This window comes from Sander vitreus, chromosome 3 (genome assembly GCF_031162955.1).
Source record: "Sander vitreus isolate 19-12246 chromosome 3, sanVit1, whole genome shotgun sequence".
In the NCBI taxonomy this organism is placed as follows: Eukaryota; Metazoa; Chordata; class Actinopteri; order Perciformes; family Percidae; genus Sander; species Sander vitreus.
Window position 1 is genome coordinate 10,713,093 of NC_135857.1, and position 144,179 is coordinate 10,857,271.

General features: G+C 39.7%; 2 protein-coding genes and 1 non-coding gene across 3 annotated transcripts; 1 reads left to right on the top strand and 2 right to left on the bottom strand.

The window, feature by feature from the left end:
• The first annotated feature begins 8,666 nt into the window (after positions 1 to 8,666).
• trnas-gcu (transfer RNA serine (anticodon GCU)) lies at positions 8,667 to 8,748 on the top strand. Its single transcript has one exon. It is a non-coding gene; the product is annotated as a tRNA-Ser (tRNA).
• A 3,486-nt stretch (positions 8,749 to 12,234) lies between these two features.
• On the bottom strand, positions 12,235 to 31,834 carry zbtb16b (zinc finger and BTB domain containing 16b). Its single transcript, XM_078245941.1, has 6 exons — positions 30,580 to 31,834; positions 27,826 to 27,923; positions 24,930 to 25,016; positions 17,293 to 17,463; positions 16,024 to 16,191; positions 12,235 to 14,863 (listed from the first exon to the last, which is right to left on the bottom strand). The coding sequence occupies exons 1-6, from the start codon at positions 31,755 to 31,757 to the stop codon at positions 14,634 to 14,636; spliced, it is 1,932 nt and encodes a 643-aa protein (XP_078102067.1). The 5' UTR covers positions 31,758 to 31,834; the 3' UTR covers positions 12,235 to 14,633.
• Positions 31,835 to 43,359: 11,525 nt separating this feature from the next.
• Positions 43,360 to 110,598, bottom strand: ncam1b (neural cell adhesion molecule 1b). The gene is made up of 22 exons (XM_078245022.1): positions 109,713 to 110,598; positions 89,821 to 89,895; positions 88,851 to 89,060; positions 87,632 to 87,775; positions 84,116 to 84,253; positions 83,537 to 83,654; positions 81,339 to 81,499; positions 77,689 to 77,831; positions 76,336 to 76,359; positions 65,841 to 65,870; positions 60,225 to 60,375; positions 59,803 to 59,990; positions 59,323 to 59,419; positions 57,737 to 57,907; positions 56,921 to 57,049; positions 54,563 to 54,565; positions 52,495 to 52,619; positions 51,723 to 51,903; positions 49,171 to 49,369; positions 48,198 to 48,314; positions 46,331 to 47,443; positions 43,360 to 43,837 (listed from the first exon to the last, which is right to left on the bottom strand). Exons 1-22 carry the CDS (start codon positions 110,596 to 110,598, stop codon positions 43,717 to 43,719), a joined length of 4,524 nt encoding a protein of 1,507 aa, XP_078101148.1. The 3' UTR covers positions 43,360 to 43,716.
• Positions 110,599 to 144,179: the final 33,581 nt, after the last annotated feature.

A 144,179-nucleotide genomic window follows, 5' to 3' on the forward strand; every position in this document is an offset into this window, starting at 1 on the left:
AAAAAGTCATAGTATAGTATGTCGAAAAAAAGTCATAGTATAGTATGTCGAAAAAAGTGATAAAAAAAGTCATAGTATAGTATGTCGAAAAAAAAGTGATAAAAAAAAAGTCATAGTATAGTATGTCGAAAAAAAGTAATAAAAAAAGTCATAGTATAGTATGTCGAAAAAAAAGTCATAGTATAGTATGTCGAAAAAAAAGTGATAAAAAAGTCATAGTATAGTATGTCGAAAAAAGTGATAAAAAAAAAGTCATAGTATAGTATGTCGAAAAAAGTCATAAAAAGTCATAGTATAGTATGTCGAAAAAAAGTGATAAAAAAGTCATAGTATAGTATGTCGAAAAAAGTGAAAAAAGTCATAGTATAGTATGTCGAAAAAAAAGTGATATAAAAAGTCATAGTATAGTATGTCGAAAAAAAGTGATAAAAAAGTCATAGTATAGTATGTCGAAAAAAGATGATAGTCATAGTATAATGTCGAAAATAGTCGATAAAAAATTGATAGTATAGTAGTCGAAAAGTCATAGTATAGTCATGTCGAATGAGTATGTGAAATATAAAAAAAGTCATAGTATATATGTCGAAAAAAAGTGATACGAAAAGTCATAGTATAGTATGTCGATAGAGGTAAAGAAGATAGTATGGTATGTATGCAAATAGATCATAGTATATGTCTGATATGGAACATGTATAGATAGTATCTAAAAGTCATAGTATAGTATGTCGAAAAAAAGTGATAAAAAAAGTCATAGTATAGTATGTCGAAAAAAAGTGATAAAAAAGTCATAGTATAGTATGTTGAAAATATTGATAAAAAAAGTCATAGTATAGTATGTCGAAAAAAGTCATAGTATAGTATGTCGAAAAAAAGTCATAAAAAAGTCATAGTATAGTATGTCGAAAAAAGTGATAAAAAAGTCATAGTATAGTATGTCGAAAAAAAGTGGTAAAAAAAAGTCATAGTATAGTATGTCGAAAAAAAAGAGTCATAGTATAGCATGTCGAAAAAAAAGTCAGTCATAGTATAGTATGTCGAAAAAAGTGATAAAAAAGTCATAGTATAGTATGTCGAAAAAAAGTGATAAAAAAGTCATAGTATAGTATGTCGAAAATAGTCATAGTATAGTATGTCGAAAAAAAGTCATAGTATAGTATGTCGAAAAAAAGTCATAAAAAAAGTCATAGTATAGTATGTCGAAAAAAAAGTGATAAAAAAGTCATAGTATAGTATGTCGAAAAAAGTGATAAAAAAGTCATAGTATAGTATGTCGAAAAAAAAGTGATAAAAAAGTCATAGTATAGTATGTCGAAAAAAGTGATAAAAAAAGTCATAGTATAGTATGTCGAAAAAAGTGATAAAAAAGTCATAGTATAGTATGTCGAAAAAAGTCATAGTATAGTATAGTATGATTAAAAGTGATAAAAAAAGTCATAGTATAGTATGTCGAAAAAAAGTGATAAAAAAAAGTCATAGTATAGTATGTCGAAAAATAGTCATAGTATAGCATGTTGAAAAAAGTATAGTATGTATGTAAAAGTCATAGTATAGTATGTCGAAAATAGTGATAAAAACAGTCATAGTATAGTATGTCGAAAAAAAGTCATAGTATAGCATGTCGAAATAAAGTAATAAAAAAAAGTCATAGTATAGTATGTCGAAAAAAGTGATAAAAAAGTCATAGTATAGTATGTCGAAAAAAAGTGAAAAAAAAGTCATAGTATAGCATGTCGAATAAAGTGATAAAAAAAGTCATAGTATAGTATGTCGAAAAAACGCGGTAAAAAAGTCATAGTATAGTATGTCGAAAATAGTGATAAAAAAGTCATAGTATAGTATGTCGAAAATAGTCATAGTATAGTATGTTGAAAAAAGGTCATAGTATAGTATGTCGAAAAAAGTTATAAAAAAGTCATAGTATAGTATGTCGAAAAAAGTGTCAAAAAAAGTCATAGTATAGTATGTCGAAAAAAAGTCATAGTATAGTATGTCGAAAAAAAGTGATAAAAAAATGTAAAAGTCATAGTAAATGTCAAAAAAAGTCATAGTATAGTATGTCGAAAAAAAAGTGATAAAAAAAGTCATAGTATAGTATGTCGAAAAAAAGTCATAGTATAGTATGTCGAAAAAAAGTGATAAAAAAAGTCATAGTATAGTATGTCGAAAAAAAAGTTATAAGAAAGTCATAGTATAGTATGTCGAAATAAAAGTGATAAAAAAGTCATAGTATAGTATGTCGAAAAAAAGTCATAGTATAGCATGTCGTAAAAAAGTGATAAAAAAGTCATAGTATAGTATGTCGATAAAAAAGTGATAAAAAAGTGATAGTATAGTATGTCAAATAAAAGTCATAGTATAGTATGTCGAAAAAAGTGATTAAAAAAGTCATAGTATAGTATGTCGAAAAAAGTGATAAAAAAGTCATAGTATAGTATGTCGAAAAAAATAGTGATAAAAAAGTCATAGTATAGTATGTCGAAAAAAGTGATAAAAAAGTCATAGTATAGTATGTTGAAAAAAGTCATAGTATAGTATGTCGAAAAAAGTGATAAAAAGTCATAGTATAGTATGTCGAAAAAGTCAGTGTATTAAAAAAGTCATAGTATAGTATGTCGAAAAAAAGTGATAAAAAAGTCATAGTATAGTATGTCTGAAAAAAAGTCATAGTATAGTATGTCGAAAAAAGTCATAGTATAGTATGTCGAAAAAAAGTGATAAAAAAGTCATAGTATAGTATGTCGAAAAAAGTGATAAAAAAGTCATAGTATAGTATGTTGAAAAAAAAGTCATAGTATAGTATGTCGAAAAAAAGTGATAAAAAAAGTCATAGTATAGTATGTCGAAAAAAGTGATAAAAAAGTCATAGTATAGTATGTCGAAAAAAAGTGATAAAAAAGTCATAGTATAGTATGTCGAAAAAAAGTGATAAAAAAGTCATAGTATAGTATGTCGAAAAAAGTCATAGTATAGTATGTCGAAAAAAAGTCATAGTATAGTATGTCGAAAAAAAGTGATAAAAAAGTCATAGTATGTCGAAAAAAAAGTGATAAAAAAAGTCATAGTATAGTATGTCGAAAAAAGTGATAAAAAAGTCATAGTATAGTATGTCGAAAAAAAGTGATAAAAAAGTCATAGTATAGTATGTCGACAAAAGTGATAAAAAAGTCATATTATAGTATGTCGAAAAAAGTGATTAAAAAGTCATAGTATAGTATGTCGAAAAAAGTCATAGTATAGTATGTCGAAAAAAAGTCATAGTATAGCATGTCTAAAAAAGTAATAAAAAAGTCATAGTATAGTATGTCGAAAAAACGTGATAAAAAAGTCATAGTATAGTATGTCGAAAAATAGTGATAAAAACAGTCATAGTATAGTATGTCGAAAAATAGTCATAGTATAGTATGTCTGAAAAAAAAAGTCATAGTATAGTATGTCGAAAAAAAGTCATAGTATAGTATGTCGAAAAAAGTGATAAAAAAGTCATAGTATAGTATGTCGAAAAATAGTGATAAAAACAGTCATAGTATAGTATGTTGAAAAAAAAGTCATAGTATAGTATGTCGAAAAAAAAAGTGATAAAAAAGTCATAGTATAGTATGTCGAAAATAGTCATAGTATAGCATGTCGAAAAAAGTGATAAAAAAGTCATAGTATAGTATGTCGAAAATAGTCATAGTATAGCATGTCAAAAAAAGTGATTAAAAAAGTTATAGTATAGTATGTCGAAAAAAGTCATAAAAAAAGTCATAATATAGTATGTCGAAAAAAGTGATAAAAAAGTCATAGTTTAGTATGTTGAAAAAAGTGATAAAAAAAGTCATAGTATAGTATGTCGAAAAAAGTCATAGTATAGTATGTCGAAAAAAGTGATAAAAAAAGTCATAGTATAGTATGTCGAAAAAAGTGATAAAAAAAGTCATAGTATAGTATGTCGACAAAAGTCATAGTATAGTATGTCGAAAAAAGTGATAAAAAAGTCATAGTATAGTATATCGAAAAAAGTGATTAAAAAAGTCATAGTATAGTATGTCGAAAAAAGTGATAAAAAAAGTCATAATATAGTATGTCGAAAAAAGTGATAAAAAAGTCATAGTATAGTATGTTGAAAAAAGCGATTAAAAAAGTCATAGTATAGTATGTCGAATAAAGTCATAGTATAGTATGTCGATAAAAAAGTCATAGTATAGTATGTCGAAAATAGTCATAGTATAGTATGTCGAAAAAAGTGATAAAAAAGTCATAGTATAGTATGTCGAAAAATAGTCATAGTATAGTATGTCAAATAAAGTGATAAAAAAAAGTCATAGTATAGTATGTCGAAAAAAAAGTGATAAAAAAAGTCATAGTATAGTATGTCGAAAAAAAAGTGATAAAAAAGTCATAGTATAGTATGTCGAAAAAATAGTCATAGTATAGTATGTTGAAAAAAGTCATAGTATAGTATGTCGAAAAAAGTCATAGTATAGTATGTCGAAAAAAAAGTGATAAAAAAGTCATAGTATAGTATGTCGAAAAAAAGTGATAAAAAAAAGTCATAGTATAGTATGTCGAAAAAAAGTGATAAAAAAGTCATAGTATAGTATGTCGAAAAAAAAGTGATAAAAAAGTCATAGTATAGTATGTCGAAAAAAAGTGATAAAAAAGTCATAGTATAGTATGTCGAAAAAATAAAGTCATAGTATAGTATGTCGAAAAAAAGTGATAAAAAAGTCATAGTATAGTATGTCGAAAAAAAAGTGATAAAAAAAGTCATAGTATAGTATGTCGAAAAAAGTGATAAAAAAGTCATAGTATAGTATGTCGAAAAAAAGTGATAAAAAAAGTCATAGTATAGTATGTCGAAAAATAGTCATAGTATAGTATGTCGAAAAAAAGTCATAGTATAGTATGTCGAAAAAAAGTCATAGTATAGTATGTCGAAAAAAGTGATAAAAAAGTCATAGTATAGTATGTCGAATAAAAGTGATATAAAAAGTCATAGTATAGTATGTCGAAAAAAGTGATAAAAAAAGTCATAGTATGAGTATGTCGAAAAAAGTCATAGTATAGTATGTCGAATAAAAGTGATCTAAAAGTCATAGTATAGTATGTCGAAAAAAAGTGATAAAAAAGTCATAGTATAGTATGTCGAAAAAAAGTGATAAAAAAGTCATAGTATAGTATGTCGAAAAATAGTCATAGTATAGTATGTCGAAAAAAAGTCATAGTATAGTATGTCGAAAAAAAGTGATAAAAAAGTCATAGTATAGTATGTTGAAAAATAGTGATAAAAACAGTCATAGTATAGTATGTTGAAAAAAAAGTCATAGTATAGTATGTTGAAATAAAAGTGATAAAAAAAGTCATAGTATAGTATGTCGAAAAAAGTGATTAAAAAAAAGTCATAGTATAGTATGTCGAAAAAAGTCATAAAAAAAGTCATAGTATAGTATGTCGAAAAAAAAGTCATAGTATAGCATGTCGAAAAAAAGTGATAAAAAAGTCATAGTATAGTATGTCGAAAAAAGTGATAAAAAAGTCATAGTATAGTATGTCGAAAAAAGTGATAAAAAAGTCATAGTATAGTATGTTGAAAAAAGTGATAAAAAAGTCATAGTATAGTATGTCGAAAAATAGTCATAGTATAGTATGTTGAAAAAAGTCATAGTATAGTATGTCGAAAAAAAGTCATAGTATAGTATGTCGAAAAAAAGTGATAAAAAAGTCATAGTATAGTATGTCGAAAAAAGTGATAGTATAAAATAGTCATAGTATAGTATGTCGAAAAAAAAGTGATAAAAAAGTCATAGTATAGTATGTCGAAAAAAAGTCATAGTATAGTATGTCGAAATAAAGTGATAAAAAAGTCATAGTATAGTATGTCGAAAAAAGTGATAAAAAAGTCATAGTATAGTATGTCTGAAAAAAAAGTCATAGTATAGTATGTCGAAAAAAAAGTGATAAAAAAAGTCATAGTATAGTATGTCGAAAAAAAAGTGATAAAAAAGTCATAGTATAGCATGTCGAAAAAAAGTGATAAAAAAGTCATAGTATAGTATGTCGAAAAAAAGTGATAAAAAAAGTCATAGTATAGTATGTCGAAAAAAGTGATAAAAAAGTCATAGTATAGTATGTCGAAAAAAAGTCATAGTATAGTATGTCGAAAAAAAAGTGATAAAAAAAGTCATAGTATAGTATGTCGAAAAAAAGTGATAAAAAAGTCATAGTATAGTATGTCGAAAAAAGTATAAAAAAGTCATAGTATAGTATGTCGAAAAAAGTGATAAAAAAGTCATAGTATAGTATGTCGAAAAAAAAGTCATAGTATAGTATGTCGAAAAAAAGTGATAAAAAAGTCATAGTATAGTATGTCGAAAAAAGTCATAAAAAAGTCATAGTATAGTATGTCGAAAAAAAAGTCATAGTATAGTATGTCGAAAAAAAGTGATAAAAAAGTCATAGTATAGTATGTCGAAAAAAAGTCATAAAAAGTATAGTATAGTATGTCAAAAAAAGTCATAGTATAGTATGTCGAAAAAAAGTCATAGTATAGTATGTCGAAAAAAAGTGATAAAAAAGTCATAGTATAGTATGTCGAAAAAAAGTGATAAAAAAGTCATAGTATAGTATGTCGAAAAAAGTGATAAAAAAGTCATAGTATAGTATGTCGAAAAAAAGTGATAAAAAAGTCATAGTATAGTATGTCGAAAAAAAGTCATAGAGTGAAAAAAAGTCATAGTATAGTATGTCTGAAAAAAAAGTCATAGTATAGTATGTCGAAAAAAAGTGATAAAAAAGTCATAGTATAGTATGTCGAAAAAAAGTGATAAAAAAGTCATAGTATAGTATGTCGAAAAAAAGTCATAGTATAGTATGTCGAAAAAAGTCATAGTATAGTATGTCGAAATAAAAGTGATAAAAAAGTCATAGTATAGTATGTCGAAAAAAAGTGATAAAAAAGTCATAGTATAGTATGTCGAAAAATAGTGATAAAAAAGTCATAGTATAGTATGTCGAAAAAAAAGTCATAGTATAGTATGTCGAAAAAAGTGATAAAAAAGTCATAGTATAGTATGTCGAAAAAAGTGATAAAGAAAGTCATAGTATAGTATGTCGAAAAATAGTGATAAAAACAGTCATAGTATAGTATGTCGAAAAAAGTCATAATATAGCATGTTGATATAAAGTGATAAAAAAAGTCATAGTATAGTATGTCGAAAAAAGTGATAAAAAAGTCATAGTATAGTATGTCGAAAAAAGTGATAAAAAAGTCATAGTATAGTATGTCGAAAAATAGTGATAAAAACAGTCATAGTATAGTATGTCGAAAAAAAAGTGATAAAAAAGTCATAGTATAGTATGTCGAAAAAAGTGATAAAAAAGTCATAGTATAGTATGTCGAAAATAGTCATAGTATAGTATGTCGAAAAAAAAGTCATAGTATAGTATGTCGAAAAAAAGTGATAAAAAAGTCATAGTATAGTATGTCGAAAAAAGTGATAAAAAAGTCATAGTATAGTATGTCGAAAAAAGTGATAAAAAAGTCATAGTATAGTATGTCGAAAAAAGTGATAAAAAAGTCATAGTATAGTATGTCGAAAAATAAGTGATAAAAAAGTCATAGTATAGTATGTCGAAAAAAGTCATAGTATAGCATGTCAAATAAAGTGATATAAAAGTCATAGTATGGTATGTCGAAAAAAGTGACAAAAAACTCATAGTATAGTATGTCGAAAAAATTGACAAAAAGTCATAGTATAGTATGTTGAAAAAAGTGATAAAAAATCATAGTATAGTATGTCGAAAATAGTCATAGTTTAGTATGTTGAAAAAGTCATAGTATAGTATGTCGAAAAAAAGTTAGAAGAAAGTCATAGTATAGTATGTCGAAAATAGTGATAAAACAGTCATAGTATAGCATGTTGAAAAAAGTCATAGTATAGCCTGTCGAATAAAGTGATGTAAAAGGCATAGTATAGTATGTCAAAAAAGTGATAAAAAGTCATAGTATAGCATGTCAAAGAAAGTGATAAAATAAGTTATATTATAATATGTCGAAAAAAGTGATAAGAAAGTCATAGTATAGTATGTTGAATAAAGTGATATAAAAGGCATAGTAAAGTATGTCGATAAAAGTGATAAAAAAGTAATAGCTGAGTATGTCGAAAATAGTCATAGTAAAGCATATCAAAGAAAGTGATAAAATAAGTTATATTATAATATGTCGAAAAAAAGTGATAAGAAAGTCATAGTAAAGCATGTCGAATAAAGTGATCTAAATGCCATAGTATAGTATGTCGAAAAAAGTGATTAAAAAGTCATGGTGTAGTATATTGAAAAAAGTATAGTATTCAATAAATAGTCATAGTATAGTCGGTCGAAAAAAGTGATGAAAAATTTGTATAGTATAGTATATCGCATAAAAAGTTATTAAAAAAGCCATAATATTGTATGTCGAAAAAGTGATAAAAAGTCATAGTCTAGTATTTTCAACAAAGTCATGGTATAACATGTTATAAAAAGTGACAAAAAAGGCATAGTATAGTATGTCGCATAAAAAGTGATAAAAAAGTGATAATTTAGCATGTCGATAAAAGTCATAGTATAGTATGTTGCAATAAGTGATTAAAAAGTCATGTTGAAAAAAGTAAAAAAAAAAAAAATGGTCAGACCTTTGTTTGACTGCAGACGAGGTGGCCGAGTGGTTAAGGCGATGGACTGCTAGTCCATTGTGCTCTGCACGCGTGGGTTCAAATCCCATCCTCGTCGTACCAGAATTTGTTACTCTGCAGAATTTACTTATTGACTATTATAGCATGTTGAAAAAAGTGATAAAATGTCATAGTATAGTATGTTGAAAAAGGTCATAGTATATTATGTCGAAAAAGTCATAGTATAGTATGTCGAAAAAAGTTAAAAGAAAGTCATAGTATAGTATGTCGAAAATAGTGACAAAAAGGCATAGTATAGTATGTCGAAAAAAGTCATAATATAGCATGTCTAATAAAGTAACAAAAAAGTCAGTATAGTATGTCAAAAAACACGGTAAAAAGTCATAGTATAGTATGTCGAAAATAGTGATAAAACAGTCATAGTATAGTATGTCGAAAAAAGTCATAATATAGCATGTCGAAAAAAAATGACAAAAAGTCATAGTATAGTATGTCGAAAAACGCGGTAAAAAGTCATAGTATAGTATGTCGAAAATACGCGATAAAACAGTCATAGTATATTATGTCGAAAATAGTCATAGTATAGTATTTCGAAAAAGGTCATAGTATAGTATGTCGAAAATAGTGATAAAACAGTCATAGTATAGCATGTTGAAAAAAGTGATGTAAAAGGCATAGTATAGTATGTCAAAAAAGTGATAAAAAGTCATAGCATAGTATGTCGAAAAAAGTTAAAAGAAAGTCATAGTATAGTATGTCATAAAAGTGATAAAAAGTCATAGTATAGTATGTTGAACATAGTCGTATAGCATGTCAAATTAAGTGATATAAAAGTCATGGTATAGTATTTCGAAGATAGTCATAGTATAGCATGTCAAATAAAGTGATATAAAAGTCATAGTATGGTATGTCGAAAAAAGTGACAAAAAACTCATAGTATAGTATGTCGAAAAAATTGACAAAAAAGTCATAGTATAGCATGTTGAAAAAAGTGATAAAAAATCATAGTATAGTATGTCGAAAATAGTCATAGTATAGTATGTTGAAAAAGTCATAGTATAGTATGTCGAAAAAAAGTTATAAGAAAGTCGTAGTATAGTATGTCGAAAATAGTGATAAAACAGTCATACTATAGCATGTTGAAAAAAGTCATAGTATAGTATGTCGAACATAGTCATAGTATAGTATGTCAATGAAAGTGATAAAATAAGTTATATTATAATATGTCGAAAAAAGTGATAAGAAAGTCATAGTATAGTATGTTGAATAAAGTGATATAAAAGGCATAGTAAAGTATGTCGATAAAAGTGATAAAAAAGTAATAGCTGAGTATGTCGAAAATAGTCATAGTAAAGCATGTCGAATAAAGTGATCTAAATGCCATAGTATAGTATGTTGAAAAAAGTGATAAAAAGTCATAGTATAGTATGTCGAAAAAAGTGATAAGAAAGTCATAGTATAGTATGTTGAAAAAAGTCATAATATAGTATGTTGATTAAAGTGATAAAAAAGTCATAATATAGTATGTCGAAAAAAGTGATAAAAAAATGTCATAGTATAGTATGTCGAAAGTAGTCATAGTATAGCATGTTGATTAAAGTGATAAAAAAGTCATAATATAGTATGTCGAAAAAAGTGATAAAAAAATGTCATAGTATAGTATGTCGAAAGTAGTCATAGTATAGCATGTTGATAAAGTTATAGTATAGTATCTCGACAACTTCATAGTATAGTATGTCGAAAATAGTGATAAAACAGTCATAGGATAGTATGTTGAATCCTATCGATAAAAGTGATAAAAAAGTAATAGCTGAGTATGTCGAAAATAGTCATAGTAAAGCATGTCGAATAAAGTGATCTAAATGCCATAGTATAGTATGTCGAAAAAAGTGATAAAACGTCACAGTATAGTATGTCGAGAAAAGTGATAAGAAAGTCATAGTATAGTATGTCGAAAAAAGTCATATTATAGCCTGTCGAATAAAGTGATAAAAAAGGCATAGTATAGTATGTCAAATAAAGTGATATAAAAGGCATAGTATAGTATGTTGATAATAGTCATAGTATAGCATGTCAAAAAAAGTCATGAAAACTTAATAGTATAGTATGTCGAAAAAGTAATAAAAAAGTATTAGTATAGCATGTCGAAAAAGGTCATAATATAACATATTGAATAAAGTGATAAAAAGTCATAGTATAGTATGTCGATAAAATTGAAAAAAGTCATAGTATAGTATGTCGAAAAAAGTGACAAAAAAGCCATAGTATAGTATGTTGAAAAAGACGATAAAAAAGTCACAGCATAGCATGTCGAAAAAGGTGACAAAAAGTCATAGTATAGTATGTCAAAAAAGTCATAGTATAGCATGTCGAAAAAAAGTCATAATATAGCATGTCAAATAAAGTTATATCAAAGTCATAGTATAGTATGTCGAAAAACGTGGTAAAAAAGTCATAGTATAAGATGTTGAAAATAGTCATAGTATAGTATGTCGAAAAAAGTAATAAAATGTCATAGTATAGTATGTTGAAAAAAGTGATAAAAAGACTTATTATAGTATGTCGAAAAAGTGACAAAAAAGTCATATTATAGTATGTCGAAAAAAGTGATAAAAAATCATAGTATAGTATGTTGAAAATAGTCATAGTATAGTATGTCGAAAATTGTAATAAAAGTCATAGTATAGCAAGTCAAAAAAAAAGACATACTGTAGTAAAGTATGTCATAAAAATGTCATGTAAAAAGACAAAGACATAGTATAATAATTCAAATAATTATCTACTCTCATTTCAGGTCATAGTATAATAAGTCATTAAAAGACATAAAAAGTTATAGTATAGTATGTCATAAAAAGTCATAAAAGAATTATAAAAGGTCACAGGATAGTATGCCAAAAAAGTCATATTTGTAGTATGTCATAAAAATGTCATATTAATAGTCATAGTATAGTGTGTTATAAATATCTCATGTAAAAATATATAGTACAGTTGATTGAAATGTTATTGAAATGTAAAACATTCATAGTATGTCCTAGTATGTTGTAGTGGTTTGTCATGAAAGAAATCATAAAAAAGTGTCATATGTCTCAAAAATCACTAATGTAACACACGGTTGAAACTCATATTGGCGATGAGGTCTTAAAAAACACGAAAATTGTCCTAAAATTAATTAAGTTTAACTTTAGTATTCCTGCACATATGCTGTAAAGGGTTGAAATGCATAGTTTTTACTCAAAGTAATGGATAAACAGCTTGCTTCTACTGGCAAAATCCAAGTCTAAGTGGTGGATACAAATGCAAAGTTAACCAGACCAATCTAAACATTCACAGTTCAATTGTATGAAAACATTACCGTATCAGTTTTAACTTTTACTGTATATAACAATTGTGCTAAATAACGTTCAGTATAAAATCAATTCATATAGAGCACATTTGGAAGACTGCGGCTGCAGATGATGTCAATGAATGGGTGAGTAGTTCATCTGTGAAAAAGGTTGGGAACCACTGACATACAGATTCTCATTATTAACAGCAGAAAATAAGACAAGATGCATAAAATAGTAAATTGTTTTATTCTTTTTTTAACCATGCCACTGAACACTGACGCATACAGAGTTGTGCCTGAATCCACACTGAGAAAACACTTTCACACACTGTGTTACAAAGCTGTAATGAAGAGGGATTTTACTGCACACATGGCAAGAAGAACAACCCTGATTGGATACCAGGTCGAGCTTTGATCTGGCCCTGAGGTAGACAGACATTGACATAATCTAAACAATGCTAATCACATCCTTCTAGGACACATCAAATAAAAGGACATCTGCATTATTACAACATAGAAAGATCAAAGAAAAAACCCTTTTCAAACAAAAGTGCTCCGTTTCTTTTGGTCCACTAAGGAAATCCATTTATAGTGCATGTTCATGTAGAATAGATACAGTGAATGTGTGTTTTCATGGCACTGAGTGTTGTTGGCTACTTAAGAAGGCATTGGTAATGCCCACAGATGCCAAGATTTGCTATACACACTGTTTTCATCCAAAGATCTCAGTCCATTGTCACTTTGAAGGGAACAATTTGATGCAAGTTCCAAGCAATTGTGATGAAAAAAGTACACGCTTGTCTCAGAGTATCAGCCACTATCACAGTATGTTGCTTCCAGTTGCAATGTTCAGACAAAGTGGATCTACATGGCAGTCTATCTTTAATTAAGTAACAATAAACAAACACCCAGAAACAACTACCAATAGCACAGACCCATGTACTCAAGCACATCAATGCTCTACTTATAAAAGAGGCACAAGGAAGGGATCTTAATCAAATCAGAGACTTATAAAACACACATTAAGATGTTTCTCAAATCATACCAAATGTAAACAGATAGCAAATTACTGTAATACAAAAATACAACATGTTTAAATCTATAAGGCCTGTGTTAGGCTCACATAAGGGAATAACATACCATGACAGTTTGTACATTACAGCTACACTACAACTGACAATAACCTGCTCATAGTGATTCAATGTCAGAATTTTCTTTTCAGGTTTTGTAAAAAACAACTACTTCTTTTCATGTTTTCTTCAATTTTCTCCTAGAAAATTCTGATTCTGTGATTTTTAGAAGACATGTATATATAGTTAATGATAAAAAACTACACATAAAAGCCATGTTGAGGCTGTTTTTTTACACACTGCTTGTTCATTTAAATTCTGATGTATTTGTTAGAAAATTAAAACTACTGATGACTGAACGATTTGCAGTAGGTTTAGAAGTGAGGAGAGGTAGAGCTCGCTCTACTAGAAATCATCCCAAGAGACACCGAGTGTGTGATGAAAACCAGCACATATTTGGTAACAAATAAACAACATATAAATAGCAAAACCTACTACATTGCAAGAGGAACTCAAATTGTAAGCCAGCTACCTTGAAACAATAACACCCACTGCAAGAAAGACAAGGCAATTAATAAAGACATGAAGCTTATGAGGTCAAAACGTGGCAGCCATTCAAGTAAAACATGCAAAAAAATCCAACTCCAAAATTAAAAAAAATCCAACAGCAGAAAATAAAAGTGAGATGTCACAGGAATTTAGGAGGGATAATGTTGCAATGTTCAGCCAATCAAGCCTTCGTGGAATTATTTTCAACATCTACTGCACAATCATAGAAGATGACTCATCAATCAAAAAGCTCCTGCTACACATACAGGTCAGCAGTCACAGCCATTGTGGCTTAGATTTTAACCACAGTGGATCCATTAGACATACAGTTATTATCAAAAGTGTGTGTGTTGTGTGTGTGTGTGTGTGTGTGTGTGTGTGTGTGTGTGTGTGTGTGTGTGTGTGTGTGTGTGTGTGTGTGTGTGTGTGTGTGTGTGTGTGTGTGTGAGGGAGGGTCTGTGTATACTTGTGTGCACTAGGGCCGAAACAATAAGTCGACAGAAACTCATTGTCATTTTTTGGGGAAAGAAAAATATTCAGTTTCCTGCTTCTCAAAATGTGAGAATTTGCTGCTTTTCTTCGCTTTATATCATTGTAAACTGAATCTCTTCAGACTGGACTGTTGGGCGGACAGAACTAGTTATTTGAGATGTCACCTTGTCACCAAAATGTGACTACTTTTCTGACATTTTTCAGACTTAACGATTTATCACTTAGTAGTAAAAATAATAATCATCAAACACATTTATATCAATAATAATCTAATTGATAATGAAACTAATCATTAGTTGCAGCCCTAGTGTGTACACACATTTGTATTCGTGCTTGCATGTCTTTGTTGTCAGGTAAAAACCTTGCATCTCCCAGAATGACAACTTCCCACAATGCATTTTTCAGTTTATCCAAAAAGAGTCTGATTTTTTTTTTTTTTTAAACACATAGAGAGACATGTAATCTTTCAGCATGAAAAAAACAGCAACACTGGAGTTACGAGGTTTTCACCCAACAGTGACAGCGTGTGTGCGGTCCAAGTCCTGCTCAGACGTAACAGACGTACAGGTAAGTCTTTTCTATCCTCCAGTCGGCCGGCACGTCCTCCGGTTTGTGGCCCTTCATGTGCTTCTGCATGGCGGCCAGGCTCGGGCAGAAGTCCTGGCAGATGGTGCACTGGTACGGAGACGCTCCGTTGTGAGTGCGCAGGTGCTTGATCATAGCCGAGTAGTCTCTGGACCGTTGGTGACACAGCTTACACTCGAATGGCTTCTCACCTGAAAAATTCAACAATACAGCATTAACCTTGTAGACCTGGAGCCAGAGGGCCTGCCAGGTGAAACGGGACTCACCTCTATTTCAGGCCACTGTACTTGATGTGGTATTGTGTGGTGTTTGTGATCTAGGATTAGACCTATATCGGTTTGCCGATTAGATATTGGCCAGTCCGTGTCATCCACCGCACATACGACCTCAGCAAGGAATCAGGTAGCATTTCAAAGATAAAAATAAAAGATAAAATGTAGACCTGTTGCACATCTTAATGATGTCATTTAATGGTTTGATAGTGTTTTAACATAAAGTAATTACATTTAAAGGCACTGTGTAAGTTTCCTCTTCCATAAAAAAGCTTTAAAAGCTGCAAACCATCATAATTTAGTGATAAGAATGTATTATCATGTTTATTATTTAGTTCCAATTTTAGTCCCAATTTCAATAGAATTTTAATTTTTACTCATAAAATTATATATTTTTGTAGGACACACATAGTTTTAAAATCTGGCATTATTCTATATTTTATCTGATTTTACAACAACCCACGAAAAGACCAAAACCTTAAATGCATTAGTCTGATTCTTAATATTTTTTGGACTTCTCTACCCTGTCTGTGGCACATTAAAGCCAATTTGTTCAGAGAAGACATAAATCTTTAAAAACAGGTCACAAAAATATAGTTGCAATTTAACAAAAAAAAAGGTTAGGTAATTTCTACAACAGCTGTAGCACTGTAGTTTTTAGCAAACACAAGTAAAAGTAAATTAGTGGGAGACCATTTTCCGCTGCGTATTAATACACATTTAGTGAGTGTTTTTACGCAGCAGGTATGTGTATATGGCATCGAGTCAAAACAAACTACAGTGGCTGTGTTCATAATAATGAAGACACCATGTCACCTAGTGCAACAGTGTGGCTTATTTATGTGTTTTGGAGGAATAAGCTTCATAAACAATACTTCATACTCAATACATTGTTGGTTTTTGCCTATTTATGGGAATTGTTGACAATAAAACAAACAATATCAGTAGCCCTACCTTAAATCTTAAATTTGAAAGATATTGAATAACAGTATAAAATCAGCCCAACTAGCAGCACTGAAATACCCTGAAGACCCTGCTCTCCTGTATGTGTGAGTGTGTTTTCAGCTCTGAACTCTCACCTGTATGTACACGGTAGTGTGTTTCTAGCTGGTGTTTGAGGCTGAACCTCTTCCCACAGCCGTTGCACTCATAAGGCTTCTCTCCTGTGTGGATGCGTTTATGGCCCCTCAGCGTGCCGTCGTCTCTGAAACAGCTCCCACAGAATTCACACTCAAACGGGTGATCGCCTGAAAACACAGTGGTGTCACAACAGCAGCCACAACACCAACACAGCCCATTATCGTGAGAAGCATTGAAGGCTAACTTTATCCTTGGCACAACATGGAATGGGTGCATATGCAGCTGCGTAGGTCAAATAGTCACAGAGCCTTTTCTGCACATGCATATCAAGCAGGGAAATAATGCGCTTTCAGACGTTGCTAATGTTATGACATGAGGACACTCCTCTTGGCTGTCTGCTAATAGCTAATAAAAGTCCTCCAGGCATGTGCTGCTCGGTTCTATATACTGTAGTTAATCTATTTCTCTCCTAGGCTGAGGGTTTGACTCATCTCCAATGACCTATGTGCCTCATTATCTCAGTGTCCACAGCAACAGCCAAGTCAGAGGATACATTGCTCTCCTCATTACAGGCCGATTCTCCCCAATCCCCCACCCCACTGTGGAGCAGATGACATTTACAAAATGTTACTTCCAAGCAGAATGGCATACAAACAAGATACGCTGCCATGGCCAAAACTCCCTTCACTTCTGTCTCTTCACATCAATTATGTATTTCTCCTGTCTAGACATCAAGCCATCTTGACAGCTGGGAGTGTTATTTAAGGTAAAAGAAGAAAGGGGGACATCTTTTCAGTAAATATCTCTCCGTCTCCTGCGGCACTAACACTCACCCTCAGTAGAACACACAGACAAGTCATTTCCATTTGCTTTTCCTTCAATATTTATTTGGGTTCCCTCTATCATTTTGTGTGAACCACACTAGAACTGACAGCCGTGAATTGCAGAAGCCCAAAGGCTGTCTAAGAACCCAAAATATAAACAGGATGAAATTGCCCAAAATATGCACCGGCCATAACAGTACAGTGCTGTCATCAGAGAGGTGAGTCATCTTATAGAGAAATGAAAAGGAGGGTGGGAGAGGATGCATGCAAATTGACTAAACCCTTAAAGCCAGTAACCTAAAGGAAATTAACCTATATACAAAAATAAACCCAGCCGTCTTTGTCTCTTTTTTTCAACATGTGCATGCATTTGACACCACATGCATATGTTCTATGAAAGGACACTATAGACAGCGATGATGGTGCCAATGATCCGTCTCTTACCCGTGTGCGAGCGCAAGTGTCTTTTGAGGGTAGTGTGGCTGGGGAAGGGGCGCTCACAGTGGCTGCAGATGTAGCTGTGCATGCCTGCATGGACCTCCATGTGCTGCTGCAGGGCCTTCTGGGTCTGGAAGCGCTTTGCACACAGCAGACAGAACACCGCCATGTCAGTCCCTGGAGAACGCACAAGACACAGACACGCAGTTATTTCAGTACCATACACAGACAGGGCCTTAAGTGGGGAAACTGGGTCACTTCAACTTTGTGTGAGTCCTCAGAGGGAAAAGCTTCTTTCAAAGAGCAAGTGCCTCTACCTAAACTAACTCCCCTAAAAGCCCAGAGGCACTTTCAACTGCGAGTCTTTATGCGTTCTATTTTAAACCATGAAAGTCATTGTTTTCTTTAAGAATTTCCCACACAATGCACAGCATGCCAATCACACAATCAATGGCTTCCTCCTGGTGTGTTAGATGTGTAATTATTCTCTTCATTCCCCATCAGGAGTCAGCTCCAGCCTGTGAAGTCCTCTGTCTCTGTGCTCAAAGAGCGGCTGATAGTAGCTCCACCCTAAATGATGCCTACACTATGCGCTCTGTGCAGAATGTTAAGTAGTGATATCAAGCCATTAAAGGCAGGACTGCAGGAAAAAACACAATCCAGTTTAATCCTGTGTGTGACCTGGCATCTCTTTGGGGCTGCTTTCCTGTTGCATGGAGTGTGGAGAGGAATACAGATAGGGAGTCGCTGGCAGGCTAGCTCAAGTGAAAATGGCTATGTGAAGAAGATCCATTGGCTGTCATACAGTCAACACTTGATCGACACTTGATCGACAGTCTGTGTACGCCAGCACTCAAATCCATTCTGGCATTCACACCCATGCAAATGTATATATGCGCTAAGACAGAGGGACTGGTTAATCAGCCGCATTGGACATAATGTGCATGTCCTGGAGAGTGAGGCTTTAATGTGAGATTATGAGGTCCTTATTTCTCTGTCTGCTCAGGTTGCAGATCATTTACAATGATAGCAGGTCCCATTGCTCCTGACTCAGATTCAATCAGACATCTCCAGCGGAGGATCATTAGTAAACAGAGGACTGTGCCAGCACTTCATTGGAATTCAAGTGGGGTTGCTGTGTCGCATTTAAAATGCAGTCTGATGAGGTCCACTAAATCAAATCATTTGTTACTGTTATTGAAGTGCCTTGAGGCAACTGGCAATTAAATTGGAATTAACGCAGGGAAAGGGATACAGCACACTCATACTAAGAGGGAAGAGTGTCAGACACTTTTGGTTCAAACAAGTTAACAGGCAAGCCTGTTCAAAGTGGAAAGAAAAAGAAACAAATCAAGCAAATTCACATTTTCAGGGATAAATCAGAAACATTCACTGTGCATTGTTTACTAATCTAAGTATCACAATTTGCTCAAACAAAGCAGGACGCTCTTTTAGACTTCACATTTCACGGGTAAATATAATTTGGCATAGAACCACAAAGCTTAGTCTTTGAAATAATGTTGCTTCTTTTTTAACCTAGTTTTGAAATCCTCCCCCTCCAAAAAAAAAAAAATACACAGCACTAATAGAACTGATCATTCTTAATCATTAACAGCAAGAAGACCGGATGAAAGACATTCCCTGATCTTAACAATCCTGCAGGGAGGCGATCCGGTGGAATGAACTGCACCTGTTCAGAGGCTTTAGCCCGTGGACTTTTGCACAAAGGGCACACAATAAGGTTCAGGCCCTCATTGACCAAGCCCATTAGTCATAGGCTCCTTACGCAACTCCTACAATCCCTGTCTTTATGCTGTCGCCTAATGACCAAGGCCCTTTCTCACCCACGGATCACAATATTTTAGCTGAAGACAAAAGACCCTCCATTCTCAACGCCTCTGCGCCCTCCCCACTCCCCCTTAGCCGCTGACCATACAGGAAATCCTTTCGCCTAACCAGCTTCACTTTCTGCTTGAGTCATGCCTAACTAATGCCAGTTCACTATGCACTGTGCAACAGTAGAGCCTGGATAATGATCTACCTAAAAATAGCTAAAGGCATTTTAAAATGCAGTCTCTGCATGACCTGTGATGAGGAAGCCTTGATCCACTTTAACCAGTTTCTCTTGTAATATTGGCTGCAGCCAGCAGGGGGAGTGCTTTCTGTTCCAATGTGTCCAGTATACTTTAGCTACAGGCAGAGCTGAGCCCTCAACAAGCTGAATGGCATATTAACCACCTTGTAGATACTTCAAAGCTACTTTAATCATCCTCTCTCCACTCTTTCTTTATTAACTATCATGTACTGTAAATGCGTGTTTCAATACAGCTTGCGTACTTTGTTCTGTCTGCTCTGAAAATTCAACATCCCAGTTTTCTTTGTGGAGGTTAAACCCGTTACTCCCTGACACACTCGCAGACTCTCACAGATGTATATCCTGATCCTTCTGTCACCAACAATACGGAAACTTGAGTAAAGAAATATGACAAATATTCTGTCACAAGAATCTCACTCTTGATCTCAGGTTGTCACACGGTGACAACAGCTCAGCAGTCGTTTTCGGGTTATTCTGCGCAACTGACGCTGAAAATAAAAATAACAAATAATATCTTGAAGTGTAAACAAAAACCCTACCGCGGCAAGGAAGTGTTTGTATGCGTTAGTGGTGGCATTTCTCCTCCCTGCGCTCTGTTAACTTTTCAAGGAAAAAGGATTTGCAGTTGTAGAGTTTTCCAGTAAGCTTTGGTAATAAGTGCAGAGGAGCTTCTTTATGAGAGAATAAGCCCTAAAGTTGGCTGTCATTGCCCCCTGCTTTCTCACCCTTAACTAGACAATGGGCTTGGGATTTGGGTTTTAAGGCACAGGATGACCCCTGACCCTTGCCCCTCAATGGGGTAAATACCATGTAATCAATGGTATTCCTCAAAGGCTGGAGAGTTGACTGTGCATTGTGTTTAGTGGGAGGGAGCCTTAACAGTGGGAATAATGATTTACTTTCAAGCAAATCTGCTATGAGGCAGAACATATAATCATTTACTGTGTGCATTTTATTAATGAGTGGCTCGTCTAATGCACAATTAGCTTGGTAATGCAGGATGGTTTGAGGTTGCTATGCTAGTTCAGCATATCTCCACTAAGACCATGAGTATGCCCATGTGATTTAACATGGTCTGCCTTCATACATCTGCCACTTATTCAATCCAACCGAGGTGGGAGCCAGCCACGCTCTCACGCTGCCTAAGAAACAAAACCATGTGTCTAGGCAACCAGATAGGATCATGGTCCTTGTTGGGGTGAAGTGTTCAAGCTAATCCCTTCATTCACAAATAAGCGCAGCCTGTTTCTTTTCAAGCGGCAAACAAAAGTTTTCCCACCCTGAGAATCTGGGAGTAAACCCGCTGCAAATTGAACAAGAGACTGTATTCAGTGACGACCGCAAATCTGTATAATTTCTTCTGTGTTAATCTTAACTTCAATGTCCGGAGCACACCAATTAAACCGATTGATTTGTGAATAAATTGTCTTTTATATCTGCTAAAATATATATATAAAAGCAGCACGTGTAATTTGACCGGCATTATTTGAATAAAGGCTTGCAGAATTTTAGTAAATTGTAAATGAAGTCAAAGCTAAACAAATCTTCTGCTGCCATCACAAAGGACAAATCATTTCACACAGATTTCACAATCTACAATATTAGATCATGGCTGATCATGTCCACTAGCTAGAGTATGCAATGTGAAGACACTGTAAACTATGTCCTAAGGGCCCTGCTCAGTGTATGTGCTCGCTGTCTGCTGGCTCACTGATATCACCCAGTTAAACATACACACATTATGCAGGGCTACATTATGTGCTCGACCTCACATGACACACTACTGTATGTGTTCATGCAGACAGCTCCCTGTAGTTGTGGCAGCTCGAGAAGCACATACACAAACGCTACAGTACCTTAAACAACCCTGGGCGCTCATCAGCAGACTGCTAATCTACCCGAGTGAGGAACAACCAACTTAATAATTAATGCAACAAGAGATACGTTGCTCGTGTTTAACCACCATTCCATAGATCGGTTCATTGAGGTCACACACGGTTTTATTTTCCTCCATTTGTAGAACGTTTACAATATTTTCTCAATCTGCTATATATAAAATGACAGGGCATCCCGGGGCTTTGTGTATCATGACAGTGAATGCAAATAAATACTGGGGGCAGACTGGCCAAACAGAGCACAGTTCAATTCAGTTTAAGGCTTGTATGAATTGGGTATAAACAGGAGGGCGCAGTATGATAACGGACACACAATTAGGCGAGCTAAAATTTCTGCACTGTCTGAATGGACTACACGACTGTTTAATTAGGGCTCGGACAGAAGGTAATATTATTCACTTGATGAAGCAGCCTGTAATGTGCGGAAACAGTGCAGCTGCTGTGAGTACACAAAGGAGCACTCTTATGGCCTTTGCCTTAAAGGCAAGGTGGCAAAATGGTCTGTCAGCATGGCTCGAAGCACATACAGTCAATTTCTGTGCGTGCTGTAGAGATAAGATACAGTCTTGGGTTTTCCAAAATTGAGAGCTTGGTGCCCCAGAGCCTTTGACTTGCTCTGATGAAACAAACCCCTTTGTTGTGAGAGCAATTCAGAGACAGATCCATTCTTTTATTTTGGGCACTGACAAGTAGGTCAGAGGAGGCTATGACAGTGCTGTGGTGAGGAGTAAACAGCAGCACATGATGTTGTTTTCCCTCTCAGTCCTGGCATTCAACACCAGCAGCAATCCTCTTGCCCTCAGGAAGTCCTCACATACCCCTTTCCTTCCCACAGTCCACTCCGCCCCCAACTCCCCCCCTCCCTCCCCCCACTCTTTGATCTCTAACTTCAACAACCCACGGCCATTCACCTCTGACATATAAAAATAGCTAAAGAGACTTTCACTGTAGCCAGTGTTGCCAAATTGCTTCAGAGTAAGGTCTCCCAAAAGTAGTATTATTTCTGTTCCAGAGGAGGTGGACAGCAATGTTGCAGCTGCTGAGGCCTGACACGTGTTAATCTGCTCAGAGGACACTCATTTGGCCCACTGGTTATGCCACATGGTAAATTAAAGGCAAGGCGGCCCAATCAACACGGACATATCCTGTGTTTTTAGGACAAATAAAAACCAGGTTATGTTTATTGAATGTAAATGTTCATGCAGTTGGAGCATATCATCGACACAGATGATTAAATTACCTGTAGCTGATGCTGGTTGTAGGCTGTGAGAGCTACAATAAGAGTCAGTAAAAAGGGTCATGCGTCACAGCAGAGCGAGCTAAGATCATGACAAAATGAGAGAGCAATGCCCTCCTGTACCCTGCTCTGGATACACTGCCAAGCTGAAACCGAGCTCTGGATGTTTACAACTTGGGCAGATAAGGGTAGAAACTTCTGGGCATCGTTAACACCCCTCCATGTCCACATCCATTAAGTATTCATACTGTGTGTGCCACCTGGAGTTACAGTTACATGCCAATGCTCCTGAGAGGGTTATCACCTTTCTCTGACAGTAGCAGAAAAGGTGTGGATTCAGACACGGTCAGGTACACTGTGTGTGTTGTCTGACAACCACACAGCCTGTATTTCACAGTTGGAGAGTTTTGAGTCAAACTAGTGTTGTTAAGTCTTTCTCACTTCAAGCTAATGGGATAATATTCAAGAGTAACGTGCCACTTCACTACACGGCGTACTTGTTAAGGCTTTATAGGTTGCCAATAATGATTTTATCAACGGCAATACAACAGTTATCAATGCTTTAGAACTCGCCAGGTTGTGGCTTCGTATTTGACTGATCATGTTAGTTAGTGTTTATTAGTATTATTAAATAAAAACTGGGTCATAGGTTAATGTTGTCCAAAAAAAAAGGGCTGCAACTATCCATTATTTTCATTTTTATTTATTGTACTGGTTATTTTCTTGATTAATTGTTTAATCTTTTTGTACATGAAATGTGGGAAAATAGTAGAAAATGTCCATCAACATTTCCCAGAGCCCAAGTAGATGTCTTCAAAATGCTTGTTTTGCCCAACCAACAGTCCAAGAACCCCAAATTTGCAAATATTGACATAGAGAGGCTGGTTGCAGTACATGTTTAGCTTTTATGCTTAAAAAAAATACTTATACGATTAATAAATTATCAAAATAGGTCATTTTGACTGATCGATTAATAGACTTAACATTTCAGCTCTACTTCAAAATAAACCAACAAGCTTAAAGTTATAAATGATATTGTAAGTCATTAAAGGTTTTATTTGTTCAGATTTTTGAGATTTTCAGAGAAGTGTCAGGGATTAAACAATTCCCAGGAGGTTTTCTTTCTGATTAATCACAGAGCTAAAAATACAAAGCAGAGAATATACACCAACCAAAACAATTATAAAATGTAGGCACACAACCTGGCAACTGCAGAATGTCCTTATATATAAATATATATATATATATATATATATATATATATATATATATATATATATATATTTATTTATTTATTTATTTATATATTTTTTTTTGATATACATTGTTTTATGTTAGATTGTGTGGTGAGATTTTGCAATTGTATCATTATGTTTTATCATCTTAGGTTTTATCAAAGTTTTATGTTTCACCTGGCCCTCATGGATAATGAAGGTAAAGTTGATAGAGAAAGTATTAATGAATTACCTATTAACCATCAATAAGGTCGTTACTGACAACTCATAAACCCTTAATAACTCTACTATCATAATAAAGTGGCACCAGAAGTAATAATAACACTCTTGATGATAGTAATACAAATACTAATTGAAAATGCTACTCTTGAAACCCTTCTATTTAATAGATTATACACTTAATTTCCCTTGTTTTATATATTGTCTTATCTTCTTGTTTCCTTTTTCCTCTTCTTATACTGTTAATCACTTTGTTACTGCTTGCTACTAATAATACAGAAGTCTGTTGATGTGGGTTTAATGAATTGATTAAAAAGATGAAAGCGACTTCAGCTCCTCAGGCCGGTTGTTCCAAACACCAAAGAGCTCAGACAGCATATCACAAGACACCATCCAGGTTTGTGCAGCCACTCGGCCAAAAAACTTTTAAGAAAAAAAACTAAATTGGATTTATTCTGATGCCAACTGTTAATGCCAGACAAGAAAAAGGTTGTACAAACATTTTCTACATTAGAGATGATTGAGAAACAGAAGATGGTCATCTTGTTGTGTGAAGTAAATAATTCCACAGGCACTCTCAGGCAGGAGGTGAGGATAGTATGTCTGTGAAACTGTAATGCTGGCACTGTTAAGCTACAGCTGTGGCAAAGTGGCATGCAGTAGGTTTGGATGCCAAGAGATATTAGTAGGTGATATGTGAGAGGGCCTCCCACCTTCATGATGATACATTATGGAGCATCATGACAGGAACAGTTTAACCCAGCCAGCATGACAGGCCAGTTTAGACCCACAATCACGAGTCCCGTAGTCACGGCTTACTCCATAGCTCAATGCATGCTGTCCAGGTTAAACAGAATGTATGTGTGTGTGTGTGTGTGTGTGTGTGTGTGTGTGTGTGTGTGTGTGTGTGTGTGTGTGTGTGTGTGTGTGTGTGTGTGTGTGTGTGTGTGTGTGAGACGTACCTGTGTGTGTTTGCCTGTGTGCTTCCAGAGCATCCTCTGAGGAAAATGTTGCTCCACACTGATCACACACCAGCGCCTCTGCAGGAGCTGTAGATAAAATCAAATTTATAATAAGGTATCATGATAAGACAGTAAACATAAACAGGTGTGTTTGTAATTGTTATAGTAAGTCAGTTAATTTGGCATTTAAAAAGAGAACTATGGAAAAAGCAACAAGATGGGAACAAAGGTGCCCTATTTTAAAAGTCACCAAAAGAGCCTCGCTTGTCACACACTTGTGCTTAATCAGGTGTTAACACAAGAAGCAAATGTGCAGAGTACAACGGAGCAGAGGAAAGCGCTGTAAAAACACAAAAACAAAAAAAGAGCAGAGCTGAAGAGTTTTATTTACCGAGCCCTGTTATCAGTCTGAAAAGTGAGCAGACTGTCTGCCTGAGAGGCCACAGAAGGACTGGGTGTTCTCTCTACAGCAGACGCTTCCCGCCTGCGGCACATCACTTTATCAAAAAACACTTCAGAGTCAACACCCCAAATCCCATCGCATGCACTGTAACTACAGTTCCCAGTTCACCTTTGGAATGCCCTTGTCTATTCTGATGAAGACATGAAAGACAGTATGTATATATATATATATATATATATATATATGCATACTGCTTGCAGAAATGTTTAATCCTTGTTCTGCACTAACCTCACACCTGCACAGACAGACACATAGGACAGATGCACGCACGCACACACACACACACACACACACACACACACTTTCTTTCTCACACACACACACACACACACACACACACACACACACTTTCTTTCTCACACACACACACACACACACACACACACACACACACACACACACACACACACACACACACACACACACACACACACACACACACACACATTATCTCTTTCTCTCTGTCACACACACACACACACACACACACACACACACACACACACACACACACACACACACACACACACACACTTTCTTTCACACACACACACACACACACACACACACACACACACACACACACACACTTTCTTTCTCACACACACACACACACACACACACACACACACTTTCTTTCTCACACTCACACACACACACACACACTCTTTCTTTCTCACACACACACACACACACACACACACTCTTTCTTTCTCACACACACACACACACACACACATTATCTCTTTCTCTCTCTCACACACACACACACACACACACACACACACACACACACACACACACACACACACACACACACACACACACACACAGAGCTGTTTGGATGTGGGTTGGCTCTCACAGAGATGTAAATCGGTTGCAGATCCATACTGGCCCAGGGCTCATTCACTGATCTATTTTCTGCTCAGCTGGCTTTAAATGAAGTTAAAATGACTCATTAAAACACCCACAAGCTTTGGGAACTCGCGAGCTACAGCCTAAATGTGGTCCTCTTTCAACTCTTACGATGCCTCTATACACAGACACTGTGCCACTGTTCCCAGTGCTGCACACAAATAACAAAAAAAACCCCAATCTGTTCATTTCTAAAAGCAACACTTTTTGAAAACAAACTGGTTAGTGTTTGGGAACGGTGCGTTTTATTACACGGAGCAAAATAAAACTTGATGGAGAGTAGTCTTATATAGGAGTAACACTAGAACAGTGTTGTAGATGCTGATGTTGTGTGACGCTGTCCAGTGTGGTGTGTTGTGTTGTGTGAGATTGTGTGATAAGGGAAGAAGAGAACATAGTGCATTGTCTTGTGCAGTCAAAGGCACGGAGTGTGCTCTCATCCATAAACCATCAAACTGTCTCCAGACGCGGCTGCAATCGTCCTCCATCAAAACACTTTGTCTGGCATACCAAAATAAGAGCCAGCATCGAGCTGAATACCAAATCAGCCCATTAGAGCAGTGGAGCACTCGCTCCTTAGCAACCAGCGGGATCTAAGGCTGCTATACCGAAATACACAGTGACAAAGAAATGAGATCCACATCTCTCTTTTTTTTGTAGTATTATGGGTTGACACATTGGGATGGGGAGAGTTTATGCAAAAATTCAAATTAGGTTAAAGGTGCTGCTGTCGTGGATGTCACTGTGAATTGAAAATCAAAGCGTGTTGTGTAAGGTCTACAAGTAATGCAAGACAATATGTGTGGTTAAGGGTTATGCAGGGCAAGGGTATAAAGGGACGACTCAGGTGAAGTTTAAAGAAGCAGATTCTCTCTCATCTGTCAGCAGTATGTCATTCCCGAACAATCTTCAGAGAGAGCAGGCGGAGAGGACAGGGACCTTTCCTTGTCTATACACATATTCCAACTGAGGCTTCTGTTTCTGTTTTAGTTTCATTTTTAGTCCCTGATCCACCCTCCTCAGTCCCCCTCCTCAACTCCCCCCCCCCCCCTGCTCCTCTTTCTCTATTTTGGATAAAGTAGCTGGGAGAGCAGTCAGGTCTGATTAAGTCTGCATTTGGGTACAGTGTGTTCCTGGACACACATCTGCGAGCGAGCCATCACACACGCTTCGGAACACTGGCAGAACACCCAGGCCTGCCGGCAGCTGATGATGTCATCACTCAGAAGGGGCAGAGCTGGCGTGCTGCCAGAGTCTCCGAAAAAACACAGAAACGATTCAAATGGAGAGAGAGAGAGAGAGACTAGAGAGCGACGGAGAGGAGAGGGAGGGAGAGGTACATAGACCTAAGCATGGAAAAGAAAGCATGATCCAAGTATTCGGAGCAGCACTAACTGGTAGGAGGAGGAGGGAGGGGGGGAGTAGTAGTATGAACAGGTGCATTTGAAAGGCCGCACTATCAAGAGGCTGTGTAAGCACTGAATACTCTGAGATGTGAGTGTGAGAGTTCCTAAGTACCTGTGTGAGACAGCATGTGCATCCTTAGCCGCATGCTGTCCTGGAAGTGTTTGCCACAGTATTCACAGCCGTGGCCTTTCTCCTCGTTATGCAGCCTCCTGTGGAAAGACAAACACAAATGTGAGCGTGTTAAACAGATCCGAGAACAGAGCAAGTACGCACTTGTGATAATAAAAGTATCTCGGTTCTGTGCCTTTTTTTTCTGTAAGATCTCCCAAACCCAGAAGCAGCATTGTCCTCCGAACAAGAGGAGCATGTTTTAATTCCGGCAAGAATCCCTCGCTGAATGCAGCATCATTAGTGTAAGAGGCCCTTGCAGTTGTGAATCACAACGCATGAATGCTAAAAGAACACAGACAATAGGATATCTGGCTAATTTCAGAGTGCAGACATACGCGTGCCTCCACCCGCCAGCACTGCATTACACTGGGTACGCACACAAGAACACACACACACACACACACACACCAAGTGCATGCACACATACTCACACTCCTAGCATAACATGCACACATACACACACACTTCTCCTGTAGCTGCAATGAAAAGGAGAAAAGACGATGATGCGCCTAAGTTGCGCCGGCAGCAAAACCTATCATATCATATCTCACACATAAAAGCATGCAAGGCATCTGTACTGTTATCCTTATATCACCCTGCTTACCGCCTAAAAAGTACTCAACCAATAAACACACTCTGTGGTCTAAATAAGTGAGCTATGAGATTTAACTTAGTATGCATGAAATCAACATTACCATATTTTGGAAAAAGAATACTTTTGCTCAGGAGCACTGATGGGTTTTTTGCTTTTTACTGTAGTTTGAAGATTTGACTGAAAGATGATTTTTTTCCTTGAGCATTTACGTGAGACTTTTATTTTGGGTATCCTGATGGCCCAGCAGTCTGAGGTGTCAACCGTGTAACTGTGATGTATATATATTTTTTTTTTCTCTCCACTGTTAATAACTTAAAAAAGGCTAACATATGGAGCATCCTGGTGGTCTAAGGAGCTGACCATGTAACCACAAAGTTCTCAGTTCGAGTCCAGTTGGGCACATTTTTGCACTTCATTCCCCATCTCACTCCTCTCATTTCCTATCTCCTCTCCACTATAATAAAGACATAAAATGCACCCAAAAATAAATAAAAGGCAAAAATACCATAAAAATGGTTATTGGTAATATTCTAATTCCCAAAAAAGGATGCAATGACAATTATTAATTCTAAGTTCATTCATTAAAGAATACTGAAAACAACCAAAATATTACTATAATTAGTTTTATAAAAAGAGGTTTCAGTAACCTTTAAAGATGACATGAAATAATGTAGTTTCATTTTGTAGTAATTTTCTTATGAAGGCATCAACTTTAAAACAAAATATTGCATATTTTTAATTTAGGAACACAATTTTTTTATTTCCTCTTCCCTTATTCTTCTTGGACTACAAAAAGAAATTGCAACCTGAACTGTTTAATTCCAGTAGTAAAGAGTGCCAGGAGAAACTTCTTTAACAACAAAACTACAAAATGTCAATCTGCAGACCATGGTGTATGCTCAGTGACCTGGTTACAGACCTACAGAAACTTCATTACATCCTTAAGCAGTGCCACCAATGCAACTCCTTCAACCTGCGGACATCCGCCTGTCTCCATGAGTAAGCAACGCGCATCACTAAATATCCCACAGGATGCTCTGTTTCACCGGGCAGTTTCAACACAACTCTGGAGCTACACAAGGCTGAAATGTCAGCCACGGGCGCGGACAGGGAATGGCTGTGATCCTAATCCTGAGTTAACTGCGTATTAGGACTGTTGGCTAACAGATTGTCTTGTTTCTAATGATTAGTGATGAGTCAAACACTGCCAAGCACGCACAATTATAAACATCTGCAATCAATTTAATGAGAGATGTCATTGAGCTAGTCTGTAACTTTGTGTGTACAATGACAAAATCTAAACTGACAAGCTGGTGAATAAAGGAGAAATGAACAAAAAAAAAACAGAGCAGGTCGTGAAGCAGAAGTTATCCATCATCTAGCTGAAGCGTCCAGTCTGGTCCCTGCTGAGAGGCTCCTCTCTACTGATGCAAAGGAATGCATATCAAATAGCCTGGGAGACAGCCTGTTGTGTGATGCACGCTTTTGCACAAATAATCAGAACAGAATATAGAAAATAAGGCTTTGTAAATAACAGTGTTATGCGACACCAAGGCCTCTTTGTATGAAATACCTCACAAAGACCTGATTGAAAATTTCCCCCAGACGTATAACTGTTAAAACATGAGTGCAGGTGTCCCTGAGAATAAATTAACATATTTACTGTTGCTCCTTCCAGCTTTTAACTCTCATAGTATTTAAACATGATGGAGCAAAAAAATTAAAAAAAATCCTGCAGACCAAGAAATAAGTCAATTCAAAAGACACCAACCAGTGCTTTTCCTAACAGCATAATCAACTACTTCATCATACCGCACAAGCACAAATGCACCTGCACATCCCTCAGATCTTTTATTAGATGCAACACACGTTTGTCAGTAAAGATTTTGAGCAGTGAGTGTCACTGAGACTAAAACTATGTCCTCTTTCTTTTGGATTTTTACAAGTGATTATCAGAATTTGGGCACCAAGTGGTTACAAATGTTCACTTTGTTTCATTTCCCATTACTTAAGATACTAACAATAGATTTAGAATATAGTGTAATGCTGCAGGAAGGTGTAAAAAAAGGTGTTGTTGATGGCTGTTTTGTGCATGTTACCTGTGCTGCTCCATGGCCTGCCTGCTGTGCAGCTGAAGCCCACACTCCCCACAACACTGCTGGCCATGAGCCTGGCCCTCGTGCCTCATCCCTGCTGCAAACTGGCCCAGCCTGCTGAGGAGCTCCCTGTGCAGCAAGCCTTGGTGCAGGAGGCCACTGTAGGCCCTCGGGTCCAGTGGCACGCCCAGGGATGGGGCCACTGAAACGGACACTGGCAGCATCCCCTCCCCTGGGTGGTTGGAGGGCACAGAGTATATGGAGGCCAGATGTTTCTCAGAGATCCCAGGGAAACTGTCCAGAGTGTTACCAACCACTTGTCCTCCGTCTTCGGGGCTTGAGTGTAGCTCTCGAGCGCTGGTGATCACGCTGCCTCTCAGGGGCGTCCCCGGGCCCTCGTCTCTGGGCTGGTCGGACACGCAGCTTCCCTCCCCAGTGCTGGAGGACCTGCCCTCGTAGCCGTTGGCATCATCCACCTGCATGCTCTCGGATTTTATACTTCTGCCAGGATCCAGGGATGAGGCTTGGGATAACTCTGTGCTGCGGCGCTGAGGCTGCTGGGAACTCTCCATGTCAACATCCGTGTCCAGCTTGGGGCATAATTCAGGAGGCGCGTCAGGCTCTAGGCCAGGAGAGCTCCCTTCCCTCATGTGGTACAGCGCCAGGTGGTGCAGAGCGGTGGGAGTGATGTGGTTGGGTCCATCCTGTATGGAATGCTTCTTGGACATCAACATGTGCCTCCAGTGCCTGGCCCGGCTGTGGTCGCTGTGGTCTCCGGAGCTGTGAGTCCTCACCGCCACCTCCTCCGTCTCCTCCGCCTGGATGGTCTCCAGCACCTTCAGGCACTGCTCCTCCAGGTACTCTATCTCCAGAATCTCAGCGGCGTACAGCAGGTCATCCAGGTCCTCGGCTGTGGCCTGGAGCGAGGCGGTGTAGGCGTACTCCAGGATCTGCTGGAAGGTCTTGGGGGACAGGAAGTCCAGGGCGTAGCGTAAGCTGCTGCGGTGGAACAAGATCTCGAACATTTTGCTGGTGCAGGCCAGGACGGTGCGGTGTGCCGGAAACTCCTGGCCGTCCACCGTGATGATGACATCACACAAGGTGCCGGTCAGACGCATCTGATTGGCCCGCTGCAGAAGCGTGCTGGGGTGAGTGGGATTGTGGAGCTGGAGCACACCCATGTTTGTCAGACCCGTATCCACTCGGACCTTTGCCGAGCCCACGCATGAGGTGTGGCTGTCCTGCCTGCTTCACTTGCCTTCAGCCGGTTGTAGTGTCTGTGATTTGTGCAGAGGGGGAGGGTAGAGGATCATTAGTGCCTGTCTGGCTTACATTGTGATGTAAAAAGCGGTTCATTAAACTCCAGTGTACACTTTCATCCATGATTATTGGTATGGAATCTTTTTTTTTTTTGTATAATATAAATCAAAACATATCAAATTCAATATATTCAGTGAAATTAAAACCCCCGCTTTATCTCATATACCCTACATGTTTATTTATTTTAATTAAGAACCGAAAGCAGACAACAGGTCGATAAGCACAAAGCAACAGTTTCCATTGCAGGTGATTAGTCTGAGGTCTAGTTGAGAGCAGTCACGTCGCTGTAATAACGTCTGCATACTGAGAGGTGACGGTTCTATTTATCAAGCTCCACACACACACACACACGCACACACACACACACACACACACACACACACACACACACACACACACACACACACACACACACACACACACACGCCCTCAACAGGTAGGGTCGCTATCAACACACGCCTTGCAGGGCTGATTAGTTCATTTACGCTGCGCACGTACGTGATTAGATGTGTTAAAGACAATTAAGCCGCTCTGTTAAAAATCCATAAATAAGTTCTTAAACTATCGAATTGATGAAAGCATGAAAATGAAGCGCAATCTTGACACTGGTAACATGTATTTTCCACCACATTTAAATCCCCGAAACGACAGTCCGAGTAATGATTAGACTCTCACTCAGCAGCAACACCTCGAGTGATGCTGACAGGCTGCATCCTCAACTAACCGCAACATCAGAGCGCATCAGGTGCACACGCACAATTCCACCTTTATTATTCAAACACATTGCGACAAATTAACCCTGTCCACGCGCTTATATTTACAGGCTGCGCGGTGTTGGAGGGAACGCTTGCTGTCCGACAAATAAAAGACCCCAATTTATCCAAAATAGTCAAATGATATGTCGAACAGTCTGCGATACAGTCTGAGCTTAAAATCAAGTTTTGTAAAAATCCTAAATCCGTCTGCGGCCAAACTTGGGCTCGATTTTCCACTTATGTGGTGTAAAACGGCATTATAACAACCCGCCACAAAACTGACATTTCACATATTAATTGTTGAAATTAGTGAATGAGTCTGGAAAGTAGGTTCATCGGAGATTAATCACGTAAAAATGATAAACGGAAAGAATAAAAGTGCCGGCTGTCACAGTTGTTCTTACCTCTGTCTCCTAACGTCCTCCGCTGATTATCCAGGCAACATCATGGTTACACATTTCACAGTACCCGCTCCAAACTCAGTCCTGCTCCAAGTAAGCAAACCATCATCCAGCCAATACAATCAAACCAGCAGGGGAGAAACAACACTTCCGATTAAAAGTTTCAAAATAAAACCTGTCTTGAGAACCACGTGTTGAAATATTTCATTAGTGTTATTGTTAAGAATAGCAAGAAAGAAAAATAAACAGGAAATTAACTGAGATGTACAGTTAATAAATAATTATGTTGCAACCAAACTTAAGAATTAAGGCTAGTTATAAAAAAAATGCATTTGTTTTGTGAGAACTTGATGATATAGTCAGATTAAGACTATCAAATTAAAATGAAGCATGGGCGTAAATCTGATCTAACAGTAGGGGGGGGGGGACAATAAACATAACATTTCTGAAGAGCAATTTTTGAAGAGGACACAAATAATACAGCCACAATTATACTCGTAGAGGACATGTGTTCACAGAGGAAAGCCTTTATACCATCATTAGTGTAGCATGGAGACTGTACCATTATCCTTCTTTTCAGCGTTTCTCTTGATTCAATAAAAAAGCTGACTAAATTGACCAAAATATTCTTCTTTAAAACCATTTATTTATTTCTAAGTTGTTTACAATCAAGCCACAAAAATACCTTAAAACATAATGACTTGTTTTGAAAAAGTGTCCCCATATAAAAGAAATACAATGCTTTTGTACACTTGTTAAATTAGTTGATCATAATGTAAATTAGTGAGCCACTAGTAAAGCTCATCTGCTAACCCTGACAGCCACACACCTCCAAAAATATGAACTCTACACACTTAACTGAGACTCTACACCTGTCTGTCCCTGGTCTCCCTAAGACTCTATACCTGTCTGTCCCTGGTCTCCCTGAGACTCTACACCTGACTGTCCCTGGTCTCCCTGTTCCTCGGGTCTTTCTGTCTCCTTTGCCTGTGACATAGTGACGTTAGTATTTCCATAAGCACCCATTCTTATAAAGATGTTACCAAATTGTCTTGATATGAGGACTTATTGTACTTACTTGGCGTTTTGGTGTACTGAAAAAGGATCTTATGTCTGTTTTTCTTTTCTCTGTCATTTTTAACAACAACACCAATCTTTAACGTCAGATGTCTAAATATGAGTTAGGTTCATAGGTTCACCACGTGGTCATATTATAATTATAAAATGATCTTGCGTCCTCCACATAAATATTAGGTTTCTTCTGGGACAGAGGATAAATATTTAACTGATCAGCCACTTAACTTCATATTCAGCAAAACACAACTGTAGCTTTTCAATATTAACCCTAATGTCAGTTCACACACATAACGTGCATTTCTATCCAACAAGCTATTAAATAAGCTAGGTAACGTTACATTACACTAACATAGCAAACTTTTTTGTCATGACTAATTTATGAATTACTCAGCATCATTTCTATTTGAGAAAAGAACAACTTAATCCGATGTTTAATGTGAATAAAACAGCCTTGAACCGCCTACTTACTACACTCCTGTCACTACCCGATGTGAGCGTGAGTCTAGCACAGATCTTACAGCACGCAGTGGACCAAACCACTGTGAGGCAAGGGAGGGGGGACTCAAAATGTTTCTGAACTTAAAAAGCATTTTTGGGGGTTTGTATTGTTTTACTGCTTACACAGATATTTTAAGTATACATCATTATGTTATTTACAATACACAGCAATGTTTTAATGTTATTTCTAGGGGAGGGGACAACCCTTAAATGGGGGGGGGGGTCCTGACCCCCCCGACCCCCCTGGGATTTACGCCCTTGAAATGAAGATAGCCTCAAAATAGTGTAAGTCGATAATAGTATTGCTACGCTATGATATCATGTAGCTCTAATTACTTCAAGTGTTGCAAAAAAAACATGAAAAGAAGCAAAACATTTGGTGCCCTTTATCTTGGCAGGATATAACACTGGAGGTTATTTTTTGCAAAAAATATAGTAGAATAGGTAAGCTCACGACTTGGCTGTTACAATATTTACAATTTCACAAATTCTTAAGGTAACAATTTGTAAAAAATAAATTTAAAAAAAAAAAAAAAAGTGCAATTACTTTAGCAATTACAGCCGCGAGTACAAATGGTAAAAGATGCATTATATTATTATCCCGTAGTTCAAGAGGAACTATTGTTTGCTGGAGGTTGTCTGCCTCAACATACATGCTTCCTTTCAAGTTTTTAACTCAGACCTTATCTTTAATATGTTGCTTTGCTTACCTTCATTTGGATACCAAGTTATACTTGGATGAAGAAGAAAAAAATCAGTTTAACCACTACATTTCTTCTGTTAGGACTATCACTACATGGAATGGAGGTGTTTAGAGACACATTTGGAGAACACACTTGTTGTCTTTCAAGTCATCCAAAAATGTGGGAGTGGTTCTTTGGTGTTCAAGCAAGTGGGGGGAGGGAGAGCAAGAGTGACATAACTCCAACTTGTATCTGACTGAAGGATATTGAGATGTTGCAAAAAAAAAAAAAAAAAACTGTATTCTGCTACTGCAATTATTTTATTTTTGATATTTCAACAGCTTTTTGCAGATATAAACAGGCCTGTATAGAAGATTTTAGATATACAAAGGCAAAGAATCCTGTTGACCTAATGCTTTAAGACGCCGACCCAAGAGGGCAACTGAGGTCAAGAATGTCAGTCCACAAGAAAAAAAAAAAACCTCCCCCTTCAGGCTCCAGCATTTGTAGCATGTGTTGAATCAAATCCTGGTGGATAACACACTAAATATTTTCTTTTATTCTTATTTCTTTAATGTTGACTTAAAAGCAGGCCCACGTACTGAGGCTAAAACTAATCAGCCCATAAAATAACCACAATGTGCATGTTTTAAACTTTAGAATGCTGTGGTGAAAAGTCTAGTCTAGTCAGAAGTCTAGTTAGAAGTCTTACTGCTTGTCAATCACTGCTCATGCACACGCATTCATTCTCCATTGCGGTAGGAGGGGCTTAGGAGACCGTTTTGGGCTTTAGCAGAAAGGGGGGGAGGGACTATGAAGTTGTCAATGTTCAAATTCTTTGGCTAAGTCCTGGATCTTCACAATCCTACCTACAGCACCTTTAAAGGGGTGCAATGCAGTTTTGGCAATTTCTTCGCTGTTTTCTCACTTTTTGCTTGCAGGTTTCTCTATAGAGCTCCCCCTACAGCTTCGGAATAGATATTTGGCAACACTGTTGTAAAAACTCGTTTGAGACTCTCCCCCCCTCCCATCTTCTTCCTCTGGTCATGTGCATTTGTTTTCAAAGAAGCCGGCGAATGCACGGAGCCATGTCCACTGAGTTAGACAGCTAGTAAGCTAGCTAGTAAGCCCGTAAGAGACAGCGATCATAATAAAAACTTTTACAGACAATAGCAAACATCCTGAGGTCACAATAACAAGAAATACAAAGATTAAACAGAGTTTATCCCAAAGATACTTAAAGTGCAACAGCAAGAACGCCAGGTCAGCATCGGATTTGCAGGCTTCTGTTTGTCTCAGTTCTCGCTATTCTGAAAACGCAGCTCCGATGTTTACTTGTGTCTGACTGCTCGCTCGGTCAGTCTGCCGTTTCCTCTTTCTCTGTTCCTCCGACAATGCTTTCCTAGTTTTCTGCCTTTTTTTTTTGCCAGCTCAGCCATGACGATAGTGTGCAAAACTCCATCGCTACCTTGTTCTTATAGCTAGCTGGTTCCTGTATGTGTGCAGTGCCGTAAAGCAATGTGTTACATCGCGACACCTGATATCACGCGATACTCAGCGACCTCAGCGTCAGTTTCAAGTTCCAAGGGTGTTTTTTCCGCTCACAGACGCTAGGGGGAAGCAAGACGACCACCATTCAACCCGAAAAAAAGTCATATAACCATTCCAATGACTCTGAAGCTGTTAAAGTAAATTAAGCTAAAAAAAACAGCATACCGGTAGTTCCCCTTTCCTGCGAGCAGCACTGATTGGGCCCTCGCACCCTCTTGCATGTCAGGGGTGCTGGCGAGACGCCGTTCAATGCGGCCATGCATGTCTGTGACCATCGGACCACTATGTGGCGCTAGAGAGCACACACTAATTACACGTCACGTTGCTGAATATCACATGTAAGCCACACCATAAACATTTCATGTAAATGTCCTCAGGCCTGGACTCTTAACACGCATGTGAAGTTTGAGGCAGATTGGACGATGATGTGTAGTCAAGTTACAGCAACTTCCTGTTTCATGGCGTTACGCACAAAATGTCCGCCACGGCGTTAGACAACATGCACTAAACATGCATTATGTAGCTCTATATAAATATGAAAAATGTAAAATGCTATTTAGTTTCAACAGGGCCTTCGCTGACCAACGGTGTGGGTGCTCAGGCCCTAATTACCTTGAATGGTAGCTACAGCTCTTTTGTACAAGCGCCACATTGTGATGCAGCTCCTGTTGCACTGCAAAGCCCACCTGGAAGGTGCTGCAGGGCGTTAAAGACCCACACATCCAGGCTCTAAACCAGCTTCTACCCCCAGAGCCATCGTTGACCTGAATTACACAAAACAATGCCCCCATTACCACCACCCCCAATGTCATCACACTACTCCACACAACAGGACTAAAATTGGAATAGTATTTTCCATACAAATGAGGAAATTTCAATTCAATTCAATTTTATTTATAGTATCAAATCATAACAAGAGTTATCTCGAGACACTTTACAGATAGAGTCGGTCCAGACCACACTCTATAATTTACAAAGACCCAACAATTCCAGTAATTCCCCCAAGAACAAGCATTTAGTGTGACAGTGGCGAGGAAAAACTTCCCTTTTAGGAAGAAACCTCAGACAGACCCAGACTCTTGGTAGGCGGTGTCTGACGGTGCCGGTTGGGGATGTGCTGAACAGTGACAATAGTAGTCACAAAGATAATGGAACAGTGACTACAAATGGTAGTCGTAGTAGTTCATGTCATAACAGGGCACTGAAGGGCGTTACAGGATGTAGCGTGGCACAGCACAGCATGGGTGGACGTAGCAAGACGTAGACACTTGGCAGGACACAGCCGGACGCAGCTGGACACTGCAGAGCATCGCCGGACACTGCAGGGCATTGCAGAGCGTTGGACCACAGTGACAGCTCCAACCAAGATTGTGGTGCCACCCTAATACAAGGGAATATTCTGGGCGGGAAAAGAAACATAAGGACTCCGGGGAGAAAACTCCCCAGAGCTAGGTTAGTAACAAGCATTTCTGGGGCAAGGATGCAGACAAATGGAAACAAATGGAAAGAGAGATGAGAGAGCAGCTCAGTGTGTCACAGGAAGGAAGGAACTTCCCCCGTAGTCTAGAACTATAATAGCATAACTAAGAGAGGCAGGTTAAGGAGAGGAGCCTGGTCGGGCTAGAACTCTCCCCAACCGGATCAGGCTGTACTGGCCTGCCTCCCTCTCCTCTACTGTATTCGCTCCCTAACTATAAGCTTTATCAAAGAGGAGTGTTTTCAGTTTATTCTTAAGTATGGTGATGGTGTCTGCCCCTACGAACCCAGACCGGGAGCTGGTTCCACAGGAGAGGAGCTTGATAGCTGAAGGCTTTGGCTCCCATCCTACTTTTAGACTCTAGGAATCACGAGAAGCTCTGAATTCTGGGAGCGTAGTGCTCTAGTGGGACAATAAGGTACTAAGAGCTCTTCAAGATATGTAGGTGCTCGACCGTTTAGAGCTTTGTAGGTCAGGAGAAGGATTTTAAATTCAATCCTGGATTTTACAGGAAGCCAATGCAGAGAAGCTAATACAGGAGAAATATGAGCTCTTTTCTTAGTTCTTGTCAGAACACGTGCTGCAGCATTCTGGATCAGCTGGAGAATCCTAAGGGACTTATTTGAGCATCCTGATAGTAAGGAATTACAGTAGTCCAGCCTAGAAGTAACGAATACATGGACTAGTTTTTCAGCATCGTTTTGCGAGAGGATATTCCTAAATTTGGCAATGTTACGAAGATGAAAAAAGGCTGTTCTTGAGGTTTGTTTTAGATGGGCGCTGAAGGACAAATCCTGATCAAAAATAACTCCTAGATTTCTAATAGTAGTGCTGGAGGCCAGGGCAAAGCCATGCAGAGTAGCTATATCTTTAGATAATGAAGTTCAGAGGTGTTTGGAGCCCAACACAATCACTTCAGTTTTATGTCATCCAAGTTTTTATATCTTTAATGCATACTTGAAGTTTAGCTAACTGACTGGTTTCGTCTGGCTTGATTGACAAGTATTATTGGGTGTCATCTGCATAGCAGTGAAAGTTAATTGAATGTTTCCTAATAATATTGCCTAGAGGAAGCATATATAAGGAGAATAGAATTGGTCCAAGCACTGAGCCTTGAGGAACGCCATGGCTAACTTTAGCGTACTTGGAGGATTTATCGTTGATATTAACAAATTGAGATTGATCAGAGAAATAGGACTTAAACCAGCTTAGTGCGATTCCTTTAATGCCAACTAAATGTTCCAGTCTCTGTAAAAGGATGGTATGGTCAATAGTGTCAAATGCAGCACTAAGCTCTAATAAGACAAGTATGGAGACAAGTCCTTTGTCAGCAGCCATTAGAAGGTCATTAGTAATTTCACCAGTGCCGTCTCTGTGCTATGATGCTTTCTAAATCATGACTGAAAGTCCTCAAATAGACTATTCCTATGTAAAAAGTCACATAACTGATTAGCGATTAATTTCTCAAGGATCTTGGAGAGAAAGGGAAGGTTAGATATAGGTCTAAAGTTGGCCAAGACCTCAGGATCGAGGGTGGGTTTTTTCAGAAGAGGTTTTATCACAGCTACTTTAAATGACTGCGGTACATAACCTGTTAATAAAGACATTGATCATATCTACTAATGAAGTGTTAACCACGCTTCTTTAAGTAGCCTCGTTGGGATGAGGTCTAAGAGACAGGTAGATGGCTTTGCTGAAGAGACCTTTAGCATTAATTGTTGAAGGTCTATAGGAAAAAAGCAGTCTAAGTATATGTCAGGTCCTGTCGTTCTTTCTAGCACTCCTGTTAGAAGTTGAGGGCAAAAGGTGATGAATTCCATCCTTAATTATTATAATTTTATCATTAAAGAAACTCATGAAGTCGTCACTACTAAGAGCTAGGGGAATAGATGGCTCAATGGAGCTGTGGCTATCTGTCAGCCTGGCTACAGTGCTGAAAAGAAATCTTGGGTTGTTCCTATTTTTTTCTATTAGTGTTGAGTAATAGTCTGATCTGGCATTTCTGAGCGCCCTCCTATAATTTTTCAGACTGTCTTGCCACTCTAAACGAGATTCTTCCAATTTGGTGGAACGCCATTTACTTTCAAGTTTTCGTGAGATTTGTTTTAATTTGTGAAATGTGCAATAACTGTTTTATAACGTGCAATAACATCTTTATAAGGTGCAATAGCATTTGGCACAATGTACTAATAGTAGCTTCTGATGTGTCACTTTTTAAATTCATTTTTATTATCATTAGTTATCTTTGTGGCGGCAGGTGCGCGTATGTATCATAGACTGTATAAAATAGGCATGTGGCAGGTGGTGCATGTATTAAATGTAAATGTAGCCTACAACAGAAATGAAATTAAGAATGTGAACCAAAAACGGTACATTTCATAGAACGTTTCGGGGGCTGCACAGCAAATTTCGTTGCACAATGTGCAATGACACTAAAGGCATTCTATTCTATCACTTCTCTTCTTTACGAGTGATTTTTTTACTTTTTATTTTGAAGGCCACATCACCTAACTTCCTGTCTCATCACGGCTGCTGGCTACTGACTTGACAGGCTGCAAATCATCACCGGGGAGACGTCACGGCTCTGAATGATCGCCCTCTGCTCCTCGTCTCTCCATCAAGGCTGCAATCAGAGACATCTACAGGGTATCTCAACTACCGACAGGCTGCCCGCTCAGGACCAGTTTGATGTCCTGGAATAAGAAGCAGACACTGGTTAATGCAGATCGACTATATAAAGATCTTAAACCAGTTTGTATTTCACAGGACGAGGAAAAATTAAATTAGGTAAGAAGGGGACAGTCGGTCAGTGTGGGGAGTGAAACAGGATGCCATGCCGGGTCAGTGCGGGCCGCTGTGGTTGTTGACAGTCTGTTGACACAGCACCGGTTTGCGGGTTCATTTCACATTAGCGGTAGCCTACCGAGTGGAAGAATACCAGAGCTGAAAATATCCAGCCCTTATTGGTACATAGTATTTTGACATCCTAGCCTGGAAGTATTAACTTCACTCCCGCACAAACATGCATTATGTAACACGTGTTTATTTGCTCCCCCATCTATCTCAACAAGTAGCCCGGGGAATTTTCCAGCCCCAACATAACCTGTTTGCTCTGTAACCTTTCTGTAAATAGTCCTGTGTCCATGACATGGCGAAAACAAAAGGGGGGTTCCAAAATTGGGGATTTGATGCCATCTAGTGTTTAAAATAGGTCGATACATGGTCTGAATCCAAGGAGCTGACAGCGGCCGGGTTAGCTCAGTTGGTAGAGCAGGCGCACGTATATATAGGCTTACTCCTCGACGCAGCGGCCGTGGATCGACTCCGAACTGCTGCCCTTTGCTGCATGTCATTACCCCCTCTGTCTCCCCTTTCATGTCTTCATCTGTCCTGTGAAAATAAAGGCCTAAAAATGCCGCAAAAACTAATCTTTAAAAAGAATATAATAATAAAATGGGCAGGACAAAATTAGATTCGTAAACCTTTTTTTATTTTGCAAATGGGTTATCACTCAGACTGTACACAACAGATATTTTCTGAGTTTCACCCAATAAAACCAAAAGGAGCGTCCAGTGGCGAGGGAGCAAGGTGGTCATGTAACAGCAGTGGAGTACAAGGTAAGTAAAGCTTGTCCTTTTGTTGTTATATACCTCTGATCTGTATTTACTTCTCTTGATATATCTAAAGTTTGATCTCTCTTCCGTTTCAGGTGGGACCACCCTGCTTCCGGCCAATGTTTATCCTGAACGTGTCAAGCAGTCGCTCTTGGTGAGTGATATTTGTACAAAAAGACAAAAACTAAAAATGAAAATTCAAAGACCACATTACAGAACACTTGAATAACAACTGGGGGAAAGAAATAAAAACAATGTGTAGGAATGCCAGAACAAGCCCCAAAGGTAACACATTAAATCAATATGAGAACTATTTCTGCCAAACAATCTGCCTTGTATTTATACATTATAAAGTACTGACTGAATTCATGCCAAGGCTCAAAACACCTTCCTTCACTATAGCTGGCAATATATAGTGCTGTGACCAGAGACGGACAATTTCATACACTACACGTGTTATAATGACCACATTAGTCCATTTATCATACTTTTCTTCTAATAATACAATATATTAAATCAAAACAATAGGCTAAATCTCTCACGACAAAGCTATGCAGGTTATCATAGAAACTGATGACGAGACAATCTATCGACACACAGGCACATTGCACAAGCTTGCAGGCAGGAAATGGAAAAGAAATCTTTGTAGTTTTGAAATAGTACAACAATGCTTTTTAGAGTTTTTATTCATTTTTTTGTTTGTTTGTTTCAAAAGCACAACCATTGATCTGCTTTATAATGTGAGGAAGGAACGGCAGCTACCGTAGTAGTTGCCCCCCCCAAACAAATATGTGGTGTAAATTTAGCTCATAAGATACAAGGTTCTTCAACCCTTGGCTGAGAATCAGCAGTCCTGCTGGCAGTTTTTGTCTTTCGGTGGACCTTTGAGTTCAATGAGTTGGCTTTTTTTTAATCAAATCCATTTGATTAACGAATATGCTAACCATACACACATTTGAATACATTTGTTCATAAAATGGGCCAAATCTGATCTGATCGTGCACACTGTCGCTGTGTCGTGGGATTCTTTCAGTCTCTTTCCCCCCTGCAGCTGGCTGTGGGTTAATCCTGTATTTTTTATAACCATAACAAATATGGTTATGATCCAAACATTGCAGTCTTTGGGCCTGTGTTTAATCAATGCCAGCATATCTGTGAGAGATGAAACATCCCTGTAACGGACAAAGTAAACTAAACTTAACAACCACTTGCAGGTCAGACATGCAGAACAAGCTATTTTAATGAGACAAGCCCACAAATAATAATACAAAAAATGCAAACAGTTGAACATGAAAATAAGAAAAATAATTTCTATATATAGTCAGGTTTTTTTTTGGTTTTTTTTTTTTACATTTCTCATAATAATCCAATACTTGTGTGTAGTTGCAATTCAAACTAAAAGCACAGAACAGAAATTAGAGTCCAATTTCACATTTATTTATCAAGCGACTATTATAATAAGAGATTGTCCTTAATCGTCCTGACTGGTTAAATAAAATAACAATAAAAAAATAAAATAAATCTCTTATGATCTCAAGATTAACTCCTCAGGTGTAGTAAACATTTCATGAATGAAACCGGAACTAAAAGCACAGTTGTAGTGCACTCTAACCAATCGACACGTGTGTGTGTGTATGTGTGTGTGTGTGTGTGTTGTTTTGAATATGTAGTTAAGGGCACTGGAAAACAAAACTCCTGCAGTGTTTTTAGCTCTTTGCTGCTGCAAAATGTTTTAGATTGGGCTGGGGTTTCCCCATCGGCCCATCATGCTTTGCTCTCGGTGGTTTTTGTCTGTATGACACTGTTGTGTTCTGCAGTGATCTCCGTCAAGACGTTTGATAAGTCTGCCTCCTCCAGTTTACCTTTCTCATCAGAAAAAATCACCCTGCAATGGAAAAAAAAAAGGGAGAATGTGCTAAATTAAAAACCTGGTCATCTCTGGGTAGAAAAACAGAAAAATCTCAGCAAACAAACACTTTAGTTGAACACAATTTTAACCATTTATTCTCTCCCCTTCACCCAATATGTAAGAAGACACCGTTTATATTTGGAGGTCTTCTTACATATATCTTCACCACCTTGACAACAGTCAGATAAAATTAAACAAACAGATAATGACATACTCTTATAATTCATCCGGTATCAAAAACAGTGTTTAGCAAATATGATCAATTAATCGGTTCTACTTCAAAGACACTATGATGGCACAGTAAATGAGCCCTGGGCTTGTGGTATGTGATATACTGTATATTCATGTTCATCCTATAGCAGTGAAGCACAGTATGTAGATCCCGCCTGCAGCTCTTCTCCTCTCTTCTGCAGTTCAGAGCAGAAAAAAAAACACAGTCTAGCCTCTGTTCTCTTTAGTCGAGTTTGTGAGGATTTAGGCAACACTCGGAGGCATTCAGTTACTGCCTGAGACAAAACAATTTGTCATTAAAATAAAGCCCCTTTCAGACATGGAATATGTAACATTGCTGGCTTCATCTATCTGTTTCATTGATACTGTTTAATCATTCAGATACACAGAGAGGACAGGAGTGTTATGCTATGCCCTACAGTGCCATGCTATGCCCTGTAACGCCCTGCAGTGCCCTGCTACGCCATGAACTACTACAACTACTATTTCTAGTCATAGTTCCATTATCTTTATTGTGACTGTTATTGTCACTGTTCATCACACCCCCAACCGGCACCGTCAGACACCGCCTACCAAGAGTCTGGGTCTGTCTGAGGTTTCTTCCTAAAAGGGAAGTTTTTCCTCGCCACTGTCACACTAAATGCTTGTTCTTGGGGGAATTACTGGAATTGTTGGGTCTTTGTAAATTATAGAGTGTGGTCTGGACCTACTCTATCTGTAAAGTGTCTCGAGATAACTCTTGTTATGATTTGAGACTATAAATAAAATTGAATTGAATTATGGAAGACGCCACAATGCTTGTGCGATATTGCCATCTGGTGCACGAGAGGGAGTAGTGGCACAGCTGGGTCGGAAAGCAGTGGTATCAAGGAAGAGAGCTCTTTCTGTTCTCTAACAGGCCGCATCAGTGACTGATTTAACAAGTTATTTTCCTGTTTTAATTAATATCGATATGCCATTGATATTCTTAACTCAACAAAGTGACGGATGAGATCTAATGACAGACATTGGCATGAACTGTTTTTAATGTGGAACATGACTTTGTCTACGTGTTTGTTCTACTAACAGCTAGTCTGCTTTTTATGCTTTATGTTGTTTCTTTATTGGTTTGGTGAGCCGAAGACACATTTCCGCCCTGGTGGACAATAAAGATATATTCCATCCTAACTATTTTGTCCGAAGATTTCATTTGAAGAGACTGAGGTGTCTCCTCAACCACTTAAAATTGGTTCTTTTACAGTGTTTCCTGGTCTATTAAGCGGATTTCATTTTTGTTGTACATAAGAGATAGTTAAGTGACACATTTTTTACAGTGCTCTTATGAAGATGGAAAGAGACGTGCATTTCATTTCTCTCTGTGTATTTAACTAACCTTATGGTATTGATGGGTTATGCTCAAAAATGTGTTGCCCGACCATGTTAGAAGTGATTAAACCTGTTCTGAACAGCCCCAACTCAAAGGTGGAGAGAAAAGCCGTCCGTCATAGGAGGGGGCTGAGATGGGATAATCGTATAAATATGTGAATAACGGTGCACACTTTCAGATCGTCTCTGCTGGAAGGTATTTATAGTAATGCACACTTTTGTAAAGACAAAAAGTGACAGAAATAGTTGTGTAACTAAAGAGAGCATGAGAGAGAAAAGTTCAAACGCTGCTTACTCTTTCCCCTCTGCACGTCAGATTGTCAGTTTCGATTAGTTTTCAGAAAGATGTGGGGGGGGGAGTGGGTTTCCGAAGCTGATCATCAGAAAGTGCTTGTCGGATTGTTGAAGCACACTGGCAGCTTTAATCTGACAGCATTTAATTCAGACTTGTGCCGTGTTTTACAGAAATATAACTGGGCTTGTTATATGGTCGTTGTGACTTTTACACTTGACTCAGACGTGAAACAGACATGTAACATAACAAGGTGCATGTCTGAAAGGGGCTTCAATATTCTTGTGGTGAATGTTACTGTTGGAGAACTGTTACACACACAAGCATCAAAAACAGAACCATCGTATCACTCGTCTACCACAATCCACAGCATCTTACTTATAATCAACCCAATGTCATTACCACAGTTTACCATTACAATAGTTCATATTGTGTGGTCAATGGCAAGATGCGGTGGTGAATGAATGGGCATACAAGTTACACACACACACACACACACACACACACACACACACACACACACACACACACACACACACTCGCACAAACACACACAGATAAACCTCTAGAGGGAGCCGTACTCATCGTTGACAGGAGGAGCAGTCTTGGCCAGAGTCTCTGACGCCTCCAGAACTGGGCCTGAGGGGGGGAGGTCTCCTCTGTCTCCATTGGGCAGAGAGGGGGCAGAGGGCGGGCTCTCTAAGCTAATAAGGTCAGCGGGGGTCCAGGAGGGTCTTTTTGTCCCGTTAGTCAACTCTAACTCTAAATCCGCACTTTTGGGCCCCACGTCACAGGTTTGCAAGTTGTACGCATCTTGTGGCGATGTGAGGAGATCATTTGAAACCGGCGCCTCAACAGTAGCGGGGGCAGGGGAAGAAGGAATAGGAGTAACAGGTAACGGCGAGGGGACGTCTGCAACTAGAGGAGCAGATTCTTCAGCTTCCGGGACTTTAGGAGCACCGTGGATCACTGAAGGAGAACTGGTTGGAGCATCTTTGTCAGTGTTATTATCAACCGTTTTGTCAGCGGGTCTATTATTAGTGTCAAAGGCAGTAAGGCCACACCCACTAGGATCTGGGGTCTTTGAATCAGGGTCTGGTTTTGGAGGGGCAGTGGTTGCTAGAGTGGCGGCCGTTTGTGCTGGCGTCTCGGTGTCTGAGTCTACAATGTGTGGCTGTATGGGAAGCTTATTGACCGGTGGCCTCGGGGCCGGTTTCTTGGTGTCGAGATTGGGAGAGGACGATGAGGAAGACGCAGCCAGTGGAGATACAGGCGGGCTACCTTTAGCATTCAGCGCGGCGAGTTTAGGAGAGTGTCTACGCTTCGGTGGTATGGGTGTCCCAGACTTTTTAGCTTTAGTCCATTCAGGGGTACTAGGAGGAGTGGTTAGTTTCTCCTGTTCTTCTGGGGTGATACTTCCTCTTTGTTCTACTAACGGGGTCATTTTAGCTTCGTCGGCTGAGGTGAAGCTGAGGGGAGTCGGCGGGGCAGTGTTTGACTCTGGAGTCAGGGCTGGGGCCAGGACAGGGGTGGGTGAGGGGTCGTTGGCCGGGGTAGACAGGCTACAAGTGAGGGTAGTGGTCTCGCTAGAGGGGCTGTCCTGAGCGGGGTCAATGGTTGCAGTGGCTGTGTCAGAGTTGGTGGCTACGGAGGAGAGGGTGTCCAGTGCCAGAGCAGCAGTGTAAGCCGCCAGCCTGAGAGAGCAGGGAGAGAACAGAGACACACAGACTAGACACCAGGGTGACCGTGACAGAGGAAGGGTGGCTCGGACGAGAGCATGCAGAGGGATTAGTGCGCTTTAGAAATTCACACAAACATAGACAAAGCAACTGAAAAACACCAACTATTAAGCCTAGTGAGAAAAAGAAACAAAGAAAAAGAGGCTGCCATGCTGTGAGTGGACATCAAAGGATACATCCCATACACACACCAACATGGAGTACACTGACTAGGAAAACTAATGTACTAAAAAAAAAGTCTTCCTGCAGAAAACTACAGCACCAGGCAGAACCACCTATAAGGGTTAAACAGTACCAGTGACAATCTCATACTGTCTAATTTTTCCAGACTGCTGCTAATGAGAGATGAATTGCTGAAGTTGTCAAATGGCTTCATGTGAGTTGACCACACTCAAGAGGACAAAAAGCATTTCTGTGTCTTTAACTGGTATTGCTTCAACCTTGGTACAATGAGACAGAAAATCTCCAGAGGGCTGGAGTAGAAACACAAAGTGCAGTAATCGCTCTGAAAGGGAATACAAACAGAAAAGCAACAGTTCAAGTGGACTCCACCCAAGAATGACATGAACTTTTGTTTTAAAGAGAGGGTCAAATTTTGTCCGGTTGAATAAGATAATTATTCTTTGTAGTGGAGTGCAACGTACAACAGTTAAAAAGACTTGAGCGGTAAAAAAGTTGTGTGCTTCTACGCCAGTTTTTCTTTACTCACTCTGGCTCTGTGAGAGGCGTGGTTTCATTGGGTTCGGTTGGTCCTGCTGCGTTGTGATTGGCTGTGCACTCGTCCTCTGTTCTGACTTCCACTATTGGCTCTTTGGACTCATCTTTCCTGCAGGTCAGAGAGACAAATATCTGTATTTATTTACATATTGTTAAAATGGCAAGAGATTATCTCAGAGAACAGTTATCATGTCTGCCACAATGAGAAAAGGTGATACGAGAGGAGTAGACAGTAATTACAATATGTGTGAGTGTATTATCTTTTTAAGTCAGTCACAGTCGGAACATTCGTCGGCTCATGTGAAAAAGTACATATGGCCGTATGTAGCACAAATCAATACACAATGCAACTTCCCCCTCAAATTGATCAAAACTGCCTTATTGTGCACAATAGAGTATTTGTTCAATTCTTTGCTTAAACCCAGCACCCCTCCTATTTTCCCTGAAAGAGAAATCCACTCTAAAAACTCCATCTCATTTATGGGCCTGTTATATTGATTTGAATATTGTCAGATCCTGACTGAGCAGACCATAATGCACTGCAGTCACAACACAAGTGCTGTTGATTTTGCTCAAGAGGCACAACAGTTTTTCTTTAATGGAAAACCCTTCCCCAGTTATCTCTTGCTTTATCAGCCGAAACATAAAACCTTCAGCAAAGATTGTTAATCATCTTCACTGTCAGTCCTCAAAGGCCTTCTGGGGAATGTAGGAAGTCACTGATTAAAGTGGGAAGTACAGTAGATGAGTTAGACAAAATGTTAAAGTGTTTAAAGTGTGTTTAGGAGACTATGAGAAACATATTCATTAGAACGTCATCTATGTTGCCAGTGTGTGAAAATAAAATGCATATATGAAGAGTTTAAATTAGAAAATTGGGTCCTACAGTATAACTAAATGTGGCCAAGGGTAACGGCCACTTTGTAAAGATTGCACTGCATGTAACTGTTGTCACTGATACTCACATGAAGGCTGCCTTGCCCTCCTCCAAGTTGTGCCCTTTGGTCCCTGTGCCTGATTTACCGCAGAGGCACATGATGAGGCCACATTTGTTGACAAAGAAACAGGTGACATCCACAGCTAGCAGCAGGAACACAAATACTACGACAAGGATCCCTACCCAGAGCATGACGCCCATGGAGAATGCTGCCTCTTCACCCAAATCTGCCAGACAAGAGACAGGACAGGGAGAGTGCTGAACAACTGTAGCGTGACACAGTTCTATACAAACGGCCAGGAACAACTGAATAAAAGTGCAGCTATGCTACTGTAACAGTTCCATAAACAGAAACAACTCACCTGCTACGAGCAGTGACACGTTCTAGTTGTCTCGGCATGAATTGAGATGCAGTGTGATGTATGTGTAGACTGTGCCATCTGGCATGGGTTCAATAACTGATATAACTTGTGGCGTGTTGAGGAATTTATATGCAAACGGCTGGTGTTAAAAAAATAAATTAAAAAAAAAACGTAAAAAAAATAATGTATATATTCAACCCATTTATTTGGTATTAGAAAGAAGAGCAAACCAAAGCGTACACTATGTTGCTAGTTACTCAGAAATGCACAATATTTTATGGACAAAAATAATGTGAGGCTTTTCCAAATATCACAAAAGGGTATGATGCATCTTTGTGTAAAGTCAACTCTGTAAAATATCCTCTCTGTTTCTAGATAAATGTAACTCTTTAGATACCAACTGTTAATCAAGATCTGCTGGAGAAGAAAACGCAGCTGAGTAAAGCACCTTCCAATATGAATGTATAAAAACAGGTATTTTTGAATGCTATTTGATACACATTACATGCATGAGAACCAAAAACATCTATTTGTCTTAGTAAACAGCACAAAAATAACAGTTGCCTTGTGATAATTCTGTATACAGGTTGTCAAACGGTTCCAATATTATTATTACAAACATTTTTCAGTTAGGTCTTTTTGTTTTCAATAATGTGAATGTGAACGTTAATGTTACAAACCTTTTACAGTACATCATTTTGTGAGCGATTAAAGAATATATTACAGGGTTTATGTAAACGGACAGGCCCAGCACTCAGCCTTCATTTTGTTCTAAGTGCTATTTTGTTTTAATATAACCTCATTTCAGTTTCACTATTGTTCATTACTGTAAACTGGCAGACCTCTCTGTAGTCTAGTGCTGATGACTAGCTGTGCTAATGCTGAGCAGAGTCAATCTGTGGGAGGTGGAGGATTTCCACTGCCTTTGGTTCAGCAGGTCTGTCTGGTCTTTTCTGAGGCTACACGGCACCCTTTTCTTACCCATAACAGAGACAGTCTGTCATGGACAAAGTCTGTTTTAAGGAGTGAAAGTGTCCAGAGAGACAGCCAGGCCAGAGAAAGGGCAAGCTTTCCTCTACAGTTATAGTGTGAATTCACCACGAAAACTATGAGAGCTGGAGTACAGTGATGAGGGACAAGATGAGTGATACCAAAGTGCATGTCACAGATGAACAGCCCTGATTGACTGAGGAGGGGGACGGGGGGGGGCAGCACAGCCCCGACCACACCAAAATGCACACAGGGCGAGACGAAAATGTTCATGTGGTCCACCACACCAATGTCCGGGACCAGGCAAGAGAGCAGGAACATTGAGAGAGAAGATAAAAAAGAGAAAGGAAGAGAGAATAAAGAGACAGGAAGAGGGGGGGAAATGAAGGGAAACAAAGAGGTAAAAAAGAGAAGGGTGGGGAAAACAGAGGAAGAGAGAAAGTGAAAATGTGTCAGGTCTGAAAACCAAAAGTGAAAAAAAAAATAAAAATAAAACCAGAAAGAAACCGATTTCTTGTATTGAGGGAGGGGGAAAAAAACACTGCAACACATCAAAGCAAAAGCACAGCACAGAGAGGAAAACTACACCGTGTGGACTAGATGGTGACTGGTGGGTGAGTGGGGAATGCTTTAGATTGGAAAATGAATTAGAAAAGAAGTGCGAGAGAGACATAATGGTCTGTGATGTTTCAGCAAAGCACTTGGCAGTGTCTAGCACCTAAAGGGAATCTGACAAGCTGTGTGTCTGTTTTTTTTTTGTACGGTTGGTAAAAAACCTTCAGCTGCAGTTAAGACCTTAAGGTACAAGTTAATAAGTGGTTATCAAGGGTCAATTTAAAGGCTGCTTCCACACAGGGACAAACTATCTACTCTGGCTGCTATTTTAGCAGTAAACAAAGCTAAAGGAAAACTACAATCATTCAGAGGAAGTCATTTGATCCTCTGTGGAAAGAGCCTGTCCCAGTTCTGCGAGCGCAAACTCAAGCTCATTTAGCAGGGGCTGTCAAAACTTTAAAGTGAGAAAATTCAGCCGGAAAATCATTTCTGGCTCACCGTCGTCCAGTAAATCAATTTTTTTCCCCCCGTAGATTTATTTAGTTGTCATTCACCTTTCAGAGCAAGAGAGGTAAAAAAGAATGTGACGCTCTGGTTTTGAGCTTTGAGTTTGGCCTCTCAGTGTTCTGGATGTTTAGTTCCAGTTTAGTGTGAGTGACCTGAGGAAGGGTACCTTGGATGGCCTCTGGCTCTGTGGAGGTCCTGAAGGACATGGTAGCCGGCTGGGACTTGCCCTTCTGATTCTCTGCCACCACGTAGACATTGTACTCAGTGTCCCACTCTAACCCGCTGAGAACCACGTAGTCGCTGCCGCTGGGTAGTCGGATTTCTGGTTTCCACTCCGACACCTGTATCTAAGGACACAGAGAGATATACAGTACATGTTTTTAGGGCTGCAACTAATGGCTATTTTCATTGTTGATCAATCTACAGTTTATTTTCTTATAAAAAATAGTTGGCAATTCATTTTCTGTCAAGCAAATTCATTAATCACCTAACTGATTTAGCTCTACATGCATTAACACGAAGGCTTGAACACAACAGAATAAGACATTTCAGATCATTTTTGACATTTTAAATTAGGTTTTTGAAGATGTCAGAACGATGGAGCTTCATTAGAATCATCATTAGGGCTGCAGCAAACTTTCATTATTTTCATTGATGATTTATCTGCCAATTAAGTTCTCGATTAACCAATTAATCGTTGGTTTGTAAAATGTCAGATAAATAGTAAAAAATACCAATAAGAATTTTCTAGAAAAAAAAACAAAGATATTCAGTTCACTATCATAAAAGACTAACAAAACCAGCTAATATTCATATTTGAGAGGCTAGCACCAAAATAATTTTTTGCTTAAAAAATGACTTAAATGATCAATCGACTATCAAAGCAGTTGCTTCAGCTGACATAGACTAATCATTTCAGCTCTAATCGCCATACTCACTGGTTTATAGCGGATAAGATAATGTAAAATGGGCGAGCCGCCGTCGTCCTGCTTGGTCCAGCTGACTTTGAGGGAGTTGCCTTTGGGTTGAAGTGCCCCTTCGAGTTTAGGAGGATTGGGATTCCCTACAGGCACACAGGAGCAAGATAGAGATTACTGAAAGACTCAATAAAAAGAAGCAGAGATTACTTACTGGTAGAAGACTCTGTCAGCCAACCATTACCTTTAAAATTGTAAAGCAAAGAAAACGAAAACCTTGATTAGAAAACTTTGAAATTGGCCTCTTTGTTGTTGTTGTCCGATTAAGTCACTTGTCCTTGCTTAATCACTCGCCTCAAGATGGTATGTCTCGAGTAAGACTAATTACTGAATGACACAAAGCCACATGCTTATCTGATTCAGTCCGAGTTGCTGAGTGACATTTCCCCAGTGTCATACAAGGCTTCAGGGGAAAGGGTTACTAATGACATTTTTATGTAAGATTTGCATTTCACAGCATAATTAATGGGTTTACCTGTAAAGATTACCATGGGGTGAAATGTGTGCGCTGTACAACTTACTTGTAAAGCTATACAACTGTAAAACTGCTGTAAAACTATGTTTTCCCCATCTCAAACTCGTAACACAAAACAATTGAGTCAAATCGAAATGTAGGTCAAGATCGCTAGTTCTTTTTATCCTTCACTGTGTCTGATTGTGCTCCTCATGGGTCAATCCTGGGACCTTATCTTATTCTCCCTTTAGGACACATTTTGTCAGTTCGTCTTTCATCATTGCTATATTGATGGTGGCCAGCTTTACATATCTGTGAAACTTTCATATTTTCAAATTTTTTGTCTGAATGAGACCAGTGCCTTGAAGTCTCCTAGTTCTGCAGTTAAATCAAAACAAAAGTTCTGGTCTTTGGTCTCTTCAATCAGACTTTTGAAATTTCAAACTAACTAAAAAGTGGGTTTTCAGAAACTTATGGTTCATTTTTTATTCCCATTTGAACTCTGAGAAACATCTTAAGTCATTTATTCAGTCCTGTTACTTTAAGTTACTTAAATTACGAAACATTGCCAAAGTATGCCGCCTCTTCTTTCCAACAGCTTGAAGAAATCATCCATTGTTTTGTCTCCTCACGTCTTGACAATTAGTAATGCACTCTATTCTTGTTTAAGCCAAGAAGCTGTAGCACATCTACAATTAGTTTAAATTGCTGCTGAATTATTACTAACTAATGTAGGACGATGCTGAAATCAAAATCCTTTCAATTACGTCTACTGTGTTTGGCACAATTGGGCAGCATTTGGCTCTCCCTCTAGGGGTCAGATCAGCAAAGTGTTTTTCAAGACCTATTTATTCTCAAACGCATTGGATGCTTTCTTGCTCCCATTTGTTCTTATTCTTTAACAATTTTGGCTCATCTCTGTATCTTCTTTTGTTTTGTAACTGTGAAGCACTTTGTAACCATGGCTTAGAAACGTGCTACATAAATAAAGTATTAGTTACTAACAGACAACACGGAAGAGGTGTATAATGGTTAGTGTTCATACTTAGTTGATTTAGCCTTTAATGCAGCCTAAGGTTAAACATGATAAGCAATATGTAGAGTACAATGCACAGGATAGCTATTGCTCTCAGCATGAATACAAACCCTTGATTGAGAACCAGAGCATGCTGCCAGTAGGAGCAGTTTTTTGCAGTAGACATAGATAATTATTCTCCTGTGATTAGAGGAAACTGTGTTTATTACACACTTGATTTATAGGCACACATCCTAAAAGGAGGAGAGTGAACATCCATTTAGGTAGCGGGCTATCAACATCATCCAAGTGATGCTGATATCTCTCTCTCTCTCTCTCTCTCTATATATATATATATATATATATATATGACATGACCGTGAATACAGCTCTGGCTCTCTCTCATTTATCCTGCTGAGGCAAATGTCTACATGACTGATTAATGGGACTGAGGTAGATGTGTATTACATGATTGCATAAAAGCAACTAATGTGCAACTGTGGGATTCGCCGACTAAAGTGAGGGGGTCTTCTTTCAAAAAACCTGCAACAGTAAGTTACCTTCTGCAGAGTGGATGGGGATCATCAGAACCATGCAAGCCAAATAACATTCACAGTCACATGAAATGACACATGTGAGTGGTCATTTGGAGGAAGAAGGACATGAAAGACAGAACACAGTTACAGGTAGATGACAAAAAAATCTCATAAATGACCAAACAAAAACCTAAATGGCCTGGAGACAAATTAAAACGATGGAATCGCAACACAGTTTTTCATACTAATAAACAACCACTATGCACAGAAATTCCTCTGATTGGGTTCTCAATGTGAAAAGTGCAGTAGACATCCAACAGCTTTATCCTTTGACTTTAGAGACTGTATAATTTGCAAGGTAACTAATTAATCAATGTCGAAGGGCCTAATCGAAATGTATATATCTCCACATTACACCAAATGCCGAGGAGGAAAGGTGCAGCTTTTGAGATGCAGACACTTGCCGTTAATTCACAATACTGTCATTAAGCAAATTAATTAACAAGCCGCAAATCCAAATTATATGAATATTTATATTTATTTATTATAATTATATTAATATTAATATTTGGATAACTCAGCTGTCAACTCAAAGAATGTGGGTGAGATCAAATCTACAGCTAACAGACACAGAGGAGTTTGCATTTATAATCAGGCCATACAAGGTCACAGTGTTAGACAAATACACACATTTTGCTATGCTTTAAAGTTATTATAAATGGAGCTAATCAGTGGGGGTGAGGGGGTTATCCTGCAGGGATAGAAACATCTACAGCAGCAAAAACTAATCGTCTAGTATGCTCTCTACAGAACAAACCTGTGTCTTCAGTGAAAAAATTAAAAATGCCGTCTAGGAACATAAAAGAGAAGATATCAGGCAATCAGAATCCGTTGATTGACTAAATGACTACCTGAAGCTCTGTAATAACACTTCACTGGGGACTTTAGCGAGACTCATTTCTGCCAGACTGCACCAGAGAAGCAAGAGGCAGCAAAACATTTCATTCAATGATTGCCACATTTAAGGTTAGAATGAGACAGAGGCAGCACACATTCAAACTAAATGGCTGTTCTTAGACAAAGCTTCAAAGGCAGAATTTAATGTATTTCAAGGAGAATATTCCAGCACATTTACTGCAGTTATTCTAATTAGTTTTTAATTACTAACTCAATGGACATCAAACAATGTTTGTTATAAGCTGCCATTACAAAATGGTCAAAAAAACACTTGATTTGGCCTGTCTTAGTTCTGAATTAGCAATTACTGAAACATTAACCATTCCCATTTTAAGTCAATTAAATAATGTCGTATTTAATAACAAAACAGACACTAATTTGCTGATTTTGCCATGGCTTTGGATGTCATAACAACAGAGACAGTGAAGTTAAAACAAAGCTGAGATAATGCTCTAGAAGCCTATTCAATTTATTTTTCATAAAAACATCTAGCTTCATGTGAACATATGAGTGGGATTGAATTGATAACAGAGAAGCTATTTTTATCAGTCTTTTTCCAATTTACTGATGAACACTTTAAAGCACCTTATACGTGGAAAGGAAGCAAGAAGATATGAAGAACTTACTGTTGTTAGTATAGCCTGATGGATACAACAGTCAGATGAGCAAATGAAGTGTAAATAAAAAAATAAAAAAAAACAGATGAGGAAAATGGGATCAATTATGAGTCAACAGACACATTAAATGTGAAGCCAACTGGGTGAAGCAGTTTCTCCTTCCAAAACGTGCATCCCCAACCAACAGAGGGGGCTAACAACTAAATAATGGCTTCAAGATAAAGTACAAGGCTGCTATTCAATGGACTGAGGAACAACTTCCTATTTCATATTCTAATTCATGGTTTGCAAGCACACAACAAGCCTATTAAAATAATATAAAACTGTGGATTTTAAAAGATTGTGCGACTGGATCCAAGTGTGACATGTGTGATGAAATCGGAGTGCAATTTGTGTAAAATAGCAAGATGGTGTTAAACCAGTTGGACCTTATGACAAAAATGTTTCCTGAATTCTTAGATTTCAAGTTCTATACATGGACTAAACTAAATAAACAAAATGTACTCCATGTTGTCAGTGTGACTGCTGAACAAACACACCAAAAGACTTGGAAGAGCACAAACTCAGACTGAAAGACCAGGAAGATTTTGTGACACTGTCCAAACGCTGAGTTGTGTGTGGCTGTCCAGCAGCTGACTACACTGAGTAGTAGCTGAGCTTTTATCGATCAGTAATGGGATGGACAAGTACTTCTTACTTCAAGACATAGAAGAAAGGAATCAGGTAATGGGTTTGTGGAGACAGGGGTCAAAAAGATGAGATAAAAGCTTGGCAGTGTGCTGTAAACTTTGCAACATGGGCCACTTACGGACAGGCTGCGTCTTGAAGAACTCCGCAGGGCTGCTTTCACCTTCACCCTTGCCGTTGATGGCTGACAACTTCAGTTCGTAGCTGGTCTCGGGCTTCAGGCCTGTGATGGTCACCTCGCTGGTGTAGCCTGTTACAATATATCAGAGGCAGTGCAATCCCTCTTGAGATCACCTTGATCATTTTGATCAGCGCTGAAACAAACGCACCCCCAGCTCAAACAATACATGCATAATTCATTCCGCCATGAGTAAACACCGATTAGCTCAATTTCCGTTTCATTCCAACAATGTATAACCAGATAAATCTATTTAGAGATGGTCTAAACAAAGATATACACAGAAACAGAACTAACGGACAGCTGTTCTAAAGCAGCCATCATGTACAGATTACTTTTGGGATTAGAATTACATTCTACATATCATTTACCGTGCCTATTTTATAATACTGCTATTATTTGTTTACTTATTGTCTTATTTCATGATTTTTATTCTTCTTTAAGATTCATTTTATCTCTGTGTAACAACAAAAGTGAACAATAAAAGTTCAAAACTATATGTAACTTTTTATAAGGCCTCAACAAAGGAACAAATGCAAATTAGGGCAGGCCGATATGTTTTAAATCAATCCCAATATTAATATGGACATTTCTTTTTACAATATGGACATACATCTCTATGTAAAATATATAAAATCACTTAACATTATGATCTAATGTCTAACGCAATGAACTGTGTTCCAATGTTATGTCATGAAACAAAAACCTTCACACATAAAAGATACCTTGCATAACTCTTTGATTTGTGTTCTTTCTTACCATCTTGGACTTCATAGACCCGTTGCACCCAGCTGCCCCTGCCCTGAGTCCTCCACTCCGCTCGGTATTTGAGAACAGTAACGCCACCGGTGGATTCTGGCTCCTCAAACTGGATCTGTGCCGTGGTGGAGAAGGGTCTCACCTCGCTGACGGATGGAGCCGATGGCACCTCTGGTAAAAGGCAGAAAAATGCAGTGCGATTGCAACAAAAACTGTAAGATTGCAGCACGCCAACGCTGTCTGACGCCACTGCTTCGTTACACTAACAGACTGAGCTAACAGCTCCTAACAGTCCAAAAAAGCATCTAAAAACTGGTTCAGCTTTGTAAGAAATATATGATTTGTGACATTAATGCGATTTCTCAGGCACTGGATGCTGCACACTCTTGTCATTACGTCAGAAAATTAAATTAAATAAAGAAAAACATTCAAATGGTGCTATGACGGACTTATTCAAGTACAAGCTGATCCCAAGTCAGTCAGCCTTAAATGATAATTGCAAAAAGAAAACCACACCAAAAAGTGAGCTACTTATTGGACCTTTTAAAAAGAGATTTAGATTATGATAAACCTCTGAGCTGGAAAAACAAAGATGTAAGATGCATTCAAACACCTTAACAACGTAATATTTCATTAAATGCAAATATCCCCAAAACTGTAAACAGCTGGTATTGAAGGGGATGCTTTTTGTGATTACTAAACACCCATACGTTTTGTATTTGTGGAGAAAATGTCTCACCTGTAGAGCACACAATTATTTCCACATTTACATTCACGTTAGTCATGTTTAATGATCAAAACAACCAAATATTGGTCAATCCACCACTGCACTCTCTATTTGAGAGAAAATGACAATATTTAAACCACTGAGATTGGCCATATCAGAGTACAGGTGGCTGTTCATAAATCACACACTGGTGTGAGCACAGTTCTGTATTAAATCACTTTGATCTTCGAAATGAAAAGGCACACACTGATTACTGTGGTTGCCCATGTTTTGCTCCAAGGGAAGACTATGGTGTTTTCAATTCATTTATTTCAGATTGTGGCCTAAGAGCGCCATTATCTCTCTGCTCTCGGTTCCATTTGTCTAAAGTATTGGTGGATCTACAGTGTTTGGTATCAGCTGGTGGTGAGTTGATGAATTTGCAATAAAATGTCACTTCGGTAAATTGTCTTTTAATTCACAATACACACAGTAAACCTTTGGATGTGTACAATATTATGTTCTGTTCTCGCTCCACTGTAGTTTCTAAACAACCAGAGGGAAGGAACGGTAAATTATCCGATGCTGGTTACATCGCCTTTTCATTTAAATATATTATCCATCTAAACCAACACTGCTCTGTGTAATCCCACGTTGTGGTAGATGTTTTGGTCTAATGTGTTTTGAATATGGATGAGCAATATGTTTCTGAAGCCAGGAAAAGCCTTATAATTTAATTGATGTGCTACAATAAGGTTTACCTTGACTGCAGATTATTGTCCAAAGCATTCATAGAAAGCGTGCAGCCTACATATCATCAATATTCATTTAAATAACACAAATAAACAACAACAAAATGAATCACAGAATTGCAACTGACCGGCCTGAATGAGCAGGAACTCCTTGGACTCTGTGCCCATCTCATTTGAAGCGGTGCAGTTGTAGCTCCCAAAGTCATTTTCAGACTCAGGGGTTATCTGGAGGAGAGAAAAAAAAAAAAGAGGCAAATATATGAAGGGCAGTGTACCAAAACAGAAGAACAAACTTGTGTGTCAAACACTCTGAGGGTGACCTTTTTGTTTGTCGATTAGAGGAGCCTATTTTTATTTGTTGCTTTGAGCTTTCCTGCTGCTGAATTATTCATCAGATTTCTTTTCCACAATGGAGCTGAAAGAAAACCCCTTCAAGTCTATGCTCATGAAATCTTGATGACACAAGAGGTATGCGTGTGTGTGTACATGGAAGGACTAAGTGTATATGTGCACATTTTCTTCATGAACTGTAAATTGTGGCTTGACGTGTGTGTGTGTGTGTGTGTGTGTGTGTGTGTGTGTGTGTGTGTGTGTGTGTGTGTGTGTACCTGCAGGTAGCTGGCTGACGGGCTTCTGAAGATCTTAATGTTGGTGGTGTTTGAGTTGGGGAGCTGCAGTGCATCTCTCAGCCACACAATAGATACATCACTGGGATGAGCCTTGACCTCGCAGCTTATATTAACGGCATTTCCCTCCCAGGTGTACACTGCCACTGTACCGTTGATCTTAGGGGCATCTGGTGGATGAAACGCATGCATTACAAACTCTCAAAACGTTTTAGGTTTCGTGGTTTTAACAGTGCCTGAAAAATGGGCTATTTGAATAAAAGTGAATTCAAGAGCTCTATATGATCAGGAGAAATATTATTTTGTTCAGTTACAAAGGGTGGACGACTAGCAAGTCACTTTTACTACAGCGTACTAATTTTGTAGTCCGAAGCACTTATATTAAGAGAGAAGGAAATACTTACAGCGGACCTCCAAATATGCTGGCTGATCATCCTCTCCAATGGCACTGCGTGCTGAGCAGAGGTACTGACCCGCGTCTGTATACTTGACATACTTCAGAGTGAGGGAGGACACACGAGCATCACTCCTCACCACTACACTTCCATCCAGACTCTAATTGGAGCAGAAAATAGCTTGGTTTAGTACAAAAACAAACCATTCGCATCAGTTATTTTCCATCAGCATGTTGCACATTAAGATGTACAGAGCATATTTCTGCAAGAAGATGTGACCTGAAAAAATAAATAAAAATGCTTAAGAAAGCCTGCTTTTGATGAGCAAAAGAGACATTACGTTAATGAAAAAGGCACACTCTGCTCTGTAAAGACTTGGAAACATAAGGACACAGTTGACAGAACAGGGGAGCTTATCAATAATAGATGACAGAAGGCACTAGAAACCATCTAGAGCTTTTCACACAGAGGACTTACCAACTCGGGAAATATGCTGATGCATAATGCTAGACAGCAGAGCATTACCTTACATGCCACACTTGCACTTTCATGTTGAAGACACTTGGGGCTTAGTGCCACTGCACACATCATATATATATGATATATATGAGATATATATATATATTCAAATAATATTCAATTGCTTTGTGACTTGGCATGTGCCCTTCATCACTGAAACTGGGGCGTCATATGTATGTATGTATGTATGTATATATATATATACATACATACACATATACATATATATACACACATATATATATATATATATATATATATGGCAGCTGATTGGACGAAAGCGCTATGTGGTTCTTGCTGCTCCCGAATTTCAAAACAGACTCTAATGGCGTCTCGTTCTGAATACGATCTCATATTTAAAAAAAATAGTTCACCGAAAAAGTGTTTCTGAAAACATTTTAAGCGAGAAATAGGGCATACAGTTGCTGAATCGGTCTGCTTTTTTGATCGACAAAGGTCAGTTTAAAAGATTTTCGTCAGATTTTGAGAGGCGCCGAGCCGACCGCTCCTCAGGTGGAGTGTGGAGTGCTGCAGGTCACGTCACGTGCAGAAATGTCAAGTGGGAGAGATGAGGAAGGCTGCCCGAAGTTGGAGGATGCGCCAGCGTCGTGGATACAGGCTGGTGTGTGGGAACATTTGGGATTTCATGTTACCTATGATGACAGCGGAAATAAAACAATAGATAGAACTGCCACTGTGTGCATGTATTGTGCAACATGCATTCAATATGCTAATTTTAGCTATATATCATATGCTGAGGTATATTTCTGGAGTGTTAAAGATTAAAAGAAAAAATAACAAGAACCGTACAGAACCGAAAACCGTGACCCTAAAACAGTGATACGAACCGAACCGTGGATTTTGTGAACCGTACCACCCCTAATATATATATAATTATTATTATTTTATTTTTTTATTAAAACAACATTTTAAGTTAATCACTTGTGGTGTTTTTTTTGGTGACGCCCCAGTTTCAGTGATGAAGGGCACATGCCAAGTCACAAAGCATTTGAAGCCAAGGGAATAACAAGAGACAGCTGGCTAATGAGATGTGTAAATGGCCTTCCTGCTCTACAGATACCTGGCTTCATTAACTTGATATGCAGAGTTACAACAGCCATAAGCGGCTTCCTGACCTTCAGGGTCAACAACTCTGTTGTTTTGGTTGCTGACACTTAACTGTGGGTGTACAGTTTCAGACAGACCAAATTTCTACTTTTGGAGAAACATTTTCCCAAACGGGATATAACTAATTAAAACATGTATGATGCAGATTCTAAACCTTATTTTCCTCAACGTAAATGTTTATCAATGCTGCTAACGGCAGAGCAAATGTTATGTAATGTAAACTCAATACAACTCGTTTATTTTACGGATTTGGGGCTTGCAAGTGTTTTTATATAGTACTCTTTTATACTGTACAGTAAGCTTTGGCGTTTTTGTGAATAGTTCCTTTTACAAGGTGCTGCAGAACTGGATATATCAGCCTTTCTATTGGATGCTTTCATAGCTTTGATCCAAGCTGCAGGCAAAGCAATGGCACGGATGCTTTTACACATATTGAATTAGGGCCCAGTCTGGGCAGCAATGTAAGAGAAACCCTCGTTAGTTTGTATTCAAATTCAACAGACAAAGCATGTCTGAGGCATTCATTATGCATAGTGGGTAGCAGGACCAGGGAGACACTTACATAACACACTACCCTTTTATTCTGACCCCTGTGCACAAAGCATTCTCCCTCGACCCCTGTAGCACTGCTTCTGACTCCTACATCTGTGCAACATGCCACACTATGTACCACCACAGAGTCCTAGTTAGTTAGTATGCTTCAATATTAAGTCTTTTTTAATTGTGTGCGCCTACTTTTCGGAGAATGCAGCATCAAACTGTCACCAAAGCCAGAGCAACATATGGGCAGTTCCTCTACTGCCTCTCATTCCCAATATGAAGCCCATAACGAATATCATCTGCCGGAGGAAAATTATGTTTTCACTGCAATTTAATGTTGCCATTCATTAATGTTTTATAACAACGGCTTTTCAGTATGAATGCAGGATGCGCCAGAGTGGTTGTCAATAGGAAACATTCTTATTTATAAACATCCATAATTTGTGGACTTTAGTGCCTTTGAGAAAGAGATACAAACCCACTTTACATGTCTATGTGCAAAACCTGCAATAAAACAGATGGGAGGGAAGAAAATAAAAGACTTTCAGACAGAGGCTCCTCTAATAAATCAGACCAAACTGACAGCAGAGCTCTCCAACAGCTTCTGCAGCTTTACCAGCAGAGGAGAGAGAGAGAGAGAGACTGCTGGAACATCAGAGCATAAAACTGAGGATACACTGAGGACATGTTAAACTCATGTCTTACCAAAATCTAACTGGTCCTGCATACAAATGCACCTTGCGGTGAATGTGCCTTCCCTTCCGTGGCTTGTCAAATGAACACTCAGCTGCTTACGCACTTGCAACAAACATGCTCAGCATGCTCATACTGCCCCATGCTTATACTCCTCCCCTGTGTGGTTTGTAATGGGATATCTTGCAAAGAGACACACTGATCAATTCAGAGTGCAGGTGGACTTAGCCCCATATCATTATATCAGAAAGTGAAAATTATCAGTGCCTGATACATTAATGTAACCCAATGCACTCGCAACCTGAAACCACAAATATGCTACTGTGATATAATATGTGAGAAAACAGTTAACTAAAAGTGGTTAAAAAAATAAAGTAGCATGGCATAACTCGGTTTTTAAGCTATGTTTAAGGGAAAAGTGGCACTTGCTTTTTATCCTTTACGCTAAAACTGGGAAGATTACATAACTAGGATACACTGTTTGGGCTTTTTTTGTGCCAGCTGATGCTGACGTATTACTGCTGATGCACAAGAATGTGCAACCGTTGTGTAAATCACAGTTTTACACAAACCTAGTCATTACTGTCAGCATGAGCTTAATGAGAAAGGTGCTTTTTTCATCTCCTGCAGTGAGTAGAGCGTGATACTGTTTAGATACTACATAGGTGTTATTAACAAATGATTGTCAAAATGTCAATATTTAGTAATGGTTGGAAACAGCAAATGAAAAAGAGTGCCCATTCTCAAAAGTAAAAGGAAAGGACCAATTCGCTTGATGTGCAGAGCTCCCTGCAATCTAAAAATAAAATAGCAAGGCTATTTGAAGAACCAAATAGTCTAAAAATATGTATTCATTTCCTGTCAAATGGTACAAAAGTATAAATATCAATGGCAAGCCTAATATTTGATCTTGCATCTGAAATGGTGATGAGCTGATCATCAATGACACGCTTCGTGAGAACACAAACTTCTGTTCATTTGAAAGCCAAAAACATGAATCTGTACTGTCCTGTAGTACAGTGCACACAGCACTAATATTGGAAATGACAAAGTGGCAATTCTCACCAATTTTCTCACATATGTAAAACACATATTCTACAGTGAAGTAAGTTGGGAAAAAAAGCTTTTTTTATGCCAATTTTCACTTTCTTTCAGGAACAGTCTCTGTGCTGCTGCACAAAGACATGTTTCATTTTCTCTTGCATACATATTCATTCATCTTCGGTCCAACGAATTAGAACTATGAAAAGAAATCTGATGTCAAAAACACATGTTGAAATTATAATCAAGAACTGGCATCATTTTTTTCTTTTTTCAATTTACAGTATGTATATATATTTAATTATTCGATTTTTGTTGTACTCTTGTTCCTATCATTATACTTTTTTAATATATACATTAGGGGTGTGCAAAAAAAATTCATATTCGAATCACGATTCAAGCTCTACCGATTCAAAATTGATTCATAGAATTCCAAAAATCGATTCATATATATTTTTTCAATTGTATGTCTACTGCAATCACATGGGAAAAGTAACTACATTTACATACTGTGAATTGTTTGTTTTTTTTAATCGAGAATTGTTTTTGAATCGAAAATTGATTTTGAATCGAATCTTGAGCCTAAAAATCGATATTGAATCGTGACATTTCCTGAATCGTGGACCCCTAATATACATATGTTCTCTTTCAAAATTGACTCATGTTATTTACCTGCTTTCATTCTGTTATTATCAGTAGTGTCTTATGTGTCATGCATGTTCAGTCTTCTTTGTTTCTATGCAAAAAGGGAACTGGTTTGTTTGCATAACTCTGAACGTTAATGTCAATTGTATGTCCCTGCAAAACTTAATAAACAAAGTGAAAAAAAGAAGAAGAAAGAATGGCCATCAGATTGAGTGAGATCTGGAGACTTGGGTTGGAGGACAAGTTCTCTCAACAACATCTGCTGTTGAGAGAAAATAGGTTGACATGCTGCATGGAACAGGATCATGCATCAAATCTATAAATGATTAACTAAAAGTTATTGTGAAAATCATATTTGAGCAGACAAAAGTCTTGTATTGACTTCTCTCTAGAGATGCTCCGATACTGCCTAAAACGCTGGTATCGGTATCGAGAAGTACTGGAGTTCATGCACCGATCCGATACCACGTAATAAAGCCCTAAAGAAAATCTACGTTAAGTAGTTTATTTATGTTCTTTTTCCGTTATAACTGACCGTCAAACTGCATAATAAAAGAACGTTCTAGGGTGTTCATTGTTTGTGTTTGTTCATGTTTAACAAAGAGTTTAACCTGAGCCAGACCGACAACAAAGATAGAAATAATATCACATCCATACAGGGATAGTAGTATACGGTTGTTAAAACATAATAAAATATATGACACACTGGTATCGGATCGGTACTCGGTATCGGGCGATACGCAACTTCAGGTATCAGAATCGGTATCGGGAAGCAAAAAATGGTATCGGATCATCTCTACTTCTCTCGCAGGTAGGTTACAGGTCGGAAAGAAAACAACAGGCTGAAGTAGATTACTGCATGTTGAGTGACATGGAAACGAAACAAGTAAAACAAAGAGATCCAGACAGACAGGCCTGTTGGCATCTTTCTCAGGGTTTATACTCTCCTTGACCCTCATTTGATCGAGAATTTTGATCTGTGTCCATCCAGAATTGAATTAGAATCCACTGACATGTAAGATGGATGGGTGTAGGAAAAAAGTCATGCATTTAGAATACCTTGTGTTGCTCGGGCCGAGTCCATGATGCCTGTAGAGGACAGAGACACAACAACAAACAAATGGCAAAGCAATTCTTAGAGAGTTATCCTTATCCAGGCAAAGCTGGGACACTGCACATTGCATGCAAGTATTAAGTGTCCAGTTTATTTTCCGTAAATCCACAGTCCCTGAGCTGAATTTATGATTTTGCTGTAAAGTCTGACACAGTACCACAATGATTTCCCTACTGAAGAAGCTTATTCTTTTTCCTCTTAAACGGTGTATTTCAAGGGGATTTTTACGGTGTGCTATTTTCTGTACTGTATACTGGAACAAGACTGCTTCTAACCCCCAAAGAAGAAAGTCTATTGGCATCACGATAACAAAAAAATGCTCACAGATGAGAAGGTTATTGGTTTATCAGGAAGAGGTGAATTTATTACTCTGCAACACCAGAGGTATGTCGGCCTGTTTGGCAAGTAGAACAGCAATTATCGACAATCCATTCTTGAGGCTTAAAGCAATAATGAGAATCTAAAACCCAATGAAACTGAATTTGTTCTAGTGTAGCACTGTTTTCTATCCGTGCATGTAAAAAACCTTTTGGTACTCATCAAGTCTTGCTGTGTTTCTCAATAAGCAATGAGGGGTTTGAAAGAAGCTATTTCTTTGCAGCTCTTCCTGCACTCCATGTGACACCTGGAAATAAATCTTTGCCTACAGGTGGCCTGTGTCACATTGTTGTTGTTGTTGTTGTTCCGCTCCAAATGTTAACAAATGAAGTTTTGTATGCTTTGATTGTATTCCAAGGCTAAAATATACAAACGTGATTTGAATAACTTAAATTTCATTCTTTAAAAAACTATGATATATAGCGGTGGATATTTATAAATCAATGTTAGGATTACAAACATTCATTTCTGTATTATAAGAATGGATGCACTAGAGATTCACTAATTGACCAAAACTATATCATTTAAATAATAACTAGCACTGAGTCATTGTGGAATGCTATCAATAAATGCCTTTCCATACCATCATGGGGTGAATGAGAAAATTCTCAGTGTAGCATCACAGTTCGGGTCTCGTGTCTAATTGATGATGCTACATTTCAAATAATTATAGATACTGCATATTTTATATGTTATCAGCAAAACATTTAAAGCTCATTTAACTCAATTTCTGACTGGGATCAAAGTGAGTTTAAGATTGTATCGTGTTATTTGGGGCTACAGAGGAGATACAATCACATAGATCAAGATAAAGAAGTGATCATCATAATTATGTTGGTTCTATCTCCCACTCTACTGCACACAGAATGACTTCACATCATCACAGATCAAATCAAACCTCTGGATAACTAACAGATACTTAAAACTGTTCTAGTCAGCATGCCATGTCAAGTTAAATCACAGTGACACTGAAAAGCCCAACCCCACAAGACGGAAAGCTTTTTGGAAAGCATGCTCTATGGAATTCATGACGCTGAAGAGAAAATGTTAAAACATGATAATGGGATGTGATGGCTCACATAGAGAAAAAGTGTTGGAGCGTAACAAGCAAAATGATAAACAGCTGTTTCATCAGGTGCAACTGCAAGAAAATGTCAAGAAAATGAACGCAATCGGTTGGAATAACTGAAGGGCAAAACAGTGAATCAAACCATCAATTAATTCACATCTGAAAACCACGCTCTCATAATCAATGCGGGTGGCTTTTAAATACCACAAAGAACATATGGCGTGTTGGAATTCAAGTACTCTATATCACAGACAAACCGGATTCACTGTTTACTATGAAAAGAAGCAGGTAAAAAAAAAAGAGGAGACGGTAGAATACTAATTGGACAAATCATATGCAAAGTTCACTGTGTGAGTGTAATGTCACTGTGCTTTTAAGAGCATTGTAAGTCCCCTCCTGTCACAGTAAAACACACAGTCACCGCACATTTTACAAACAGCAGTTGGCTGCATATCACCACAGCGCCGAGAAAGAGCAGCAGTCCAATTAAAACAGGCAACCTAATAGTCTGGAACATCACCACCTCATCCGCACAAACACTCGTCTGCAGCGATGCTCCTGCAGTAAGTGAGCTGACAAGTATCGCCCTCATATCTGTGACAGGTGTTTGTTAAAGACAAAGAGACAATGAACAGCAGCAGATGCGAGCGTGCAAAACGGAAGACACTTAAACAAAATCACTCCTCCGAGCAAACGCTCTCAGAACAATATGGTGACGGCTCCCTTGGGTCTCATCATTTTTCCAGCCCATTGTTGTTACCTTCTATAGAGAATTATCCTCACTCTTTGTTCTGACGTGAACTGCTGTCAGTGTAAAGAGGGCTATGTAGCGAAAGTGGAGACATTAGTAACACAAATACACTGAACACATAAATGCACAGAACCCTGGTGGCGTTTCATTCACTGGGTGACGTCTGACTGAAACTGATGACGATGCGTATTGTCATGATTCGTCCTGTGTCATTAACTGCTGAGCTTCGGAGCCTCTGCCACCACATCATAGAAAACTGACATTTTAGTGAAGAAGCCCTTACTTTCCCCAACTACTGAACTAGCAGGCATGCTGTTGTAAATGAGTAGCTTTTTGGCTTTGCAGAAAACAATGCTCTCTCTGCATCGGCACGCAACCCTTTTCCTCGCATTCCTCTGTTTCAGATGCCCTGTCTAAACCGCTGCCACACCACATAAATTACTTATTTCTCCAAGCATCTAATTACTTCTAAAATAATCATGAATTTATTTTCTAAGGTCTTTAATTTCTAATTGCCAATCTGGATGGTAGACAGAGCAGGCCCTAAACGCAGATTTGTGAATTTAAACTTGAATATTTGAGGAGATCCCAAAGATTACAGACATAATCTGCCATCAGCCAATCAAGTACAAACATTAATGTGCTTTTAAGTTTTTATGATTGGTCCTCTTTCACTCCAATTTCCCTGTTCAAAATATTTCCAGATAATTACAGCTTAGAAAACTCAAGCAGAATATTTAATATGTATTCAAATAAGCCAAACATTCATTATGTAGATAATGTACAAAGCATGAATAAATACTTCATTTACATTTTCAGTTATTAAAGAGACACACTTATCGAGAGCGACTCGCAGTGAATGCATTCAAAGGACTAAAAGAACCAAACACCAAACGTGAAAGTTGATGCAAGTTTTAAAATAAATATATAAACACTTAAACTTGAATTGATTTAAACACAAAAACAAAACTATCCCCAGATAAGTGCCAATTTGAATTTGAAACAATCCACGCAGGCATGCACCCACAAGTGTAGAACACTTTTTTTTTTTAACTTACTCCTTTGATCCCTGTCTTTTTGAATGTACTGTACCAATGCTTTTCTACAGTGTGATACAGTAATCTCCCTCAATCCTCGCACTGTGCCCCCGTTTTACTCACAACAATACTTTTGTCTGCAGACACTGAACAGTTTGTGTAGGAGGATATTCAGAATGAATTTACTTCTCCCCGTCTTAACCTTCTAAACCCGAGACAGCTGTAAAAAGGAACCAGAGTGAAACGAAGCCAAACAAGGATTTCAAACTGACAATGAATGGCTAATCTCTTACAAAATATCAGAAGTAGCATAGACTAAATACAGTATAACATATAAATACAGTGTCATAAAGTATTCTCTAATCCGGATCTTTTTGCTCAAACGTTGTACAGTAATGAGAGACAGAGACCTTCTCCTCCATCTACTGCATTATAAGCATTATAAATAGAGTTCTCACATGAAAGGTAAAGATAACATAATTAAAACCTTAACCCTTTTGCTCTCTATCCTTGTTACTTTTACGTGTAGCTCTACTGAAAGGGTCCACTGTAAAGTAACTGACAGGTTGAAAGGGTTAAAGAAGGTATACATGTGAGCTTAAAAGGTATCCTGTGGGAGCTTTTGACCACCACTAGCACTACGGAACAATGCTTTTACATGTGGGTCCATAGTTTGTTGTCCTTGTGCACGTGCATGATGCCATACACACTCCTGCCAATGGTTTCAAGGAATCACTGCAACAATTGCCAGTGAAGAAGACCCCTAGCAAGTAAACATGGTAATGCAAGTCTCAAACTTTTAAGAAAAATTGGCTTTGCAAATATTTTGTTAGACCTCAAGGATACACACAATGGGCCTCATTCACCAATAACATCCTAAGTTTTTTCTTTAAAATGTGTTCTTAAAAAATAGACTGGGTAAGACCAGCCCGATCTGCCGGCGATTTGATTTCGCCCTGCAGCTCAGGCTAGAAACCTGTACGTTTATCTATCCTGCTTCCGTTACAATTTTGGGGGACCAATCGCAAACTGGCTTATCCACCTGGCGCACTATTGGCGGGTTTAACACAATGACGATAGAGAAGCGACCAAGAAGCTTCTTGTTTACATTCAACATAACGGTCACCGCCAACCCGTTGATGCCACTATCGCTGCTACGTCACCCTGCATCGTTGGTCTGATTGGTTGAAGGACTATCCAGTTGCATACAGAGTCATTTGAACTATGTCCGTTGAAAATACAGAGCAGACTCCCCAGACTAATGTTCAATCTTAAAAGATTGAGCTTGGTCTGGTGATAGCCAGACTACTTAAAAAAGAAAGTTTCTAAGAAAAGTCAACGTCAAATTCATGATGTTCTTAAACCACAGAATTGTTCGCAACTGTGTTCTTATAAAGATCCAGGTCCAAGAACTCTGATCTCCCATTGGTTCCTGGGACCATAAAACAGCATGGAACCAGGTTGAAGTGGAGGTCCTTCAGCAGGAAGTGAACGCCAAACGAGCTGTTTAGTAGCGTCTCACTCTCCGCAACATATCTAATGGTCCTGGAAGAAGTGTTCCCTACTCAGGGCACGATCTGAAACATCTTGCAGCAGCAGTAAATATGATTTTGTGTGAGCAGCTCTTACTTAGGGCCTACAAATGCCTGATCAATGAATAGTTATTGGATTGCATGGTTCCCGATTAATAGCCTTGACGTCTATTAACTCAGACGTCGTCATACTCAGATTCTAGTCAGAATATGAGTCTGATACTGCTCCATTGAACTGTGATTATGGGGCGTGTTTCAACCGAACCAGCAAAGAAAATGCCTCTGCACTCAATTGGATAGACCTACAACCAATCAGAGCAACGGAGTTGTCAACAGAACTCAACACCAATGAGACGAGACGGGACGGTGTATCGTCTCCATTGCAACCACTCTTTGCACTTCCGTCTTTTAGACTTTTTTGTAGCTGGATATATCATTTGTTTCGTGTAAATATGAATTGCTTGCTACATTGCATTTGTAGTGATGAATCGGGAAAAACATGTTTTATTTCTCTGATTCACGGCTTTGTTCTAAAGCGTCCGGTATACTCGCCGCAGCCGATCTGTAACCATAACTATTTATACTCGCGTGTGGTGGTCGTGACACTAGTTGCAGTCTTCTCCTGAACAGAGGTGTCGCTAATGAGGAAAGGCTACCGACTTTGCTATTTCTACAGACTAGAAGAAGAAGAAAAAGGTAAACAACGGCAGAACTGGCAGCAGAATTGCCGTCAATGCTTCGATTTGATTCGATGACCTACTTCGTCGGATCAAGCCTTTCATTCACCATAAAAGAACTCATCTTAACCCAGTAAGTTTACAAGAGAGACATGCAGTCACTTTGAGAGTCCTGGCATCCGGTTACCCTCGAACTCGTCCATGCTTCCTGTTTCCGCTTTGTCATGCGCCGCTGAAAAAAATAGAGATTAGTTGAATTACGACGGTGGGTAAAAAGGACATACAGAGAACCTCGAAGTCCCATTGACACCCCTTTCCTCTGTAAATCTCACAATTTGAAACTGCTGCTGAAAACGGGCAAATCTCAACAAAGCTAAAAGTTGACGTCAACTCCTCAACTTCTACCTTATTTGGCTCTACCTTCTATCTTTGTAACGCCCCAAAATTTACATAGGCCACTGACTGATTTGGGACCAGTTTGTCTTGTGAATCTAAGTCGCGCAGATCTCAGAAATGTTATACATTGTTCATCTGCTATTTCGTCACTAAATTCACTTTTGAGACTTTTTTATGCAAGAAATCAACTACGTAGAGGTCAAATATGGGCTGTTTTACAAAAATGTATGGCTAATTGCAAATTTTGTCAAACTGTGTGTCGGGGTTCAGTAGTTCCGCAGTCTACGTGACAGCGGCTGGTGCTGCCTGGGTTGCTGCCTTGCCGTCCGGCCTGTCTTCCTTGACAGACCCCGGCACGCTGTGAGCTAGATGGAGCTCCGTCACGGCCGGCAGCCCACGGCACTCCATACCCTCGCAAAGTCACCATTTCTGGGTTACTAGACTACCAAATGCCGATGCTCTGACGGAGCTCCAGGTGCTGCAGCTCTCCCTCCCCTCTTCCTGCTAAATGGCCAGTGTGTGTGAGAGCGTGGTCAGCAAGCTTGTTATGCCCGCAATCTCTCGTGGAGCATTATAACTTCGAAAAACCACAGGTTCCAGTTAATCTTGTAATGGATATGTGTGTTGAGTTATTTAAACAAACGATCGGGGAAATAAACGCCTCTTGTCCGCGAGTCTCATTGATAGAGCCCGCGGTGAGCTGGATGGAGCTCTATCAATGAGAGCTAGCAGCTAATCATAACGAGACCCCTCAAATTCACAAAAATGCATTAAATTGAAATCAAATTAGCTTTGTAACACCTTAGGGTAGCTGTGATATAAATGCCGTGACGAAATTCAAAGTCTAAATATAATGTAGTTATGACGAAAGTGTAGCCGCAATCTTTTCCCATAGGATTGAATGGGAAACAGCTAGCTAGCAGCTCCTCCTAAAGAGACCTCTCAAATTCACAAAAATGCATTAAATAGAAATCGAACAAAAGTGTTAGCTTTATAACACCTTAGGGTAGCTGTAATATAAATGCCGTGACAAAATTATAAGTGTAAATATACTAGATTTATATTTTATATACTAGTTGATTTCTCGCATAAAAAAGTCTCAGAAGTGAATTTAGTAATGAAATAGCAGAAGAACAATGTATAACATTGCAGTGTCTGAAATATGAGACCTGCTGTCTCGTCTCCACTATATGTGTATGTGCTTCGCTCAACCAATCAGCGCGCAGCTCATCTAAATATTCATGAGAATACCATATTTGGAAGAAAAGCTCTCGTTTGAAATAGAGCCATTCCACAGGGATGCATTAGGCAGCATAGAACAGCACACAGGCCATTTTCATACCCTATATAATCATTCTATCACCCCTTTAACGCTGCTGGGCGCTCTCTTCAGTCACTCTCTATCTCGCGCGACGATATAACGTTACCGTGCTTTCGGGCGGTCGTTGAGGCTCCGTCTAAAACTCTGCCATTTCGTACAGCTGTTTGTAACATCAAAATAAAATGGATTATAGCTGACTTTACCAGCTGACTTCTCTATTGACTGTTGAAACAGGTGACGCCTCTTTTAATTTCTAAACCCAGCCTCTGCGACTTGAACGGTTGAGTCGCAGCGACACCATCAGCTGGTTTGAGTCGAGCTGAGACGGGCCGGTTGAGGATTTTAAAATTAATGTGCTGTCGATATCTTCTATAACAGACACGATGGCGCAATCTACACATCTCAATTCTCCAGCGGCAGCCACCTTTGACGTAAACGAATTCAACCCAAGCACTCTTTGGTGACGTGGTTGATTACGTTACTGTTGATCATCTGTCCATCATCGTATAAAGGCCGCCCTGACAATTTGATTGGTCCGAACAGCTCTGGTTCAAGCATAGTTGCTCCACAACGGATCAAGTCCAGACCGAACTTCCCGACCTCAAATGTTGTGGGCGGGGCTAAGTTCGGCTGGCATCCAGGCTACCCAATTAACATAATTGATACAAATTGTGTTATATTAGTGTAGTGTTTATTTATTTTAAAAGCTCATAATGCTTTGTAAAAATAATAAAAACAATCATTAAAAAATATTATAAATGATAAAAACATTAACGTAACATGTCAACACTCAAATGTGTGCTCTTTGGTGTTATTACCTAAGAACAAATCAGAATCAGAATCTTCGTGAAAACTGCGTAAGAGGGTTTTAAGAAGAAATGTCTTCTTAAGAATGGTTGGTGAATGAGGCCCAATGTGTTTTGGTGAGTAATACTGAATTTAAACACAAACTTTGTTTATTACAAGAATACTCCACAGGGCACCTTGAATAAACCAGAAATAGGTGGGTTTTTTTAGGGTTGTTCCAAGGTTTTAGGTTTATTCTAGCTGTGAAGATGGAAGCAAGCCAAAACCACAGTCATGTACAAAGTCTTTTTGATGTTTAGTTTCTGAGGCGTTTTTTTCAAAGTTTCAATCTTTCTAATCATATTTGGACTGAGTACTGAATGATGAAAAGAAGTTATGGTCCCTCACAAATGTAAAATGTTAACTGATCCACTGTATAAAGCAGAACAGACCACAGTCTGCTATGCAGTCAGGGCAGATAAACTTAATATCAGTGTGTCAGTTTTTACATGTATAATGCCTGTTCCTCATTGAGCAGTATCCAATAACTACTGTATAAGGCAAAGTTGATTATTTGAAAAACTAAACCAGTGGGGTTTTTCCACATAACTCCAATAATGCTCTTATTTCACGCCCCTGGATTTCCAGTCTAACAATAAGCAAAACATCACTCATATGTGTGACAAAGTAAAATAAAATATAAAAAACGTTATATTTTTATGATCATGGATTCTGCATAACAAGGTCCATGTCCTGCATAGTACTATTCAAACAAGAAATAAAAGTGGCTGACGGACTAGGGAGCCAAAGAACTGAAAACACATTAGAATTAATTGTATATTATTTCTGTATATTCAGCACCAGCGCACATGCAAAATGGCACAGTACAGATCTGCACTGGTTTTCTGACCAATACAAAGATCTCCCATCAATATACTAATGAGAAAATCCTGCACTTAACATCCTTTTAAAGTTTTCTCCAAAATTGAACAGCTGCTTTTTTTTCCAATTCAGCATGTCCACCCCAAACGAATGTTGTTTCAACCGTCACACCATCGTAGATGAAATACAGCTGTTATGATGATTACAGACAGCATGACAGACGGACATCAGATGAACCAGCAGAACAAGACAAACAATTAGCAGCCGTGTTCCTCATGCATTCATTAGAGACCCACCATGGAAATCATTTCCCTTGCTGATTATTATAACTATAAAGAGGAAAATATAAGAAATCTACATCTACTCTTTCTAGTCTACTGCCATTCAGTAAGGACTGACGATGGTGTAAAGAAATGCCACAGATAACGAAACCTACTGCAGACTGAAATGCAAAACACACTGCCACCACAGCACAGCAGACATGCCATGGTGCTGCACCTCCACAGGGCTACACGCTGCAGAAAATGGGTGGGTAATGCGTATTGTACACTAGTTGCCTGTTCCTTTGTTAATAACAGAAAGCCCCGGTGTGTTATTTATTTCCTCAGCATCCAGGGTTGATCTTCCCACCTACATTATAGACGGCCAGGTTTTTATTTTATCACACATAATGGTGTGATGCAGAGCTCTGAGAGTTTTCCTCATCCATTATCACAGCTCCATGGCCACAAAAGAAGACAATCTGCAGACAGAAGTCGAGGTACAGCAGCAGGTTTGTTCTGCGAAAAAGAATGCTGCTTCTCGTGGGACATCTACACTGGATAATGGTGTAAACTGTTACTGGGCGTTGTGTCCATGTGTGCCAGACATTGCGCCTCGCCACTGTGGGTGTGTGGGTTTACAAAGAGAAAAACAGGCCTGTCGTGACGTGCGTCATATGGTGGAAGCGTGTTTTGCACTGGAAATAATGCTTCACTCAAAACCTATTTTTGAATATCAAACACTCAGCCTTGACGGTTTGACAGGTGGCCATTTAACCACTTCTTGCAGGATAATCCACTTCTCCACTGGCCATCTTTATGATCGGTACGTTCCAAACACTCTTATTGCCATTTCTGTCTGCAGAGTGGGTTTGATACTCAAAAGGTTTTACGCGGAGCACTTTTACCCTCAATTTTCAAGTGATACTGACATAAATGTTAGACAATCTACAGTACTATGGAGATGACAGACAGACTGAGCTGGGCTTGAATCCAGGCAACCTCATGCTGTGATGTAAAGTTTGAAATGATCAGGCAACAGCGACACAGAAATGGTGTTTCTCTTCTATTACCTTATTAACCAAATTGTGGTCTGATCTCATGGGATAAGAGCCACACATTTTCCATCACAAGATCGGTGAAGTTTTCAGACTATACGTATTTGGGAAGCATGCAGCAGTCAAATCAATTTCATGAACTCTGATGAGATCATTCCTTGGGGTTTTCAAGAAACAGCTGGGAGATTTTCAATAAAAATGGATTATTTGACTTCACTGGGGTTTTTGTCAAATCTGGAGGCATACTTTGCAACACTATTCCAGTACATTTCTGTGCCACGCGGATTTCATACCTGATAGATCCTGTTTAGATGTGCCTGTAGGAAGAAAATGTAGTGCATGTAATGGACTGGCTCCAGAATTCCTCCATGAACTACAGTATATCTCTGAAGCATTTCCCCCCTCATTACCACTCAACTGTAGCAAGACACCAAGACCTTGAAGAAGGAGGCCATGTGGGCAATAGATGTACGAGAATACCAATCAGACATTCATTGCTTTTGATGGTTTGCACATGGAATATTGTACAAGACATTGCCAAAAGGACATAGTATCAAGGATGTAATGGTTGGTAAAAAAAAGAAAAAAAAGAAAAAAAAGAAAAGCTAGCTCAAAACAAATTCAAAAGATGGGGGCAGAATATCCATAGACAAACTAAATGTAACTTTTCAATCCCCAGCATGAGCAGAATAATGATAATGGTGATTGAAAATGCTAAACAAACACTTGATCATTCAAGTGCTCATTCTAGCAAATTCTGTCCAATAAGAAGCAGACAAAGTTCAATTAGTGCTTCAAATCACATGCTTATTTTGGGATTGTTATAATTGGGTTTCTGATGCTGATTTTCGTAACATTCGGGGGGAAACCCAAGTCAAATCTGAGTGCACTCCACATTACGGGCTGAGTATTACTGAGCTAATTACATGAGATCCTCTGGGCCATCTAGAAGGAGTCGCTAACTCAGGAGAAATAATCAGCAGTACGTACACCTTGTTGAGGAAACTGTAGAAGCCCCCCCACCTGAGCATGATCAATATTCCTCTTGAACTTAGATTTAAGGTAAAGGTATTCAATTCCTCTCCTTGCGACACCGGCGTCCTGCAGGTTTGTGTTCCTCCCTGGTGATTACTAGTCAGTGTGCCCCGATTCCACATCACATGCTAACGCATTATAAAATATGCTATAAGAAAGTTAAGTGTATGTTTTTATTTTGTACATACAGGAACTCATGATTATTCAGATTAATTGATGTCAGCCGAACTGCAACTTCAGAAATATATAACCAATTTCAAATATGGAAGTATCACAAATTGCAAAGTAAAATAACTCAATTCCTTTCTGTGCTGTCACCAGTGACAATACACTATCGTGTCATTTTTCTTTTTCTTTTTAGCACTGAACAAGTGGTTTGATTAATTTCCTCAGTGTGTACTGGTTACTTAAAAACAGTAGAGGTTAGAATTAACGTATAGTATGCAACTGGGACACACATAATATCAGTCTACTTTGCACCAGCTGTGGTTCATTAACTTTGGGAGGAAAAATTGCTTGCAGGACATCGGCCCTCAAGGACCAGGACTGAGTACCTAAGATTTTAGATGTTGAGCTTTCTCCTGTCATCCACACTGCCTTCATTATTTTACCTGCTCTCCTTCGGTGAAGACACGCTCACCAGAACTCCAGCTGATGGTGGGAGTCGGATCTCCTAATGCCTCGCAAGTCAGAGTTACCTGATCCTCCATCTCTGAAGTGCTCTGGTTTTCGATGTATGTGATCTTAGGTTTGACTGTGAACACAAGCACAAAGTCGTCTCAACGGCACTAGCATGACAAGACAAGCCAGGTGGTTTGGCAGCACAAGTATAATCAGTAAAAGAGCACCTCTGTGGATGTGCGACGAGTTCAAAGCGAGGAAGAGGATCAGCAGCTTGACAGGTGGCAGCAAAACTGTATTTGAGCTTTTTTAGTACCAGCAGCAGCAAAGTTGCGATAACCACGTTTGGATCCAAACTCAATGTAATCATTTATTTAGCCTAACTCAAAAGGAGCCGGCCTTCTTTTTTGTTCACATTTGAGAGAACTGTCGGGTTACAGTACACCTGAGATACCCTGAAAGCACAGCAGGGTGCCACAACTGTCACATGAGCAGAGCAAAGCAAAGCAAACTGTGTTAAAGTGCTACTTCTAAAGCGTGAGGTTGAGCATTACTCTGAAGCATTTATATTTATTTTTCACTCCACTCCACGGAGGATAAATGCATGGATTAAGCAATACATTTGTACATTTTAGGCATGATTCAATTGAGTAAATATGTACAGTTTACGATTTCTAGCACAAAAAAACAATTCAAACCTTTTAATTAAAATGCTTTCATCTCAACAGATAATTATTAACAATGAACAAAAGGGACATTGGTGTTGTCATTTTGTTATTTTGAAATAAAAAAAAACATTTAAACAAGCAACAATATGTATTCACAGCCAGGGATTAGTATCAGAGCTGATTATGGTTTATTTAATGGATGGTATCGGTATATGTTTGTGTAACCCATTTTCTGGGATACAGCATTATGAGCGGATAGGACCGTAGAACGGCACAAACAAGTGAAGAGTGGACAGCGGTTTTTGATGTGTGTCAGCAAGTGAAGTGAGCAGAGCTGCTTTGAGTATTCTGCAGGTGCACGACTCCTCTTAAAAGCTTCTGCTGCTGTCTAACAACACAAAAAATCCTGCCTAAACCCTGGTGCCACTGCAGCTCTACGCTGACACTCAAACACACTTTTCTCCAAACATATTTTCAGTTCAGAGGTATTCAGTGCTCGAACAATTTGCTTTCCTAATTTCAATGTAGTCCTGTTTAAAATCTATTTGCTGAATCAGATTTTGAGGTATTGGTTATGTCACATGAGAGAGGTCTCTGTTCCTTTTGTTGTCTGTGCTCTTCTCACTGGTTTGAAGTGGGTGAGGTACACATACTTCCGTGCACTAATCACGGAAGTAGAAGTCAGCAATTTGAATCTAAATCAAAGGAAGTTTGGGAGGTCATTGATCAAAAACACACCCACGCAATCCTGATGAAGCTTTGAGTGTTAAAACTCCTGATAAATAACACGGAAAGCCCCATTCGGAAGGGATTTTAATATTCACGGTGCTCCTCAGTTATTTAACTCATCGTTCCAGGCGGCATTTTAACCCTCAGGAAATTACAGGAAACGGGCTGTAATAGACATGGACAATTAGCAGGACAAAGCCAAAAGAGAAAGCCAAAAACCTCACCAGGGACGGCACGGGAGAGGAGTGGGGAGTCGCCAAGGGAGAGACGTGGGGTAATGATTCTGCATGAGGCCAATTTCAGTTGCAAATAGTACTGCTTTTTTAGGATCATAACTCGTCGATATTATCTCCAATATCTATTGTGAACAAATGTCCATAAATCCGCTTAGAAATCATAGAAAAGACACTATAAAACTTCCGTGAGAATAATAACATTTTTACATTTTCTTCAGTAAAATCAAAGCAATCCAGTGATAGTCGTACATGCAATGCAAACAAGAACCGCTAACAGCTAATTCTGCATACTTTTAATAGGCATAAAAAGTAAAACATGAACAAAAATGAAATGTGAAGAAATACTGTATAGGCTTAAGAGAACAATAATATAAAAACAATCTCCTGATGACTTATGTTTTGTTCTGTCATCATATTGGGTCCCAAAAAGGCCTATACTTTATGTTGGTGTTAGCATGTTTCCATCAGATTAGCATTAGACTTACTCAATTTTCACACAAAAGACACATTTCACACTGATTCTGCTCTTGATGCAGAGGTGACAAGGACGTTGCTCCGGACAGGATTTAAATCACAGGACGAAATAACAGTAAGCAATTGCGGCTGTAAATATTACTGAGGTTTAGGTGAAAATGACCCATGGACACAATGGACGGGATTAAAATCAGTAAGCAGTAACGTTAAAATCACCCCAGCTCTTAAACAACGATCGGGCCCAAAGAATCCGGCCTGACCCTACATGAATCTGCATAGTTTCTGTCCAAGTCCCACCCGAGCCCAAAACACCTCAGCAGTTTTGGGCCCGTGCCCGTCTTTTTAGTGCGGTAACAGAACTTTGTGACACAATCTCCAACAGGCACCTTCTTGAATGTTGTGCAGCCCAAAAACTGTCACATGCCATATTAAATACAGATTGTGTAATATTTCTCCTCATTAATGAGAGGCGGGAGTGTCAGGACTGTTCTAGGCAACGGCTGTTAGTGACATGATTTTCAAACAGCTGGCGGTCACACACAGAGGTACACAGCCAATATATTATTCATGACATTACACTAAGGTCTGGATTTTTAAAAACTTGAAAACTTGCGCAAGCCCAACCCAATTCAAGCCTGAGGGAACCTATAGAATTTAGGCTCTTACCCACCTCACCTAGAGAAACAAATCCAGTCAGAATAGGGGTAAAGAATGCTTTGTTCCAAGCATTTCCTTTAATTGTTGCTTATTTAGTTAGAATTGTTGAATATTACAGAGAAATAGTTCAGATTTAAAACCACATTTTCAGGGGCTTTCAGGCCAAGTGTGCCCCATGTAGCTGTAACATGCAAGAAAATATAAATATCTGATCAGACTTGGTATTGACAGGTACTTAATTCAAGAACTTCAATCAGGATCAGGGAGGAAAAACACACGTTTATTCAGAAGTGGAAGGACATGCATGACTGCATCTTTTCCCACATTGACGTAAGGAGACCAGAGCTTTGTGAGTGTGAGAATTGTTTTTAGATAATGAGGTAAATATTGCTAAAATAGTTAGACTAATTTTATGGTAATTGTTTACCTGTTGAGCTCGACTGAACCAGGCCCGGGCCACCTCTTGTTGTTTGGGGAAATAAACTGAACCAGATAACTCTTTGTAAATATAATCGACGTGACTAGATGCCCTGATATTGTGGTTGTGATTGAGATGATGGTCGTTTGTTCGTGACAAAATAAAGACAACAACCTAGTGGGCAAAAAGAGAAGAAAAAAGAAAAAGACTTCAAGGAGTTCAGCTAAGCTCATCCCACTTGGCCAGTTCTCTGGATCCTTAAGCTTCATCCTTACATGAAACAACCACAACAACCCACACTGAAACAACACCTCATCTCGTATCTCTTAGACAACAGACACATAACCATACTATTTTTCTTCCCCCACCCACATACTCTTATACCTCATTCCTACACACAAGTACATTTTATATTGTCACTTTAGTTCATGTATGTATATAAAAACGTTCCGCCTTACCAAACACTCTCAGACTCAGTTCCTGCTCACTTTCCCCAGCCTTGTTTTTGGCAATGCAGGTGTACTCTCCTTCATCCAGCTTGGCAACATCCATTAATGTCATTTCGGAGCCATCATCATTAAAGCTGTACTTCTCTCCTGCCTCGAGAACCACTCCATTCCTGTGGAAAACATGGGTTATACACATCTATATCTACTTTGACGTTAAAACATCACTTTTAAAGCGTACTATTTTACAAAAGATTTGACATTTTAAGAAGTTAACTGTTTCCTAATCATGACCCTTAGGTTTTATACTCAGACTAACATAACAATCAGTAGTCTCTGGATCCCTGAAAGAGAAAAAGATGAAGCGTGAAGTAGGAGCGACGCTTGCGCAAGCTTTTTGTCATTTGGTGTTTCTAACAAAAAAAAAAAGATCAAGTATTTTCAATTTGTCCTAGTGGAGTATAAACTGTTTGTCACCATTGTCAGCCATGTAAATGAGATAATGATCGCTGGCTTCCAAGTGTCTGGGATCCCTTGCTTTGGGTTTCGATACAGCTTTCAGTAAGTTGCAGGTGCTGTCTAGCTGCACAAATAGAAAAAATACCAAAGGCAACAAAATACTAACAACCAGCAGGAGCTCCCCCCAATCTAAGTTGTCTACACAGCTAACTGCTGTCTTGGAAACGAGATGAGCAGGAACAGTTTAACAAAGCAGGAAGCTATCAATGGCTGTATTCAGATACACAGAAGAATGTGGTGATTGATGACACTCCAGTCTTCAGGTTTCACTGTTTACATGCACCTTTTATACCCTGTTATTAAGTATCCTGTTGCAATGAATAAACCAGTATATCCCCAATATCTTAGAGTGTCTTCCTGATGTGGGTGTGTTACTGTACAGATATTTAATGGACAGTGTTTCCATTTGACTATTGCAAGTGTAGCCTATGTATTCCGGTTCTGTAAAAACATTTTCTTTACATCATGATGTAATATTTATATGTTATTGTATTATATACAATAATGAAAACACTGTTGGCTATTAAGGCTACAAGTTACTGATAGTGAGTAAAATTGCACTTTTCATGTATGAAAGTCACGCTTAATTCTTATTTCTTACGCAGGAGGAAAGTGATTCTGTTAAATAAAACTTCTGTAAATACCACCAATGGGAAAATCTAAGCATGTAGGAAAAAACATTTCCACATTTTTAAGATGATATAAGCTCTTACGCCCACATAGTTTATTATTTCTAATTAGTCCTTTCTCTTTAGTCTGTTGCTGCCAGCTTTTACTGATACTGATGTTATGTGTCAGCAACCATTTGCGCGGTTTACAACAACTGGAGCCACTACCGTCGAATACTTAAACTTGTACAGGCTTTAAAGCTACATTGTGTAAGAATTTCTCCCATCTAGCGGTGAAACTGTATATGACAACCAACTGATTATTACTTTCTAGCCCTTCCCATTCCGAGCGCGTTTTAACTGCTACGGTGGCCGAACCCGAAATTAGCTCTTAGTATCTCCATCGTTTACAAGCAGCTGTTCTAGCCCCGCCAATATTAACTTTGATCTTGTTGCTTTGCCTGTCGCGTTGTCGTTTTAATTCTCTTTTTCGCTTCCCTGGCGAGTAATCTCCCCCTGGCATTCGTCACGGTGCCACTGAAGAGGGCGAAAGGCAGAGGTATGTCCCTCTTTGGCTAATGTATTTTAAAGATGGAGGCGCAACATGCCGGCCATCATTCGAGCGACTCGCCCCTATTTATTCTTAATGGCAGATTCTACGTGTACGAGAACACTTTGATTAGTTGGTGGAAGTAATTACACATGAATGAGCACATGAAAGAACAAAGTTTTTTTTTGCTAAGAATCAACTCAAAAAATGACACAATGTAGGTTTAAGTTACGTCCAAGATTGACAATAAATGACGATCCCTATTATTTTTGTATGTCCAAATTGTCACAAATGATAAAACAAAAACAAACAAAAAACAGAAAAGACTAAGTTTCTTACACGCAGCATCAACCACTTTATTATTAGATTAAGACAGGCATTTGTATTGTTTTGCTTCGGCCAAACTACAGGTTAATTCTACATAATAAATAAACACATACAGTACATTGTTGAAATTATTATAGCAATGTGCTGGCATCTAACAAGTTCTGCTGCAAAGCATTTGTCTCTCTAGTTGCTAGCAGAGTTTTTACCTTGTCCATGTCACCATGGGTTCAGGATAGCCATCAACAGCACAAGTCAACATGGCAGCCTGGCCAACATCTGCTGTGGCATTCACCTCGGACTGCCATACCCTGATGGTCGGGAGCACTGAGACGCACACAGATAGATAGAGAGAGGGGGGGGAGAGAGAGAGAGAGAGAGAGAGAGAGAGAGAGAGAGAGAGAGAGAGAGAGAGAGAAATAATGAAAAAGATAGAAAGAAAAATAAATTGGTAGATGTATATACAGGCAGATAGTCACATAGATAGCAGGGGTGGGTGTGGGGAAAACAGAGACAGAGGCTGTGACAAATTCAGAGCAATTATTTTGGGCACACTCATTTGCTAGTCTCAGAAGTTGCAGGGGAAAAAAAAGACTTCATTAGCATGGAACATCTTTGATACATGGTTGCTCTGGGCAACGGTTTTCCACATTGATGCTGAGCCTGGTAGCCTCTAAGGATATACAGTTTATTTAAGCATCATGGGACACCTGCCACACAAATACATGCGCACAGGAACAAAGGAAAGGAAGGGAAGGATGGGAGGAAATAGTGTGAGGGCTGCTAACCGTTCACGACGACCTTGATGACCCGCAGATCAATCTCGCCGCGGGCCATGAGGCGACCCTCGCAGGTATAGGAGCCCTCATCGGTCTTCTTTATGCCACGGATTTGAAGGTGATTGTTGCTCAGTACCTTAAAGCGAACTGAAATGAAACAAAGCAAAAATTCAATGTCAGGTGTGTTTTATGTTTGGAAAGTTGAAATTAGTCAGTATTTGATGATTAACAGCTGCTGTTGTGCTACCAAGAGGGTTCAATCGTGATGTAATGAAACTCTAGCCTGGCATCGCCACACTAATTCCTATTCAAATGCGTATCAGTCTAAAAGCTTGCAGTTCATTCTGAATTTCCAAGGGGCGTTTTCAAAAAGGCACAGACCATAATGCCTGGACGTACAACTAATTAGAGCAATGAAACGTGACCTACGACTACTTAGAGCAACGAAACAACGTAGCGCTGAGCGACACGCGCAAGTTGGGGCTGTGCTTGGTCTGTTTTGAAGCAGGAAGAAAAATGGGGGCCAGGTCACAAACTTTTTTAAATTACTGCTTAACAGTACACTAACGTGGGGCCAGATGTATCTGCCAGAGCAAAGGAAACACAAGCTCGGCAGATTCGTCTGGCTATTAAAACTCCATATAAAGAGAAAATTGTGGTCTGAATTGGTCAAAAATGGTAACGATTCACTTTGATACAGTATATCTGGCTGACAACATTTTAACAACTCATATCTCTGCATTTTTATTACGCATTTGATGTTGAATTTATGCATTTTCATCATGCTCCATTGGTCTCAGAAATATGCAATATTTTTGTCTGTCTGGGACACTGCTACATAAAAAAAACTAGTTTAATTTGGACACAGACTTTATGTTATTTCCACTTTGTCACATTCATATCTGTGCCCAACACTGCTTCCACCAGCCCCAGGAAAGGAGAAATGTGGCCCTCAAGAGCTCGCTCACTTCGAGATGAAATGTGAGCCGAACAAATGTAATCATGTAGTAATTCAAAATACTATCACAACCCACACATGAGCTTGTCTTATTATTTTCCAGTGAGGCATACCAACAATACCAAAACATTATGATATTGCCCAGTGTCAGAGGAGAATAACAGAGAATCAGTTGTATTTTCAAATTCAAAACCAAATTAATTTTTCTTATCAAGGCGCAAGATAAACCCTGGGGGAGAATGGCAACAATGGCAGGGCATGAACAGTTTCAAGCCTCTGACGCTGGTACATCTGCATACCCATTATAGCTTGCTGTGCCTGTGGTTTGACAATGTAGTCTGGTAGTATGTACTGTAGTAGTCTATGCCCATTACAGTCACAATCATTTACTCACATTTTCAGTTTTAGGTTGGACTTTTGTTTTGAAATATGCTACATGTTGGCTGTCATATGAGTTTATTAAATCTGGGGCCTGTTTCACAAAACCAAGATAAGGGATTAATCCGGGATTTCCCCGTTATCCTGGATGAATTTAGCCTCGACTCGGTTTCACGAAAGCGAAGGCACATAAATCACCATGGAGATTTATTCTGTGCAGCTAGCCTGCTCCCGACCAGGCTAACAGCCAGGCTAACAGCCAGGATTTATTTAATCCTGGAGCCTTTTCTGATCACCCAGCAGTGGTTTTACCCTATTGTTATCAGCCTGGATTAAAATACAACAGGTGCATATTGCTGTTCATTTAAGTACTGTTATTAGCCTATTTAAAGTTGTGACCATTATTTTTTTTTTTTATAATTATTCATGTGACAGTCATTGTTACTGTTATATTGCTGTATGAAGACTGCTGTTCATATTGTTGTTAGAAGTTTGATGAATATATTATGGCAGTTGTTGAGATAAGTAGAAAAGGCTGATACAACTTCAAATGTGTTTTAAATGAAGTCTGTTACTAAGGGCAATACATACAACGCTGTACATTTCTATAGTTGACCAATGCACCTTGAATTATTTTAGTTGATTATTTTTTTTTTAAATTCTTTAACAATAAGGATCATGTTTGTTCAGCTTCCATGTACATTGTATTTGGCATTCTTAGCACACAACTTGTGTTGTCCAGTAAACTGGGACTAGAATTTGGGAGGACTGTACAATTTAAAGAGCATATCCTAATTGTACAATCCTCCCAAATTATAGTCTTAGTTTACTGGACCAGTAACTATCTAGTGATGTGGGCTACTGTACATTCATGTAACAACAGGGACCTTATATTTTACTGGGGGGGAAATAACTGATGAATATACTCTGTTCCATTCATGTCTATGTCCATATATACAAGGGAGCAAGGCATATAATATGTAGAGAAGGAAACTCGTCCTCTATAAAAAATAAAAGAAATGCGAGGAAAAGCGTGGCACATAATAGGCTACTGCTCTTAACTGAAACCATTCAATGAGTCACTTGTCATTTGCAAAAACGAACAGTTGTACACTTTGCATTAAAAGCGAGCAGTGGAAGTTAATATGACTTAGGACATTTATATTTTAGCCCATTAGAGAGAGGGAGGAACAGAGTGAAAGAGATATTTACGCATCATATTCTAGCGTTGTAGAAAATTGATCTTCATGGTAAATTTCCTGAGTAACATTATCTTCTGCTTACTTTTAAGGCAAAGAGTACAACTGTTAATTTGTGCAAATGATTAGTAGCCTAATCCTTGAATGGAATGATTATGACGGTTTTAATTCAGAGCAGTGGTCAGTTAATGTTTATATTTAGGCTGCTTACGCGGTCAGTCCGTGATCGTCTGCTACGCTTTCTCTCGCTGTTTCATTACAGCGGCTGTTTCTTTTATTTTTATACAAATAATGTGTTTCACGTCATCATACTTCCACAAGAAGCTGCTGCTCACTCTGTATGAAGTATGTACAATGCGTATTCTCCATTTTTGGCATCAGTAAATCTGTGATCGACCTCGCGGTCTTTTGAGGAAAGCCGTGGACGCGCATCTATCTGAATTACTTCAGCCTGGCTCGACCTAGTCGCTCCTCCTCAGCCTGGCTTGGCCTTCGTGAAACGCACCAAGCCAGGATGGACAGATTAGACTAGGTCAAGCCTCGCTATATCAGTTATCCTGGATTTATATATTCTGCTTTTGTGAAACAGGCCCCACACAAATGAAGTCACTGAGGTAAATCTTGTTTTGGCCATATTACATTGTTAATATGTGTATATGTACACATCAAACTGCATGACTACCAACTGATTTACAGAAAGCAACACAAGAACCAGAAAATATTTAGTAATGACCGATCTTTTGGATCATTTTGATTCTTTCTAATATGATGGACTTCAAAGACATTTTATGCAAACTATTATGCAAACTAAATATCAAACAATATTTAAAACTATTCATTAGTTTATGTTTGTCAAGGAGTTAGATTTAAACAAAACACTAACAACTCAGGAATATTAAGAATGTCCCGAGTTTAAACAGATGACAGGAGCTAAACACCAAAATGAATGAAATAGAAATATAATCCCCATACTGTTCAGAAAGCTCTTACCATCTTTTTCCATCTGTATTTTTGCTCCTTTATATTTCCAGAAGACAGTGGGTGGAGGCGAACTGATGACGTCACAAACAATGTTGGCATTGTCTCCTTCGGAAAACTCTTGGGGAGAGGGTGCGTTTGTAAAGGTGATTTTTTCTGGAACATAACAAACATACATACATTTAATAAATTGATAAATTGACAAGTCTCATCGAAACTCCATCTTCTTCACTTTGTTTGACTGCTGCTTTTACAGGTAGACACATTTGTTTATTAGGGCATATTTAAAAAAAACTATCAAACTATCAAAAACTATTCCACAGGCAACAGGATATCTTCAAAATAAAACTAGCATTTATTTTCAATTCCCTACAATTTTCCTGTAGAAAAAGAAATTTTACCAAGCACCATATTTTCTATGTACAAAATATCAAATTCTAAACCACTTAACAACCAAACAACTTCACCGTAGCAACTGCGAGAGACTTTTCCCTGCGAGAGACTTTTCCCCACCCTTTATCAGACAGTGCTTTGCAAGCTTATTATCACTCACAACAAGCTCCCCTGACCTCGGTTGTGGAAATTGTCTGTAAGCACTCAAACAATGCATTACATCTGCAAACTGCTGTCATACTTTCCTTTACTATAGGTGGCAGAAGTTGGCATGTGTGAATGTGTGAGTTTGTGAGCTGAGAACCAGCCAGTCCAATGACGTGCTTTGCCTTCACATCTAAAATAGTTAAAATGTCCTTCTTGAAACCTGTTTTTCCAATTTTCCTAACATTTACTGAGCCAAGGCAAATGCAAATTGCAAACAGAAAAAAAAACAACTGCAATCTTATTTTGGGATAGACTGTATGTATTGATTTTAATATGCAGTATCCATATGGGTGACCACTTCTAATAGTAACCTAAAATAGGAAATAAAAGAAAAGAAAAAAAGGATTTCATCTCTGAAAGACATTTGGTGATGCTTGGCATTCATGGAAAATAAATCCATTACTCACAAGAACTGCACAACAGACAGGATCATTAAGCAGCCCTCTAATGGTCTTCCGACCGTTTATTGAACTGATGAAAAATCTACCCTCACTTGAAAAGAAAAAGAGTAATGCGTTGCCCTTGAGCAGTCAATAAAATACTATGAGTTCAATAAAGAGGATTTCTTTCTTTTTCTGTGCCCATGCCACTTAATAATTTGGAGAGTGTATGAGGTGAGGCAAATACTTACGGAAGATTTTCACTTTGACGGTTGACTCCGCTTGCTGGTCTCCATTGCTAGCGACACATTTGTATGTCCCTGCATTTTCAGTCCCAGCTTTATACAGTGTGAGGGTGGAAGATGAATCATCGTTACGGGTTACTGTTATGTCTGGTCTGTTGGGTTCAATCCTGTCCCCGCTCGGTCCAAACCAGTCTATGTGCCTGGCAGCGGCATCGGCTGAGGGTGCAGTGAAGAGCAGCGTGTTAGAAAACAGTTATCCTGCGCCAACACACTGAATATTGGAGATTGTTTATGCTCCTGCGTGGACTGAAGCCTGCGGTTTGTGCATTTTAGCTCCTTGTAAACAACCAAAATGTCAAAAGTCATAAGAAAAAACATCATCCGATAATAAACCCAAACATTTTATGCAATTTCTTTTGCCTTTAACAGATGGTGAAGGCAACAGGAAACCCTAACCCATTTAAGGGGGTATCATGTAACAAAGGTCAATCATTGATTCATTTGATAACCAAGACATTCCAGCCACATGGATACATGTACGCATCCTAGACCCCTAAATAATCACTAAATGTTTTTAAAAGATGGCTTTGTAAAGCAATGTGGTTTTACAATCAAATCCTGCTAAAGAGTGTGAAGTACTTAGTGCTGAAGCAGTATTTGTACTATTATATTATTAATGATACTATTATCTATGTCAAAAATATGTAAAAGTATCAATTTTGTTTTTTACAATTACATTTTCATTGATATATGAACAAATTATTATTTTGATATTTTAATGGGAATATAAACACAAACCCAGACCTTTGTCTGTTGATATTTCCTATTTTTTCAACTTCTTCTCTTTCCAATTTACTTTAGGCCAACTCTTTAGAGAAAGAATGCAAAAATGGAATGAAAATCAATGGGCTGCATGCAAGTTTGAAAGGAAAAAAAACTGAGGGTGTTCACAGTCAAGACAGTTTGGTAAACTTACCTTCACACATGAAGAATTTGGACTCTCCAAGACTAATCTCACCGTGACTTGGTGTGATCGCCACTTCCAGTGAAACTACAACAGAAACAACATGTACAGTACAAAATCAGAAACGTATCTAGCAACATCATTCATGGAAATCTAGACATAGTAAGGAGTGCCATCTAAAAGCAGGCAGGACATTTATTTTTCAACGTTTTATATTTGATGAACTTACATTTTCTTTGCCAATTACTGGCAAGAGTATTGAGTTTCCTCATGCATCTTCCATCCTCACAGTCACAAGCAGATTTGAATGTGATTATTTAACACCAACTAGGAGGTTGCTGTGATACAATTTTTTACTATTAATATTTGATTATGTTAACAGTTGGTACACATATTGAATGTAAAACTTGAAACAAAACACCCAATCAAAGATAACAGCAGTTAAAATTGAAATAAATAATCGAGCTGTGACTCTTATTTCCTGAAGCTGGCCCAATTCACGGCAGCTATTATTTTTCTTGCCTGTAAGTGGTGACACCCATATCTTTACACGGCCAACAACATTTTTTACAGCGATAGAAAAGACAGCAGGTACAGGAAACCTGTGGAAAGCGATGCACATGCACATCAAGAAATTGACTATTCCAGTTTTGGCTCTGTCAGTCCTGTAGCCAAAAAAACCCAGACATTTCCTGTTCCTTTTTTTTGGCCTGCAATCTTCCTGTCCTTTCAAGTAAAATAACATCCAGCCAGCACTGCAATTATTCAGTTAACACTCAACAGTTGGTAAGAACCAATGCTGTGCTGCCAATGTACCTTGAGAGAAATCACATTAAAGATGCTTCAAAATAATCTTTGCGATCATGCTGCCTGTCTAACAAGATAAATGCAGCATGTCTCTCAGTGAAAGCCTGCACTTAATCAAAGACCGGATGTTACTTGACATGGGCAGAAGTATGGCCTGGAACTTTTCTGTGCTTAATTAGAACAAAGCTTCACTTGTTTGGTGCAGAATCTCCCTTGGGGGCAGTCAAGGGTTCCTGTGGTGTGACTAATGGGCCCAAAACACATAAAAATGAATATGCCAGAGTGACCACTGCTAGGTGCTAACTGGCAAGAAGTCATAATTTTCCAGAGCCCAAGTTAACGAATATAAATTGCTTGGGTTTTGTTTATTTTCAACTAATGGTTACCCATCATAAAAGACCAAAAAAAAACAACCCAGTAATCATTCACAATTGAGAAACTGGAACCATTGACCTTTGGGGACTTTTTGCCTAAAAATGACTTTAGCATTTGATTATTGATCATTTTTCTTGCCTAATCTATAAATGTCTTAAGCCATCAACATTCCAGAACATCACACAAGATCATAATTAGCGATACTGAAAAGGCTAAACCTAAACATTCAGGCCTATTATTTATATTATTGTTTTGGTCATGTCACTGTTAATGTCACTGACAAAGATCCATGGGGACAATCAGAGGTATGCATCCAATACACACACCCTGAAAAAGTTAACAAAAATTGGAATGCACCAAATGTTTACTACACTGTCCAAAGAGCGATATTAACTAGGCGTGTGGAGTATGATCCCTCATCCCATCAGAGCAGCAGTGGAAGGTAACAAACTGAATGCAGGCTATGAAAATTCCTGTTGTTGGTATTCTCCGCTGTCAGACTATCCTCATTTTAGTCAACTTAAAACAAAGCTCTATTATTGATAGCATGTATGGCAGTTATTCAGCTGTTTGAAGGTTTATATTCATGAGCCAAATTGTTTAATTTTGACAGCAGGATTTGATGTTCAAAGTGAAGGAACATGAAAACCAGGTATCAAAAAACCCACTCATTTCATTTGAATATGAACTGCTAACTAACTAAAACAATGTTATGCTAATTTTATGGATAAGGATTTTGTTTTAAATTGGACTGAAGAAATAAGTAGGGTTGGTATTCATTTAGTCAAAACAGGAACCTCATTTGCAGAGGAGGCATGATGATGATTATTCAAGTCAAGTGAAGTTTTCCGTTAAGCCCATTATCACATTTAATGTCTGAAAGTGCTTTACATCAGAAAACGCTTCCCAACCCAGCCTAAGCTATCAAAGCAGGAGGGGGGGAAAAAGCTTAAAAACATCAGCAGCTAGCCACATTCAAAAAATGGCTAAAAACCGGAACGTAAAGTGGTAACAGAAACACAAAATGCAACAGTTAGACCATGATTCTACAGTAGTAGGGCTGCACGATTTCAAGAAAATGGCTATCAAGGAAAATGCAGAAAATAAGCTACTAAAATGTGTCTTATTAACTTGAACATACAAAGTTAAACGAGCATAAGAAGAAATACATGAACAAAAATGTGCAATACTTCTTTTAAATAACTTCATATTTCAGAAAATTAAGTAACAAAATTACAAATTCTTTTTAACTTAATACATTTTGTATGCCGTTATAAACGATGACATTCAAGATGGGTGTAATATAATAACCAGTGATTAAGTAACAAAACATACTTTGTACAACCTCTGTCTGCATGCTCCGAAACCCTCTACACTTCTGACACACACACGCTACCGCCTAAACAGACTGACTGGTCACTGGTCATCTTTTGTGGACGTTGTTACGAGGGGCGCGCTTAATTCATCCATGGGGTAGCGTAATTCAGAGGGCAGATTCAACGTAGATTCAACACAGAAGAAGCATAAATCAGCATTAGTGAGAGCGAGAATGGCAGGCGAGTGAGTGATGTCAGTGCCTGGGGGATGAAGCGAGGAGAGCGCCCGCCGGGGAGCGGTATCGGACGACGTTTCATTTCCGGGATTGTTCCGGTGCTGCTGGAGGTTCTGCCGGATGTCCCTCATTTCCAGCTGGGTGTTCCTCACCGGCCGGATGTCCCTCACCTTCCGCTTTCTTTGTGTTGGCATTCTAAACTCTGGTCGATTCGGGAATCGTGCTTGGGAGTGAAATTCTCGTCACACGCTCGACAGCCATTTCAATTCCAGAGCTCGCCTCCCTACGTGTACGTGTTCCACCAAAACAAGTTCCTTCCCGAGGCTATTTTGCAGAGGCACCGTTGCGCCGTCCGGCGCTTAGCGCCGCCCAAGACGATTGTGAGAAATGCCAATAAGCCAGAGTACGTTTTTCTCCCATCCCAGAATGCTGTGTGGACTAGCCAGACCCTCCTCCGCAGCGCTGTGGAGAAAGGTCTAGCAACGCGAGACTAGACTTAGCCTAGCGGCTGTGTGAGGGAAAAAAGAGACAGCAAAGACGATGCAAAGTGAGTTAACGGAGAACACCGATCTTCATAAGACGCGGTGGCACCATCTTTGTTAATACTGTCAGTAAAGTGAGTGTCACTCACACAGCACACCTTTTTGTTTACTTAAATCGCACAATTTTTGCGGTTATGCAATCGCACAGAGTGACATCGCGATTGCAATTAGATTAACCGTGCGGCCCTATACAGTAGTAATACAACCGCTTCATTCAACATTAATGTGATAACTCAAGAACTCCAATGAAGTAAAAGGGTTTAATGAAATAAGCTCCATTATGGTAGCTTCACAAAACAGATCCAGTTATTTATTTCAGTTCCATGGGCCAGGTAGGTGGAGTGGCTATTAGGAAGAAGGGAAAGATATGGGGCAGGTGATGAATGAGTGTCTAGTAGCCTATAGACTGAAATGAGTGGGTTCAGACACTTATTCCTTTTGACTTTTTTGCCAAAAATACACTAAATGCTTACCATAGCATTGTCTTTGAGGAGCAAATTACTGTCAATACAAAAATGATGTTAAATAATACTATATATGTATTTTACGCTCAGTTGCCAATTTATTAGGGAGGCTACAACTAACAAAAGCTAATGCAGTCTTAATAAAGCAGCCCTGCAATAAATCTGACCTCCCAACCCATTTATATCATTAAGGTAGACTAAATATTAGAAACGCCTCTCAGCATAACTCAACTGCACCACAAACTACAGCCTCCAAAAATGACCATAAAGGTGAATCAGCACTTTTATAAAAACAGTTTTAACAAAACTAAACATCATGAAATTCATGAAGGTAGAATTTATTGCAGGGCTGTTGCATAAGTTCAAGCAGGGTGCACCTACTAAACTTCCAACTGAGTGGTGGCCGGGTTGGTTCAGTGGATAGAGCAGGCGCACATATACTTAGAAGCTTATGCCTCAACGCAGAGGTCCAGGGTTCGAGTCCAACCTGTGACGATTTCCTGCATGTCTTTCTCCCCTTTCTCACCCAGCTGTCCTATCAATTAAAGGCGGAGAAGCCCAAAACATAATCAACAACTGAGTCGTTAGTATTTTCCCTACATAATTGGCTTAATAAGGGAGGAACAGGTACTAGAAATGAATAACTGTTAAATTGCTAACATGAGAAAAAATGAAGTGTTGAGACATCCCAAATGTTCATCTAACTGGATCAGCTGTGTGCATTAAACTGGTGTCATGAAGTCAGAAAGCGATGCAGCAAGCCAGATTGTGAAACCTGTCAGTATACTTCACAGCACTGCGTTTCCAATATTAAAACCAACAATGCAAAACTGTTCTCATATCCTGCAAGCAAGCTGACATTCAAAAAGGATGAAGGTCCAACAGGGAATTTCCATCAAACGATTCCCCACCCTCTTCACTGTCTCTCACTATGTTTTTCTCCTTATTCTGTAGAATATTATTTCACACCTGAACAGTCTGGGAGGTTTCTAAACTAAACTATTCTGTAGCCCAATCAATAATTTGTCCTCTCGGATCGAAGGCAGGGCTGTGGCTCTTCTTCGCAGATAATTATGAACATAAATACAACAGCTCACTTTTCATGTAAGCTACAAGCTACTGTAGCTCAAGTCCAGTTAACAGGGCAGAAACTCTTTCAAGGCAGGGGGCGGCCAAATTACAGGAAGCAACTGTGTGTCCCAGAAATTTAATCTGCATGTGTATCCCCAGTGATTAATACATTTAAAAAAAGTAGGGCTGCGACTGAATGGAGATCTTTACATTATAGAAGTTAAAGGAGCATTTAATCCAGATTAAAGAAGAGTACATTGTGAGTATGTGGAGAATCATCTATCTATCTATCTATCTATCTATCTATCTATCTATATATATATATATATATATATATATATATATATATATATATATATATATATATATATATAAAATATATATATATATTTTTTTTAATGAAATTCATTTTTGCCTGTTCTCTTGTTGCCTAAAGATTGATGATCCTATATGTCAATCAATATCAAGGGCAGGGCTCATGTTACCAAAAATCTGCCAAGTGTGACTTAACATTTTCATTGCCAGCACTGCTGCTGCCTGACATTTAGCAGGTCTGTCTCTGCGTGTGTGGCGTTATGTCCCCCCCCCCCACACTCACATTTGTGTACTGTACTCCTCCTTGAGCGACATCACAACATACCTGTAATTCAAGATGAAGAGAACTATTGATTGTTTTTCCGTCAGGAAAAATGCTGCGGTGCCTGTTACACCTGTCCCCGGTAAAATGCCTAATCCTGACCTAACATCTTCGGCGGAGATGGCCTCATCTGACTCCGTGCCAGAGCCATGTCATAGGAATTTCAATGATTAATCGATTATCAGTTAATCACCGTTAATAATTAAACCGATTAAAAGTATATTAACCGATAATGCAGGAGACAAGGCCTGTAACTGTCAGAAAATGAGTGTAGATTTGCTGTAGTATGCATTTGGGCCACTCTTACTTGTTTTTTTTACTGAGATTGAGTTACAGGTGTGTTTAGTGACCAAGGGGGTAAGCCTCTCTTCAGAGCTTGAACCTCCTATGGCGCCATTTTGATGCTACCAAACGCTCACCCGCCGTTAGCATTCCCATTGACTGCCATTCATTTTGACGTCACTTTGACAGCGAATAACTTTACAGCTGAAGCGTTTAAAGACTTTATTTGTCCATTGTTTATTTCTAAAGAAACATGACAATGTATAAAAGGCTCCATTACTTTGTACCTCACGTTATGGCTCCGTAGCAGACGTTTTTGTAAAAATAGGCTAACGATTGTGTCATAACCACGCAATTTACTGTCGCATAGTAAAGGAATTACCGTATAGCACAGGAGAAGCTCGCAGGCAGTTTCGACTCACATTAGCTGTTTAAGTTTAATTTCTAATGTTAACTAGCATTTTAGTTAGCAATAATTAGCATGTGCCTATGTTATCTCTTTGCATATACCTACTCTCTCCGTCTCTGCAAGATTGGGAATGATTGAGATTTCTCTTGGCACAGCTACCAGAAGACTTACAACTTTCAGACAGGTTGCTCACGTCACATTTACGTCGTCTCTCTCAGTTGGAGGCTGCGCAGTAAAGCTCAGCCATCACCGGAAAAGTGCTTCTAATATCCTTCACTGGTCTCCGTCCAGAGCAACGGGATCTTTTGGTCCATTCTATATACAGTCTATGTTAGTGACTGCCCGAAAAGAGAGCCCGAAACAGTGAAGGTGTAACACTCTTCTCATCGATGACATGACATGCAGCGCTAAACAGTCTCGCTGTCGGTGCTTGCATATGGAGCAGACAAGTACCTAGGATCAGAATCATTAAATATTGGCCTTTTTTTGACACGTCGTCGTGTTTGCTGCATTTATAAAGCGTGCGCCTCTCACTCTACGCTTGTTGCTATTTGATCGCGTCATCAAAAACGTAATTGTTTGTTAAAAGTTATTTGGACTTTTCACGGCTGAACACCGAAAATGCTTTTATTTTGCTATTTTCGGCCGAATAATTTCGGTTGCCGAACATTCTGTGAACATTCCGCCTCTCCCTAATCGAGAGCCTGTGATACAATAAATGAAACCAGGATTGTGAAGATAGAATGCAAATGAGAATTTCCGAGGTATGTACAAAAAGACCAAGAGGAATTTTCCACCATCAAACTGACGTCAGGAGACTGACCACAAGCATTGAAAGTCGAGGTATGCCTCTACCTCTAAGTAGCTCTAGATTCCATTTTCACATCAACAATTTCATTCTCAAGACTGAAGAGGAAAGGCATACTGACAAAAACCAAGGAGGATAATTAGATTTAATAATCTCTGCCTTTCGAGACATTGCCATTTATGGATTCACAAGATGGTTGAAAACCCAAACATCAGCTGCCAACAAAAGGATGAAGAATGTCGGTATGTCCCACAATCTGAGCAGCCAAATTGAGTCTTAATTACACAATGTGTTCAACTTAACAGATAAGCAGATGATGATGGTCTCCCTAAATTTGACCACAATACCAAACAAATACCGAAAAAGAATCTAGTTGTTGGCCTATTTCCTTGCATCTAAACAGGAAAGCACAAGGCGCATTTGAATGCAAAACAGAAATTGTGGCGCTCACATAAGCCGTTCATTTGTGATGTAACGTTTACAGCTGTGGGCAATGTCATGTTTGGATGCAGGCTGATTATGAATATAGGAGACAGCTTGCATTGTCAATAATTCATGTCTCTGTAGGTCATCAACAAAACACAAGTGTTTGTAGTCTTAAAGCAATCTCATTAAACATATACCACCATGGAGTAAAAATACTACCGTATATCATTAGTGGTGGCATATTCTCAGACACTGTTATTTTCCCTGCTACTTCTTAATGCAGGTCGCAGCATGATGCAGCAAAATGCTAAATATTTGGTGCCATTCATTTGTGTGAGTGTGACTGCAGTTTTGGACCAGAAATGACTGCATCCTTCGCAATTCAAACTATTTCTATTTTAGGATCAGCATCTTCATGATTTCTTCAGTACAGCCATGAGGCATTGTACTAGGCCTACTTAATTCCACTGCATTCACATGTGTCTGCACATGTATGGGTGTGTTTGTGTGTCTGTGTAGTGATGGTGGTGGAAAGGGGGGTTATTTCATGAATGAAAATGATGTACATTGATGTCCTTGGTCTACAGTAATCAGTGGTTGCAGTTGGAGATCCTTAAATAGCTTATGTAGCCCAAACCCATCTGCTCTAGCTCGGGTTCTATCTTAAATTTAAGTTCCCTATGGGAATACACTGACTTTAACACGGTTATGCTGGAAGTGACTGATAAGATAAGAAGAGCAAGGACACCATATAGATGAGAATTTATACAGAGCTTTATACACAGCTTGGCCTCTTTCCTTGGGCCTCTGTAGATATCTTAGACAACACCTTGGGTGCTATTGGATGTTGTAGTAAGCCTCGACCCAAGCTGTGACTCGCTTCACTTGCCGTGTGCGATTATGCTCATTATCTATTCTGACAGCATAAAACACGCCACACACGCCACACAGACCACACACACACTTCAGAGTACTTCCAGTTTCACAGCTTTCTGGATACCTGTCCCTCATAGTCACCTAGCTGGTCTTTCTTGATATGGTTCAGTGGCTGAGCTCAGAGACACATTGTGCTGTAGTTTTTTATCACATTGATATAGTTTGTAATCTTGTTTCTGTTTGCTCTGTGAGAAAAATAAAGCAGCTGACTACACACACACACACACACACACACACACACACACACACACACACACACACACACACACACACACACATACACACCAAAGTGACAGTCACAGTTATAAACCTAACATAAAACTACCTGTAATCTAAAATAAACAAAATAATCTGATCTGTCCTTCAAATAAACTGTACGCTAGCCACCTAGGACTGGAAAATCACTGAGTAACTCGTGATACAACACTAAAAATACATTATATATATAAAAAAAATATATTTTCCCCCATGGTAAGGGCAGTATACTACAATGTGATACAGCACAAAAAATGATCGATATATAAATATATAATTATTTTCTTTACATCGCATGAAACAAGCCTGTATAACTGCATTAAGGGATTCACAAACACACACTTCATAAACTCATTCACGAACATGAACAGGGTTTTCCCTACCATTATAAAGCTTAGGCGCAGCACCCAAGCCGTTTTGGGTACCAGCCGAAAGAGCAACTAAATGACTTCTTGGATCTAATGACTGTAGTTTTGTCCCCAGTGGACTTCTTTGGTAAGTTTTGTCTTTAAGCTTATTGAGTGTTATGTATCTATTATTTGCTCTAGCTTTTCCAACGTTTTAGACACAGATATTGTAATAATAATGGTCCATGTAAAATTGCATCTTATATTATTGACAAACTTAACATTTTGTTGACGGAGGACCCCTAAACACTCGCCAAATATGTGCGCCTAAGTCTTTCACAAATCTATGGAAAACACTGATGAATGTGCCACTATTTCAATGTCAAACAGCCTTTATATTACCTTGTAATGTCTGAACTGCTGAAAAGCAAATCATGTTAGAGTTCAATTGTGTTTCTAATGCAATATCTCACAACGTTATTTGTTCTACACGTTTCAGCTGCCAGTTATCACCCACTTAGACCAATTTATTGTACGGATTCATTTCACAACTGCCGGGTTATTGCAAAATAATACAATGTAATGTGTACCGTAACTCAAAATAAGACAGGAACGTAATTGAGGTGTTTGGTACACATAACCCTTACACATTTTGCTTCTCTGTTAACGATGAACAGATTTCTGTGAGAAAATAACCCGGAAGCATTTAATTTAGAACAAACACGGCACTGAGACCACAGTCTGAAAGGGACAATACATACCCAAAGTGGTTGTATTCAGAACAACTACTTTTAAGGAACAAGTGAGTTTTTGCTTGCCGCTCATGCCTCTCACCCACAGTTATACTCACTTCTACCAGTTGCTATGGAAACTCTCTCTCTCTCTCTCTCTCTCTCTCTCTCTGCACAACTTCAACTGATCACTGTGATTGCCTTCGGTGGCTGGGCAATTGATGATATGATGCTCTGACGTCAGCACCGGTTATCCACAAGCTGTATATACTTAAAAGATGGGGGGGGGGGGTTGCTACAAAGCTAATTAAGAATTGGCTCCACACAACTCTCTCTGTATTTCTCAGTATGACTATGTTCAGAAGATTGTGTCGTCCGGTGACTTTCCCGTGCAGAAGCTCAAGTAAAGATAATGACCTCTTCTGAAGAGACCAATGTGTTTTTTTAATCCTCCATGTGCTCCTTGGCTACTAGCAACTGTGTGGAGGAGGGGTGGGGGCGCGTGTGGCTTGTATCATGTGGACGCGCCGACAGTGTTGTTGTCATTACTTAGAATTCCTCATGGGGGCGACAGAAACTATGCACTATAGCTTTAAAGAGCAAGTTTTAACAATTAATTTGAGCCTCAGCAGGTGCTTCCCGTATTATAGTCCCAAGCTGAGGCATCAATATCTGCCAGGCTTTAGACACTTGGGGCATTTCATTTTGCATGACTTTTTAAACATGATAAGACTGCAGAACAGATGGCCAGCAGCTCACAGTTAATCTCTGTGAATTAGGTTTAAAGGAAATGGTTATATGCCAACCCCAAATGAACTACTAGTGCAGAGAAACTGCCTGGTTCATAATGATATTTCGAGGCTTCCACTCCAAATTACCCTTGTAAAACCTAAATCTTAATCCCAAATCTTCTTTCCGTGGCATCTACAGCACTTAGTAAGGAGGCTTACAATGTAATTCATATGTACTTAAATCCTTTTTATTAGGTATGATTAATTAAATCTGAAAATTAATTTACACTGCAAATACAGTCAGCAGATAACAGGATTTGTTTCGTGGCAGGAGAATGTTACAAGGTAAAAAACGAGGGCGTGAAATATCACTTGAAATACTGACGTAACGGTCATATTTATGGTTTACATAATAGGGCAGCACACACTAGAAAAAGAGGCCGAGGCAGCAGAGGCTGAGCTGCCACGGTGGAGATGATTCAGACTCCTATCTGTTGTTGAAGAGTGGCCGTTTGAAAGGTGTTTGGCTGTGATATTGAAGAATCATAAAGCATCTCATATTTTATGCCACATCACTTTTATCACTTTGTCATAAGCCAAAGGAACATTTTAGTGCGGTGTACTGTAGCTTGATGTGCGTCACTATGTAGCATTTAAAAGGCTATTTTTTAAAACAGAGTCTGGCACAGTGCTCACTCCACATAAAACGCAGCAGGGCTATATTACATCACTTCCAGCAAACTGAGCAAATGAGACCAATGAACTTGGAAAACAGAAGCGATCGCCAAGCCTATTGTGCAATTCCCCCAAAAATGTATCAGATACATCATCTAATAATTAAAAGTCTATTATTTTTTTGTTTGGCATTTACATTGGTAATGTTACATTGCATAGCTCATGTGCCATTATCTCTAAGTTTCGCAGATGGACCCGGCCTTTAAAAAACTATAGATTATCGACAGTTTAAGAGAATACACTCATGACCTTGGAATATTCTTCATATGCTGATAATTAATTGTGTTGGTGTGTTCAATATGCATCACTTGTGTCTGTGACGAAACAAAAAATGTATTCACATTTTTATTTTTGTATTTATTCAATGTATTCACAAGCTAAATTCAGATCAGGGAAGATACCTTTCCCATCTATGCAGTTGCACATGAATGCACCAGTCTCCCAGACTTGGCACTGCATTTCTCTTTGACTACTGACAAAAATAAATCATAAATGCAAAAACACACAACCAAATAGATTTCTCACAGCCCAAAATCGTTTGAGTCTCTCCCATAAATTCTGCTCATGGGAAACACTGCTGTGGCACCATAACATCTTTTAAAGGACAATTCCGGCGCAAAATGAACCTAGGGGTTAATAACAGATGTGTACCTACTCTGTCGTTCTCTGGGACATGTATTCATGCTAATCGAATGTGTTTGTAGCTAGTGTTTAGCTTACAACGCTAGTATTCGAGGCACAGGGAAAGTAAAAATAAATCGCTATTTATACCACTAAAAAGGTTCAAAATATCACCAAACTTCAACGGTAGCATAATGAGGGTCCCTAAATGTTAGCATTGAGAACATTGTAAGTGTACAGACAGTTTATTGAACGAAGAGCTGCGGGAGCTCCGTGAAAGGGCTACGAGAGAGCGCTACCGGTAGTCAATGCCGCAACACAGCCTCGTACTTCGGGAAACTGGTGGTGTACCTGCGGACATTGTGAAGCTATGGCCACCGAACAGGAGTGTCTGTGTTGCACAGAGTGGGACCTGTTGCGTCACGACGCCCAAGAGACGTAGTGTTTTGTAGATGTCTGAAGATTTCACCTCTCTGATAAACAGGGCTGTACTTGACGGCGACCCAGACCGGAGGGCCAGATGGACAGTTATCCACCGAGTAAGTAAACTAGACAAGTTATGTTTTACATCGGTGCTATTATTTCAGATATATTGAGCAAATTGCTTTTGATTTTAGTTTGCATCGCCAGCTGTAAGTCATGACTGGTTTTCAAGACGGCGGCGGCATGTAAACATGAACGCGAGTGTCTTTATAATGTATCTTTTCAATAAACTGTCTGTACACTTACAAAGTTCTCAATGCTTCGGTTAATATGTAGGGACCCTCATTATGCTACCGTTGAAGTTTGGTAATATTTTGAGCCTTTTTAGTGGTACAAAATAGCGATTTGTTTTTACTTTCCCTGTGCCCCGAATACTAGCATTGTAAGCTAATCAGCGGTCCGCTCTCTAGCTTCTTTCAAGCTACAAACACATTTGATTAGCATGAAAACATGTCCCAGAGAACGACAGAGTGGGTTTGCGCCGGAATTGTCCTTTAAGCAACATCATGATTTAGACAAAATATGAGTTAAAATGAACTCTCCCTAATGGGTACATTCATCTCTGAGCTACAGTCCTCTTCCTCTCTTTGCTGAAGATGAGCTGTGACTCAATGAGCTATGGTGCACTCCATTTCAGCGGCCAACAGAATTCGCCCTCATTCAGGCAATTTAGTGTAAGTGCCCCTCAGCATCTGCCTCAGCTGTGCACCACACAACAAAAGCCCAGGGAGGCGGAGAGCTGAGCGTCTGTGGCCTATCATGCCATGCTGTGTACTCCTGTAATGAGTCAGTGTTTAGAAGGCTGAAAACCAGGACAGAAGAAAATGCAGACATTGTGCTGGCAGGGACACTTAAAATATAGTGGAGAGAAAGCTTCTGGAAAATATTAGGAAAGAGACTAATTGTGGCTTATTAAATCATTTTGACAATTCTGTGGCTGCAAACTACCACAATGCAGGATAAACATGTTTTGTCACCTATGAGAAACAGCCATTTGATGCTGCGAAATAATAGTTATGCCAAACCTGCCAGTTTGATTTTCGTCCAGATTAGGGCTCCGGCAGAGCCGTACAAGCTGCGCGAGGACTAAATGAGTTCAGTCTGTCACTATGTCTAAAAAGACACGCATAATCAGAGAGACAGAACAATTCTTGGAGGCTGAATTCTGGGAAAAAAAAAAAAAAATATATATATATATATATATATATAAATTCGGCTTGAATCCTGTGTGGCGACTACATACAAGAATAGGGAGTCTGTGTTCTGTGTGGCATTAACAATGACTGAAATGGTAACGTCTCTGCGAACACAATGAATCACCACAGAATGTCACAAAATAACAGTCTTTCTTCCAGATTAATCATAACAGTGGTTCGCCAGTGGCTTCCCTGTTAGTGCTAGTCGTGACACACCCCCATGAAAAAAGCCCACAAAAACAACCGCCTTCCTGCTACTTGTGAGAAAGCTTTTAAGGTTTAGCAGCATATAATGCACTAATGCTGTGCTACCTGGGCAGAATTTCATGCAATAATTCCTGTAACAACAAAAGAGGCAAGAACGGGGGACAGGGAGGGCAGGAGGGCAGGAGGGCAAAAGGGAGGGAGCCACAATGACCACTCAGCCACAAGCTGCCTGGGACTACACAGAGCCCCGAAGCCTGGCACATGCACACAGCTCTCTCTGTGTGTCCATTCAGAAGGCCGACAAGCTGGGACGAGCCGGATAAGCCTGCCTGTGACTCCACCAGGAAGAGGATCAATAAGAGGGAATGCACCATTTCAGATACAGCCAGACCGAGCCAGGGGCAGGGCAGAGAGGCAGAGCAGCACTTGAGCACTCACAATGGTGTGTAGGATGACACACGGTGTGTGCAGCCACTTCTTGAGGCGTCTATGAATGGAGGAAGACAATGCAGACCCATTAGAGATTACGGCAGACCGCACAGTAATTGGATTAACGCGCTTATGAAAATAAAAACTGGCATGAGCGTGTCTCCGCCAAGGTTACAGAGCTGAGAAAGATAATTGAGTGAACACACGTTGATAGCAGGTGGAGAAACCAGAAGCCCAAACATATACTATGACCAGAGAAATGTTGAACAATGTTCATCACGGCCATCTACTCTCCCTCATTTGCTGGTATGGAAACAGTTGGCTGCAGCTGAGCATTTGGACATCACCCACCAGCAGTCAGTCACATACAGAAGTCCCGCCTCCCATACCAACAGAGTCTGATATTAACCCCTGCCAAGTATCAAACGCCAGAAAAACGAGTCTTTGCCAGTAAATAAACAAGGGTCATCCAGCACAGTAGCCAAGATGATAATGCCTCAGCTGGTCCTTTCCTGTCCTCATATAGTGTCCCCGCAGACTACTACACACTTCCGCCAACCATAAGCCAATCAAATCAAAGCAAAACAGTGGCTGTGCATCAAACAGGCTTCTGATTAGCTGCCTCTACAAAAAACTGCTAAACTGTTATTTCCCATTTGACTGAATGGTTTACCAGCCAAATAACCAGATAACCAAATATAACACCAGCATGATAAAAAAAAAAACAGAAAGAAAAGACCAAGACGACGACGAAAAAAATCTATGATAGAACTGTCGAAGCCTCTATCTGCTCATCTCTTTACTGAAAATGCAACTTAGGGTGTTTTTGTGAACGTACCCGAGTCAAACTTTAGTTTAAAAGCATATTTAGGACGGAAGCGCCACTTTTAAGATTGACCGTATCTTCGTTTTTCAGTCAAATGGCCTTTTGAATGGGAGTCCTAGGGGCACTTCTACGATAGCATCAAAATCACTATTTTTAAAACACTAAGAAGGCTCGACACAACATGAAACTTTGTGAAAAGTATCACCAGGGGCTCTACACGTGAACTCGAGCATTGAGAACACTGTTCGTGTACCCAGAGTTTACTAAAAAGATAGGTTTTGAGCAACTTACGTTAGCAGTTGTTGTTGTTTCCGGGTGCAACCATCTCTGAATGCAACGTAACAGGGAGGAGAGTAAAGATGGAAACTTCTAAAGCTTAGTTCCATATAAATGCATGGATAATTCGTTGTTTTGTTGTTAGTGAAAAACAATATTGACCTTGTAGTTGAAAAAGGAGCCTCATATAAGAATGACATTTCCTCCTAAGGAGTCTGTTCATTCGCATTTGGAGATCAACACTTTTTGACTGGCGAGATGGTAGCACCCGGAAACAACAACTGCTAAAGTAAGTCGTTCAAAACCTTTTAGTAAACTCTGTGTACACAAACAATGTTCCCAATGCTTGCGTTCATGTGTAGAGCCCCTGGTGATGGTGAAAGTTTCATGTTGTGTCGAGCCTTCTTAGGGTTTTAAAAATAGCTATTTTGATGCTAGCATAAAAGTGCCCCTAGCACTCCCATTCAAAAGGCCATTTGACCGAAAAACAAAAATACGGTAAATCTTAAAAGTGGCGATTCCGTCCTAAATATGCTTTTAAACGAAAGTTTGACTCGGGTACATTCACAAAAAGACCCTAGGTTGCATTTTGGCGAGAGTTACGCTTTAATATAGAGAATTGAAACAGCACTGAAAATGAGCAGGTTGGTGTTACAGCTCAGAGACTCATCCAGAGACCGGTCATGAAACAACAGCAATACTGTTACCTGCAGTCTGAGAAGTACTGTAGAAAGAGACTTCCTTCGCATTACCAGCAGCACTCACCAAACATGAGATTTAGGATATAGGTTTTCTTTTCATCCCAATATTAACGTATCGCGAAAGGCTGCAAAATATTGCAAAGGACACTAAGATATTTTTTTTATCAGTAGAAAACTGCACTTTAACTGTCACTTTTTTTAGTGGTGCCTTTTATATTCAATTCAATGTTCAATTTGTTCAATAAAAGAAAGTTGGAGATTTGTTTTAAATTCAACAAGCAATGTGTGCAGCAGAAATGAGCACACTTTAATATCAGTTTATCGCCAGTAATATCGTTATCGTGTTATTCAAACTTTGTATGCATGCCATGATCTTTTCCCACATATCATACTGTTTCACAAGCTGGTCCCAAGCAAACCTGACAACTCTTAAACCAATAGAAACCCTTTATAAGCAAACTTTAAAAACACTAGATCAAAAACCAATCAGCTTGCACCTCCACCACTGGGTGAATTTATACAACAGAAGAACAGCAGTGGCAGGGCAACTACGGCATCCACCAGGGGTGACTGTGTTGTACAGTATAGACATAGTAAGTTTGGCCAAACAGTCTTCTCAGTACGGGCCTGAAAGTATTGGAACTCCCTTCCTATTGAACTCAGAGAAAGCACCAGCTATCTATCATTTAAAACCACACTCAAGAGATGGATTAAAAACAATCAAAACTGCAGTCATCAATAGTAGGTTTACCTCATCCTAGGTACTGCCCTTCTTTGTATTGTACGTATATTTATTTTTTGTCCCTCTCTCTTTTCTATTCTTTCTTAAATTTGCTTTCTATCTTTCTTGCATTCTTTTTTATTAATGTAATATGATGATGTGTTGACCTGCTAAGGGACTACAGATGAAAATTAGCTTTTTTGCTAACTCTGGCACATTTACATTTTGAGTGTAAACAAAAAATGTCAATTGATGTGCATTGTCCCTTTTAAATAAACAAATACATAAATAAACAAACAAGGTTATCGCATATTTTCCTCATATCGTGCAGCCCTGAATGGAGGTGAACATTTAAACTTCCCTTGGTGCTCATTAGTATTGATATCAATTTCTATTTTAATCAACTGTAATTTCAAAACACCAAACAACACCAAAATAATAACTTCATGTTAATTGTGTGCAAGTGGCCAGCTTGCTGCAAAAAAATACCTACAAGCCTACTGATCTGACCTCACAGACCGAAGACTGTGGCGTGTTTTTGCTCCATAATGTTCCCTCCTCAAGAATATGCATAGGATCTCTTGTTATCTAACTAACAAGACCACTGCCATTGAAGTCTACTTCATCTGTCTGATGTGTACGTGTAGTGCATCTGCCTGATGGGAAATTGGCTAACCATAATCAGAAGAAAAAGAAAACGTTTGATCTTGACACAAGAGTCATCTGTGCTCCACTAAGAAGCTCATTTGTTTTATCCTATTTAAAATTAGTTATACTTATAAGTCCCCATGGGGAGATTTTTCCTCTGAAGGTGACCCATCTTAACTATTTAGGTAGAACGACAAAGCAGTGCTTGGGGACAAACTGCAGTTCTGAGGCCATCATCATCATCTGGTCAGGGACAACAGTATCCTAATATAACTAATGTGCATGTCTTTGGGGTTGGAAACCAGAGAACCCAGAGGAAATCCATGCAAACAGGAAGAACATGAAACCACTACACTGTTTACTGTGAGGCAACAGTGCTAACAACATCCCGGTAAAGCTGTAAGAGAATGACGTTGATTGAACGAGTAGCTTGAAATATGACAGATGATACAAATTTTATATCGGATTTAAAATTCTATGACTAGCATAGCTACATGTATCACTTTAGCACCACATTGCTTTAAATATTTATGCTCAGGGTCACGTTCCAAATTCTCATCTCTTTACACTAGAAACTTTCAATACAGAATGTCAGATGTCTTTAATGGTCGGCAAATGCATCTCTTCTGACAAGGCTGGGTACTCCGGTAGCATGTAAGTGTTATTCAAGGCCCTCCCTCATTAATCCATGCCACATCTAATTGTGCTAAGCCATAACAGCGGGCCATGTGCGTTCTTAACACCATGCTCTTCCAACATCTTTCCAGTTGCTGACTATTTAGAGATGTTACGTGTTAGATGAGGATGGGTAACACCAGTCAAGCTTTTAAGACAAACCTGTGCTGGTTCAGTCGTGACCTGTGGAGCCTATCAATAATAAAGTTGCCCTTTTTTTTTTAAACATCCTATGTGCTGTACATTGGGGCTTGAGGAGGATTAGGCAGAAGGGCAGTCAAGATAAGTAATGGTCAGATAACCCTAAGAAATATGCTGTTGTGTTTTCTTTCAGTCAGCCAAGTCTGTAACACAAATGTTGTTATTCAATCATTTTGCACTTTTGGCGAGACAACAAATTCATACTCTGGGTAGACAAGCAATGACTCATGAACAACCTGTTACTACACCTGCTAAGCAAATCTGTTCATGTTTACTGTTGGCATGTAATATCAGGCGTTCCTTTCTCTACAAATCCAATGCATATTCAAGAAATATATAGCATTGAGATTCAGTGCAATTGATCATACCACATACATTTATCAGCTTGAAAGAACAAAAGCAAAAAGGACTTTGTTTTGGTTTCATTAAAAGCACTAATTGGGAAGCTGGATCCTGTATTCCCCCGCTCCTGATATAGCTATCAGTACAAAAGAGCAAGGAAAGCCCAAGGTTGTGTTTTGCATTCTCTGAGACAGACTAGCTAGGCGTGGTCTGTCTTCACAACGGCTCCATTGAGGGCGACAGATGGCACAGAGGCACCTTATGACACAACATGAGCTTCCACACACACACCTTGTTAGCCAATCAGCGGCTGGACTATAAAAATAGACACTGGGACAGGGCTAACCTCCAGAGAGTTGACTACTCTATTCCTCAGGGCTGGAATCTCCGGAGACATCTTCAGAGAGGGAAAACTACCACCATTAATCCAGGCACTTAAAAACAGGGTTGTGATGAATTAGAGTGAGGTAATGCCTTTTTCCAGATTTTATACCTGCTCGTTATACATGTAACACGTGACAGTTTCAGCTAAGTGGCCTGGGCTAATTTCATTACCAGTGGACATACATGGATTTGAGGGTCATATCTTCATTGGCTTTCAGGTGTTATACGTTGACAGCAGAACATAAGGTGTATATGAAGTAAGGTACATGTGCTGATGATATGCATATCCATTTGCACAAAATCAATGCGCAGCATCAGAGAGAAGCGCAGGCTTTTAAGTGGCATCTAAATAAGGCACAGAAATCTGCGTTGCTATTCGGTCCGGTAGATAACGGTCGTTAAGGCACCGGTGCCATATTAGTACCGATCTATACGATTCACGTGGATGACATTTTCCCATTCAAAACGACGATTTTCCCGAAAAGGGACTAGTTTGCAGGTATGAAATTCATTCAATGCCGTCTGAGGTAGAGCCAAGGCAGTATACACTGCACGTTTGAACGATAGTTACCTTATTGTAACTCCAGATTCTATGAGTATAGGCGTAGCCCTCTAAGCCACACTTTGGGTTTATCCCTTCGCGCATGCGCAGTCGTGAAGATTTTCTTTCCCACCCTTGCGTACCGCTCGGGCTTCAACTACGTCCGCAAATACTGTATATAAACAGAGCGGACCCGTTGCTCTGCTCCCAACATAAGCTTTTTCTACAGCTAGTGTAACTGGAGCAGGTGGCCCAGATCTTAGAGGGCTACGCCTACACTCATAGAATCTGGAGTTACAATAACGTAACTATCGTTCTATTTTGTATAGGCTTCGCCCTCTAAGCCACGCTATGGGTTAGGGCGAAGCTGATGCAGTCAATGCCACCTGCGACCCAGAGCCCACAAGTGGTGGCCTAGCTGGCTGTAAGGCCCAAGCTGAGAGTGCAGGCATGCATGATTGGTGAGGTGATACATGATTGATAATTATGGGATGCCCGAGGTCCCCCCAGCCACCCAGAGTAGGGGGCGTTCCTTGCTTTAAAACCTTGGACAGCTCCAGGCAGTTTATGTGTGGGAGAGGGGGAGGTGGCCATTCCCCTCCCACCACCTGTGATTCGCACATCCCTACCCAGCCAGTGAGGGACGCATCCGTGTACACGGTCACGTATGACGTCACCTTGCCCAGGGGAACCCCAGCTGACAAGGTCCGGGGGTTCCCCCAATATGACAGGTCTGACTGCAGAGAAGGAGGGATGGTCAGCATTCGCCACTTGTGGCGTAAGGGGTCGACGCGCTGACGGAGGAACCACCTCTGGATTTTTCTCATGTGGAGAAGCCCCAGGGGTACTACCATGTAGCCCGCGGACATCATGCCCAGAAGGCGCATGACGGACAGCGCTGACACCTTTGCGTGTGGCGTGGTGCCCGACAGGAGAGAGATCAGCGCGTCTTGCCTTGGCGTTGACAGCCTGGCCCTCATAACAATCGAGTTTAGTACTATGCCCAGATAAACTATCGATTGTGTGGGAACCAATGAGCTTTTCTGCCAGTTTACGGCGAAATCCGGTGTTTGCAGGTGCTGCAGAACTGCCAGTGTGCAGCGCCGCCGTTTCCCGAGAGGGAGCCAGGATGAGCAAATCGTCCAGATAAAACAGGACTCTGATGCCTTTTTTCCGCAACGGCTGAAGTGCCGTCTCCATGCACTTGGAAAAAGTGCGGGGGGCCATTGAGTAACCGAACGGTAGCCTGTTGTACTGGAAATGAGCCCCTTGGAAAAAGAAGCGCAGGAATTTCCTGTGCCTGGGAATGATTTGGATGTGAAAGTATGCGGCTTTCAGATCCACAGATGTAAACCATTCTTGGTGGCGCACGCATTCCAACACATGTCTGATAGTCAGCATGTGGAATGGATGCTCCAGATTTAAGTTCATTTTTATGTGGCTAACTACAGCCTTGAATCACAGTATGTCATCTCAGATAGGGCTGGGCAATATATCAATACTATAATCCATATTGATATACAAGACTAGTCAGACTAGACTACTCATCTTAGGTTTTGGATATGGTAACATGGCATTAAGTGTTGTTTTTTCCTGGTTTTAAACGTAAAGTGGTGTACTTTTCGGAACTTCAGACTGTTCTAGTTGTTTTATCATTTGCCTTTTACCTACAGTCCATAATATTGATGATTATTGATCTCAAATATTTTGTGAAAGCACCAATTGTCAACCCTACAATATCAACATCCATGCATTTGGTCAAGAATAGCGTAACATATTTGGTTCTCTCTATATAGCCCAGCCCTGACCTCAAAAGGGCTTTGCAAAGAAAATGAGACGGATATTCCCATAGAATTGCTGCTATTTAACGGCACCTGGATGAAATGAATGAGTAGTAGTTGTAAAGGTCACTGTATGAAGACGGTGCATGCACTTGCTCGTCTGATGGAAGGGGGTGGACATAGAGGGGACAGGGAGAGCTGCAGGAGGAGGTCTCGCTCTACTTCAAATTCTGCCTCCCGAAGCTTGAAGTCATTTCCTTTAGAAATTCAAGTCATTTTTTTTTTTTTTATTTCAGTTTTTTTAAATTGAAGGTTTCATTTACGTACATGTTTTATCTGTGCACAAGATATAAAACACAAATTTACAAAGGAGGTGATACAAAAACCAACATCAGGGTGGTATTTCAGAAAGCAGGTTTAGTGAAAACTCTTGAGTTTGTTAACCCTGAGATGAGGGGAACTCTGGGTTTTCGGTTTCAGAAAGAGAGGTAACTTCACCTCAGAGTCAGTTACTATGGTAACTGAGCCTGTGAACCTAACCTGGTCGGGAGCAGGTTTTCTTCTCTCAGTCTCCTCCCTCTGACACAGCTCTCTCTCGTTTCCTCATTCATTCATTCATTCAGTCTGTATCAGGCGCATTTTAGCGCAGTTTGTTATCGACATGAATAAAAAAAAAAAACATGTTGGTTTGTTAACCATGTTAGGCAGACTATAAAACGTTTTATTTCTCAAAACATGGCATTTCCTTTTCTCGACGATCCCGTTGAAGAAGAAGCTGCTTTAATTCGCATTAAAATGTTGGGGTTTCAATATCATCTCCCGACATATGTTGGGAGATGATATTGAAACCCCAACATTTTATTTTCCAGATAACTTCCTATTTGAGCGGTATCGTTTTTCTTCCCAGTCGATCAGTTATGTAGCCTACAACCTTATCCGTCCTTATATCACTAACGTCACCCATCTATGCTCTTACATCCCAGCAGATTATTTGTGTCGCCTTACGTTTTTTTGCCATCGGCATTTGTCTGTACAACACTGGTGATGCGGAGCATTTTAGTAAAGCCGCTGTAGAAAATTTCCTTCAGAAGAGAGTGACTCGCTCTGAAACGTGTTTTAAACGTTTTTAAAAGGAGTTCCACAGTATTGCAGGTGAATGATGTAAACCCTTTGAAATAAAAGATTATGGATTATAATTCTGTTAATGATGGTGCTGCAGCCTCAGAATGGGATTAGTAGGCCTAGGACTTTTTCGCCCGCAGTGTTGCACCTAAATGAAATAGATTATACTTCAATACCATTTCACCAGTAATATTAGGCTATACTTATGATTAAAAATGCACTATACTGGAATATACGCATTTACTCTAGCAGCAATTTTCTCCTACGCAAATTCTCTCTCTTTTGCAGCAGCCGCTGTGTTGTTGTTGTTTTAACTCGCTGTATGTGCACATGAGTATTTCCGCCGACCCGTTTGTTTGTGGTTGTTACCATGGTGAATCGTAGAATCATGGCTCCATTTATGCTGCCTTTTTATTGTGGTGGTGCATGCACGTGAACCTACTCTGAGTTGATTGAACCAACTCATATCAGCTGTTCTGAAACCGAAAACTCAGTTTCCCATCTCAGGGTAAATCAACTCAGACCTCAGGGTTAGACTCAGAGTTTGTTAAACCTTCTACCTGAAATAGGGCCCAGGATACATTGAAAACATGTACTCAACACAGACTGAATGCGTGGCTACTCAAGTCTTTATTTTTCTTTTATTATTTCTCTGAGGGACACAGGAACTTCTACCAAAAACCGAGACCTAAAATGTCACAGGAAATTAGGACACAGGGCTAAAAACCCTGAAACAACGGTTTGATCTTGACATTATTGACTGCCCCTGGCATTAACATTTTTCTACAGTCATCGATTAGCAAAATGGCAAGTATAACGGCTGTTTCAAAACTACACATATTTAATCAAGCCATCACATGCCATTTGCAAGTGTGGAGTCTTCTTTAGGAGACTGCACATGGTGATATGTGACATCTTTTTGAAAGATTCTGTGAAAACACAAATAATGTCATCTAAAATCTAAGTGTGAAGATAGTTTGTTAAACCACCAATTGTCAACCCTAGAATATCGCCACAATATTGATATAAAAAGGTATTTGGTCAAGAATATTGTGATATGTGATTTTCTCCCTATCGCCCAGCCCTACCTAGACTTAACTTTTTCTGGCTAAACTTAACTACCATGGCCCCTGAAAGGACCGTCATCTGGCGGTGCCCGTCGCCGGCTCGCAGTCAACTGTTGGCGGCTAAACAACTGCTGCTGGTAGCCGGCGTCCCAGAGCTCTGTAGCGGCTAAACACAACCAGCAACTGCCGCTCGGATTTTATCGTTCTAACCCTTAACCCCCAATTTTCACCGGCTGCGTATCCGCTCCGGAACGGCGGCGGAGTCAGTGTGTCAATGTCAAAGTCAGTGTGTGTATTTCCACTGACTGCAGAACGGCTGCGTTCTGACTCCGGCACAGCTCCAACAGTCCGCAGCCCTCCGGAGCAGATACGCAGAGCTTCTATTTTTGCCGGACGCCGGAGAGCTCCGCAGCAATTCAGCACACGGCAGATAGTGCGGGACAGGAAGTCAAGCACAGAAACAAAACAAACATCGGGTTAATTTTCAAAATAAAATACACCGTGCTCACGGCGGATCATATTTCCCTGCACTACACCTTGAAAACACAGCACAGAGTCGTTTCCCCTCTACTCCTCTGGATGGAAACAAACTCTTGTTGGTTTTGTGGTTCTATTCTACATGAATTCGCGAGATCTTGTGGGTCCTCGTGACTACAGCTGTCAGTCACGCCCGCAGCCGTGCCGCAACAAATCCGGACCTGGTGGGTACTGACGGACGGCGGAGCACGGAGCTGGTCCGCCGACGTTCTGCAGTTCAGTGGAAATCCGTTCACATTACAGAGCTTTACTTAGTTTAAAATACTTCTATTTTAGGTATATAATATTTGGTTTATTGGTGAGGTAGCATTGATCATTTTGAGGGGGATGGGATGATACATTTTGTCCCCACCGAGGATAAAAATAATTCAGCAGAGGCCGGGATATGTAGACCAGAAATCCCACGCACAATCCTGAGCACGCTTACTACATTGTATGTGAATGATACTCTGAAGTGTTAGGCCACTCATGACAACAGAGACACAGGTGCACGCAAACAGATTTCACTTGAAAAGACCAATTATTCAGTGTAAATAAACAGCAGGAACTTCACCTTGATGCTCTTGTTTGGTCACTCTTAAGGTTATTTAAACAAGACCTCTTTAAGGCACTCGCAAACTAAGCACAGCATGCAAGCATTGTGGGAAAACGTGAATAAATAAACATGTGAATAAATATCCAGAACCTCAGGCAAAACAGCAGCTCCAAGAGGGAGCCCTCCAATCATGATATCTCTTGTTGCAAAAGAATTTCAACATTACATTCCTCCAAGCAAATTAGGTTCTGTGAAAAGAAAATTAGCTTGAAAACAGGGTTGCTTATGTTGCACATGGAAATGCCATGATGTGGATAGATACTGTGGATACTGCAGTCCAACTGAAATTAAGATGCTGAAACTGAAATTTTGCGCAACCACATCTGCTATTTTAAATGAGTCGTCCAGGGCAGTGGGGGAATGTAACCAAGTACTTTTTTTTTTTCAAGTAATGTACTTGAGTACACATTTGCGGTACTTGTACTTTACTTGAGTTAGGGCTGGGCGATAAATCGATTTTATCGATTAACTCAAATTTGACATTTAGGGCGATTTGTTTTGAATGAAAATCGGTTTTCTCTTTAACTTCCACCACCGACGCTCCCCTTAGGCTTCCGTAGTTCAGAGTGGGCTCAGCCCCCCTCCCCCCCCCCGCTTTCCTTACAGCCACGCAGACAACATGGCAGTTAACACGGAAGAGCTCGGTCCAAAGAAAGGCACAGTTTCATCCGTTGTTTGGAACTGGTTCGCTTCTTCGGTGTCAGATGCAGAACAAATAACGCCAAACTGCAAAGTGTGTTTAAAAGCTGTTGCTACCAAAAGGTAGCAGCACAACAAATGTATTCCAGCATCTTAAACAGAGGCATGCAGCCGAGTGGGAGGTGTGTGCCTCTCAACGAAACGAACAAGACCGCAGTTCAAACACACCCGCAAAGAAACTAACTACAGTCTTAGAAAGATTTTCGAATTGTATCCCCTGTGACAAGAAAGGGTTAGGGTTAGGATGCAGTGGCGAAATATATAGCAAGAGATATGGCGCCCATATACACTGTGGAAAAGCCGGGGTTTATTAACATGCTTAAAGTTCTCGACCCCAGGTATGTGCTACCAAGCCGCAAATATTTTGCCGAAGTGGCCTTGCCTCGCCTGTACAACAGTACTCGTGACAAGATCGCTACAGAGCTGGAGGGGGTGTCGTTTTGATGGGTTTTTTTTGTTTTTTTTACTTTACTAACCCTAACCCTGAGGTAGATCCAAACACTAATCCACTTCAGTGGTGGAGGGCTCAGTAGTCCGGCCAACTACAAGTGCCCCATCAGAGAGGCTTTTCATTGTTACATGTAACAGGGCATGCCTCAAGCCAGAGGTAGTAGACAGGCTTGTTTTCCTGGCTAAAAATGCATAAAAGAAGAATGTTGAAACTAAAGTAATGGATGCAGATGTTTCATTTTGTTTACAATTTTAGGGATTCAGGAAAACTGTTTAAAGTGCCCATATTATGAAAAAAAATGTTTTTGCTTCCACACGCATACAAACTTGGAAAAAAACCATCCATGCAGTTTTGAGTGAGATACGGGTTTCTGAATGTAACCTGCCTTCAGTCTCCTGGTGAGCTGTTCAAAATCAGCAGGGCCCTTTACATCACTAGCCGAAACGAGGTGGCTAACCGTAGCATGCTAGCTCGTTCTGAATGGCAAAACACTGCTACAACACACACTAGTTCACCGTAATCTACAAAAGAACTACTTACATGTCTCTGTTCTGCAGGTATTCCACGCAAAGTTGGAAGCGCGCCCTCGTTTAGAAGAAGTCTCCCGGCTAATCCTGCCTTGTACTACTGAGGTGGAAGACACAAACAGCTAGCTAGATGATGTGATCTTACCTAGCTACTGCGCATGTGCGACTCCCAACAAAGACGTTACAGAAGTGAGATGTCTCACTCTGTAGCTAAAACAGAGACCTGAACACACAGGGCGGAAAGAGGAGCTGCAGCAATGGTGTTTTTTGAAAATTAAACCATGTTCTGGTACAACCTCTAAATACAATTATGAACCTGAAAATGAGCATAATATGGCCATTTTAAAGTTTTGTTTGCACTATGAATACCACTGAAAAAAGTTTGTATTTTTGTAATATATCTAATTTTGTAATTTTTGTTAGGCTACATTTATTTGACCAAAAGTGTTTTATCAAAAAGGGACACGCAATTTTGTTTTTTTATTTATATTTTATGTTATTTTGAAGGTGCATTGTGTCACTGTAAGTTTGACGTTATTAGAAAACTGATAAGCTAGATTTTCACTGTTTACAATGGCAGGGCCTGCCATCTAGTTTACAAGCATGTTTTGAGGCTTGTTTCCTGTTACACTTATGCCCCAAGGGGACATTTAGATTAAACTGCATAAGGGCAAATCAGAACAAAATAAAGAGTACATTTGTTTTGAGCAATTTCTTTGTCAGTTGTAGTTTGTTTTTAAATAGAAGAAAAAAAATCGATTAAAATGGAAAATCAGATTCTCTTTTTTAGGCCATATCGCCCAGCCCTAACTTGAGTCTTTTCTTTTCATGCCACTACTTTCTACTTCTACTCCACTACATTTCAGAGGGAACTATTTTTACTTTTTACTCCACTACATTAATCAGTTTTCTTTAGTTACTAGTTACTTTACAAATTAAGATTTTTTTTTTGCACACAACACACATGTAGTTAATAAAATATGATGTTTTTATTATTAATGAAACTACCCAACAACACATAGGCCTACAAGTACAAGCTGATTGAAGTGAATGGGGTTAGCCCCGAAGTTAGCGACAACTTCAGTCCAGGCTCACTTAAGGTGGACTGACCATTAAGGTGGACCAGCTATTCTCATTTTAGTGGTACCACGTATGCAGACCGTAACAGTAAGAAAGACCTGACAATAAACAATCCTGGATATAGTTAAATGATTGGGAAAGAAAAAAGGGCAGCAAAAATCTCTGCAGACCCCTCACATCCCGGTCACAAACCGTTCAACCTCCTTCCCTCTGGTAGGCAATACAGGGCACCGTTCGCCAAAACCAGCCGACACAGAGACAGTTTCTTTCCTCAAGCAGTCACTCTGTTAAACACTCAGAAATAGCCCCCACCCTTACACTGAACAAAGTCAACCACCACTGTCCTGCTCAGCTACCTCACGTATATGTAAATCCTACAATTACAATATTGTTATTAATATATTACCATTGCACTAATCTGCCTTGCACTGTACTCATATTTAAATCCTAAAATCTCAGTCTATTGACCAATATTGCACTATTCCTATATTTTTTGTAAAATTGTAAATTCTATTGTATTGTTATACTGTACAATATTTTTTATATTCTTACCGTCATCTCTGTTTTTATTCTTAATATGTTAAGTGTTGTACTTTGAGAGCAAAGATCACCGGTGTCAAATTTCTTGTTTGTCTACGCAAACCTGGCCAATAAAGCTGATTCTGATTGCAATATAACACTGAACGTCAATCCCACACAAAAATGACATGGGTGGAGGCCCATGATATCAACATACCAGAAACCCTGTGTGAACACATTTTCCAATATGGTGCAGTAAGACCGACGAATGATAAGAATGCCACAACAACTGATGTCAAACATCTTTAATGCTCCTTGGTAAAACAGCGCGACCTGACCCTGTTCAGTCAAAATGTGTTTTAGCTGTGCGCTACTGTGGCCACTCAGGCAGAGGAAGCAGCCATGCGCTGTCATAAGGCAGAGCACAGCCTTTCACAGACATATCCCTTTTCCCCTCTAATGGTGGTTGTTGTGAAGGAATCTCCAGTGGGAGTAGATCTACACAAATCACCAGTAGGCCATTGAGAATACAGTCGACGATTACGGTTTGCTAACAGCATACATGCATCACAGTCGCTGGTATCTTTTTAGATCAAAATGCCCTGTCTTTCTAATAATGGCCCATTAACAAAGAGTGCAAATAGTGTTTTACAAAATGTATACAGAATGCTACTAAATGTTTACAGTGTATCATTTTTAACAAAAAACTCCCTATACTCCCCTACAAAATGTCTTTAGCTTGAGAAAGACAAGATACCAAAAATAAGCTGTAGGGAATTTGGTGTAAGCAGCACGAAAGTCTACCAGGGTTTGGATGAGTAAATTATAAATACTAGCTTACTGGCTTATTACATTGTGAGCATTTGGACCACAACCATGAACATGAATCGACTGAAACTGCTTCAAATTGCTGCTTTACAATGATAAGTTAATATATGGTAGCATTTAAGACACTACCAGAACAATGAAGGCAATCGTTTTTAGATAGCAGTAGTTGTCATTGGTGCTTCTTCCAGATGTTGTGCCATCATTGTATAGGTGCATAGATACCCTGTCTCTCTACATTGGCAGACAGTTTCATTTGCTACAGAGAGCCTGTCATCTGCGTATCTATGACATCTATGGAAAAGATGCACAACGGGGTTCATGACACATCCGGCTTCTGCTGGCAAAGAGAGCAAGACGGCTTTCAGGAAGTGGAAGTCAATGAGTCATACTGAGAGGAGCTCCTTCAGAGGGGAGCGTGAGCGACATGGTAAAAAAGACCAAGACAGACAAGATGACAAACATACAGCGTACACAAAGTAAAGTTTACTTCAAAAATATGACACTGCATTACATACACATTTTGTTTGGATATCGTTCTTTCAGTCCGCTGCTTTGGATTGACCAAGTGGTACACTGAGCTTAAAATACAACCTTTATGTATTCACATTGTGTGTCGTTGGGTCAGTAACCTTGCACATTTTCTGTCCTTCACCCCTTTCATTGTCTCACTCTCCATTGCACACTATCTTAATTACTTGTTAAGTTGTAGTACTCAGTATTTAAAGGGCACAGTCAACACCGCCTTTAAATACTGAAATCCAAAGAACGGATCTAAAAGTTTAATTCATTCAATTTCAGATTTAAGGCTATTCAACTAAGAAAAGTAGTAGCTAGTGCAGCTAGCGAGTGCACCGAACAACACTTGATCATTTCCAAGAGTCATCTGTTCAGTCAGCAGGAACGCCCTGATCACATTCACACAGTTACACATTCATACCAGAAAACCCTGCCATAAGCCTTCCCAGGCACTGGAATAGCAAATCCTTATGACCTCTCAATATGGCACCGGGTTAAAAGCTAGCCAACTGTTCCACACAAAGGTAAACCTGAGGCCCAACAATAGGCCTGAGCACCTTAGAAATCGGGTTTCAAGAGGGACTACACAGTGTGAATACACAGGAGTCAGAAAACTCCCCAGTAACAGGGACATGGCGGTGTGCGGGACCAAGGGCACTGTTACCAAACCTAACAGACACATCAAAACACATCTGATCCACCGCCAGCACTCTACCACTGAGGAGTTAACCGTAGTACTCCAGTGACCTCCGACTCAGAGATAGACTCTAATCCCCTCCAATCTTCCAGCTACATCTCCTTTCTGTTTGGTTCTGGTAAGTGCTCTGTTTAACTCTGGATGATATTGCCTGTTAATGTTAGCAATTCCGTGCCCTCAATGAAAACCCCTTAAATTGCCCTTTAAAAGCCTCTCAAAATTCCTTCCACACCCAAGCTTTAGTGGTTAAATCTGATTGGTTGGGGTATCTGTGTGTGAAAAGGGATGGGGTCTGTGGTAGATATTCTGAATCTCTCTGTGTGTTACACCCTGTGGGTGTCCATGTGTATGACAGGAAATGCATGGCTAAATACATTCCAGTTATCAGTTACCTACACTTCAGTTTGGAGGAAACTGGCTGTCAAAATGTCACAATGCCATCCGTTACAAGGCCGGGAACAGCAGTGATATTTCTCCATGCACTACAAAGTGCAAGGAGCGTGGCAAATGTCGGAACGAGATGGTGTAACGTCCTTAACATTACTCATTCATTATTCACTGGGATCAATCACCACAGGCCTGCAAGTGCTGTCCAGAAAAAAAAGGTGAAGGTGGATGTTAAGATCTCGGATTGTGTCACAATTATCACCCTGGTATAATGTTCAATTTTGAATGAAAATAATCTTTAAATCTTGTTCACTGTGTGACAAGATAACTACAGCAATAATGATCAATTTGATTATACAAAGAGCTTTAAAAAATATTTTTTGTAATGTTCAACACGCTATGGAAACATGTTCGTCATGACCCATGCACTTGCCACGTGCCATGTTGCCATGTAGGTTTCTTGCTATCTTTGGACATATCTGTTACATAATTTTAGATTACTCTGCATGAGTGAGGATTACATGGAGTTTAATTCCCTTCCCTAGTGATATCACTTTCTACATTTTTCTTTTCATTCTAGTTCTCTAAAAATCCTAACACTGTGGGGATGTACTAAAATATGATCAGGTTGAGAATTAATGGGACACTCCCGGTAGCTGTGGGATATAATAGATTTATTTTAAAAAGTGTTGAATATTATATATTATCATCTTTCATGAGTAGGGAAAATATCTGTGAATAAAAGGGCCTTTGAATAAGAGTTAGCAGTTTGAATGCAAAATGTGAGTGTCATCTGTGCATGATTTCGTATTAAAATACTCAAAAAATGCACAGCTATCATTAAATCAGACAAATTTAATTGTTAAGGGGTTAAAACATACTTGAGTGTAGGGCTGCACGATTATGGCCAAAATGATAATCACAATTATTTTGATCAATATATTCATCACGATTAATTATCACGCTTATTTGTTGATTTTAACCAAAAATAATTTTTATTGTCACATAGGCTAATTATAACTGCTTTCACATCCATATTGTGCTACAGTCCTCCTTTGTTGAAGGATACTATGAAGGAGCCATTTCAGCTGTTGTGCGACCGCTTTCCACGCATGCGCGTTTGCCGTGAAAAGATACAGGCAACGCAATTTTCTGTTCACGTTAAAGCGCCCATATTATGCTCATTTTCAGGATCATAATTGTATTTTAAGGTTGTACCAGAATAGGTTTACATGGTTTAATTTTCAAAAATCACCATATTTTTGTTGTACTGCACCGCGCTCTCTCACTGCTGCAGATCCTCTTTTCACCTGGTCTCTGTTTTAGCTACAGAGTGAGACCTCTTTTCTTCTTCTGTACCATCTTTGATTGCACTCGCACATGCGCAGTGGCTCAGATGTAGATCATGTCAGCTAGCTAGCTCCATAGACAGTAAAAGAAAGGCTGTTTCTCCAGTAGTAACTGGATTAAACACGGCTAAAATGCTGACAGCTAAACGGTGTAGTGTGACTGCACTTTACTGTAGAGGATTCCAACAGCGGGACGTACAACAGTCTGCCGCTAAAGCTATGAGCTAACAGACTCAAACTAGCACTGCTCACTGCTGTTGTCTGAAAAACAACACAGACGGGACTAAATGTTGCGTTTACTGGTAAACTGGTGAACCTCGTGAAGACTTATGACCGACTGCTATCCGTTGTGGAATTGTCCTCACGTTACTCTGTCCTCTGTGACTGTCTACATCTAAATTAAGCTGCGCGGTGCAGAGAACAACTCTGATTGGCTCATGGAGGCACGTGATCAGAGAGTGGGTTACGGAGCTTTGATACGGAGCGTTCTACGAACTGAATGAAGCATTTTAAATATCGCTCGATCACGTGAATTTGAACGTGGGAAGCCAAAATCGTGATCGTGATTAAAATTCGACTGATTGTGCAGCCCTACTTGAGTGACTGTTAGAGTACTTCTGCAGGCTGCCCAAGTATAGCTTATCTGTGGGAATCACTGTCATCCTTTGAAAGTGGATCCTGCACATTGACTGGATAAGAAACAGCTATATGTAGCGGCTATTGCTTCTCTGGAGATAGTGCCTTGTTACTGTGATCTAATTAGAGATAAAAAAAAAATAACTGATTTTTTTTTTTTTTACTGAATGAGTGTGGCTTCACTTTTTTATATTACTATTAAGGCATGTCATGACTTTGTGTGAAACAGAGGTATCTCTTAAGTTTCCAGGCAATGACTAAGCCAGTAGAGGAGTATAACGTTAGAGGAGTGGGTGACACACTGTGGTGAGTGCATAAAAAGAAAGCCTGGGGCGTAACAATCTGAATAGCTCCTTGCTGTGTGCATGGTGATGCATCCTACAGTGTTTTATTAATGAATGCACCATGATGTGCATGGATGCATGCGAAGACACACACAGAGCTTGTCTTCACACTCCACAAACGAAGTTGAGAGCTAAATCCTAGCCAACAGCATATTGCTTTGTTACGATAAGATGAGGCATGCACTCATTTTCTTAAAATCAGACATACTGTATCATGCGTTCCAGCATGGATAGTGACATGATCGTAAGCTCATTTCCTTTTTCAGGGGACACGGACAAGGCTGTGATGACTTGGTTTGGGTCACAGGACTCCTGTTTTTCCCTGCTTCTCTCACACCCAAATAAAATATGCAAAGACAGAGAGGGAGCCAGGAATTGCTCTCGGTCAATAACAGCCTGAGCAAAAGGGGGAAATCCTTCTTTACTGCAAGTGAATCGTGTAAAGAGAAAAAGGTGCTACATTTTGCCAAGTGCACCAAGCATTTATAGCTGAAGGCGACTGGTCAAATCAGATCAAATGAGAACCAAAATGAAAACGGGCACGTTGGAATGGCCCAAAGTTGTTTTCACCATTGTCAAGAAAAGATGGTAGCCTGAACAAACAAGACAATTATACCTAGCAGATAATTGATACTTTGACAAAGTCTCCCAACTAGAGCCCGACCGGTATATTGACGGGCCGATATTATCGGCCAATATTAGGCATTTTCCAAATTATCGGTAATGGCATTTATAATATAAATGAATATTTAAAAAATGAAATAAAAACGGACGAAACACCCTTCAACCATGTTATAAGTGTTGGCGTTGCATAGTTTGCCACCAGAGGGCGCTCTACAACGTCCTTGTTGGCAGCACTCGTGTTTAACCCTTTAAGTTTCATATCTTAAGTTTGTATTTTTTTTAATTTTATTTATCAGAACTTATATATATATATATATATATATATATATATATATATATATATATTTTGATGTTCCTCTGTGCTGTTGTGACAATAAAACAAACAAGTTTATTTTTAATTTTTTAATTTTAGTGAAGACTCATAAATAACTAATGTTAGGGAAATCTGTTTAGGTTTCTTTACGTGTTTCTGGATTATTTTTATATATATATATATATATATATATATCGGCTGATATATCGGATTATCGGATTTTTAAATCACCAAATATTTGTATCGATATCGGCCTTAAAATCGGTCGGGCTCTACTCCCAACACCCTGTCACATGTTCCTTTTGTCCCACAGAGCAAATGCTTCAAAGTGGAGAGAGGCCCTATAATGCCTAAAGTATTGCCAATCTAGGGTTACACGTCCACAGGGATCCTGTATTCACAGTGCTGGCCTCTTTTCATAGAATGACAAGGACACGCTGTTCTAATTTCCTGATAGCTCTGAGATCTTAGCATGACTTGACAAATGCAGACATACTGTAGTATGAAGTCACTGGAATTGCACTCTTTAGCTAAAAAGCAATGTGTCTGAAGCAGGTTCTCAGCGCTTACATACAGTAGTAACAAGATACACAACAAGCTCGTCTCTCAGGCCTCAGTGCTGTGTTTAACCCGTTTCGTACTCTTAAATTAAACCTGATTAATAATATAATAACTCAAACCTCACAGGAATGGCATAAGGATGCATGCTACCACCACAAAAGCTAATCACTGACAAAAACAACCACTAAGCCCCACAGCCTGTGCCTTTTCTGTGAGCAAACCCTCAGGAAAGGAGGTTTATGACTCCACAGAGCTTCATAGGGTCACGTGCATGTGTAATGTCATCTTTTTAGCGTCCTTAGGCAATGTAGCTCCTCTCAACCCTCTCAGACCTGGATCTGTCTGATCCACTCCCCATCACTAGTGGAGTCACGTAGTCCTGGTTGGAACAAAACCACAGTCTCTCTCTCTTTCTTGCTTCTCCTTCCTAATACTGGATGAAAACCTTAGCATCTATGAGATTTAAAAAAATGATGTGCAAGAGATATGGGAGCTTTAAAACTACAAGTCTACAGTCCGATTTATAGGGAATGGGTATTTCACTGACTGTTTCACGGTTAAAGGCTCTGACACACCACCCCGACGGCCGACCGTCAGCAGAAAAGACAAAAGGCAAAGTCAGGCTGACTGCCTCCCCGAGTTGGTCAAAAAAGTGCCTCAGAAAACACTGAAGCGACGCCGACTTGAGCGTACCTTCTACGCGTGCGCGAGACGTAATACGTCTCCATAACAACAGGCGGCGCTAATCTGTATTGTCGGCCAAAAAATTTTAACCGACAGCTGATTGGACGAACGCGTCACGTGGGTCTGGCTTCTCCGGAATTTCAAAGCCAGACCATTATGGCGGCTCGTTCAGAATACGATCTCATATTGTACTAAAATAGTTCACTGAAACGTGTTTCTGAAAACATTTTAAGCGAGAAATAGGCCATGCAGTTACTGAATCTGTCTTCATTTCAGATCGACAAAGGTCAGTTTAAAAGATTTTCGTCAGATTTTAAGAGACTCATCCCGCTCGTCATTTCCGGGTTAGCACTCCACCAATCAGATTGGTCATTGAGTCCGACTGCCCGCCTTCCGATTCAACATGTCAAATCGTCCCAAATGAAGGCTGACAGCTCCTCCTCCTCCGACTGACGACGGCACGGAACACACCGAACAGACTCGGGTCACTGACCTTGCCAGACTGTCCGACGGCCGATAATCAGGTTGGTGTGTAAGCTCAGTTGGTAGAGCAGGCGCACATATATAGAGGTTTAGTCCTCGATGCAGCGGCCGCGGGTTCGACTCCGACCTGCAGCCCTTTGCTGCATGTCATTCCCCTTCTCTCTCCCCTTTCATGTCTTCATCTGTCCTGTTGAATTAAAGGCCTAAAATGCCCCAAAAAATAATCTTTACATAAATAAAAATAAAAGATACACAGTTTAAATTTGTTGAAATGACTAGTCTGAATAGATAATCATCAAATTCTATTCTGACACATATTCTGGTCCAACAAACATCCTCTAAAGCTTGGCAGTGGCCTGTCAGTAAACACTCTTGTTCTTGGCAGTAAAATTATCACAGATAATGGAGGTAAAAAGATACACAAGGCCTGTCACTTCACCTGCTTTGGCTGGATTTCCGCGAATGGACCTTTCTCCAAATGTCTGCTTAAGGGTGCTTTCACACCTCAGCAGTTTGGTGCTTTTTAATAGAACCCTGGAGCGTTTTGATCGGATGGTCGGGTTCTTTTTGTTTGGTGTAAAAGCTCATTCAAACTCCTGTGCGGACCAAACAACCGAACTCTGGTCCGCTTGAAAACGAGGGTCTCAGTTCGCTTCCAAGTGCATGAAGGCAATCCGAACCCAAATATAGCAAGCGCACCAAAAAAAACATGCATTTACTAGCCTGCAATTTCAACCTTGCACACAATACACAGACTTATACATGATTTAAGGGATGATAACTTTCAAATCCACAACCTATTATGACCATACAACGCTTGTCGTCTGTGTGACAACATAATCTCTCTCATCAGACGGGACTCTCATCACCACCCTCTCCTTCACTCGCTGTCTTGTCAACTGCTCATATTGTTCTCATTCTAAAATATTAGAAAGTGTGAGTACACCCTAAATCATTTAATCCCCATTCAAGTTATTGGAGCGCTAAACTGGAAGTAGCCGGCCTGGCCGGCAGAGGTCTGCAGTGCGCCTGCTCTATGGGCCGCACAATGCGGAAGTAGTGCCGATCATACAGGTCATTTCTGGCTCCATGATGGCTTTATGTGCCACTGAGCAACTCTCAAAGGAATGAACGGGGCTCCGCCTCGAACGCTGTATCCAGTTCTTATAATACATCCATGCCCAAATCACACCGGGTCTACCCAACTGCTTGACACTCAAAGACAAAAGGCAAGTTAAGCAATGTCTGCAAATGCTAATGACAGTATAATCCCTCCTGCTGCTTTGCTTCATAAGCAAATACTACTGGTGCTCACACCAACACGCTTTCCATGATCATGTTAATCAAATGCTTCATTGAGTTTTGCATTACTGGTCTAATGAAGCACCAAGTCATGACCATATGTAGAATTAAAGTGACAATAATAATAATAATCAGTTAGCCTAATCGTTTGAGTCATATATTAATCGAAAATGACAAACAGTTGCTTGGTTTTAGCTTCTCAAATGTGAGTATTTCATTATTTTCTCTATTTTATATAATTGTAAATGGAATACCTTTTGGTTTTGCTGCTAGTTGACAAAAGAATTGAAGAAATAAACAAGAAATTGTGTTCTGTCATTTTACAGACTACTTGATCAATCAACCAATGAAGAAAAACAATTGCTCGAATGAAATTGAAAATGAACATTAGTAGGAGCTCTCTATGTACAGTATTTCCACTGTGGCCACTCTGCAAGCTATGAAAACAGAAAGAGACAAACTGTAAAGGTCTTTGCACTAGGGGTGGGGGGGAATTGATTCTTAGATGCCAAGACATGTCTTGATGCAGAAAATTCTAAACTTAGCACAAAAAGTAAGGAAATGTGTTTGTGTTTGGTAGATTATTTCTCTGTGGTAACAATGCTTTTTGGTAATAAATCTTATACCGTTGGAAAGCCTGTTTAGTTCCCTTTCAAATGGTGCTCCATTTGTAAGGAACATGCATTCGTGGGGTGAGCAGCATCGCTAAGTATGTGGGTTGCGCCCATGAACAATTTGCCAAATCTTCTCTGCCAATGCCAAACAGCTTATTCTGCCATTGACTCGTTTGGTGTTTGGTGGATTGGATGATTCTGCCTACGGTAGTTGGATCATAGGGTCAAAGTGTGGAGAAGACGCGGAGAACGCTATGCTGATTGCTGCATCGATAGAGTAACACCTTTTGGTGGAGGCAGTGTGATGGTGTGGGGCGGCATCTCCCTCACTGGAAAAACGAGGCTTGTCATCATTGGAGGCAATCTCAATGCAGAGAGATATAGAGATGAGATTCTGCAACCAGTGGCAATCCCATATCTCCACAGTCTGGGACCGAACTCTATCCTCCAAGATGACAACGCTCGCCCCCACAGGGCGGGGTTCATCAGAGACTACCTCCAGAATGTGGGAGTGGAGAGGATGGAATAGCCTGCCAGCAGTCCTGACCTCAACCCCGTTGAACACTTGTGGGATCAGCTTGGGCGTGCTGTTCGTGCCAGAGCGACCAACACAACCACGTTGGCTGACTTGCGACAAATGCTGGTTGAAGAATGGGATGCCATCCCACAGCAGTGTGTGACCAGGCTGGTGACCAGCATGAGGAGGAGGTGCCAGGCTGTTGTGGCTGTGTATGGTTCTTCCACACGCTACTGAGGCTCCTGTTTGTGAAATGAATAAATTGTTCAATTGCCAATATGTCTTGTTTCTTCCAACTTCAATCATCCAATCCACCAAACGAGTCAATGGCAGAATAAGCTGTTTGGCAAATTTTTCATGGGCGCAACCAACATACTCAGCGATGCTGCTCACCCCACGAATCCATGTTCCTTACAAATGGGGCACCATTTGAAAGGGAACTAAACAGGCTTTCCAACGGTATAAGATTTATTGCCAAAAAGCATTGTTACCACAGAGAAATAATCTACCAAACACAAATGTCCTTACTTTTTGTGCTAAGTTTATTTCGTTGGACCTCCTACATAAATTGTAAATATGGGAAACACAATGTGCACACACACAATCACTTTCAAGTTGGACGAGCAACCATTGCTTTTGGCAGAGGTGATTTTCATCGTCACGGAGCTAAGTCAGACGTAAAGAAGTCTGGAGCTGTTGTAAGTCGGCCTGCAGTCAGCAATGCTTCCATCTTGCTTTGTAAATGGAGCAGTGTGGAGCTACGTCATCGTTCCCACATGGTCTGAGTGATGATGTAACACAGGCTAAGTAAAACAATCCTACAGTAAACTAGAGAAACACATTTTGCTGTTGAAGAGAGAGCCATATGGTGAGATGAAGATTGCAATTCATTCATCATATCCCACCGGTTGAGGACATTGGAAACTCATCTCTTATGTCGCCCAGTTTTGCTTCACTTCTCTCACTTTGGTTTCTGGAGGCTATATTTCATTTTCTGTCAGAAATATTCCAGTTATCAGTTTGGAGAGGATCAATTAATAATCATGTCAAGAGTACAACAGGCCCATTGAGCATGCAGCAGGCAGAGAGGAAAGGAAGAGGAAGAGGGTTAATCCCTCCCAAATCTCAGTTCAGACATAAATACTGCAATACTGCATAAATACTGCAACTATACAGTATAATTATTATAATTTTTATTATAACTTCAGTGATGGCACTAGGGCTCAACGCTAACTTTTTAAGTGGTTGCCGGCTTGGCAACCAAGTATCAGCTTATGGTTGCCCATATTGACAATACGGTTACCATGTTTTAAACTGCCTATATTTGGAGCAATTGATTTCTTATATAACTATAACACACATTTTAATAATGAAACAATGGGATAATGGCTTGCAATATAATTTCCCATCCCTCTCAAACAGGGGTGCAACAGATAACAGAACTCACGGATCGGATACATTTCGGATCAGCACAAAAAGGGGTGGCGGGGGGGGGATTTAACTGGTTATTAAAAATGTAATAATAACTTTTAACAATAATTACTTCTTTCACTTGTAAATTGTTGTTAAAAGAGAAAAACAGATGAGACAAGGGTATTTCACAATAACTTTGAATGCACCACGAGGTTCACCAGTTTTAAGCTTTTTACAGTCACTGGTTTTAAGTAAACGCAACATTTAGTCCCGTCCGTTTTGTTTCTCCGACAGTGACCAGTGCTAGTTTGAGTCTTTTAGCTCATAGCTTTAGTAGCAGACTGTCGTATACGTCCCGCTGTTGGAATCCTCTACAGTGAAATACAGTCACACTACACCGTTTAGCTGACGGCAACTTAACCGGGTTTAATCCAGTTACTACTGTAGCTAATGGCGTTACCTGCTGCCAAGTGTAACGTGTTATTAGTGTTTACTAGCGTGACATGCAGCGATGCTTCTGTTGCCTCTAACGTCTGTTTTGGAGCATCAAAGAGCAGCGCAGACATTTAGGTGGCACCGTAATGAGGCACCAAAATCTGCGTTGCTATTCCGTCCGGTAGATACCGGGATTTTAACATACACCGTTATCGTGAACAGAAAATGGCTTTGCCTGTACCTATCTTTTCACGGCAAACGTGCGTGTGTGAAAAGCAGTCTCACAACAGCTGAAATATTGTGTTGCGTACGAACGTAGTGTTTAAACTTTACGGAGACATCCACATAAAACATTGGCTTCTTTTGAAATAAGATTTTACAGTTTTGTAAGTTTTGATTTGTTTTTATCTATTAATAAAAACACAAGTATTGAACAGGTGGTTGCCAAAGAGGGCAACCAAAGGCCACAAAATGGTTGCCAATTGACTCAATCTGGTCGCCAATGGCAACCATTACTGTCGAGCCCTGGGCACATGAGTTATGAGAGGAGTGATCAGACTATTACAGTGAAAGGTCAGAATCATGCAGTCCTATCTCTTTTATAGCCACATGCATACATGTATCATGGTAAACTCTACATCGTCCACTTTCAGCTGTACATAATTGTTCATTTAAGGTAGGCTAATGCTTGTCAGGCTATTAAATAGAATTCAAACCAAAACTCCAAATACCCTTTCCTAATTACATTGTACAATAAAGAGAGTTAAACCGATTGGTTGGCTGGGCTGCTACATCAACCAAAATTAGGTTATTGCGGATAAAGGCCAACAAGTAATGAGAAACTACAGTACAGAAATGCCAAAGATTTGGGCTTTTAGCAACTGTGTCATCATTACATTGTTTGTCCAAGTCTGACAAGTTTATTACAAAGTCACAATTCTTGAAACAATGATTAGCTAAATAAGGTATCCTAAAAATCTATATTTTCAAATATCGATATCAGCCTCAAACATCTCGTACAGAATTGATGGCTAAATGATATCGCCAAATAACTGTATTAACAAGATCCTTCACTTCAAGTGTCTCTAGTTGTAGAATTTTAGTGCAAAGTTTCAAATGTTCTGTGCAAAAAAATAGGCTAAATAAAATGATGTTCTCTCTCAAGCAAAATAGAGAATTTTCAGAGCTCATCCAAGGCTTCCATTAAATTAACAGGTTGCCTATAATTTTTTAAGTGTTTAGTGTAATTGGTGGTAACATAACAAGACACATTTCATACCATGGTCTGATGGTGAATACTCGATTCTGATTGGCTGCAGGGTGTCCAGAAAAAAGTGATGTAGGACACCTACTGAAGGAGTTCTGGTGAAACTGTTTACTGTTCTAAATGAATGCGCTACATTAAAACAAAAAGTAAATGTGAATCTGTTATTTTTAACACGGTGTGCTGCTTCAGTGCCTCGTCCTCTGAACACCACAGGATGGCGCTAACACACACGCTGTAAGAAGTAAGTTATACTGCGCCTCTTAACTGACTTTGTTTCACAGCGAATAACGTTATCTCATATCCCGTTCGCTGTTCAGGTCTCCACTTCAGGCTGCTGCCGACAGTAACATTACACATCACGGATAAAATTGTTCGTAAAAGTCGTATTGTTTTGGGGATAATGATATGGCTGGATAGCTAGCTTGTCTTGTTGTTCAACATACTGTCAGGTTATTTTTACTGATTGCCAACTGTACACAATTTGATTGACTTCGGATCTTGCTAGCATAGCGTTAGCTTTCTGGCTCGTAGCTGAGCGGATTATAAATATCTCCCGTTGCTAAGGGAGGCAAGTCGTATCTAAGATCCTTCCTATTTCCTGGAGGAGTGAACAACGTTTGCATTGCATAAGAACCTTATAGGATGGGAATGGTTGTTCCAGGTATAAGTCAAACAGTCAGGCGTAACCAGGGAAACAGAGTTATTGTTTGTGAAAACTTTAGATTTCGATTGTAAAACTAATTAAAATATAAACTAATGTTTTAAAAATATGTTAATTTGGCAAGTGACCATGGTATAAGCGGGTTAATGCCCTTCGAGGTGTCCATTGTCAGGTATTAATGGACGATGGTGAGGCGTGAACCGTCCGACGGTTGCTTCGTAGGTCATTAACCCTTACTTAAATCAAGACTGAAGACCTTTCTTTTTGATGTTGCCTTTCTTTAAAAAAAAATTTTTATTTCTTATACTGAAGTTGCATTGTTGAAACTGTATGACAATCTATAAGCATATAAAGAGAATTAAAAAAGTAAGACCGGTGGGACCGGCCCGTTCTGGGAATGGCAAGGATTGCGGGTGGATTACGTGTATAGATCAACAGCTTATATATTGTCCCATACTAGCAGCCTAAAATCTCGTATTTTATTTGTAATTGTTTTTAACTACTCTTTAATGTTTAATTTCTTATACTGCACTGTAACTTCTATTCTCGTATTTTATCTGTTTTTAAATCGTTTTTAACTGCTCTTTAAACATGCTATCATGACTTTGCGTAAACATACACGGCACTTTCCTAAAGCCAAATGGCATGTTATCTGTACGCATTTTGAGATACATCAGAATATATGCTTAAATTAAATGATGGCTCAATGAGACTGACTCCCATCATAAGGGTCTTACAAATTGACATTTCTACATCAAATGTTTCAATAAACCCAAGGGAAATTGCATTAACATGAGAAAGCAGTGAGGTCTCCACTCCTTGTGTGTTTTCCTCTCCTGCCTTAGGAACACCCCTGCACATATTGGATTGAACATAAAGGATTAACAGGCTATCCCACGAAACCCCGAGCCTGAGTGTAGCTGAGAGTACTACACCAACCGTACTGTAATCGCCTAACATGTCAAATTACTTATTTTAATCAAAAAAATGTGCATGCAAAGGCTATTCAAAATGTCATTTGTCGTCACAAAACTCCCTCTTTTAGACTTACATAACGACACATTTTACCAACTTAGAGGATCTCATTTCAAAGCCTTTATCGTGGCATCAGATTACATAACAGATGATTCAGAGACAGAAGTTGTGCTTGCTTTGCATCAGTGTGCCAGAGAGACCAACTAAACCCACAGTGTCATCATTCATGTACTGTATGTAAGCGAGCATGCATTGCCAACCCCTCCTTTAATGCCATCACACCTTGCCAGGTGCACTTCAAATTGCCATGTTTTATTTTGCACAATGTACCTTTAACTGAGAAAACGTGACTCAACCCAGAAGTGTGTGTGTGTGTGTGTGTGTGTGTGTGTGTGTGTGTGTGTGTGTGTGTGTCTACAAATACAAGAGCCCAGCATCACTTCCCATCAACAACATACACGTCCCAGCCAAGCTGAGACCAACGGCCGACAACAACACGATTATAAATGGGAGAAAAATTAAATCCCCATGGCACATTTCCATTCACATAATGCACACAGTAATGCTAATGCGATTTAAAACCCTATCCTTCATTAGCATCATGTTTTATTTAATGTTCAATACCGCTAAGTCAGCGTACAGGCTGGTAACGCAAAGAGTAAGCGTTATGTAGCCCGCTAAGAGTGTCTCCAGAGAATGGTACCCTCACATTAGCAGCAAGCAGTCTTTACTTAAAAAAAATACATTACCCTGCTCGCGAGTAACGTAATTAGCAGTAGTCGCAGTACCTTTAACGTTACCGTTGCACCTGCTAAACAGAGTGCCTGCGGGCGAAGGAGGGAGGAGGAGAAAGAAGACCAAGAGAGAGGATGCCTGCCGTCCTGTCCACTATTAAAGGGTGGTGATATACAGAGATAAACAAAAAGAGAAACATATCTAGCTTAGGTGCTGAATGTAACTGTCTTACCTGTGTAGCCCACAAGAAGCAAGGCTAGAAAAATATCCCTTAACTGGACCATCGCAACTCCCGAGTAACGTTAAACGTCTAGCTAACGTTTTTATCTCGTTTTTATCTCCGGTTCCTACGGTGCTGCCCTCGGGTTTCCTGCCTTATCTCAGCAACTGTTCATCTTAATGTATATTTTTTAAAGCTGGTCGGTGTCAGTAGCAGCGTCGTTGATGACAAGCAGCGTCCGGAGATTAGCAGTGATGAGCGCCAGTGCACTGTTCAAAGTCTGACTGACAAGCAGAGCCTTCTCACACACGTGGATTCATCCGCGGAATAAAGTACCTCCTGTTAAATAGTGCGCGGGTCTCAAAGGAAACCAGTGTCACGGGGAAACCCCCGCAATAGCATAGTCATAATAATGAAAATAATAATGCAGTCCGCATAATGCGGTATTATTATTATGTCTGTTTAAATAGACCAAAGAATATATACTATAACAAATAATGATATTAAAACAAATAACCTTCAAGCTAAAAATATGTAGGCCTATTCATTTTAAGGTGTTTTCTGTGATTAAAAACATTTGATATGCTTTATGTTGTTAACACTACATAATGGAAAGATTGTCTTCAGAGCCTAAATACAATTTATTTTCACCCAGAATATACAGTGCAAGTAGAAATACATGTGAAATAAAGCATCCTTTGTACTGTTAAGGGTTTATGAGCTGTAATCAACTATATTTTTTGATTTATTAAAGCTTTATAGATCAGCTATAAGCCATTATTAAGAACCACTTTTGTATTGCCAGCAGAGCTGAAATATTTAGTCAATTAATCCATTATTTAGACAATTAATTGGCGACTATTTTGAAAATTGATTAATCGCTACAGTAATATTGCGCTATTGTTTGAAAAACAATTTAGTATGAAAAAAAAAAGCCGAACTTTCTCCAGTTCCAGCAGTGATTTGTGAGGATTGGCTGGATGCTTTCCTTAGCCTTAAATGACAGTGAATGGAATATCTTTGGATTTTGGACTCTTGGTCAGACAAACAAGACATTTTAAGACATCACCTAGAGCTTTAGAACATTCTGATTGATAATGATGACATTGTATAGACCAAACGATTAATCGATTGATTGAGAAAAGAATTGGCATATTTTTTTTTCTTCTTTTTTTGTCGTGTGTGTGTGTGTGTGTGTGTGTGTGTGTGTGTGTGTGTGTGTGTGTGTGTGTGTGTGTGTGTGTGTGTGGGACCTGTCTTGAATGAGGACCAGCAATGGGGTGGGAGAGGTGGGCGGATGGTAGGGTGGGTTGCTAGGGGTGTGTCGATATAATATACGTATAATTTTGATGAAATTCTGAATTTGTTTTCTACATTGTTGTTTCGCCCTTATTTGATGTACTCCCTGGTGATGACCCACAGAAATTAATTTAAAAAAAAAAAGAAAAAAGAAAAAAAAAAGAAAAAGAGAAAGGAATTGGCAGATGATTTGTAATTATAATAAGTTGAAGTTACACAGTTACTATAACATATACCCATTATTTGAAAGCAGTATCTATTATTTAATAGCTAAACAATTACTGTTGTCAGACAATCAGAGCGATAGCGTGTATTTTAAAAATACGAGTTTGTGAGTCTTTATTCCATCATGCAACCCAGCAATCATTAAAAATTGTTTACTATGCATCAGTGAAACGTTTTTTTCACATGTATTTTTTTTTTGAACTGATCAGTTTTACCTTCCAACATGCTGGTTCAGTTTTAAAGTCTTTCTCACACCACTGGGAATATAATAGTGGAGGAGAAATATTGGATCCATCTATTCATTTTTAACTTAATGATTTCGTTTTTCTTCTTTCTTAAAGACAGTGACAACTAAGTGTGAAAAATATTAGAATGTAGCCTTCAAAACCCATCAAGTGCAATTTCTTTGTAACTGTAGAAAGGAAACTCCTCCAGAGGGGAAACAATGCATCTGTGTCCTCGATGGCAGCCACGACCCTGATGAAGTCTAATTATAAATTCTATTCACTATTTATAAAAAAAAAAAAGAAAGAAAAAGACATTTCACAAATCATGAAATGTCAGGGATAGCAGTAAGATTTGGTTTCTTTAATATGTAATACAGTATGTCATCCATTGCCAGAATGGAATTTTAGATTTAGATCACAGATAACAGATCAAATGTCAAACTTGTAATTCACAACAAATGCTTGTTACTGTAGGACAATGCTGTAATATTATCAAAATACTGTCAGAGTCCAACACTATATTTGAAATTCAACAACTTAAAAAGATGCACACAAAACCCACAGTCATCGCTTCACACATACTTTTGTTAAACACTGCTGTGAGTCAAATACTCCACTAACCCCCATTCACCACTTCAATGACCAAAGAGAGCCTTATGCAACACACGGTTATTTAGGCTTTAAAGTGAGTGGTACCTGAGAGAACAAGGATGCAAAGGGAAGAGAAAGGTGATTGCTTGCACAGCAGGGAGGAACCGTAGCATTCGGCTCCGAGAGGCCGGTTTGCCTTTGATTTGCACTTTTGGCCAGCAGAGAGATGCAATGGGCCAAAACGTAATAAACCCAAATCAATCTGTGGGCTGGCTGAAAATGTGATGTGGTCACATCTTGCACATTTGCAGCAACCCATCCTTATTCAATCATTCTCTCTACACATACCACTTTAGGGAGTGTGGCCCCAAAACTGTTAACAAACTTTCATCCCTTCCTCTTTTAACCACCCGTCAACTAAGACGTAACTACTGTATAGTGAAAGCAGGGGGGAGAAGCTAGAGGGTTTGGGGCACTGTGGAGGGGGGTTGGAGAGGAGGGAGGTCTAACTGGCGTTTGTGCTTTGGCATCATAGAAGTATGACTCATCTGATGACTCATTGCATATAAATGCCCTCCGAAAGGTACGTGTTTTATTCAGTGTGCATTGAAGATGAAAAGCTGATGAAGCTTTTTTATTTATTTTTATTTTTGGGTGAGCTCGTTAGTGTAACCTCACGCTCACTAACATTTGAATTTCCAAGACATTTTCCAGCTGTTTCTTTTAAAGGACGGAAATCCGGATAAATGTATAAATCTTCTGCTCAAGTAATCATTTATGCCTATGAAATCTCACGGGTCCCGCCGGCTAAATTCCTTGGGAGTTAATTAATAGAAAGCTTAACTGGAGATATCATTTTCAATTAGTCGGTAGAAAACTAACAAAATCCTATCATCTGAAATAAATCGGTTTAACAGTGTTGTGTTTTTAACTTTGGCTGCAGTCTTATTTTTATTAATCTCATCTTTTCGGGGGACAGTATAACTTGGGACAGCCACATGCCTTAATCTTATTCATAAGAAAATGTTGAGCCATCAACTCAATTTCTGTTCAACTAAATATGCTGTCCATTTGTGTTAAACCATACAACTGAAATCAATTAATTGACTGATTGAGAAAAGAATTGAGAAAACAATTGGCAGATTAATCAATAATCCTCCGGGAACCATCACCTTATCGTGGTGGAGAGGTTTGTGTGTCCCTATGAACCTGAGGGCTGTGTTGTCTGGAGCTTTGTGCTCCTGGTAGGGTCTCCCAAGGCAAAGTGGTCTCAAGTGAGGGGCCAGACAAAGAATGGTTCAAAAATCCTATGAAAAATCGAGGAAGGGATGAAGTGACCCTGCCCGGAGGAAGCCCGGGGCCCCCGTCTGGAGCCAGGCCCAGATGGAGGGCTCGTCAGCGAGCGTCTGGTGGCCGGGTTTGCCACGGAGCCCGGTCGGGCACAGCCCGAAAAAGCTACGTGGCGGACATCCCTCCATCCCATGGGCCCACCACCTGTGGGAGGAACCGCTGGGGGTCGGGTGCGCTGCCACATGGGTGGCAGTGAAGGTCAGGGGGCCTCGACGGACCAGACCCGGGCAGCAGAGGCTGGCTCTGGGGGACGTGGAATGTCACCTCTGTGGGGGAAGGAGCCGGAACTTGTGGGGGAGGTGGAGTGCTACCGGTTAGATCTGGTGGGGGCTTACCTCTACGCACAGTCTTGGTTCTGGAACCATACTCCTGGATAGGGGTTGGACTCTTTTCTTCTCCGGAGTTGCCCAGGGTGTGAGGCGCCGGGCGGGTGTGGGGATACTCACAAGCCCCCGGCTGAGCGCCGCTACGTTGGAGTTTAACCCAGTGGACGAGAGGGTCGCCTCCCTACGCCTGCGGGTTGTGGGGGGGAAAACTCTGACTGTTGTTTGTGCATATGCACCAAACAAGAGTTCAGAGTATTCGGCCTTCTTGGAGACCTTGAGTGGAGTCCTGCATGGGGCTCCAGTCGGGGACTCCATAGTTCTGCTGGGGGACTTCAACGCGCACGTGGGTAATGATGGAGACACATGGAGAGGCGTGATTGGGAGGAACGGCCTCCCTGATCTAAACCAGAGTGGTTGTTTGTTGTTGGACTTCTGTGCTAGTCATGGATTGTCTATAACGAACACCATGTTCGAACATAGGGATGCTCATAAGTGTACTTGGTACCAGAGCACCCTAGGCCAAAGGTCAATGATCGATTTTATAATCGTTTCATCTGATCTGAGGCCATATGTTTTGGACACTCGGGTGAAGAGAGGGGCGGAGCTGTCAACCGATCACCATCTGGTGGTGAGTTGGGTCAGGGGTGGGGGAAGACTCTGGACAGACCTGGTAAGCCCAAGCGGGTAGTGCGGGTAAATTGGGAACGTCTGGAGGAGGCCCCTGTCCGACAGACTTTCAACTCACACCTCCGGGCGGAGCTTTTTCGTGCATCCCTGTGGAGGCTGGGGGGCATTGAACCCGAGTGGACAATGTTCAAAGTTCCCATTGCTGAAGCTGCGGTGAGGAGCTGTGGTCTTAGGGTCTTGGGTGCCTCAAGGGGCGGTAACCCACGAACACCGTGGTGGACACCGGTGGTCAGGGAAGCCGTCCGACTGAAGAAGGAGTCTTTCCGGGATATGTTATCCCAGACGACTCCGGAGGCAGTTGCAAGGTACCGAAGGGCCCGAAGGGCTGCAGCCTCTGCCGTGAAAGAGGCAAAGCAGCGTGTGTGGGAGAAGTTCGGAGAAGACATGGAGAAGGACTTTCGGTCAGCACCAAGGTACTTCTGGAAAACCGTTCGCCACCTCAGGAGGGGGAAGCGGGGAACCATCCAAGCTGTGTACAGTAAGGATGGGACGCTGTTGACCTCAACTGAGGAGGTAATAGGCGGTGGAAGGAGCACTTTGAGGAACTCCTAAATCCGACTAATACGCCTCTATGGTAGAGGCAGAGCTGGAGGATGAGAGGGGATTGGCATCAATTTCCCTGGTGGAGGTTGCTGAGGTAATTAAACAACTCCACAGTGGCAAAGCCCCAGGAATTGATGAGATCCGTCCAGAAATGCTTAAAGCTCTGGGTGTGGAGGGGTTGTCTTGGTTGACACGCCTCTTCAACATTGCGTGGAAGTCTGGGACGGTGCCTAAGGAGTGGCAGACCGGGGTGGTGTTTCCCCCTTTTTAAAAAGGGGGGACCAGAGGGTGTGTGCCAATTACAGGGGTATCACACTTCTCAGCATCCCCGGTAAAGTCTACTCCAAGGTGCTGGAAAGGAGGGTTCGGTCGATAGTCGAATCTCAGGTTGAAGAGGAACAATGCGGATTCCGTCCTGGTCGTGGAACAACGGACCAGATCTTTACTCTGCAAGGATCCTGGAGGGAGCCTGGGAGTATGCCCAACCAGTCTACATGTGTTTTGTGGATCTGGAGAAGGCGTATGACCGGGTGCCCCGGGAGATACTGTGGGAGGTGCTGCGGGAGTACGGGGTGAGGGGTCCTTCTCAGGGCCATCCAATCTCTGTACGACCAAAGCGAGAGCTGTGTCCGGGTTCTCGGCAGTAAGTCGGACTCGTTTCAGGTGAGAGTTGGCCTCTGCCAGGGCTGCGCTTTGTCACCAATCCTGTTTGTAGTATTTATGGACAGGATATCGAGGCGTAGTCGGGGTGGAGAGGGGTTGCAGTTCGGTGGGCTGGGGATCTCATCGCTGCTTTTTTGCAGATGATGTGGTCCTGATGGCATCATCGGCCTGTGACCTTCAGCACTCACTGGATCGGTTCGCAGCCGAGTGTGAAGCGGCTGGGATGAGGATCAGCACCTCTAAATCTGAGGCCATGGTTCTCAGCAGGAAACCGATGGAGTGCCTTCTCCAGGTAGGGAATGAGTCCTTACCCCCAAGTGAAGGAGTTCAAGTACCTTGGGGTCTTGTTCGCGAGTGAGGGGACAATGGAGCGGGAGATTGGTCGGAGAATCGGCACAGCAGGTGCGGTATTACATTCAATTTATCGCACCGTTAGACGTAAAAGAGAGCTGAGCCAGAAGGCAAAGCTCTCAATCTACCGGTCAGTTTTTGTTCCTACCCTCACCTATGGTCATGAAGGCTGGGTCATGACCGAAAGAACAAGATCCAGGGTACAAGCGGCCGAAATGGGTTTCCTCAGGAGGGTAGCTGGCGTCTCCCTTAGAGATAGGGTGAGAAGCTCAGTTATCCGTGAGGAGCTCGGAGTAGAGCCGCTGCTCCTTTGCGTCGAAAGGAGCCAGTTGAGGTGGTTCGGGCATCTGGTAAGGATGCCCCCTGGGCGCCTCCCTAGGGAGGTGTTCCAGGCACGTCCAGCTGGGAGGAGGCCTCGGGGGAGACCCAGGACTAGGTGGAGGGATTATATCTCTAACCTGGCCTGGGAACGCCTTGGGATCCCCCAGTCGGAGCTGGTTAATGTGGCCCGGGAAAGGGAAGTTTGGGGTCCCCTGCTGGAGCTGCTACCCCCGCGACCCGACCCCGGATAAGCGGATGAAGATGGATGGATGGATCAATAATGATAAAAACGTTACAAAATTAGTTGCAGCCCTGTTGCCAGCTTGTAAAAAAAGAAAAGAAAAAAAAGCTGGCAACTCAAAAAGCCCACATAGCATGCTCTTTCATCTACTCAAATCACCCAGAATCCCTGTCAAAACGCTGCCGAGATCCATTTGGTTTTTACTACTTATGTTGAACCACATACAGCAAGTAGTAGCAGACTGTACATGCTGATAAATCTTATCTCCGTTTGTTTTATTCTCCTCAGTTTGGTAAAAAGAAGCCATTTTAAAAGCATCATACAACCCTCTGAAACTTCAAAGATACACGTTTCATTACACACCAGGCTGTCTGAAGTTATTTCGGGCTCTCTATCTCTCTGTTTCTCTCTGTACAGTATATCCCCCCCCTCTTCCTCCTGCCTCCTCTCATCCTCTTTTACCCATTTGAGCCATGACCACACATGCATACTCTCTTGAGTTTACGGCTAGAGGCACATATGTACGTGCAAGAGATTAACTACTACTAATCTACTTTTTCAGTGTTCATTACTACTAGTCAAACTATATCCATCCATCCATCCATCCATCCATCCATCTATCCATCTATTCTGGCCATACAGAAACATAGAAATATGTGGACATCCTCCACTGTAGGAGGTTTTTAAAATAGCTTCTCTTACCTCCTCCACTACTGTAACAGAAGGCAACATACAGTACTGGTATGAACAATTTCTGGGTCATGGGAGAAAAATAGAGGTCAGTAGTACAGGGAGGGGTTTGCATAATTATGTTTGGTGGGTATCAAAACGAGAGAAACGGGGGAGCTATAATAACTGGTTAGCATTGGTTGAGAAGACCCACTGACTCTTTGTACTGACGCAGTGTATATTACATAATCAATTACTGTTCAAATCAGGCGAAAGAAAATCAAACTGTGGTGTTACTGTGCATCAGCAGGCTGGTAGAAATGCAGCATCACAGCCTGGCAGGACGGTAGAGGTGTATCGATACATCGATCTGGGGCGATATATCGATCCATGATCCAATATGATTGATGCAAAGTGAAAATATCAATACATATCGTCTGTAAGATTCCCCTTTATCGTAGATTCCCACTTTGTATTCATTCTTTGTATTAAAAAGAATAGTTTATTTTGTTGTTTTTAATGTCTGAAAGAGGTCAGTAATAAAACTGTCAAATCATATTTAAGTTGCTTTGTTGAGTATAAACTGTGTTAAATGAGAATATATATCGTCTCATACCGATCGCAGGCCCCTGAATTGAATTGATTCAAAATCATATCGGGACAGACTTTAATATAGCAGCAAATATCGTATCGTTGTCCAAAGAATAGATATATTATCGTATTGTGATAAAAACCTGAGATTTACACCCCTACAAGACAGTAGATTTGAATTAAGCTTTATTGTATCACCTTCAACTTTCTCGTTTTGTCTTTGAACTTTTGGTGCATACTCTGCATTTCTCTGTAAAAGATAAAGACAGAACATTCCTGTAATTAAAACCAAAATCCAAAAGTCACAAGTAGAGCCACAACTGTCAATGCTTTTTGGCTACACTAATTCAATCTCTTGGATTCTGGATGAATGACTCGGTGACAAGCGTTGAGAAAGCTTGGGAGCATGGCTCCGTCATTCAATTACCGTCATCACCTTCATCACCTTTAGTGCAGGAAGACTGAGCTCCCTATAATCTCAGGACTAAAGGGTGCATATCAGTTAGCTTGAAAGGGAGATGGCGTTGTCAGACAGGGGATTCATTGTCCTGAGAGTCTGTCCTGCAAGGCACACAGGGCTCCTTTGTGGACTGCAGATATTAATCTGCGTAGGCAGAGATCTGGAGGAGTCTGACTAAGCTCACATCCAACCACACACATCAGCGCATGCACAGAGAGACACACACACAGACTCAGCCATATGCATATTCATTATGTAACAGCAAAAAGAGAGGCTGCAGTGTCCAATCCCATACAGCTTCCCCCATCATAAAGATTGCATTCTTTTGAGATGATTTACACAATACATTCAGACCGCAGGCTTGCCGTCACCGCTGTAGACGTAAGGTGTCATTGCCAGATGTCATGTAATGCAGTGCTCTAACCAACTTTCGTCATGGCCAAGCACAAAGAAGGCTTCGTTCCACTTCATAGTTCAGTGTTTGACTGCCAGACCAGTGACAACACTTCACCTCTGCCTCATCAGCATAACCCAGAACGCGAGAAAAAGATTCTGCTAACCACATAATGACAGAGTCAACAAAGTCACACAAAGAAATCAATTGAATATAGTGAAATGTAAATTCCCTAAGTAAAACATGGTTAAACGGTTTGGACAGTAAGTCCCAAAGTGGACACACTTACATATTGGAAATGTTCTTTAGGTGGAGTCAAACTGCAAAGTGCAGCACAACACAAGTTGAGGAGTGAATTGTTGGATGAAATAATCCAATACAAGCAAACACCATGAACTGCACCAAAACCTCTCTCTGACACTGTCTCACCATAATTAAGCAATGTATGCTTCCTAAATACCCATATTATATTGCATTAGACTGTAAAAGCGACTGTGTTATCTCCTGTGCTTCTGCAATATGTCCTAAGACAAACATAAATTAATTTGCAAGATCTGACTACTTTCAGCTTTCAAATTTCGGTTTTAGTTTTCAAATCAATTAAGAGATGCGTGGCATTAAGTGAGCCTAATCATGGAGGAGAAAACAGAGACAAAACCAACCGAAAAGAAGTAACTGGAAAGATATCTTGGATATCTGCTGCCACCTAGTGATATAAAACGATACAGCATGGACATGGAGCTTAAGATAACACATGGCAACACATCCTTAAGCAGCACTTCATGTGTAATGTGGTCTTTCCGACATGTGGGGGAAGCATATCTCTACTTGAAATAGGATACTCCAACGGATTTTCTCAATGCTGTATAATTCATGCATGGACAGTGTACAGATGCCATTAGGAGTTAATGAGAACTAATGTTGATCACTTTTCTACTGTAAAAGTGGTGTAATTTGGAAAATAAAAGATAATAGATTTTCACCATGTGCCCATGGTGTCTGGCCTCCAAACCGGACTGTTTGACTGGGACTCAACGCTCCAGCTGGATGGGAGGTTTAGCACACAGGCCAATGCAACAGCAGCAAGATTTATTGGGCTAAATGTGGTATGATTAGGGTTTGATTTTTTTTATTTTTTTCCTGTCTCTTACATTGCTTTTAGACAAATGTTTCCTGCTGATTATTTTTAAAAACTCTCACCTACCCAGTTTATTTTATGAAATGTTAGCACAATTTTTCACACAGCATTTGCGTCGATGGTTTCTCACTGTGCAGATACTAAATCTAAACTGGCAGCAGGGGTATATGAGGCGGTTTACATCATATATCATTAGTACTCTCATATATATATATATATATATATATATATATATATATATATATATATACATACACACATATACAGTACTGTGTACATATATGCACAGTACTGTGCAAAAGTTTTAGGCTGGTATGAAAAAATGCTGTAAACTAAGAGTGCTTTCAAAAATGGAAGTGTTAATAGTTTATTTTCATCAATTAACAAAATGCAGTGAATGAACAGAAGAGAAATCTAAATCAAATCAATATTTGGTGTGACCACCCTTTGCCTTCAAGACAGCATCAATTCTTCTAGGTACACTTGCACAAAGTTTTTGAAGGAACTCGGCTGGTAGATTGTTCCAAACATCTTGGAGAACTAACTTGGAGATCTTCTGTGGATGTAGGCTTCCTCAAATCCTTCTGTCTCTTCATGTAATCCCAGACACACTCGATGACGCTGAGCTCAGGGCTCTGTGGGGGGCCATGCCATCACTTCCAGGACTTCTTGTTCTTCTTTACACTTAAGATAGTTCTTAATGACCTTGGCTGTGTGTTTGGGGTCGTCGTCTTGCTGCAGAATAAATTTGGGGCCAATCATACGCCTCTTTGATGGTATTGCATGATGGAGAAGTATCTGCCTGTATTTCTCAGCATTGAGGACACCATTAATCCTGACCAAATCTCCAACTCCATTTGCAGAAATGCAGCCTCAAACTTGCAAGGAACCTCCACCATGCTTCACTGTTGCCTGCAGACACTCATTATTGTACCGCTCTACAGCCCTTCGGTGAACAACCTGCCTTCTGCTACAGCCAAATATTTCAAATTTTGAC

Excerpts from the sequence above, each read along its gene's own strand:
- zbtb16b (XM_078245941.1), bottom strand. The coding sequence starts at position 31,757 with ATGGGTGTGCTCCAGCTCCACAATCCCACTCACCCCAGCACGCTTCTG. Across the intron at positions 17,464-24,929 it reads ACACAGGCAAACACACACAG|GGACTGACATGGCGGTGTTC; the intron begins GTACGTCTCACA and ends TGCGTTCTCCAG. Across the intron at positions 16,192-17,292 it reads ACACTTGCGCTCGCACACGG|GCGATCACCCGTTTGAGTGT; the intron begins GTAAGAGACGGA and ends CTGTGTTTTCAG.
- ncam1b (XM_078245022.1), bottom strand. The coding sequence starts at position 110,598 with ATGAACTTAAATCTGGAGCATCCATTCCACATGCTGACTATCAGACAT. Across the intron at positions 76,360-77,688 it reads TCTTCACCGAAGGAGAGCAG|GCACATCTAAACAGGATCTA; the intron begins GTAAAATAATGA and ends TTCTTCCTACAG. Across the intron at positions 49,370-51,722 it reads AGAGCCAGAGGCCATCCAAG|ATTTGGGTGAAGAGGCAGCA; the intron begins GTACCCTTCCTC and ends CTTGTCTGGCAG.